The sequence below is a fragment of the Catharus ustulatus genome, chromosome 18 (genome assembly GCF_009819885.2).
Source record: "Catharus ustulatus isolate bCatUst1 chromosome 18, bCatUst1.pri.v2, whole genome shotgun sequence".
NCBI classification, from domain to species: Eukaryota; Metazoa; Chordata; class Aves; order Passeriformes; family Turdidae; genus Catharus; species Catharus ustulatus.
The window spans coordinates 12,608,691-12,745,026 of NC_046238.1; the positions used below are offsets into that span (position 1 = coordinate 12,608,691).

General features: G+C 47.6%; 3 protein-coding genes across 7 annotated transcripts; 2 read left to right on the top strand and 1 right to left on the bottom strand.

Moving 5' to 3' along the window:
* Positions 1–2,505: 2,505 nt before the first annotated feature.
* On the top strand, positions 2,506–76,472 carry MTMR3 (myotubularin related protein 3). Of its 4 annotated transcripts, none has more exons than XM_033075688.2 (21): positions 2,506–2,739; positions 3,357–3,400; positions 33,225–33,302; positions 37,117–37,190; positions 37,564–37,653; positions 39,154–39,270; positions 44,650–44,732; positions 47,220–47,386; positions 50,162–50,258; positions 51,966–52,079; positions 57,813–58,018; positions 58,215–58,346; positions 60,235–60,346; positions 61,091–61,286; positions 62,827–63,012; positions 64,371–64,541; positions 66,686–66,831; positions 67,454–68,849; positions 70,494–70,604; positions 70,851–70,939; positions 74,294–76,472. In XM_033075688.2, the coding sequence occupies exons 2-21, from the start codon at positions 3,385–3,387 to the stop codon at positions 74,463–74,465; spliced, it is 3,753 nt and encodes a 1,250-aa protein (XP_032931579.1). In that variant the 5' UTR covers positions 2,506–2,739; positions 3,357–3,384; the 3' UTR covers positions 74,466–76,472. The 4 variants fall into 4 exon arrangements, with proteins under 4 accessions (XP_032931579.1, XP_042635762.1, XP_032931578.1 ...); XM_042779828.1 differs by having other exon boundaries at positions 2,665–2,739; positions 61,094–61,286; XM_033075687.2 differs by lacking the exon at positions 70,494–70,604 and having other exon boundaries at positions 2,665–2,739.
* Positions 76,473–80,828: 4,356 nt separating this feature from the next.
* On the bottom strand, positions 80,829–98,415 carry LOC117004931 (acyl-CoA dehydrogenase family member 11-like). The gene is made up of 15 exons (XM_033076112.2): positions 98,014–98,415; positions 94,361–94,593; positions 93,656–93,755; positions 92,530–92,647; positions 92,000–92,133; positions 91,741–91,899; positions 90,956–91,050; positions 90,591–90,690; positions 89,501–89,641; positions 89,081–89,173; positions 88,598–88,705; positions 83,095–83,266; positions 82,338–82,404; positions 81,927–82,060; positions 80,829–81,545 (listed from the first exon to the last, which is right to left on the bottom strand). Exons 1-14 carry the CDS (start codon positions 98,302–98,304, stop codon positions 81,949–81,951), a joined length of 1,923 nt encoding a protein of 640 aa, XP_032932003.1. The 5' UTR covers positions 98,305–98,415; the 3' UTR covers positions 80,829–81,545; positions 81,927–81,948.
* Positions 98,416–99,696: 1,281 nt separating this feature from the next.
* Positions 99,697–123,443, top strand: HORMAD2 (HORMA domain containing 2). Of its 2 annotated transcripts, none has more exons than XM_033075387.1 (13): positions 99,697–99,766; positions 101,886–101,970; positions 102,734–102,878; positions 104,431–104,494; positions 105,469–105,505; positions 106,746–106,766; positions 107,431–107,448; positions 108,702–108,769; positions 111,713–111,864; positions 112,391–112,644; positions 112,793–112,898; positions 114,263–114,330; positions 123,170–123,443. In XM_033075387.1, exons 2-13 carry the CDS (start codon positions 101,926–101,928, stop codon positions 123,284–123,286), a joined length of 1,095 nt encoding a protein of 364 aa, XP_032931278.1. In that variant the 5' UTR covers positions 99,697–99,766; positions 101,886–101,925; the 3' UTR covers positions 123,287–123,443. The 2 variants fall into 2 exon arrangements, with proteins under 2 accessions (XP_032931278.1, XP_032931279.1); XM_033075388.1 differs by lacking the exon at positions 99,697–99,766 and adding an exon at positions 100,727–100,808.
* Positions 123,444–136,336: the final 12,893 nt, after the last annotated feature.

A 136,336-nucleotide genomic window follows, 5' to 3' on the forward strand; every position in this document is an offset into this window, starting at 1 on the left:
AAAAGTCATTTAACATGGGGCCATGTATTAAAAAATAGATTAGAACACAAGATACAGAGAGGTTGGGGACATAAGACATGGAATGTCTCCATGCACTGTGTGATCAGATTGGTAAAGATAAAAGTATAAATATAACAAGCAGCTGGGAGTGCCAGCTTTTCCTGTCACAGGGATGGCTGCAGGATTTCCCCCTCTTTAAGGACCAGAAGGAGCACCCAGCAGGTTCTGCTGTACAGGAGCCCCAGGTCTCCAGGATCCAGCTTCCCAAAGTAGGTCACATTTGATCTCCCTCCAGGCACACTGCAAAAGGCAACATTTAACAGGGACTTCTAAAAATTCATATTTTGCTTGCTGATGCTGTCAACACATATCCCTTTCAGCTACAGCTCTACTGGCTCTACATATTTTCATTCCTTTTGGGTGTAAACAGGCCAGGAATCCTGTTTTTCCCTTCAGTTACCTGTATTTTTTCCAAAGTTCCTCTGAAAGTACATATTGACATTCAGATCACATTTGCATTCAGATGATGGCTTGTTGTTGGAAAAAATCCCTTCAGAGGGGCTGATTAACTTCCTTTCAAATGTTTGCTGTCCCTGACCAAGGGAGCCAAACCAGAACACAACTCACTGCGTGGCTCATATCTGAGTGTGAAGACACAGGCTTCTGTATTTTGCATTATTCCCTCTGAACACTTATGCTCCTTCCAGCTTAGACATGACCTAATGACAGACTGAAGTCCATCTGTTACAATGACTAGCCTTGGACTCAGAGGGAGAGTCCTGGGGATAATTTAGGAGTGCATTTTATAGCTACTTGCAAGCATTTCATTTCAGATCAAGGCGAACATGAGGAGCAGGTGGAAATCTCTGGCAAAAGTACAACCTGACCTACATACAGTATTGTAAATTAAAGATATGTATAAAAATAAAACATTAATGATCCGTCACAGTTGCAACAAAACCCAGATATAAATCTCACTGCTGGAAAGGAGCTCCATTGCACAAGGCTTAGCTAGAGCTTCATTTTGGAACCAGCAATGCTCCTGCCACCTCCAACACTGCTGCCACTCTTCAGCTTGCCTGTGTTTTCTGTAGCTTAACACTCACAGGCCTTTTGCTTTATCGCTTGTCTCTCAGTTTCCATGTGTTTTTTGGCAGTCCTGCCTCATGCTGGCTCCTAGCTCCCCATTACCTCACGCTTTAGGAGCCACAGGCTGCGCAGGGTGGCTTGGACAGCGTGTGGCCGGGTGGCGTTGGGCCACACATGTTCATACAGCTGAACTGAATGGCACCAAAGCAACGCAGGAAACATTGGCCAGACGACCTTGTGCACCAGAATGACTTCTGTAGATCACAGAATATTCTGAGTTCAGAGGGACCCACGGGGATCATCAAGTCCAAACCTAAAACCAATGGTCCTTACAGGGGTTGAACCCACAGCCTTGGTGTTATCAGCACCATGTTCTGACCAACTGAGCTAATCCCAGGTGATAGTGAAACAGGGTGTTTCTCCACGGGTTTCTGAGGATGCTGAGGAGGATGGGTAGCAGTGGATGCTGTGAGGAGGTGTGGGGACACACATCTCAGCCCCCCTCAGCACACACTTCCACTGATACCTGACTCACAGATTGGCCGAGGTGGCTGCCTCTGCTGAGATCCTACCCATTCCACAGCCTCGCTCAGCCAGTGCCAGGCTTATGGACCTTACAGGGGGATAATGGAGAAGGGGGGAGTTGGCTTCACAGAACCACAGAATAGGTGGGACTGGGAGGGGCCTCTGGAGATCACCCAGTCCTACCCCCTGGAGGTGGTTTCCTGAAGCAGGTGACACAGGAACATGTCCAGTGTTTGGATTATTCCAGAGAGGGTGTCTCCATGCCCTCCCTGGGCAGCTGGTCCAGTACTCTGCTCAATGGCTAGCTCTTCCTCATGGTGAGGTAGAACTTCTTGTGTTTTAGTTTATGGCCATTGCTCCTCCTTCTGTCTCCGGGCACCACTGAGATGAGTCTGGTACTGTCTCTCTGACACCCCTTGGAGATATTTGCATGGATTGATGAGATCTCCTCTGAGTTTTCCCTTCTCCAGACTACCCGGGCCTGGCTCCTGCAGTGTCTCCTCCTCAGGGAGATGCTCAGTCCCTTACTCATCCCTGCTGGCCCTGCCTTTCACCCTCTGAGGGGCCGAGGGATGGCAGCCGCCTCCTGAGGGCACAGTGAGCGCTGAGGCGAGCGGGACCGCGACCTTACAGAGTAGAAAAAACTTTTCACGGTCCAGGCCGTCAGACCAGGGGAAGTGGTGGAGTCCCCCTCCCTCGGGGCGTTCAAGAGGTGTCTGCATCTGGCGCCGGGTGATGTGGTGCGGTGGTTTACGAGTTACGCTGGCGGTGCGAGGCTGACGGTTGGAAGAGACGATCTTAAACCGGTAGATGATCTTAAACCGGTAGATGATCTTCCAGCTTTGATGACCAGCAGTGATTCCATAATTCCCTGATCCCCAGATCCCACGGTCCCCTCAGCGCGGGCCAGGGCCGCCCCCCCTTCTTCCCCTCCCCTCAGGGGGGAGGGCGGGAGCGGCGCGCGCCGGCCCCGCCCCGTGGGAGACGAGGGAGGAGGCCGCTCGGCCGCCATGTTGTTGTGTCCGTGAGGCGGCGACGGCGGCCCCGAGCCCGCAGCGACCCCGGCCCCGGCAGGACGCCGCGCCCCGGCACGGGCGGGGGCTCCGCGCCATGCCCTGCCCAGCGGTAAGGACTTGCGGGGGTGCCCCTTGTCCCACTGGCGGGGAAGGCCGGCCCGCCGCGCCGGGGCCTGGCGGAGCGCGGCCGCGCTGTCACTGAGGGCCGCACACGCCCCCTCGGCTTAGGGTGAGGGGCGGCGGCGGGGCCGGCACGGCGCCCTCGGCCCCGCTGCGCTCCGCGCGGCACGGCACGGCCGGCTGGAGGAGGAGAAGGCGGCCCGGCTCCGGTGCGGCGGCCTCTTGTCTCCGGGCGGGCGGGCGGCGATGCCGGGCGGCCCCGGGCCGGGCCCTGCGCTGAGGGGTTCGGGCGGCCGGGACAGGGCGGCTCCTGCTGCCCGTGGCCTGTGGGCCTCGCCCGGTGCTGCCGCCCCCCTTGCCCGGCCCGCAGGGGTGGCCACTCCCCGCCGAGCCCGGCCGGGGCTCGTCCCGTGCCGCTGGCAGCCGCCGGCCCCTGCTCGGCTGCTCCGGCTGCTGGGGCTGTGGTGTCAGCACAGTTCAGCTGCCCTTGCGCGTGCGGTGCGTGCGGCCGAAATTGCCGTTTTTATAAGTGGGGCTTGTTAAGGCTTTTTATTTATATGGTTTGGGGGCTTTAATTGAGCCTCTTCCCCGTGTTCCTTTTAACAGTCCTGTTCTTTCGCTGGGATATGAGCAGATGTTGCCCTTCCCTGGTAAGTACTTTGCCCCCCAACATGGAGTTGACGTTTGTGCATTGGAGTTGTTCCTGCTCTAGCTCTTTTAGAGAGCTTTTTTTTTGATAAGCTGATGAGACCTGGTGTTACTTCACAAGTTCATACAGGAAACTGATTTCTTTCCTTTCTGTGCACACTTCCCTTACTGTGGGAAGGTTGGGTGTGAGCTTGTAACTCTTGCAGACTTCAGGTCTTACAGGCACTTTTCTGTGTGCTTCACGTGTTTGTTTTCTTGTGTGATGTAGCCATGTGCAATAAGGCTTTTTTTTAAAAGAAAAGAACTTGGCTAGTGAATCATGACAGGTAGTGCTGAGTGGAAGCGCAGCTTGGCTTTCTGCTGAATATAAAGGCATATTTATATTATTTATATTATAAAGCTGAGTACTGGGAAGGGGTGGCAGCGTGACGGAAGGAGCTGTGACAGGTTTGTTGTAGTACCTGTCATGCTTTGAGCTTCAGATAAAGAACTGAGATGCCTTTTGTCTGCTACTAAAGCATGTGGTATTTGGAAATGAACCTTTTTGGTGGAGATGAAGTAGGTTTTATGAAGGAGTACTTGTAAACTGGAGGGGAGGAGGCTGACATCTGATACCTGCTTTGCTTCAGCTGTTACTGATTACAGTGGGTTTGGGAGATAGAAGTGGTGCTTTCTTTCCTAGCACAGGAAATACTAGGCTGTAAGGGTTGCAACTTTGTGCAGATAAGTGAAGGTGGGGCATAAGGTTCTGAAAGGCTTCAGTGACAAGTGGTTCTGTGCCTGCTTTGAACCTTGGGGAAGGGCAAAGGTGCAACAGCAGTGACCTTTTCTTGGTGTTTGCACTGAAAGGTGCTCTTGTCCCACTTCAGGTTATAGGAATGATAAATTGAGAGCCAAGCTGAGTTCTCTCATTGGCTGTGCTGTAGGTGCCTGTGTGAGGTACTGTTTATATCCATTGCATGAACTGTCTGCACTAGCAATTATTAAAATATCAATGCTAACTTGCTCAAGGAACAAGCCGTGCAACCCACAAATGATACCACAAAAGTGGAATAGGTCAGCTTGATAAGCTCTCATTTTATTTATTTATTTTCCATAAAAACGGCCATCTGCAGCTGGAGGAGACAGAAATGGAGCCTGCTCAGGCTTCTGAAATAGAGAGGATACAATATTTTATCTCAGATCTCATTCCACCTACGTGCAAGCCAGGATGATGGAGAGAAGTATGTTGTCAGCTTGCAGGAGTAGGAGGAAACGTGGCTGTGCAGTGCTTTGCTGGCAAGTAACCTGGAAAAAAGGAGTAACTTAAGGAGAAGGGGAGCTTTGGGCTGCTGGAGTAACGGGCAGGAGCCTGGCAAGCCTGATGGGAAGAGGAATTGTCTTTGTGGAGGAGCTGGGTTGGCATCCAGCATGGAGTTTGAGATCTTTTCACCTGCACAGCTCAAAGGGCTGTTCCTGCTCTGGTGGCTTCCTACTGGGAATTGTAACTGGGTGCAATAGGACAGGACTCTTCCAGTTGGTATCAGTGGTGTCTTCAGAGCACCTGACTCCAAACAGCCAATTTAGTGCTTATCAAATCCTGTGAACCAGAATGAAACATCCAGACACTTAAACATGCATGTGTTTCATGGTAGCTTTCACTGGCTGAATCAAAGTAATGGCACGTTTCTCTCAAAACAACCTGTTAATACTGAATTGTCCCAGAAATAATGTGTGACTGTTGTGCATTTGTCTCCAGCCTGAGTCTCTGGTGGTGTAAAGATCTGCCTGTGAGATCCCTTGTGCGTTTTAAACTGAGAAATAAGCTTCATGTCTTGTAACTTCAGCCCTCTTCTAGATATTGGTGCTGTAACTTCCCAGTGCTGTCAGGAAAACTTTAGGGATATGCTTAGGACTCAGTTTGTGCTGTAATTCTTGTGAATAACTGGATTGTTAAAAGGCAAGTATTTCTTTCTTTGTCATGCTTCAAAATTTCAGGGTGACTGAGTGGTTTACATGAAAGACCTCGAAGTGAAGTTAGTGACAAAGTGAGGAACTCGAAGTGTAGTCAGTGGCAATTCAGGAATTTGAAATACTGACATTTTACTGGGACTGTTCACTGTGCCCAGCAAAGAGCTGGAGCCCTCAGCTCCTGCTGGTTTCCACCTTCTACCTTGGATGTGTTAGCCCAGAATGGTGCAGGATTGCTGTGTGCATTGACTTGGAAACATGTCAGCTGCTTGTGGGATGGGCAGAGGTCACAAACCACAGCCTCCTTTGGTGTCAACTGGCCTTATTTGGAGGGCAGCTTTAGCAGAACAGCCCAAACTTTGTCCCTTTGCTTTGAGCAGTAGAGAAGCAGTGACAGAATGCATCTGATACCCCAGAAGTCTAAGGGTGAACTGCAGTGTGAGTAGTCCTGAATTGTTCTTCCCCTCGCCTGCTTGATAGTTTCTGGCAGTGATGTCAAGGAGGTGACCCCAGCTGGCTCTGGGTTTTCCAGGGGTAATGTGTCATCCCTTAAGTCCATCCCTGCTGCTCAGAGCTACAGGGAGAAACCAGCTTCGAGTAGAAGGGAAGAAATGCAGCATGATCTTGTTGCAAGCAGGGATATCTCTGACGTTCAGTCTGTTAGGAGGTGTCAGGTTGTGCTACTCTGAGCACAGCTCTGTTCTCCTTCAGGAAGTACCAGTGTGCACCTGGAAGTGAGGCCTGGGCCTGCAGAGCCGTGCAAAGTGAGCTGGGGAGGAAGGGAAGGAGGGCAAACAGGTAGCTTTCTGGAATTTTAGTTGAAATAGAAAAGCTGTTTCTGGAGTCGGGGATGTCCAGCAGGAAGCACTGTTTGTAAAGGCTTCACTTAAGACACAGTTGCTGATTCCTGGCTTTGGTTTGTCTTCTGAAACTCCTCGGGCTTGGAATCTTCATGTGAGATCTGGAAAGCAGCAGTTGTTTCAACACGTGAGTGTGGCTGCAGGTTAATCTGGTAACTGGTTGTGTGCTCTGTAGAGCTTCCTGGGGGCAGCTGGATACTTCAGAGGCCCTGTTCTTCCTCATGGGTATTAGTGCTGAAAACAGTTGCAACAAGGTATTTTGGAATTTGTGTATAAGCATGAGTGAGGCAGCTAATAACATTGTAATATCTATCATGGTGGTGGAACTCTTCCAAACTCTGATAAGAAGGGGGAGGAAAACCCAGGCTCTGGAAAAGACTTCCTAAATAGGGTGTTCTTGGCCTTCTCGGGGGAACTGGATTTCAGAAGACTTGAAGCTAGATGTTCCTTGTTCTGTGATATTGTAACTAAACTTATCCAAGCTGCTGTATTGAATTTTTGCCATTTCTGAAAAATGAATACCTTGAGCAAGACTCCAGTGGAAGTTGATTTTGGACTAATAAATCCATTATTTTTCATCTTGAGTAGGAATGCAGTGAAGAGCTGTAAAGCAGCATTGGTGAACTGGCTTGGGGGTAGGCAGTTGTACATAACCACTCATGCCAGTAATGAAATGTGTCCTCAGTAACACAGGCAGATAGATCCTAAGTAGTATTAACCCCCTTTTTAAAGAGAAATTGAACCAAAATAGTGAATTGTAAGTACTTCAAAATGCAACTTTGCAGTTGGGTGTTAGTTGAAGGAGGGCAGAACATCAAAGAAACTGGAGGTGGCAAGCAAAGCAAGTTGTCCTTTGCCTTGCTCAGCACATGTTGCCGTTTTTTGCAGCATTCATTGTGATGGGCTGACACATCCCGATGGAAATGAGGCTGGGGTTGCTGGAGGGAGCTTCACCCGAGGTGCTGATGGAGCTGATGCTGTCCCTGACCTGTGTGACATTAGCTGGTCACCAAATGATTCTGCAGGGGTGGGGGTCTGCTCCAGAGCTGATTCTGTATCTGGTGGAGCATTAGAACTAGTGCTGCATGGGTTAGCTTGGACAGTTATCCTGTCACCTGTGGAATTAGCTTGAAGCTGGAATGAAATCAGAAACTTAGTGTCAGTCCCTGGCTGCTTGGGAAGAGCTGGGCTTTGTGAAGGGCAGCCAGAACAGACTGGGGTGTGTTCTTCAGAGGGAGAGCCCTAACAGGGAATGTTCAAATGTGCAGGCTTCTGGAACTGGACAGCAGGGAGGGCTGCCATGGGGCTCAGAGCTTCCAGAACGTGGCCTAGAAGGCGGTGAATATCCATGTGGGAAAGACTTGTGTTCTGTTCTTTTGAAATGTAACTGTCTCCTTCCATCCTGTGTGTGTGATGATCTCAAGCTGTGTGTTCTGTGCTCCCCTCTATTCGATTTTATTTCAAAACCCCTGCATCATCTGCAGAGTGACCTCATCCTGGGTTAATTTCAGAGCTGAAGTTATTCTTTACTGGGCTGATGTCTAGCAGATATACCGGATTGAACCTCTCAGGTCCTGCTTGGTTTAGCCCTTACTGGGATAAGAATCGGAAAAGACTTTTGCCACTGTAATCTCTGCTTCCTACTTTTCAAGGGAACATCATTGTCCAAGTAATTTTGCTTCCTGGATGCGTTTTTCCCTTGCTGTGAGCACAACAGGCCCATGGCTAAGCCTTTGGCTTCTACTAAAGGTTCTTGTACCATATTTTAAGAAAAGATTTTTGTCAGGGAAAACCTTTCTTTAACTGAGATTTCTGAAAAGAAAGTACTATGAAATAAATCTCTAGGGTTCCTGTCTGTATGATGAAGTCTTTTGTATATACAAGTCTAATAGTCTCTAAGTATTTTGGATTGTTCTGGTACTGTGAGGTTTAGTTTCTGGAACATGTAATCAGTATGGGGGGAAGTAATGTATTTCAGGTTGAATTTGTGGAGAAAGGCTGCTGTATTGCCATAATTAAGTCTTTGTAGTTTTTCTTTCGAATACCAGAGATTTGTGCACTGGTACGGACATTATTTATAGAAACACTGGTAGAACAGTTTTGTGTTGCCCTTTTGTGGGCCTCATTTGCTTCTCCAAGTTTGGGACTGCAAACTAGGGCTATAATCAAAGCATTAATTCTGTGGTGGTACCTGAAAGGACAGAGAAAGAAAAATAGGTTTTTTTCCCTGTCCCTTTAAAGGAGGGTTTTGACTTCTCTATCAACCAGGAAAGGGCAGACTGCTGACAAAATGAGACTTGTTTTCTCCAATGCTGCTTTTTCTGCTTGTGGAAGTGCCTGGGGGAAGCTGCTGCCAGGCACCTGAGGGAGGAGAGGACAGAAATCCTGTCTGTGTAGGTTGACATGGAGTCTGTGAAGACAAGATGCACTTGGTTGGCTTCCTGAGTGCCCTTGGAGAGCAGAGCGAAGGCAGGACTCGCTGCAGGGCGTCTCCCCAGCTCACCCTGACAGCAGCCTTTCATGTAGGGCTCATGTGCATCATGAGACTCCCAGGCCCTGTGAGTCTGACTCCTCAGTTCCTCTGAGCTTTGGCTGTTCTGGGCAAGTAGGATTCTTATTTTTTGGGGTTTCTGTACAGCTGGTGGCAGGATTCCAGAAAACAGGTGGAAAATCAGGTCTTCCCTTGAGTATCTTCCCTGTCAGGTAGAGTTTAGCACTGTCTAGGTTTGGTGTAGACTACCAGAGTACTGATTTTGGTTTTTCACTTGGTAGGAGTAGTAGTTGAGAGTATTGAAGAGTTGAGTGAAACTACTGTACTGGTGGAACTATGGCTGTGGAGTCTTAATACCTTCCACAAGATGCTACCTAAGTAACTTGAGATCCTTTTGAAGTGAGGCATCAGTTTTGTACAGATGTCAGAAGGATCCAGTCTAGCAGCTGATCTACCATTCAGCTCTGTCCTGTCACTCTTACGATATCACCCTGTCCATTCAAAATGAGTTCAAGTCCAAAGCTGCTCATGGAAGTGGCTGCCATTGGGTGTGGAATTGGTGGAAAGTTTCCTTGGCATTTCTAGGATTGGAATTGGTGGGAAGCATTTCCCTGGAATGTCCTATGCAGGAGTTAGGATGGACCAGCAGCCTGACTGTCCCTGTTCTCCTTGTGAGTGGATGAGGACAGGGAGAAGGCAGTGGCTGTGGATGAGGACAGGGAGCAGCCAGTGGCTGTGGATGAGGACAGGGAGCAGCCAGTGGCTGTGGATGAGGACAGGAGAAGGCAGTGGCTGTGGATGAGGACAGGGAGAAGGCAGTGGCTGTGGATGAGGACAGGGAGAAGGCAGTGGCTGTGGATGAGGACAGGGAGAAGGCAGTGGCTGTGGATGAGGACAGGGAGAAGGCAGTGGCTGTGGCTGGCTGATCTCATCTCTCAGAGCTGTAATTGACCTAAATGTGTACCTGGGAAAGCTCTGCTTGTTCCACTGCTCTCTGCAAGCGTGTCATTGCTATCATGGAAGCTTAAAGCAGAGAGACAGGAGCTGCTGGGAAGTTGTGCTGTTTGCTGTATCCTTGTTGGGCTGGAGGTCTTTACTTGGACCTTCTCAGACCCAGTGCTGGATGTGCTGCAGCTGGAATCTGTACTCAGTTTTACCTGCATCCAGCCTTTGGTGTCTTCCCCAACTAAAATTACTGTTGGCAAAGCTGACTTCTGCTGTTCTGTGGGTCACTAAGTTCAGGTTTTTCAAATACTTGTCTGTCTCCTGACAAAGAACAGATGAGCCAAAATTAGAGGCAGTGAGAACAAAGCTCACCTGCCATAGCACAGAGCAGCTTGGCTTGAAATTTAATGTGAGGACATTTCTCTGAACTCTCTGCAGCCAGGTTGCTGGGATCTAACCAGAGTAGAAACACGTTTCTTTTAAGTGTTTTGACCTGATAGCTTTGATTTTTTTTATTGTTGTATTTGAATTTTCTTTATTTCCTTTTTATTTGCCACTGAGAGGAAATACTTAGTGTAGTGCAGGCACAGTTGAACTTTTGATCCAAGAAACCTGACCAAAATGTCTAAGCAGATTGCATTTCTAAATTATTTTGATTATTCTCCTTTAATAAATGGAAGCTTGAAAGCAAGTGAAGTGTGCTTAATGTAAACTTGCAAGTTTTCTGCCATTGCCTGCAGAACTTTTCATCTAAACACTGTGCATGGTTTTTTAAGAGTGGATAAGCTTTTCATCAAATTAATGACTAATCCTTATCAAACAAGTGTTCATCTTTACAATTAGAGAAGAGGAATGCTTAATTGTGTGCTGATTGGTGAACATACTAGTCATGAGTACATTTGAGAATTCAGATTCTTAATTTTCTCTCACTGCTGGTAGCAGGAATTTGCTGTGAACAGGGCATTATATTCTGGTTGGATACCCATTATAATTAAATTATCATCTTTGTCTATGTTCAGTGAACCTTTCTTTGAGTAACTTCCAAAAGAATGCACCTTTTTGCACTTTGGGAAAATCTGAACTCTCTGAGGAGAAAGGAGGAAGATGGAACAAGGTAAATATTTTGAGGTCTGCTCAGCTTTCCATGTAGGTTTGGTTGGTGGATTATGGTCAAGGCACAGTTGTGTTCTAATGCAGAATACAATAGCTTGCTTGTTTTCTTTTACTTTGGGCTGGAATCTCTTAATCCCTTCAGACTCAAGCATGAGAATCACATGATTTGGAGGTGTTTGGTTAGTGTACTTCACTGCTGCAGAGCATCCCTGGATGTAACAGATGAGTAAATTGGGGCTGCACAGAGGAGCCACATGGAAATTTTCAGTTTTGGAGATCCACGGCCAAGTGTTTAGTTTTGTGCTGGGTTGTGTTCTGGCAAAGCCATCTGGTCAGTTAGACTTGTCAGTAGGGAAGGATCTGCTGTAAAATTCCAAATTCATTATAAAAAGGATTCCAGCTTCAATGTACTGACATTGTACCTATGTGTTCAGAATCCTACAGTGTTCAGATCATTACAAGGGGGTTTGGAGGGAAACCTCCTTGCAGGAAAACTGCTGGTACAGCTAATTGTAGGTCCTTCTTTTAATCTGTGACCACATGGGACATCAGTGGATATAGAGCTTATAAGTAATACACAAAAGCCCTTGTTGAAGTAAACAAACAATAAATATTCATTAAGAGTGAGTTTCAAAAAGCAGTAGCTCTCTGTATAGCTGTCTAATGGTACCAGTGTGCCTGGTCACTGTCATGTTGCTTTTCTCCCCTTCGGTTCTGTAGGCTTTAGAAGCTGGAACCAAAATGCCTTGCACTTGTCAAACTGGAATTTTGTCTTTTAAATGGCAGGCTGAATGCTGACACTTGATGAGGGTGACTGCTAAACACTGACCTGGGGAGAGGGACTGGGCAAGGGGTTTTCTAAAATAGAACAGGATTCCCTAAAGTGCTGAAATATGGGAATGAACTGAGAATGGCAGAAAGATACCAATGAGTTAGAAAATGTTGGTCTTGACTCTTGGTGCTGCTTTTGCAGAATTTGGTCTGTTAAGCACAAGATCATGGCAGCAGCTTCAGTCGCTGGTTCCACCTGCAGCTGGGGGTGGCTGCTTCCCAAGGTGTTCACTTGCATCAGAAGAATTGCAGAGGTAATTGGGCCACTGGAATCGTGGTGCCTCTATACTTAGCTCATTACTCCAGGCAAATTATCCTTTCCTTCTCCAGTGTTGACTGGCAGGCTGGAGAGCTGTCTGGCTTTCCATTGCTGGGGCATTCCAACTCCTCTGCAGTGTTTTCATTGCACAGACACTTCTTCCTGTGAACTCTTGAGCAGCATAGGGGTCTGAGGGGTGGGAGTTCCAGAGGAATTCACTGAGGAGACAGCAGTGCCAAGCCTGCTGCTGTAATCACCCTGGAGTAGGAAGCAATCTGGAAACCTGCTGGGTGCTCTGCTCACCTGTGCAGGGTAGTTGGGTTCATCACTGCTGATGCCTGAGCTGGGTGGGTCTGGTGGAGGTGTCAGCCTGGGGAGCTGTGGACAAAGGGTTTTGCTTCCTTTAACAAGTGTAAGACTGATATAGCAAAGACAATGAGAGCTATTTCTTGCTTTCTTTGTGAAGCCTGTTTTTTTTACCGGGCTGTTTGTACGGTGCCGGTTGTGTCCCCTCCTTGCAGGGTCACACCCAGAGAGCAGCCCCATTAACACTAATGGTGCTGTTGCATCATGCCCAGCCCGCAGTGGTCCCATTCAGCACTCAGGTATGAAGACTTTTCCTCTTGCATAAGGCACCTTGATTTGCTCAGGTCAGGGAAGAAGCACTTGGCAGCTCCCTCAAGAGTAAGTTACAGGCTGCTGTGCCCTGTAGCTTATTTTTCTAAACATTAGTATTTCAAGTTATTGTCCAGCTTTCTAAACTGTACGAGTGCCTGAGGCTGGACCACTGCTCACAGAGGCAGGGATTACCTGAGCAGCTCTTGCTGGATGCAGATCCATTCCTGCTTCTAGCATGCTTCTCTCTCTGCTTTGAATACCAAATTATTTGGTATTCAAAGCAGAGACCTAGAAGGGCTGAGCCTCATGTATTTGAACATATTTCAAGATCCCCAGGACTCCAATATGGCTTAATCTACTTTGTCTCCTTTCAATTTTGAAGTATTTCTAACTACTGTTGGGTTTTCTTTTCTGGTTCTTCCAGCAAAATTCAGCTTTTAGTCTCATCATCAACCCTTACTGTCAATCCCAACAGACCAAGTTGTGTAGAAGTTAAGAAATGATTTTTCTAGAAATATGCTGTGGGAGTATAATGTATACTGAGATAAAGTGACTTCACAAAGGCAAGGGGTGGTCAGTTAGAACATGCCTTGGCCAAAGAAATTGGTCTGAAGTGACTTGGATCCTGAAAAGGACAAGAAAGGACTGAAGGTTTTTGTGCAAGAAGTGAATAGGTGGGCTAGGGAGTGTCTAGTTTAACTTACAGCTTAAGGAAAGGCCTAATGCCATAACAGCCTCAAAAGGTAACTAATGTGCTTCAATTCCACAATTTTTATGCTGCCTCTCACCAAGATAATTAAGGAATTGCTGGAGCTAGTCTGAATTTCCAGGCTGGGTTTGGAAGGTGACAGCCACTTCTGCAGATGCAGAGAGCACTCCAGTCTCTTCAGGTAGCCAGTGAGGCTGGGGAGCACATTTGTGGTGCACTTGTAGGTGTACCCAGCTGGGATTTTGCTGGTTGTGAAAGGTAACTTAAGCTTCCATGAATTGATTAACAGTAAACTTCAACTGGTGTTGCAACACCTGTTTTCTAGAGCTTCAGACCTCCTGTTTGACTCTGAAAAACTTAGGAGGAAGGACTTAGGTCCCTGTGTGGGGTTGCTGTTTTTAAGATCTGCTTAACTATTTGCAAATAATTGAAATGTGGAAGGTGAAGGAAAACCGTGGGGTCAGTTCAGAGAGGGTTTGTGCAGCTTTATGAAGATAATTTTGGTAGGACAACCCTGAGTATTCATCATGCCTGCAAAAGAAAACACAAGCAGCACCTTGACTGAATAGCTATTAGTCAGGTTGTGCCATTGTTTTCTCCCCTGGGTCACCCTTTGGTGAGTGCTGTTGAAAGACTTGACTAACAGAATTTGTACATGTTGAAACAAATTTGATGGCTTGAAACTTGTCTGAAGAATCTACTGCTTGTTAGGTGACTCCTGAAGGGCTGTGACCCCTAAAAATCATGAATTGATAACTTTGATAAATTTTTTAAATAACATTTTAACCAGATTTCAGAGATTAAACAACAAATTGAGAGTTTATTGCATTTAAGAATGTGAAAGAGAAAGCGTGAACCTTCCTGTGGAGCTGGGACTCCATAGATCGTGCTGGGTGAGTGACAGCTCAGCCTCTGTGTGGAATTCAGAGCATCTTTGCCATGTTATAAAAAGCTTGTTGCCTGGTGCTGATCTGTTCCTCCAACACTGAGCTTTTTGTAACCTTTAAACTCTAAGTATAGGGTAAGAATTTATCCTGTTAAAACCTGCATTTGTTTGAAGAGTTAACTCCTGCTTGTTCACCTCTGTCCTACATCTCTAGATCTCAGTTATTTAAATACCAAGGTGTGTGTCACTCCAAACCTACCTACCCAGTGAGTTCTTCTTTAGCAGAAAAGTAAATGTAATCTGGAGTGAACAGGCAGCTGAGCCTGTCTTGCTACACCTTTCTCATTCTTCAGTTTTGCTTATGGAACTGCTAAATTAGGATTTAGGAGTTGATCTGCTGGTGAGTTTTTGTGAAATCCTGGGAATTTCTTGAAATATTTGAGATGAGTGTCTGTCACTTACCTTGAAGTGCTATATTTTACATTGTGTCTGATGGCAATTTTACAGGTGGAGAAATGGGGAAAAGTCCCTACTAATGTCTCATCTACACAAAATAGGCTGGGTGAATGCTCTGCCATATGCTGGATATGTGGAATATCTTAAAAATGAAGTAGGTTGGATAGAAGGGTCTGAAGGCTTCAACTCTGAGGTAAGGAATTAGTCTTCTAGTTAGATGTGTCCTGCTTTGAGGCCTCACTGAATTTTCAAGTGGAGCAGTAGCAGATTTGTTTGGTGTTACAAAGTAGGCTTGAATTATATCCTTTTTTAGTACTTTGAGATAGCTTGGTGCAAACCTTTCACAGAACTGCTACTGCTCTTACTGAGCTGCTGGAGGGGAGTTAAGTTCATCACAATTCCAGTGTGATTCTTTCTCTTCCTTGCAGTGCTTTAACTCCTTGTCACAAGTGACAGTGACAGTGCTCTTTGCACCCATTTGAGGTAGAAATCTGCAGCTCCCCCTGTGTTGTGTCAGCCCATTGCCTGTTCAATTTACCAAAGTCTTGGTGCTGTGCTCAGCATGGCTACACTGATACTCTGAAGGGGATTTTAACCCTTCTTAGAGCAGGCTTGGAGCAAGTGAAGCATTTAGTGAGTGTTTTTGCAGTGCTTTGCTGTGTTTCTGTGGTGAAAGGGTACCTGTGCTGATGGTGCTGGCCTGGAGCAGCCTTCACTGGGCACAGAGCTGTACCCTGGGACAGGAGCAGGGTAACAGGGCTGCTCCATGGATCCTGTGACTGGGGTTTGGGCTGACTTCTGGCACAGGAAGGCCTCAGTACTGAATGGATATCCACTACTGGTGATTTCAAATTATCCTTCAAAAATGCAGCTCCTGAAACTGTTTTGTATTGGAGGTTTGCTTCAGATGTACTTGAGATTTATGTAGGAAGTAGAAGCAGATGCATTCTTTTTCCTCAGAGCTTTGATTAATTTCATTAACAGAAGCAGTTGAATTGCTGGGTTTTGTTTAATATTTCTGGTAAGATTTGATATATTGCTTGATAAACGTTCATGTGTTTTGCACAGATATAATGTGCTTAGTCCTTGTGGGTTCTGGAGTAGTGGGCTGTTGGATTTGTGGATGTTAAGATGCTTATGTATTTAATTCAGCAGTGAGAACAAATGCACTGAAACTTCCTCCTGGAGAGTTACTTAGTAACGCTGTTTGTCCCTGAGCTGCAAAAAATAATGCTGAGGAAATGAGCAAGGTTAAATGGAAATTGTGCAAAACAAAATATATTTATTTCAGAGCCTCTGCTAGAGAGAGTAAATCCTTCAGTGGTTACTGTGCTCAAGCACAGACTTCTCTTTACCTATAGAATCTGGACTTGCAGTTCTTATCTCTGAGTTCTGTTTGATCTTGGCTGTCAGCTGAGTGATTCCTCTGAACTTCCTGTGAAGCTCCAAGGTGTGATTCCCTGCACAGCCCTCCCAGGGAGGGCAGAGCATGGCTGGGTGTGAGTTTCTGCAGAGCTCTGGCTGCCCTCTGCCATGGGATCACGTATTGGGCCGGGAGGTGAGGCCGCTCTGCCAGCACACTTAATCTATTTCTGATTTGTCGGGATCTCAAAGACACAAACAAAAAGCACTTTGTCTTGGCTGGGCCGGAAGGCTGACACTTGAATGGCTCTTTGCATTGTCTATTCAGTGGTGTTGGAGCACTGCTCTGCAGTGAGCACATTGTTGTGTGGCACTCACTCCTCTGGGCAGCTCCCAGCTTTCCTGAGCATCTCAGAGCAGCAGCTTCACACGAGCCACTTGTTCAAGCAGCTCCAAGGTCAGCCTGGCAGCGGAACTCGGCGAGGCTTCTATGGCAACTGGTGGCCCTTCAGCACCTCAGTCTGTGCCAGGGCTGACTCTGCTGCCTTCATCACCCCCTGGCTGTGGAGCTCCTGCCCCTCAGTGATTGAGAGCACAGTACCACTGCAGGTACTTTTTCATAGTGCTCGAGAAGCTTCGTAGCATCTCTGGAGGTGTGGTGGTCTCTCCAGAGAATCATTTATGCTTTATTGGTGGGATAATCTGACAGAATATTCTGGAAATACTACAATCTATGGTCTAGTTCTTTTTAAAAAATATTATAATAAATCTTTCTTCTGAGCTTATTCCAAGTGTCAAGATGCTGGAAAAAAGCCTGAGTCTTTACCTCACTGTATAGTTTTCCTGTGGCCATTTTCAGAAGCTGTGATTTTCAGGGCTTTTAATTTCTCATACGTAGGAGAGCTGTGTGAGAATTTCCTTAATACTTGCAGGTGTTCATGAAGTATTTGGTTTATCTTTGCATAGTTCAGTTTGGTTTCCTGCTGTTTATTCCATGGTGTTTAGGTTTCTGTTTGCATTTACCTCAGTTTAACAATAATAATTAACTCAAAGCACCGAACTGATGCAGTTATCATATTGGGAGAACAAACCAATAACCATAATGCAGTAAGCATTACTGCAACTTCCTGGTAATGAAAATTCCAGTAGCAGAGTACTTGATTTAATTTTTAAGCTTTGAGAAAATAGTGGTCATGTTAAAATTACTTTATAACTGATTTTCACTTAGAAAAGCAGCTGCTTAATGCTAGGAAAAAGCTTGGGGTGTGAGGAAGAGCTGTAGTGGCTTTATTGTTAATAGAGGGAATGTCTGAGCTCTTGTTCACATTTGAAGCCCCAAGCTGTGGTGTGCAGCCCTATTTTTAAATGACTGATGCTTCCCCAGACAGTCTGCACTGTTTACTCCCTTCTAGTGAGTCTTAAGTGTTTTTAAGCTGGAAACTGCAGAGTTAAAGACTCTTGCATATTGCTGCCCTGTTCTCCCACCAGACCACACAGCTGAATCAAGTGTGTGGCCGAAATAGGTAAGAGCTGCTCACTGAGAGATAGAATGTGGGACCTCTGAGAGGAGATAATGTCTGACACAAAATCTGGCTGTTGCTGAGGAGAATCTGCCTTAGGGTCCCAGGGGCAGTTTTTGCATGCAGTTGCTGTGGACGTGGCACTAAGGATGATTCCAGGAGAGACCAATCTCCCTTGGCTGTGCATGGCTTTGGCAGTTCCCTTGGCAGGAGAGCCTGGCTAACCAGCACAGCTGCAACCTCTGAAGGGCCTGCTGAGCAGCCCTGAGCATGAGATGTGTTGTATAAGGACAGCTCTGACTCAGTGGGGAATGTAATGTAAGCACGTGGTTCAACTTCAGCAGTATCAGTGTACAGGCCAGAATGAGAGCTCCCAGCCTCAGCAGTGAGGGCATCAGCTCAGTCCCATTACCCTCTTAGATGGCATCACACCTCAGAAAGGTTCCTGCCTCACCGTGTTGTTGTGCATTGCTTGTTGGGTATTGAGGCACCCTTAGCAGCTGTGTGCTCTGCTGATAGCTCAGGGGTGAGTGGGCACTCACTGCTGGCTGAGCACCTCAGGGTGACTAAAAGGCTCAGCATTCTTGCACACAGATGTTCCTCACAGGGCAGTGATGTTCCATACCAGTTCAGAAGCTTCTCACATGACAGAAAGTTGCTCTGAAGTCAGCTTTTCATAGATTCTTGCTGAATTTTCTGTCAGTTTTGCAGACACTGCCATGAGATTTGTATCTTAAGTATTTTGAGCAGTTATTGAAGAATTGAAGTTGAATGCTTGTGGAACAGTAGTGGGTTTGCTGGCTGGGATATCTTAACAGTATCATGGAGTTGAACCATAGTATTAAGAGAACCATTCTAAATATACTGCAGCATTGCAGTCCTGACAGTGATTGTGATGCCAGGCCTGGACTATGAATACATCCCCCATGTGCACACTCATGTGAGAATGGTGAGAATGACAGGAGAGCACGTGCTAGGCTTGAAGATAGTGTTTCTTTCCGTTTGATAAGGAGTGCAGCAAGATTGTCCTTTGCTTCTGCCGTGTCACACACATTCTGGGGCTGTCCAGGAGTGAGTGCAAGTAGCAGAGTATGGGGAAATCTTTCCCTTGAATGAGAATTTCTGCAGTCCATGAAGAGAAATCTGCTTCTGTTGGGCCTTTCATTGGCTGTGACATGTCAGGGAGATAGTTCTGGTTTTCCATCTGCATGATGAGTCCATCTTCTAGCTTTGGTCTGCCAGGCTTTCCTGTTTTTCTTCTTGCTTAGGTTTTTAGCTTGCTTGTGTAGTAGTTTATTCCTCATCAGGCAGGTTGTTAGAGGGGAACACCTGGTAAATAATACTTGTAGGCTCTATAATGGATTGGTGTGAGCTGTTCTAATGTCTGCTGCTTCCTTACTCTTGACTGCTCCTCCCAGTGTGAAGGAAGTATGGGGGTGTTCTGGACAGGAAGGAACATGTGTCCTGAGAGCCAAACTATGGGAAGGCACTGTCAGGCATTGCTGTCCTGATAACAGTGAGGATGGGCTTCACAGTGAGGACATCAGTAAAATAGCAGCTCTGACCACCACCTGAAGCTGCCTGGTCTTTTAAACATACAAACTCTTCAGGCAATCTAGAGCTGGTTTGTTATTGCAGACAAATGATGACCTGAAAGACTTTGATCTTCCTTGGAGCTGTCCTCCTCACTCCTGCACTAGCAGGAGATGTTTGTTTTTCACAGAGGAGTGAAGCTTTACTTGTAGCCACAATGCATCAAGTTCTGTAGTGAGAAGTGTTAGTTGAACTAAAAGTGAAAGTGAGGCAGCCTGGAATGCCAAAAGATGGGATTGTCAGTGACTGCTGAATGATCTGTACCTTGCTCCAGACTTCCCTTTCAGTAGGTGTCCTGGGGTTCTGATGGAGTTTAATAGACAGCTTGACTTAGTAGCAGAGACAAATGCTGACTTGCAGTGGGGTTGACACTGTAAAAGAGGAAAATGTAAAGAACTGACATGCCTTGATTCCCATTCCTGTGCAAGGCTTGTACATTAAATGTGGGCTGCTAGAAACCTCTCCCTTCTGTGGGAGCAGAGTGACAGGCTCCAGTTCCTCAGTCCTGCTGCTTGAATTCCTGATTTCTCCTGGAGCAGCTTTGCTCCTGAGCTGTCAGAGCAGCCTGCAGCCTTGCTCTGGGAACAGCACTGCTGTAGCAGTTGAGTGAGCAGTGGAAGCCTGAGTAAGTACCACTGGCTGTTTCTCAAGTCTGACATCATATCCAAGAATTAGATGGCTCTCTCTCACCATGGGGATAATGAAATAATTCCTGCTGTGTTATTCATTAACTCACATTTCATTCAGTGGCTCTTAAGAGGATAACGAGTACGTTAGAGGTGAACTTGCATAAGACTTCTGACATCCTTTTGATAAGTTAAGTAAGAGTTAAAGCTGTGGCAGACAAAGCATGGCAGTGGGGCCTCACTGAGGCAGGTGGCCTGTGCTGTGTTACACAAACTGACTTGTGAGCTAATTTAGTGGCTTTTTTTGTCAATGGTTTCAAGAAGATAGCCTGCTCTGAAGTTACTGCAGAAATAGCTGGTTCCAAGAGCCGGGTGAACTGGGCTTTCTGGTGGTGAAGCTCCCATGCCACCTAGGAGTGCTGGTCTGTTCTGAAGGCTCACCAGGGGTTTGCCTCCCTGCCAAAGAGGTTTGTCTGTGCTGTGCAAATGAAGCAATAAACTAATATAAATAAAAATTAGACTGTTTGTGGGAGGAATGGTGGTTGGATATTCAGGAGTCTTAACAATCTGTCTGATCTTTTGAGTAGTTCTGTGAGTGTGCTGACATCAGTAGTTCATCCCCACAGGTAGTAACTGAGGTAATTCTAATCAGAGGCTGCAGTAGGATGGGACACCTGAAGAAATCCAGAATTTCCAGGTGGCCCAATAAGATTTTAAATGACCTGGTATTTGTAGAAGCAGTGAGTGAGGTGGCTTTATCTGGGAAGAAGTTGTAGGTGGTGGTCTGGTGAGTCAGGCCAGTGCCATCCTGGAGAGGCAGGTGTGTCCCTGCCTGGTTGTGGGTTGTGGTCCTGCCTAGGAAGTTGCTGGGAACCTTCCCAGGTGTGTGCAGAGTTATGGTTTGGATGCTGAGTACACAGCTCCAGGCCTGAGTGCCTGACTGCTGCTCAGACCCCTGGTGGTGGAGTTCTATTTCCCAAATGCAGAGCAGGAATACTATAAAAATTGGGAGTATTCAAAAAACTGAACTCTGGACATCTGTTCTGGGCACAGAAGATGCTTCTGGTGGCTGGAACTGTTACTCTCCTTAGTTTTCCAGCCTTTTCAAAGTCCTTTAACATACAGAACAGTGTGGGAGTGCTTGTGAGCACTGTGGATCCTTAGCAGAAGCTGTACCATAAAAGGAGCATAAAAGTGCAAGAGAGGCTGACCTGCTTCAGGACTCCACACTGACTGCAGGGTTTAAGGAAAAGGACTGTATGAAAAATTCTGGGTTCAGGGAGTTTTGTCCCCCCCAGCTCACTGGGTAAGGGTTGATGGGAAGAAGAGGATGGAGAAGGGAATTAAGGATCATACATATTCCAAGAGAGGCTTAGCAGAAGCTTCACAGATGATCACAGTGCTTGCATTTCCTAATGTGTAACCCTTCACTCCATGGTTTCTATGTAGGGCTGCTTTAGGCTGCAATTGCAGTTGATTTCCATGGCGTGTATGAGCAGTGAAAATACCTGCTGGGTCATTAATGCAGGGCTTGGGCTGTCACCTTTGCCTCCCTTGTTTACTCATTGTGCAATTCCATGTAACAGGCCAAAAATCCAGCACTGAGCCGTGCCAGCCTGTCAAGGATCCCTTCCCTTACAGCAGCACTTCCACACCAGTGCTCTGACTTCCAGAAACATGTGAAATAATAAAATACCAGAACAGCCCATTCTGTCCTTACCTGTTCTTGCAATATGTGTTTTTCAGCACCCAATCCAGTGGCAACTGGAAAAGAGAAATCTTTAGTTCAAGCTTCAAGTTGTTCAGGCTGAACATGGAAGTATGGCTGTAAGTGCTGGTTCATGGTGGCATTTTAATTTTGGAGGCCTCTCCCATCAGGGGAATTCTTGTGGAACAGTTCTGTCAGCTGGACCTGGGACTGATGCAGAGATGTGGAGATCACAGCTCCCAGCTCATGACATTGAAATGGTACTTCTAATAAACACACATACCTTGGATCCTTGTCCTCCCTTGACAGACTCAGCTGAGCTTTCCTGCATAAAGATGTGATCTTCCATCCAGGAGAGGAGTTGGGCTATTTTTTGGCATTTGAATCTAAATGAGCAAAAGTGTACTCTGAAATACAAGACCTGAATGCTGAGGTTGTTCCTGCAGTGAGCTGTTGTTTATCTAAATTACAGGTGCTTGTTCATCTCAGCTCTGAGCATTTGCTTCTAGATTTGTCTTCACATGTAGATTTGTGTTACACCAGCTGCATAACCTTCTGAAATAAAGGCTTCCAGTAAAAGCAAGGCACACTTAAGTATTCTGAGCATTGTTCTTACCTTTGTTCTGGTTTTGCTCGGAGCTTGAAGGTTTCCTTTGCCTTCGAGTATTTCTCTGAAGTTGGTTTCAGATTCCAGCTTTAATATTGGAATTGACTGTTGAGAAAGGATATGCCTGGTGATCCTCAGACCTCAGCTGGGTGAATCCAAAGAACAACTTGATGGAATGGAACTGTGCCAGTGGGGGCTTGCACTCCCTGGTGTGCTGTTCTCCACTCATTCCAAATTGCTCTGGATTTTTTTTGCATATTTATTGATCTTGGTTCTTTGTACATTCCCATTTGCACTCGAAGGAACAGAAGTAACTTCTGTTGGTTTTGTAATTGGATATTCAACCTTGGTTCTGTGACAAATCTGGTGGGGAATTGAAGGAAAGCTTTCTGGGAAGTTCAGTCCCCCTGGATCTGATCACAAGTGTTACTGCAGGCAGCCTGGAGGCTTCCAGGAAGGGGAGAAATTCCTGCCCTCTCTTGGTTTGGATTTTGACCAGAGATTGCACCTCATAAGATGTTTAAGGAGGTCCTTGAGTACCTGAGCAAATGGAGGATCAGAATTGTGTTTGTTCATTTCCAGCAGCTCCATCCTGCGTGTGCAGCACAACCCAGGGTGTCAGCTGAGGTCAGGGGGTTTTGCCATTTAATTTCACCAGAGGAAGGGCAGTAAGGCAGGACCCAAACCCCAATGTTTATTGCTCCTTATCTATGTTCTAGCTACTTTTTTTACCAAAAACAAAATTTCCCAGATTTACTTTTGCACTCCAAAGAAACACACCTTGAATATTTTGCCCTCTGAGTTTAATGCAGATTTCTCAGAGTTCGGTTCAGTAAGTACAGCCTTGGTTTTGCTGCTCAGGTGGTTACCAGAGGGTGCTTCAAATGGAATGACAGAGACCAAAAATAGATTGATTTAGTTGCTCTTAATTTTTACTGTGGAGTGCCACTTCTGTATATTTAATTGAAGCTTGAGATCTTTGAGTCACAGGTAAGAACTGCAGTGTTAAAATGTGACTTGTGTTATTTTCACATCTTTGGGAAAGCTTGTGGATTAATGCAAACATGCTCTTGTATGTTTTTCTAATGTGCAGTTTAAAGGGGACATGATAAATTTGCTGGGAGGATGGCTATAAATCTTTCTGTTCTTTAAAGGAAGGTTAAGTCCTGCTGGCTGATAATGATTTAAATGCAAAAATTGAAATGGATAACTGCAGTCTCCTGACATACATATTTTTAAAAATCTGGAATTAAATGAAAATTACCTTCCCTCATGCATCAATAACAGAGTGAGCTGTGAACTGCTCTGACTTCTGCAATGCCTGTGGGAGAGATCTGGATGTGTTGTGTTTGTGTAATGTGCTGAGAGCCCAAACCTTTGTTTCTTTAAAATGATGATTTATCTCTTAATTGCAACCAAGTCTTTCTTAGTAAATTAGGTTTGTTTTGAGTCACATAGGGAAGGAGTGGATGTTCTCTAAAGGATAAAACACTTAAATTATTACTTACATTCTTTGTACTATTATTCTTCCTTCTCGGGGTTTGTTGTATCTACCAAAAGGAATGAGTTTCTTTAGGGAAAATAAGTGAGAGAAGTTTTAAATAAGTGTCTGTATATACTAATTAGTTGTGCTTTTGCAAAGGTCATTTAGTATGAAATAGGATGCTGGAGGAATATCTCTTTTAGGTAAAAACTGATCTGCTATAGAGAACTTGGTGTGGTCTGATTTAAGTGAGCAGGTAGGAAGGGAAATCTTCCTGTTTCCCAGAGGAACTTATTCCTGTTGGAATCACTGTTTGGATGGCAGGATTGACCAAAGGTACCCTATAGAATGAATTCCCTTTTCCACATCAGCCAGGTATCTGCTGGTATCCTTCCATGGAAGCTTGGAAATCAGTGGATTGAAACTTTAAATAAGACTGTGGCTTTTAACAGGACTCTGTCAAACCTTTCACTGGCAGAGCTGCAGTGTGTTGCAGAACTCGGTTTCAATTCTAGCTGAAACTGTTTTGATACACATCCATGCCTCAAGCAACCACAAACCTTTCTTTGGTGTCTCTGAAATGCCTAAATATATTTAACTTTGGCTTCGTACTGTTTAGTTTTTTAGAATAAGCATATTCTGTTAATCCAAGTAAATTCCTTCCTGGCACTGAAGGGCTGTGCAACCTCAGTATAAGGGAACAAGCCTGTGTACTTTCAGTATTATGGAAGTTGTGGAGAAAGTATTTTGGGGACTTGTCCTGACTGAACTCAGCCTCCCTGAGCAGTCTGGAGACATGACTTCAGAAATTGTAGTCATTCTTGCCTTTGACAGATTCAAGATTTGAATATTGCAGAGCATCTACCTTGATTTAGTTGATAGCTGGAGGACTATTGGGCTTAAAGATTCATAAAAGTAGAAAAATATGCCTTAGAGTCAACTTGTTCTGAAGCAGCACTGTTGTGTCTCTGGAGGAATGCACAGTGCAGCGTGACAAAATTAACTGCTCTATTAAAGACCTCTGTACTTCACAGCAGATACTGCTAATGTGTGTAATTGATCTTCCAAACCAGCTATGGGAATTGAAGCCCATTAAAACATTTCTGGAGGCGATCACTAGAGTTGCAAGGCTCCTCCATGGGCCTTCTGCCTCCCACATCAAAGGGCTGTGCTGCTTCAGTCCCTGGTGGCTGAGGCTCTTGGCGAGATGCAGTTTCACTGCTCCTCACTAAAGCTGGATACTCAGACACCTCTGTGTCCCTTTCCCATGTGCCTTCACAGGCAGGACCCTCTTTAAGATTCTTTTTCTTTGCCTACTGTTTGTTTGAGTTGAGGTCCATCTCCAGCTTTATTTAAGCGCAGCTTGTGAATGGAAAGTAGGATTTTGCTGTTACATTTCCTGCTTCTGAAATTAACGGTGACTTTCCACGAGTGGAAAAAGATAGGAATAAACAACTGTCTTAATACTTGGAAGATACTGAGATGATTTAACTACGGGAGGGAAAGTATTTGCTTTTCCTGCTTTTTCTTTTTGCTTTAATGAACTGAGGAGTTCTAAGGCCAGCTTGGAGCACCCTGGGATAGTGAAAGATGTCCCTGCCCATGGCAGGGGATGGAACTGGATGAGCTTTAAGTGCCCTTCCAACCCAAACCATTCCATGGTTCTGTGAATCAGCTGAGCAGGGAAAGGCCAGGGAGCAGCAGGTTTGTTGGAGGCAGTGTGCTGGTACATTATCCAAACCAGTTTGTTCCTTGTGATCTAAATGCAGAAATTAACAAGAGAAGGTGTCAGAGTCCTGAGTGTGACTTAATTCCTGCAGAGAGCCAGAACTCTTCCCTGCTGTGCCTGGCTGAGGCAGTCACTGGGAATCTTCTCCCTCTGTAGGTGACTTGACTGGAAACTGCTGAAAGTTTGGAGAAGCTGGAACTGGCAGGGGGCTGATAGAAATGCCTGGTTGTTCTCCCTGGAAGGAGTTGCTGCTCAAGTGCAGGGAGGGCAGGACCCTGTTGTAAATACGGGGTGTGCCTGGAAGTTGCTGGGTAAATAGGACCCAGCAGAAAGTGCTGTGCAGTCCCTTGATCTGCTGGGGTTTCCTGACACAGCTCTTGCTGGTCCCCTTATCATGGACAAGCACACTTGGCTTTATCTCCTCCAGTTTGGACTCTTGCAGTATTTGCACACACGGAGCCCCTGGTGAGTGGTGAGTGCTCTTGGTGTCTTGGCAGCCTCGTGGGTGATGCCCAAACAAGTATGTGGGCTGCTCTTTAGGAAACAGCTTTTTGTGAGCCTAGAAAAGCTACTCTGATCCTTGATTGGCTCCTGAAACGTGCAATTTAGGGGGTCACTCCATCAAAAGGGGTCTCTTGTAGCTAAATTAAACCGTCTTTCAACTTAGCTCAGCTCCTTCAGTATGGCTATTTTGTTCTGTTCAGGATTGTTTTGCATGGACTGATAAGGGAATACCTGAACTCAAGGCTTTCCTTGGATTGAATCAATTACTGTTTTGTACTGTAAATAATGCTGTGATCAAACATACTTGTCCCCTGCCATGGTAATTGAAAAGACTTTGAAGGGAAGGGCTCTTTATCCTCAGGTTCATGGATTCTGGCAGAAATACATTAATTACTCCTAAAAGCCCCTTTGGTTCCCTTCAGTACAGAATGTGTGCCTGACAGCTCTGGAGTGGATCAGGGCTTTGGGAGAGTGCTTGGTGTCTGAACTGTAAACTCTGCCATTCAAACTGAAACTACTTGAATATTTTGCAAAGAAGTGAACAGGCTAAGGGATGAGCGAGCTAATTGATTAGTTCTGTAAAGAAATGTCTTTTCTGTGATTCTTAAGTGATTCTTAAGCTGCCTGCTATTCTCTAAATCTGAAATGTCTTGCAGTTTTTCAGGCTGTGCTGCTCTGGAAGCAAACAACATCTACAGCACTGTAGAGTGGTGGTTCCATGATGTACTCTCTGGGTTAGTTTTGTCCTGTACCAAGGAGTTGGAATATGCCATGATGGGTCTGAAATGCCAGAGTTGTGTAAAATTAGGAAGGGGAATGTTTTGTTTGGGAGGAGTATGGGAGCAGTACCCTTTCTGCTGGCTCACCATGCTTCAGGGAATAGCAGCAGAGTCTGTTTTAAAACAAAACCACCTTAATACCACATCAAAAAAGGCATTTTTGGAGCGTGCCAAAATTTTACCAAGTGCTGGGTTAGTTGGGAATATGAACTTTGCCAGTTGTGTGAGGTGATGCAGTGCCAGTTCTGGAACACGGAGCCTCCCAATGGCTTCCGTTCCTCGATGAAGGCAGGGAGGGTGGCTGTGTGGATCTTCCATGGCCTCTGTGACAGGACAGCTCTTTTCAATGCAATTGAAGAATTAATGGATTAAAGCTTTACCCATAATTGCATTGTGCAATGTGTGCAAGCAGAGAAAGGGATGCCTTGATAACAGCAAACATACTTTTGTGTCCTGCCTGTCCTGGGCTGTGTGACACAGTGGTGCTGGAGAAAGGCTTTGTGAAGAGTGTGGAGGGACAGGACACAGGGAATGGCTTCCCACTGCCAGAGGGCAGGGATGGATGGGATATTGGGAAGGAATTGTTCCCTGGGAGGGTGGGCAGGCCCTGGCACAGGGTGCCCAGAGAAGCTGTGGCTACCCCTGGATCCCTGGCAGTGTCCAAGGCCAGGTTGGACAGGGATTGGAGCAGCCTGGGGCAGTGGAAGGTGTCCTTGCCATGGCAGCGGGTGGGGCTGGATGAGCTTTCAGGTCCCTTCCCACCCAAACCATTCCATGATTGCCAGGCCTCTATGGGCACCAAGGTCCCCATTATGAACACCTTGTAATAACCTAGGCATCTATTTCTTGGAGCATTAATAGATTATTAATAACAGGCATTTACTATTTCAAAGAAGTTATCTTATGACAAAAGCATCCAGTGGCATTTTGTTAGAGAGATTTTCAAAGCTTTATGCCTGAACAAGTGTGGTGACAGTGAGGTCAACTGAGGAGCTGTGACTGTGTTGTCCTGAGGAAGTTCAGAGTGGGAAAAAAGTCTCATGGGAGTGTATCTTGAAACTCCAGCAGAACCTTCAAATCACATTTGCTTCTTGATTCTTCCTATTTTCAAACATTTCTTTTTTGTTATTCCTTGTCAGTGTCTGTGGTGTTGCTGTCAGGAAATCCCAGCAGGTGAGGAGCTGTCCTGGGCAGCGTGGGATGCTCCTCTGGGGATGGCTGCTGCCCTTCCCTGCTGCTCAGGCATTTACAGGAACGTCTGAGCTACAGCAAGATGTGACTGGAGGAGGGAAGGGGGAAGGAGAAGTGTTTTGGGAGGATGAGTAAAATCGTGGAGACTTTGATTAACAGCCACTTCTCCTTGTTTGCTGCCTTCCTTCTAGAGAGGCAGAAAGAGTCAGGAGTGTGACTCATGGCAAATGGGCTGTGAGGACCTTAATGGAAAAAAATGGGAACTGTGAGGAGCAGATTATTCCCTTCTTTCTCCATGATGCCTTTTCAAATGGGAGTTTCTGCTGCGTGTTCTGACCTTGCTGTTTGTTTCCTAACTCCAGTCTGGTATTGCCCTGTGTTTCATGGCTTTTTGGTTACCTGTTGGCATCAATGCCCTTCCCAGCACACCTGGTCACCTTTCCAGCTCACAACCTCCACAAATCCACTGGCTCTGCCCTGTCAGCTTCTGTACTAAAATCCACATTCAGCTCTTTTTCTTCTGGGTTTCTCCAGTTCAGTTCAGACTGATCTGTGTAGCTGTTGGTCCTTGGGAGCTGTTCCTCCTCTGTCATGTATATAAAACAGGAATATGGAGTAATTGAAATAAAAGGAAAATTATAGACATGGTACAGAAGATGGGTAAATTGTATCTTGGCTTATGTAGGAATAATTGCAACCTTTGGATCCTAGGGTTTTATCCAAATGAAAGAGAAATTAAAAGAAAAGAGAGCCTGAAATTTTGAAAGAAAAAGTGACATTTTGTTGTAGATTTTGGTTTTAAACTTGCTGTGGTCTCTTGACTTTGGTTGTTTTGAGATCAGTGAAGGAAAATGCTGATGTAGAGTCATATTTGGGAGTACTTTCCTAAAAAACCTCTTTTTTTGGAATAATTATGCTGTTATCCCAGCTAAATATTTATTTTCATTCTTGACATCACTTATGGAAACAATGGATCTTAATGCAAAATCAAATTTTTCTGTACTATCTGTTGCTATCAGATCCCCAGAAATGCTTCTCTTGCCTTCCTATGCCAAGCTCTGCTTTCCTGGTTTGTTTTTTTCTTTTACTTTGAACTGTTGCTTCTGCATTTAATTTCTGAAGAGTACGAGAAGTGATCTTTAACAAATATGCAAAGATAATCAGCTTAATCAAAGTGCTTTAAAAGCAGATTAATGCCTCTTCTGAGTGGGAAGATGAAGGAAGCCCAAATGCTGACCTGCCATTAGTGCATGAGTCAGTGCAGTGACAGATGTTGACAAAACTTTTTTGATGCTTTGGATTTTTATAATTAATTTTATTCTTCACTCATAAAAGCAGAGAGAACAGAAAGTGGAATGAGATCTTTTCCAAATTCTCTGATGCAGGACAGTTCCATCTGTGCTCTGGGAACATGGGATGTTCCATGTAGCTGTTCTGCTCTCCCTGTCAGGTATTTGAGTGTTGCTCTGTGCACACCTTCATATCCAGCTGGAATGATGTCATTTCATCCAGGGACAAGGTGGAGAGAGCTGGGGTTGTTCAACCTGGAGAAAAGGAGGCTCAGGGGGGACCTTGTGGCTCTGCACAACTCCCTGCCAGGAGGGGACAGCCGGGGGGGTCGGGCTCTGCTCCCAGGGAACAGGGACAGGAGGAGAGGGAACGGCCTCAGGCTGGGCCAGGGGAGGCTCAGGGTGGATATTAGGGAACATTTCATCGTGGAAAGGATTGTCCAGCCCTGGCACAGCTGCCCAGGGCAGTGCTGGTGTCCCCACAGCTCTGTGAATGTGGCCCTTGGGGGACATGGGTCAGTGGTGTCAGATCAGTGGCCTTAAAGGTCATTTTCAACTTAAAGGTTCTGTGACACATGGCACTAAAACCAGAAAATGCCTCCCTGAGGATCAGCATTCCTCCTTCTCTGTGTGCGCAGTTTAGAAGTTTCTGTGAAGGAGCAGCCTTGCCCTGTCCTGCCTCAGGAGCAGCTGCATTCCCAGTGCTCCCATCCCTCTGAGGTTTCCAGCTCTGACCACATCCCCCAGCTGGTGGGCAGCTGATAGCAGCACTGTGTTCCTGCTCCTGAGCACGCTAGGAATTGTATAAAAATAGCAGGGAAAGGAAGCTCAAATCCACCAGGAAGAACTGAAAAAGGAGAGAGGAGGAGGAAGAGAACAACCTGTGAGCTGAAGTGAGCAGCCAAACTCAGAGGTGATGAAATAAATGGGGACTGTGTGGTAACCCTGTGCAAGAGAAGGTGCTCTCATGGCAGAGCTTGGCTGTGTGGGGACAGTGATATTGGGAAGTTGTAAATGTAAACAGGAATGCAGAACTTCACATCAAAAACCACACTTGCATAATGGTAGGTTGGGACATGGTGTGGCACAACCGCTGTGGAAATGCTGCATTTTGGCAAAAGGAGGGGAAAACACTTCTTCAAAATAGTCAGTTAGCAGGAAAAGAGCTTCATTTGGTTGTGTTTGTTTACATCTTTATGAGAATAACTGGCAGCTAGAGAAAATCTGGTTCTGTTTTTCTCCCCAGTTATTTTTCCCTTGTGCCATTTCCATGCTTATCAAATCATGACTCTCCTGCTTTGGCTGATAGAGCCTTTCAGCAAAGAAACTGTAGAGTCAACTTTCCAATCACCTAATTAAACAAACACGTTGATTGAAACTTCTCCAGAGTGCTTTTCCTAGCTATTTGCCAATGTTTTATTAAAATAAATGTCAAGAAAAACACTGTCACAGGCTCAGATAATTTAGATTTTGTAGTTCCTGTAGTCCATCACTACTCAGAGTAGGGCTGACTTTGATGGGGTAGTCCTTGGAATTGCAGGGGTTGGGGTATGACCAGGGATGAGAGTTTTACAATTTGAAGACCATTCTTTGGAATTTCCCCTCCCAGCTGTGTTATTACTTGTGTTTCACTGTATGATTGATACACAATGCAGCTACTCCTGCATAACATCTTCCAAGAAAAAAATCGCATCAGGATCTGGTGTTTTGGCGACAGCCAGCAGAACTCACAGCAACATTTCTTCATCCAGGCAGCTTTCCCCCCTTATTTCGGCAGAAGTTGTTGACTTAGGAAGTGATAACATTGGAGGTTCTTATCAGAGCCCAGCAGCCTTGCAGCAGGAATGCTGATGAGCGTGTCAGGGGGGTTTGCTGAGCTCTGGCAGCAAGAAAGCGGAATTATTAATGCTTATATTGGAACATTTTTCTCCTGTTTTTGAACTTCTTGATAAAACTCTTGAGATTTGGTGGCTTCTTCCAAGCCTCATTAAAATCAATAAAAAACTTGTAGATTTTGTGAAGGTTTTTTTTTTCTGCCTCATTTGGACTGAAACCACACAAAATCAGTCCAGCTCCTGCACCCGAAATGTGTATCTTGCCTTTTGAAAAGCAAATCCATGGCCAGAACACTGTCTCTGAGGAGTCATTCTAGAATTGTAGAGTCTGCCTTCAGAGCTTTTTTTTGTGTATTTAATAAACTTACTCCTTATTCCCCTCAAAGGTGACTTTGTATCAACAGGCAGCTGTGAAGTTGAACTTGTTGCATGCACAAACCGGTGCCTCAGAGTCAAACTGTGCCCATTCCCATCTGGGTGCTGGGGTTGATTATCAACCCATAAAGTTACTGGGATTGCTGTTTGGCTTGTTGGCTGAGAGAGATTTTTTTAAAATAAAAACAAAGTTGACCTCTGTTGCAGGTAATGTAATGTTGCTTTTAGAAACTCTTTCATGAAATGGTAAATGGAAGTTTAGCTGAGGTTTTGGACAGCTGGCATTGACACAGGGGTTTTCTGTTAGAGCACATCCTCAGCTCCCTGCTTGTGTAAATACTGAGATTCCGTGAGATTCCCTGAAGTGTCTGTCATGTGAGGTGGTGGAATTCCTTCTGGTGCATCTCAGCTTGTGTTAGAATCTTAGAATCATGAAACCCTTCATGGGAAGGGACCCACAGGGATCCTGGATCCAGCCCCTGTCCCTGCCCAGATCCCCCAACAATCCCACCCTGCCCATCCCTGGCAGCGCTGTCCAAACGCTCCTGGAGCTCTGGCAGCCTCGGGGCTGTGCCCATTCCCTGGGGAGCCTGGGCAGTGCCAGCACCCTCTGGGGGAGGGAAGAACCTTTCCCTGAGCTCCAGCCTGAGCCTGGGCAGTGCCAGCACCCTCTGGGGGAGGGAAGAACCTTTCCCTGAGCTCCAGCCTGAGCCTGCCCTGGCCCAGCTCCAGCTGTTCCCTGGTCCTGTCCCTGTCCCACAGCTGAGATCAGAGCTGCCTCGGGAGGAGCTGCAGCCCCTGAGCAGTCTCTCCTCAGGCTCCTCTGCTCCAGCTGAACATTCCCAGTGCCCTCAGGCCCTCCAGACCCTTCCCCATCCTCGTGCCCCTCCTTTGGTCCATCTCCAGCAGCGTTAGATCCTTCTGACATTGCCTCCTGAGAGCAGAGCTGGACAACCCCTCCCTCACCCAGCTGGTGATGCTGGGCCTGGCACACAGCTCTTTGAAATGCACAATTTTTGATGCACAACTTCGTAAACTATTTTTTTTCTGCTCCGTCAGTCCTAAAATTGTATCTCCTTTTTCTGTGTATGACTTACTTTCTCTGTCATAAGTCATAAACTAAAGGACACAATGAACGCAAAATACAAAAATATTTTATTTCATCTACCAGAATGTGAAAATTATCAGTAGTTGTGGCACATCAAAGTACAAGCAAACTATTTCCAGCAGCAGGATTATATGGTGGAGAAATCAGACTTTCCAGGCACATCCAGATGCAGTGTGCTACTGGGAGAGTATCCAAGTTTATGTGAAGAGCAAATCTTTGGATACAAGGGAGTGGTGTCCCATCAGTTTGGCTGCTTGTGTGCTTTAGGAACAGTTAGGTTAGTCTGGAACTTTTAATTTTAGGATTTGGGTATTTTAGATTTTAGCATTAAACTTTATGTCCTTCTGATGCCACAGATGCCTTCTGTTGGCCCTGTTGGAGTGACTGTAGGAATGAAGCAGATCAGATATTTTCTCCATGTAATTTTTGACAAATGTATATTTCTGGCACAACATCTCATTTTTGATGCAATAAGTGTTTGTACAGCACGTGAAAATCCAGAAAAAGGGCTTGGCAGGAGTGGTCTTGTGAACATTGCTGATCCCTGGGATTTTTGTGCCATGACACCAAAGCACAGGGACAGCAATCACTGTTTGGGGCTCTTCACTGGCTTTCTTGGGGCCAGAAATGCCAACTGCGGTGTAAAATTAAACCTGCTGTGAAGATCAGTATAAATCCAGTTGAATCTTCTAGAAAACTTCCTCCTGTAGCTCATATTGTGAAGTAATTTAGGCTTTGTTCACTCATTTATGAAATTCTGAATTGCTTTGTGGCCAGAAAAGAGGCCTTATCCCATGTGTCCATGGGAATCCAGTCCTGGAATTCCCTCTCTGGGCATGTTAAGCTTTGTTAAAACTATAAGACACTCAGACTTTCTCTTTTTCCTCTTGAATTAATCCAGACTCCCCTCACAGTGGAGTGTCCTGTCTAGGCTGCTGGTTCAGAAGTGGTTTTTTCAAGAGAAGTTCATGTTTTAAAGTGTTGTCTTTGTGTTTGCAGCTGCCAATGTGAAGTGTCAGAAAAGAACAGTTGGAACTTTCTGGGACAAGAGAGGACTGTTTATTCTCTCTTACTTAGGTAAGAGTTGCATGTTTGTGGATTCTGTGCTCATCATTGATTATTCTATTAATTAAAATGTTTTCCAAGGTCTTACACAAAAATTACTATTTCACAGAGTTGGAGTTTGTAGCCTTTAATTATTGAAAAAGAGGGTTCTTGACTCTTAGCTGTGCTCAAGTTTCAAACACAATTTTTTGTCCTGCTCCTGTTCCTGAATAATGTGCAAATATCCACGTTGTCAGCTGCTCTCCCAGTAAATCCTGCTGGAAGTTACTGAGTCCCTTCAGCCTGTGGTGTCAGGAAAGAGGAGAAACCTTCCTGTCAGGGACTGAAACAGGGGAAACTGAGTGTTTATCCTTATCTCAGAAATTCCCTTCCACCTGCCAAAGGGGGAGAAGTGGTTTCAGTTTGCAACAGAAGCATCTTTTGCTCAAGGTACAGCACATTCCTGAATGTTCAATTCTCAAATTTTTTAATCTTCCTTTGCCAAAAGATTTGAATTCCAAACTCAGAGGGCAACTGTGCCTCGGTATGTAAACTGCTCAGGGGCCAGCTCAGTCTGCTTTTGGTATTAAAATAAATGGAATTCAATTTGGATGGGGAAGGTAAGGGAACAAGGTGAAATGCTTGGATTCTTCCTTTTCACTTTTTTCCCCTCCAGTTTTTCCTTTTCCTTTCTGGAAGTCCAACTGCATTTAAATATATGTGAATTTAAATAATCCTTTATTTAGCTGATCTTTTTTGTTTAGAATCACTGGCAAACAGATGGTTATTGCTACTCTTAATTATGTACATAATTTAAACCAGAAGGCACATCTGAAACAAAAGGTAATTAAGATGTTCCCATGGAGGCTGAACAGAGTCTGAGGTTACAACCTTTGCTCATCATTTATCCTTTTAAGCAGAGCAGAAGGATGGAGAATTAACAAGACCATTCTCTTCTTTGACATAATTTAATGCACACGGAATTGCAGGTAAAAGGGCAGACAGTGAATTGATAACATCACCTTTTTTTGGCCTCAGTCCTGACCAAACCCAATATTTGTGCCAGTAAAACCAAGTTTCACTGCTCTGTGTGTAAGCTGGCTGCTATTTTTATGTGATCCTGTTGATAAGGAGGAGTGTGAATTTAAGGCTGTTTTCCTGGCCAGGCTTTTTTATCTGAGCTGTGTTTATACCTTTCCATTTCACTTCTGGAAAATGGCTTTTACTGTCAGGACAGAGCTGCAGTTGAACAAAATGAGAATTCTCCTTCCATTCTGCAGTCCTAGAAGAGGTGTGGATTAACCTGAGGATGGGTTTGTGCAGCACTTGGTGCTGGGCTGGCTTTGTCCCCAGCTGTCCCTTGGGGCAGCACAGTGGAGGGGTTCAGGAGTGCTTGGTGGGGTTGATGAGATGAGGAATGTTCTTACTTCCAAGGCTTCTAAAGCCAGAAATGCCCTTATGAGGTGTCAGCAGACACTGGGATCTTCCTTCTGTTCCCGTGGAAAGAGTTTGGTGAACTGGAAATGGGTTGGGAAGCTTTGGGACAGAGAGAAATGTGGATTCAGGTGTGGTTTGGGCAGTGTGTGGTGCATCCCTGCTCCCAGAGCTGCTCCCTTTGCCTTTTGCTCAGCCCAGTGCCCTTGAGCTGCTGGAGGGAGTGGGATCAGCTCATGGACATGATGGGAAAGGAATGATTTCTCTCCAAGTATTCATTGTCCATCAGCTCAGAGAGCCTCATTGTAACAATTCAGCCTTTTTGTTATTTCTGTCAGCAATTTTCAGCCCTCCTTTGGTGGCAGGGAAGTCACTGAAGCGTTTCACTGATGCCCAGCAGCATCCAGAGCAAAGTGTTTGCTTTAGAACCAGTCCTATAACTTCTTGTACCATTTATCTTGGCAGCATCACCCTTTGGATCTGATAATCTTGATCCAAACTGAAACAGGCAGATTTTTTTTTCCACACAGCTTTCCCAAAATTCACCTTAAAAAGGAAGATTCTCACATGGAAAAAGCCACACTGTCACAGTAGAAACTGTTCTGCACTGAATGCAGGAGTTAGGCTGAAACTTGGTACTTTGGGAAGTCTCTGCTGGAGGTTTATGCTGGGTTTTGGGAGCACAGTTGTAAGATATTTTTTAAAAAACCAATTTTCTAGGCTAATGCTGGTTTTATTAATGTGTAGGTAGTTATACAATACAGTTATAAATTATATATGTCTAATCAAACTGAAGTATGAAAGAATTTTTTCCAGCATAGTGCCTATTAAATTAAAACTTTCCTCAGAGATACTAAGCAAGCTTCAACTTTGTAATAAAGCAAATTTTTAAAATTAAATTGGTATTTCTTTGATAATTGTGTGTGAAGCCGAAGGAGTTCTTTGAAATAACAAGGTATATTTATATCATACAGTCCTGGAATGGGTTGGGTTTGAAGGGCCCTGCCATGGCAAGGACACCTCCCACTGTCCCAGGCTGCTCCAATCCCAGTGTCCAACCTGGCCTGGAACACCTCCGGGGATCCAGGGGCAGCCACAGCTTCTCTGGGCACCCTGTGCCAGCCCTGCCCACCCTCCCAGGGAACAATTCCTTCCCAATATCCCATCCAGCCCTGCCCTCTGGCAGTGGAAGCCATTCCCTGTGTCCTGTCCCTCCATCCCTTCTCCCAAGTCCCTCTCTGGGTGTCCCAGGATTTTGTATCTACTTCTTGCATTAATTTTTAGTGAATCCATGGCAGTTTGAGCTCGATTCTTCTCATCATTTCTCCCTTTTATGTAAATATATTTACAAACACACATATTGAAGATACCTGATGTGCAGCTGCTGCTCCTTTGCCCTCTGTCAATATTCCATACCATGGATGTGTTTAGGGCTCCCTGCAGTGCTAGAAGCTGATGGATTGAAGAGGTTTTCTCTGTCAGCCTCAATACTGATAATTTGAAATATATTTAGAAGTAATGTGAGTTCTGAACTTTGGATGTGAACTGACTGCACTCGTGTGATGTATTTTCATTTGTAAGTTTTGTGTGCCAGAGTCTGCAAACCCCATAAATACCTGAGTGAATCCCTGTTGAGCAGAAAAGGGAAGAACCTACCTGGATTTAAAAAGCTGAGTGTAAAATTGATCTCAAACCCAAACTGTAACTCCTGTATTCACTTCAGGCATTAGGTTCCTAATTGGGTGATTTGCATAAACCTCAAGGGTGTGTTAATATCCCCAGATGATCAAAGTTTGTGGGGTTGTTGGATAGTGGAGAGAGCAAGTCCCCAGTGTAGTGGTCTGGAACTCCTGGAAAGGTCAGTGCAGGAAAATGGATATTTTGGTCTATCCATGGATATCCAAAATGAGCCATATGTGTGAAATGAGGATTTTTATCCCAGTAAGTATTCCAGTTCATAAGCCAGAGCTGAAACAAGCTTGTTCCAGGAGTATCCAAAGACTGTGGTTCCACTCCAGATCAGCCTAAAGGATCCCAACAATCCCTTTGGATTTGTAACCCACAGATTTCTGATTCACCATCTGCAAACAACTTGGGAGAGAATTCCGGGGGATCCAGAAAGATGAACATGTTTTAATTTAAATTATATAAACACTGATCTAATTGCTGCTTTCACACAGGTGTTCTCCCAGCAGCACATCCAAAGGTAATTTTTCAGGATGAACAGAAGGAACCAGACACATTTTGAAATAATTTTGGCTCTCAGGAGATGGAGCTTCAATGGATTTCGTCTTTTCATAATTACTGTTTGCTCTCAGTTTTCTAACAGTTACATTCACAGTCTTTAAAAGTTAATTTATTTGCCAAAAGAAAATGAATCTCATTTCATCACTATACTTTCTTGATTTTCTAGATTTTAATAAGCGAAGAGCTCAAAGTATTGCAAGTAAAGACGAGGATTCCTCCTCCTGCCCAGGGCCTGTCATGGTGAGCAAAGGGGCTTTGGAGGGTCTGTGACAGAGCAGAAGAGTTTAAAATGGGAAAAACATTGGGGAATTAATGTTTACATGTGGGGTTGTTGAGTTTTAGACAGAGTGCTAATGCTTTTTGCCTAATGCTGCTATAAATCTTCCAGCTTTTAATGACTTTATTAATCAGGCTGTAGGAAGGGAAGCCGTTGCTATTACTGAATTTGTTGTCTGAGGAGCTGTGTTGGAGAGTTTGGAAACTTCAGGGAGTTACTGCTCCTGGAATTCTCTGGACACTTCATCCTGTGGGAGCTTTTCCTTGGCTGTGGATGGTTGGGGAAGGTGGCAGCAGGTGCCAGTGCTGCAGGTGACTGTCACACTTTGTTCCTCAGGATGAGGAGACTCAGCACAGCCTTGAATGCATCCAGGCTAATCAGATTTTTCCCAGGAAGCAGCTGATCCGAGAGGATGAGAACCTTCAGGTAATCACCACACTGCTCCTGTTCAAATCACACTGCCTCCAGTTGGTTATGGATTCTCTGGCCTCTCCTCTAGAATTTTAATTCACAGTTAGCACAGAAACTTGTTTTCCTCTTAAATACTGCTGTGCTGTTGGTAGGACAGAGAACATGGGCATTCTATTACAAGAAATTCCTTCAAGTGTCTGAAAAATATCACTGCTATCTGTGCACTAATTCCAAGGGTCAGGTTTTATTCCATAGTTTAGAACTCTGTTGTTTTGAAAAAGAAGCATTAAGCTGATTAAACACTGCCTTTACATCTGGTTATTGTGAAGCCAAAATCTTCTGTTGCATAAAAGCAGATATTTTAAAATTTCTTCATAGAATCATGGAATAGTTTGGGTTGGAAAGGACTTTAAAGCCCATCCAGTGCCATCCCATGCTGCCATGGGCAGGGACACCTTCCACTGTCCCCGGCTGCTCCAATCCCAATGTCCAACCTGGCCTTGGACACCCCCAGGGATCCAGGGGCAGCCACAGCTTCTCTGGGCACTCTGTGCCAGGGCCTGCCCACCCTCCCAGGGAACAACTCCTTCCCAATATCCCATCCATCCCTGCCCTCTGGCAGTGGAAGCCATTCCCTGTGTCCTGTCCCTCCATCCCTTGTCCCCAGTCCCTCTCCAGCTCTCCTGGAGCCCCTTTAGGCCCTGGCAGGGGCTCTGAGCTCTCCCTGGAGCCTTCTCCTCTCCAGGTGAGCACCCCCAGCTCTCCCAGCCTGGCTCTCCATGTAGACACTCTTGCATCAACTGAAGAGTTTCACTGTTATATAAAGTATTTTTATTTGATTCAAGCTACTTTGGTGTAAAACCAGATGACTTTCAAGTTGAGCATTTACACTTTCCACCCAGCTCAGCTAAACTGGACTTATGTCACGTTTTTAATTAACCAGTGACAATTTCCATGTGTGATGTAATGAACTGCAGGTTTCTGACTTTATGAAGCTTGTGGATTTTCATATTTACTGTGAGAAACAGGGAGCAAAAAGCCTGATTTGTTCAAGCTCAGCTTTGTAGCATTTAGGGATGCAGCCTAGGCTGGTTACCTGGGCTTGCTGGGTGAATAGTGGGGAAAGAGCAGGGAGCATTATTCATCCTGGATGTTGTGCCTACTTTACGATAAATTTAATAACATTATGGAAATGCCACTCTCCATTAAGTAAGGAGTGAGGGCATAAATCAAGGGCTTTGTCAGCCTCCTTGCCAAAATGTGAGGATATTTTTCATAAAAATTCATTGCTTTTCCTGATCAGGCACTTACCACTGAGGAAAAGTAACATAAAATAAGGGATCGTTTCAAAAAAAGGCTGCAATTAACCTCTGAGCCAACCTTACCTGATGTTCCTCCTTAGCAGCAATAACAGGGCTCAATTCTCAGCAGGCTTTGTTCGATTTCTTGTGCTGCAGGAGGGGCAGACTTTTGGGAAATGGTCTCTGTAATCAGATTTTTGCTGCCTTGCTGCAGGTGCCGTTCATTGAGCTTCATGGGGAGAGCACAGAGTACGTGGGACGAGCAGAGGATGCCATCATTGCCCTTTCCAACTACAGGCTCCACATCAAATTCAAAGAATCTGTTGTGAATGTAAGTGCTTCTAGATGTTCTGATCTCAATGGAAATAACAGAATTTAGATAAGAGTACAGTGATCCCCCCTTTTTAAGGATGAAAAATCTTTTTCTGATGTTCAGATAGATTTCTTGTGGACAGTAAATATGTATTTAGGCAGCAAAAGGTGACTCAGCAGCTCTGAAAATCAGATGTCATAAGGAAATGTCACATCCTTTAACCTTCACAGCTGGCTGTGTGAGCCACTTGTTGTCCCAAGCTCAGTGGGGAGGAGTTGTCCAAGTTCCAAGGGGCTTTTGGAGCACCTAAACCTGATTTGTGCCTTGCTTGGAGCTCCAGAAGGTGGGAGTGGGTCCAGCTGCTGAAGTCCTGTGCCAGAAGTGGTTTGAGTGCAGTCTTTGATGTAGCAGGTCAGGAATGGGACCTCACCTTCAATGCATTTCTTTAGGGAGTTTTATTCCAAGTGTCCATTCCTTAAAATGGTTCCACCTGCACCTGCTGTGGTACCAGACAGTGAAGTGGTGTTGGACAGTCCTGGGCAGTGCTGTGGTGCTCACACTGACCAGTCCCACCAGCTGGAAGTCAAGAGTGTCCTGAGGAATGCCAGGGAATGATGGAGAAGCCATCAATTATTAGAGAAGCCATTAGAGCATGAACTGCACTTCCTGTCCTTAAGATAATTAGGGATATTGCTTTATAGGGATTTTCAATTCAGTATTTTTGAGCATAGCAAGAATTGATGTTTTCTCAAATCACCTTCCTTGGTAGTGTTCAGGGAAGAGTCCACAGAAGCTTGTCAATATTCTCATGGTAATTTTTCTTCCCTGACTTTCACATACAGTGTTCTGCCTTCTCATTCTGTGTGATATCTCATTATCATCAGCATCATTAACTAGAAATAATCAGAGTATGAGGTAGAGTAGTATATAAATCATTCTTTGTAACCATATATATGCCTAATAACTTCCTATGAACTCCACTGAAATCCAAGGCAGGGAGGGCTTGGGATGTCTTTAAAGATAAAACATTCTTCAGTAATGAAGAACTGTATTTGAATTTTTAATATTGGCACTTGTAATCCTTTTGGGTATTGTTGACCAAAATTCTTGATCAGATGGTGATTTTCTAACTCAAATCTTCACTGAGTGCTTTTTGATTGAGTTCATCTTGATTCTTTCCTTGTTTTTATGCCACCACAGCTGTTCAGCAAATACCTGTATGAAATTCTTCATTCCTGGGGTGTGGCTTTTCCCTCTTATTTGGTTACAATTCCCTGGCTGTGAAAATGGTGCTGTGACACCTCAGTGAGCAGCACAGAGCTCCAGATCACCTGGGCTGGGAAATAAATCCATTCAAAATTGTCAATGTTCCCATTGCAACAGTGCAGAAAAGGGCTGTGTGTGGAGATCTTTCCCATGGATAATTTCCTAGATCTCAGTGCTAATAGGAACATGGTGTTTCAAATGCAAAAACAAAAGGTCCCACAGACCATGCATAAATTGGGGGGATTATGACATTCAGGGGTGTTGACTTACATTTATCCACTGGATAAAAGTGCAGACTCAACAGGGATCTCTTGGTGCACAGGGGAGGTTTGGTTCCCAGGCCCAACTCTATTGATTCCTTAAGAAAATGTCAGACTTTGCAGCTGCTGAGTGTTTCTGTTTAATCACTTTCCTCCCTGTAAGCTAATTGCATTGATGGGAGAATTAACATTTTAGTGGAGTTTGTAGAAGCATGGATTGCATGTAATCTCTTTCCAATGGTGGATTTTGGACACAGTACCAAAGAAGAGTCATGGGGGTGGGCTTTGATGAGGAGGTGAGTTTTAGTGTGAGTTCTCCCTTGCTTGGAAAAATGGTTAGATTGCAATATTCCTCATGTCTATGGCTGTTGTGGTTCATCCCTGCTGGAGAGTGGCATAATCCTTGTCTTGTCCTCAGGCCATGCTGCCCAGATTCTTCACACTCAGAGCACAACAATTGTGAGACAAGAGGGGACTCAGAGGTGGCCTCCAAGACAAACCCAAAGTGTCATCAGCTGTAATTAAAAGAAAAATCTGCTTCAGAGATTCCTTGTGGGTTCCAGGAGCCCGGGGGGGATTCAGCTCCCTCCTCCCTGGAGCCCTTCAGAGCTGTCCTTGCACCCTCAGTGCCTCCATGTGCCACCTCATCCCACGCTCCAGGACACCCAGTCCTGGCCTTGTGCTTGTTACAGCCACCAGCCTGCACCACAACCCTGGCATTACCCCAGCTCTGAGCTGGGAAAGCAAGGAGGAAATCCCAGTTCCAGCTCCCAGGTGCCCCAGGAGGTCCTGGAGAGGGTCTGTAGCAGGGTCACTGGTGCTTGCAGCAGCCTGGCCATGATCCACTGTATCCCACTGGGAATTGTGGGCATGGATTGGGCTGTGGGGGGATTGCACTGAAGATGTAACTTGTGCTTTTTGTAACTACAGAGCTGTAATTCTCTAAATATATCTTGTACTGCTCTTAGATAACAGACAGTTCCAGTCATCAAAATAATTTTAAAAACCCCTCAAAAATAAAAAGTTGGAGTTGTGGAAGGTTGCTGTTATTTAAAATTAGATAATTTCAAATAAGAGACAGTAGAGAGATACTGCAAGAGCAGGATGCTCCTGTACTCCCTATAATGGGATGTAATTTGCCTCAGATAACAATGCATGTTTATTCTTATAAAAGCAAAAATGATTGCTTCTCCCTGCCTGGTTTCCATGCCATTATTAGAGGGAAGTGCCTGCAGATAGAATTGATGGCTCTTCCAGGAACGGGCTCTGGGTGTCGGACTGGCAGCAGCCTGAAGGATGTGCAGTGGGAAGGGAAGGTTATCAGGGAGGGAGGGAGGGAATGATGGGAGATAATTCCACAGAGCTTTGCTGGGAGAAGAATAATGGCCAGGAAGGAGATTGAAAACACCACAGGACCAGAGGACAGATTTTTATGACTGGGAAGGAAAATTAAAGAGATTAATGGGAAGGTTGTCCTGAAGAAAAAGCTGCAGATTGTGAGGGAATCACTGGTGGGCTGTCAGAGGGGAATGGATGGCTGGGGAGCAGAGGGCACAGGGAAAGGGCAGGAAGCAAGGAGGGGCTTTGGAAGAAGGAAATTAAAAATAACACAGGAGGAGAGGAATTATTTTGTCGTTAGAGTGCAGACAGAAGGAAGAAGAGCCACAAGCAGAATGCCAGGAGGAGGGAAGAGGGGAAGAACTGCTTAAATGAAGATGAACATGGGGAAAAACAGAATAAAACAGGGCTTGGGGAATAAAAAGATAACAGACAAAGCAGCCCTGGACTCAAAAAGCAAGTCTGAAATCTTTACTCAGCTGGGAAAGATACCTTACTTTCCATGTCAGTGTCATTGAATTCAGTAGATTTAAAAAAGTTATTCCAGAATCATTTAAGTTGGAAAAGCCCTCCCAGGCTATGGAGTCCATCCTCTGCACAATCCCCACCTTGTCCCCAGCCTGGAGCACTGAGTGCCAGATCCAGTCCTTCCTTGGACACCCCCAGGGATGGGTACTCCAAAGCTCCTGGGCAGCTCCTGCCGCTGCCTGACTGCCCTTCCCATGGAGAAAATCCTGCTGGCAATTACGAGTGGGTCTGTGTGGAGGACAGACTGGAAGATTCTCCAGTCTGAACTCCATTCCTGTCCATTGATCAGACAAAACTCTGACCATTTACCTGCCTGGCAGTCTGGGGTCAAGCAGGAGAAGGCTTGGAAGGAATGAGGTCTGTGCTGCTGCTCTTCAGTCCTGTGCTGCTTTGCTGGAGTCACCCACAGTCAGTTTGAGCCTAGGGAGGCACAGAGGGGCTCTCACAGGAGGGATTTCTCATTTCCTGCCCCCTTCACATCACTGATTCTGTCACAGATCTCAACCAGTGCTGAAAACAGGGACAGAAATTCAAGTTCCAGCTTTATTTCAAATCCAGATTTGAAAACCCAAACTACTGGGCTGTGGAGTCAGACACCCTCTTGCCAAGTCCTGTCCATGGATTTTGTGTCATTTCCTGTCCAGTTACAAGAGAAGGAGCAGAGTGACTCCTCTGTCCCAGCCTTGCTGGGCACAGCAGGGGGAGGTTGGTGGCTCCAGAGCTGCCTCTGGTTGTCGTCTGACATGTACAAGGGGGAGGCTGAGCATTAAAAACTCCCTGTTTGTTGTATCTGGGGGCTGTGAGCTCTGGGCTCTGTGTGAGGTGCTGCCCGAGCTGTGCCTCCCTTCCCCAGCCAGCAGAGTTCTCATCCCTCTCCTGGGCACAGCATTTCCCCTGAGCTTGCTCCAGACATCTCCCTGCTCGGAGGTTTTCCCTTGGTTTGTATTTTTGAGACTGGTTTGTATTTTGCCTGCTGGTTTTTAGTTCATTTCCTTTTTTCATTCCACCAAAATGAGGTACTTTTTAAGTTTTGTGGTGCCTGAGAAGATGCTGTCTTGATTCCTTATCCTGGAGCTTTGATTGGAGGTGACTTTCAAGAACTTGCCCAAGCATGTGGAGAAGCCCTGGCTCTTCAGCCACATCTTAAACTGCTGGATTTTAGTCCTGTGTTGGCAAAAATCAGAGTATTTGAATGTTGCTAAAGGATAGTAGAGGTTTTATTGCCTTGTGCAATGTCCATATAATCTACTAAACAATTCAGATTTGTGCTTCACAGGTATTACAGGTATTAGCTAAATTTAGACAGTTATTTAGGACTTCACTTAAGGCAATAGTGTACATTTACCCATCTCAGGTAAGGTTCCAAAAATAATATTTAAAGTTAATATTTTTATCTTGTGGATTTTCTCATCCTTAAAAGTACTTGCATGTGCTCTCATGTGTTGCCTGACCAATACAGTGTCTATAACTGCACTTCAGCTGGCAAAGATTCTGCATTATCACTCTAAACTCAGTGTTTCCATTACAAGTGTTGATCTAAACAGGCCAAAGGGTTTTTCCCTGAGGAGGAAATATTGGATATTGCCATAGGAAATCATCCAGACTGCAGCAATCTGTTAAGGGGATCTTGCTTAGCAGTTCTTGTTCAATACCATCAGCTAAAAATGTATGAAGAGTCCTAAATTTGGACCTATAAGAAAGAAAACTACTTCCATGAGAGGGGAGCTGGGGTGTCTGCTGCCTTTCCTGCAGCCTTCTCAGCTGCTCCCATGGGATCCCCTAAGGCTTTTGGTCTGCACATGTCTGGAGCTGGAATATGAATACCTGGTCCCAAACTCCAGAGCTGCTGAAGTAATTCCACATGGATTCCTTTGTTTCCCTCTCTTCAGATTTCATGAACATTCATTTCATAAACATTGCAGCCTACAATAAATCCTTGGGAGATATGCAAAGAAGTTGCTTTTCCTGCTGCTTCAATGAAATAATGGGATGTGTTTAATTGCAGGTTCCATTGCAGCTCATTGAGAGTGTGGAGTGCCGGGATATATTCCAGCTTCACTTGACTTGCAAGGACTGCAAGGTTATAAGGTAGGAGAGGCTCAGTGTTAAAGGGGGGAAATTTCCTTTCCAGGTGCCATGGGCAGCTGGGATGGTTCAAGGAAATGGGGTTTCTTACTTGATTTCCCTCCAAAACTTTTTATTTTTTCTGATTTTTATACAGGGTGGGTTGTGTGTCTCGTTTTGATTCAGGACAGCAGCAAACCTTGCTCTGAGACCACATGGCTAATCTTGATTTTATTCTGAAACTGATTTTAGTCTCACTGTGTCCCTGCTTTGCAATCAGTTATAATACATTGCTTCAATATATTACAGATATATCAATATCTCTGTGTCAGTAGGTACAGAAGTAGATAAAGCCACTGATACACACATTGCAAATGTGTTTAATCAAATTTGAGGTTTGGAGGCTTCATCCAGCCTGCATTTTCAACCCCCCTGAGGGTACAGTCACTATCCTTGAGGCATGGTAACCTCCTGGAACAGAAAAGGAGGGAATAAATGAAGAGAAAGTGAAGGAAGGTGGTAAATGCAGGTGTGCAGGCAGCAAGAACTCCTGGCTGTCCTTCCCCAGACTCCAGACCCCAGGCAGGGCTCTCTGAGCTGCCCAGCCTGAGCTGCACCTTGCTGGGTTTTGGTTTTTTTTTTAAACTTTTCTCCTGCAGAAATTAATTTTGATCTATGAACTTTAATTAGGAAGGGAACATTTATTTTTGATTAAATGTTTGCTGGCTGTACCTTTTGTGTAATGAAAGTAACCCCGGCCATCTCTGAGCACTCAGAATGTTTAACAGGTCAGCTGCTTCCTGAAAGGCTGTTTTTTCACCAGGACTGATTTTACTTTACAAGTAATATTTAGTTTAATTTGAATTCAATGTTTAACTTCCTCTTCACTTGTAGCTCTTGACATTTAAGAAAGTCACCCTTCCTCCCTACATTAATTTGTTATTTCCCTTCAATTGTAGAATGAATACAAATTATTTGTATTTTTGCCATCCTTATCAATTTCCTCTCAAGACTGCATCTCCAAGACTGAGGGCTTGGTGATGAGTGGTAGATAGTGAAGTTTTGGGACTGAGACAGAAGAGCTAGAATATATTCTTGTTCTTTTTCATGAGCAAACTTTGTATTTTGAGAAATAGAATCCAAGTGGAGATAATACTTGTTATTTACACCACTAACTTCAAAAGAATTTAGAAGAATTTAGGGTGAGATGTATCTTGTCTGAGTGTGGATGTTTAATGGAGAATTATCCTGTCTCAGTGAGTAGTCTGGGCTTGCTTTACAGTCAGTGATGGGAAATAAATAAACCCCTCAGGCTGCAGTTCCTCACAGCTCTTGGGAGATGTTGGACATGGCTTTTCCTTTCCACCTTGTGGCTCTGAGCTATTTGCAGGTAGGGGAGATAAATCTGCCCCCAGGGAATGCAGATGCCATCATTAACCAGGACTGAGCCGAATGGAAATACCTGAGCAATATTTCATAACTATAAAATCTTAAAGAAGAATGTCAGAGCAAAATAAATCACTGCTTTATTTCCACCATTTTACTCTAAAGAGTCCAGGAATCCTTTTGAAAAGAAAAGCTAATGTAATTTTAATGCACTGCTTTGAAGATTGGTTTCTCCTGTGCAGGGAATATTCTCTCTGCTTGTTGTTAGTCTGTAACATTGGCAAAGCTCAGTCTATGCTTCCCAACAAAGCCAGAAAGACAAGAGTTTAAAAAGGACCTTAAAACTTACCTCGTTCCACCTCCTGCCATGGGTTGTTCCAAGTCCCAGGCTCCTGGCCTTGGACACTTCTTGGGATCCAGGGGCAGCCACAGCTTCTCTGGGCACCCTGTGCTAGGGCCTGCCCACCCTCCCAGGGAATAATTCCTTCCCAATATCCCATCCATCCCTGCCCTCTGGCAGTGGGAAGCCATTCCCTGTGTCCTGTCCCTCCATCCCTTGTCCCCAGTCCCTCTGCAGCTCTCCTGGAGCCCCTTTAGGTGCTAGAAGGGGCTCTGAGCTCTCCCTGGAGCCTTCTCCTCTCCAGGTGAGCCCCCCCAGCTCTCCCAGCCTGTTCTTGTTTACAGGACTGTGGTTATAGTTATATTGTGTTAGATTATAATGATATTATAGTCGATTATAATGTGTGGAATAGTTTCCCAAGTTTACCCCTGGTTCCAACAGTCAGAAGGGGCTGTAACACATTCCTGTCTTTAACCTGAATGAGCTTACCTTGGTTTCATAGGTAACACATGGAGAAGTGTCCCCCTCATTTCTGGCACAGCACACCCTGGTTATTCCCAGTCCCAGAACATTGCTGCTCAGTCAATCCTGACTCCCTGAGTGTTTCCTTACTCATTCCACTAGTTTCCTTTTACTTCCCATTAGAGTGCACACGGAAGGAAGTTGTCAATACAGTGTTTATCCTCACTTTGTGCTCTCACAGAGCTTTTCATGCTCAGCCTGTCACCTTCTGGAGTGGCCTCTCTTACTGAAAGTCACCCATGGAATGTTTGTCTCTGGGCCAGGTGTCAGTTCTCCACGTTTGAGCAGTGTCAGGACTGGCTGAAGAGGCTGAACAATGCCATCCGCCCCCCGTCCAAGATCGAGGACCTGTTCTCCTTCGCCTACCACGCCTGGTGCATGGAGGTGTACGCCAGTGAGAAGGAGCAGCACGGGGACTTGTGTCGGCCAGGTACGTGGGAACAGCCTTGGCATCACCAAAGCAGCACCTGCATATCCCCAGAAATCACTGGCATGGGTTTGATTCGGTCAGTCAGGTGTAGAACCAGCAGTGTTTTGTTCACCATGGCAGCAGCTTTCAGTCTAAACCATTTTGGGTTGGTTGCCACGTGTTTTGTCTGGAGCAGTGATCTCCAAGATGGATGCTGGGGAGAAGGGAGCCCCTGAGCTGCTCCTGAGGTTCATTCACAGTCAAAGGCAGTGATCTTTTTTAGTGGAATACCATCCTTGCTGCAGAACTTTAGAAGGCCACAAGTAAATAAAAGCTCAAACTTGGCATGCTGGTGGTTGTAGCACTTTTTTGATTCCCAGGCACTCTGTGATCTCCTGTCAGTCGTGAATTACTGCCTCAGGCAACTGATACCTCAGTTCTGCCAGGCTGAGAGATGTTCCTGGGATTCTGTCCTTGCTGCTGGAGCTGCTCTAGAGCTGGGCACAGGCTCTTGTGTCTGTGCTGTCTGGGAAAGAGCAGGGATCACACAGTGGGAAGAGGAGCTCCCTGGCCCTGTGCCTTTTCACACAGTTCATTAGTATCTTCTGGAAAACGCCAAAAAACTCCTCAGAGCAGAGTTTCACACCCAGGGCTTTTCCCTCCTAACTACATCTGGGAAATGAGCACTGGCAGACCTGCAGAGGGCTTGCTGAGTCCCATTGTCCTGGCTGAAACAGAGGGACTTCAGCCTGATGCCAGGTTGAGATAATCCTGGAATCGTGGTTTGGGTTGGGAGGGACCTTAAAGCCCATCTCATTCCACCCTTTGCCATGGGTAGGGACATCTTCCACTAGACCAGGTTTTTCCAAGTCCAACTTGGCCTTGGACATTTTCAGAATAAGAAGCAACATTTGCCTTTTTATTAACTTTTATCAATCAATTTTTTTCTTGCAGCTTTGTGTATCAAATAATTTTCTTTAATATAACTTTATCTCCCTGTAGCTGCCTGTGGCTGGGGGCAGATGTTCTCCTTCAAAGAGCTGAATTATAGCTGAAATAAATCAGTGTGAATGTGGTTGAAGAAGTCAGTCCCAAGACACATTGTCGTTTCTCTTCTGTGTCCAAGGAGCCCATTATTTGGTAGATACAGACAAAACTACTAAAGTGCTTCAAAATCCATCCAAGTGTCAACAGAACATATTTTCTGGGAAAAATATGTTAGCATTGCCTGTAGTAGAGATGCAGGCAGTGGCTCACAGAGTCAGCTTTAATAGGAAGCACAAGCCCACAAAATACCTGACTTGCTTTCCCTGGCATTTTGAGTGGATTGGGATGCTTCTAAACATTATCAATGTTGGCTCTAAGTGCCTCTTGAAATACCAGCAGTCCAGGAGAAATGGACAAAATATTAAGGTTTGGGTTTTGTTTCCAAGAGGAAAACCTGTTGCTTCACAGTAGCTAAAAATTAAGAGGGAGAAATCAAACAGAATATTTGATTTTCATGTAGCTTTATGTGTTTCTCTTAAAACCTACCAGGCTGAGCAGCATGGATTTGGGATATTTCCAGTATTCTTATTTGCTATCCAAAAAAATCCTTAAGGATGTAGCACAAGTTTTAAGGTGCAGCTGATGGGGAAGCCCATCCTTGTGGTGCTCCAGTAAAAGAATTTTTAAATTTAAAAAGTCACTGCTAAGGACAAACCTGGCAGAGGTTGCTGCCTGGAATATGTTGTCTAATTCCACCTCTGCTCTTGATAAAGGATCTTTATAACACTGTAGTTAATTAAGTCCTGTAATTAGGCTGCTGTCTATATTCTTAATTTACCTGTTTATATTTATTTCTAATTGTTCTGTAACATGGCATTAAAAATCATTTCAGACATGTGCATTTCATCTTGGAATCAAACATGTATCTACAGATATCTGGGGGATTGAAAGACTTAAAGGCTTTTCTAAAATATTTAATGGAAAGATGTAATACTTAAAGCATTAATTTTTCAGTAGATTTTCCCCCCTTGGGTGCTGCTCTGCCTCAGGATTTAATGATACAGTAATTTAAAGAGACAAGCAATGGATGGACTTTCAGAATCACTTATCCAGTGCTGCTCACATGCTCATTAAATTTAGCACTTTTCTTAGCCCTGGAAACCTGGAAATTTTGTTTCATTTTCTGTACTTTGTCCTCTTATTCTTTTTTGCCATTTTATGTTGAAACTTTAAAACAAAAGTGTCTAGGAAAATAAATGGGTCTCATTCCATTCCTTTAATATATTAATCCAGGAGTTTGTGAGGCTCTTGTGACTGATATTTGTGTCAAACAATCATTTATGCATTTTGCCTCTCTATCTCCACATGACTCAGGGAGGAATAATGCCCAATTTATGTTGGAAAACATGACAGGACTTGCCTGCAGGCATACAGGAAACCTGGGGCTGCAAATGCATATTCAATGGATTGCCCACGTTCCAGGGCACATTCCAGGTCTGACCCTTTCACCAGTGCTTCACATTCTTCTCATTGATAGAAAATTGTTCTGAACTTCCCACCATCCCACTTGGATTGCTGCTGGATCTCAGTTCCTTTGCTGATGTCCTTGGTTCTGGTCTGCAGCATTGGTTTTTAATAGGAATTTCCAGAAGTTGGGAATTTCAGGGAGAGACATCAGTGTCAGAATGAGGCTGTGAAATGCTGCTGGTGGGTTTGGACTGAGATATGAGCTGGTTTTCTCTGTTTTGCAAAGTAGGAATCTTAATTCCTGATTTCCCATTCATTTTCCCACTCTGCTCTTATCCCCAGGAGAACATGTAACTTCCAGGTTTAAGAACGAAGTGGAGCGGATGGGGTTTGATATGAACAATGCCTGGAGGATTTCCAACATCAATGAGAAGTACAAGTGAGTGCTGGGGCTGCTCCTCCACAGCCAAAACTGCAGCTCAGAACACTCCATTACTGAAACTTTTTTCAACTTCTACAGTTCACAAGAGGAAACAGTCAGAATAATGAATTTTTTGTTGGTTTATAGAAAAAATGTACAGTAATTTCATGATTATAAGCCGCACCTTTTTGACTAAAATTTTGGTCCAAACCCAAAGTGCGGCTTATAATCAGGTGTGGCTGATATATGGACTAAGAATGAAAAGTTGCTGTTTTAGTTTGGAGGACAGGTGTCTGCTGAGAAAGGCAGGAGCCTCTCTTTGAAATGGAGAATGTAAACCCCCTCCCTCCAAATTATTATAATTTTGAAATCAAGGGGCATTCAGGCAAAAATATGGGAATTAGGAATAACAGTTCTTTACTAGGGAAATTAAAATAGAAATACAGTACTACAAAGAAACAAACTGCAAACCCTGACAAAGTCAGAGTACAGCCTGACACCCGTCAGGCAGGGTGTTGGTAGCAGTCCCATTCCATGGTGGCTGCATCCTCCTGCAGTGACAGATGTGGCTCAGTTGGAGCAGTGCTCCTGTACAAGGTGCAGTTTCCCTCCGGAGCTCCAGTGGTGATGTGGAGGAATCCGGTTTTCCTCTGGAGTCCAGTGGAGAAAGGGGCTCCCTTAGTGTCCCAAAACCTCTGTTTTTATCTTGGTAAGAAATGTTGGGCTCTTCCCTCTGGCTGGAGCAACTCCCCATGGGATGCAGTAATTTTATCAGTCCCACAGTGGGACTCAATGGCCATGAGCAGAAAATGACTCTAGAGGAAGGATGGGTTGTGAAAAGATAAAGAACAATGCCCTGCCTGGTTTCAATGGATGGCCCATTAGCAGAATGTCTCTCACATAGATCAGGATCACTGCCCTACCCTCAACAGATGGTGACAGAACAGATACCTTTGATCACATCCTGTACTGTAACTCGAGATGCCCAGAGGTGCGGCTTATAATCGTGAAATTTTTAATGTTTTATTAGCTGCTGCAGGTTTTTTTAGGCTTGGAAATACCAGGTTTTGATGTGGCTTGTTAGAGAATAAGCATTCTTAAGTGAGATCTTAAGTGAGCAAAGAGTGGAGTTTGAACTTTGTAAGACTTTTTTTTACTGTTTGTTATTCTCTAACATATTACAGACATGTATTTTAAAAGAAACCCACAGAGGTTTGGAAGAGTTAAATTTGTAGATGAATAAGTAAGAGAAAACACACTGTGAGAAGTGCAGACAAAAGCCCTTTTCAGGAGCAGAAGAAGGTGCTCTGTGATCTCCAGCTGGGGGCACAGGGTGTTGTGGCTGCTCCCTGCTCCAGCTCAGAGCACACCCAGCTGTGATGGAGCAGTGTGAGTGCTCTGACTGAGCAGGATGGAGCAGTGTGAGTGCTCTGCCTGAGCAGGATGGAGCACACCCAGCTGTGATGGAGCAGTGTGAGCGCTCTGACTGAGCAGGATGGTGACTCCCAGCTGGGGCTTGGTGTCCCTGCAGGGGGAATCTCTGCTTTGGCCGCTTGGATGGAGAAAGCCATCGCTCCATATTTAGTGCTGGAGAAAGGGACTTCATTAACATCTGGGGAAGCAGGAATTGGCAAAAGGGCTGCCGGGTTCCTCCAGGGCTACCCTGTGCTCTCTGGGAAGTCTGGAGCTGCTCCATAGGTCTGACTTTGGTCCCTTTCCCCCCAGGCTGTGTGGCAGTTACCCCCAGGAGATCATCGTTCCCGCCTGGATCACGGACAAGGAGCTGGAGAGCGTGGCCAGCTTTCGCTCCTGGAAGCGCATCCCTGCCGTGGTGTACAGGTGAGGGGCAGCTGCAGCAGCCTCCAGCAGGCTGGGAACAGGCAGTCCTGGCAAAGAACAGCTGCAGTAAGTCAGAACTGGGAATCTGGGGAGGTGCTCAAGCTGCTCTGGGTAAGGCAGATGCTCCATGTGTGCTCCAAGGGGGAATAATGGGTTGTATTTAGAATTCCAAACACACACTGGAGGAGCACTCAGCATTTGCATCTCTTGCAAATCATTCCTGGGGCAGTCACCCCAGTTAAGATTGATTTTTAACTTTTCTTAATATGAAAATGAAAAAATGGAAGATGAAGACATCAGAGGAGAACTGATAAATGGCCTCCCTGCCTGGGTACTCCTTTGGCTTTTCCCTGACTCATCTGGCTGATTTTCAGACTGCAGTGTAAACAAGGACAAATACCAAAATTACTTGAAGGAGATCTAAAACTCAGATTAAAAATTAATGTACAGTTTAACTCTATCTCCATATTTTAGATAGGTTTAATTACACAGACCATTCCTTAGATTGAGTCCAACAACTCTTCATAATAAAACTGCTTGTCTGAGAGACTGTGCTTTGGCAGCTTCCTTAATGAGAATACATTTCAGCATCTGTTTTTTCAGATATATTTAAATTTGTGGATATTTGATGGTTGCCCCATCCCTGGAAGTGTCCAAGGCCAGGCTGGACAGGGCTTGGAGCACCTTCATTTAGGGAAAAGTGTCCCTGCCCATGGCAGGCGATGGAATGAGATGAGCTTTAGGGTCTGTTTCCACCCAAAGCATTCCATGGTCCTATAAACCTGTCATTTAATACCATGATCCCTTCCCTGGAGTGGTTATCATCCCATAAATCTTTAAAACATCAGATGACAAAGGTATTGAAAAGATAATGAGTTCTGATATTCCCTGAGCCTCGGCACCCATTCCTTGTGAACATGGGCAGCAGGAAAGCTGCCAGGACCTTGGAGCTTGCATTGGAGGAGCCAAGGGCAGGAGAGCTGTAGGCCACAAAATTCTATTTACTGAGCTGAAGGGTTCTTGTTCTGTGAAGACAGAACAAGTTGGCTCGTGGTAGCAAACCATTATCTTTAAATCCTCCTGTCTTTCCTCCCAAACAACAAAGTGGTTTAGTGTGGTCTCTTTTGGAATTGTGAAGGAGTTGTTCCCTCCTCTGCTCAGCTCTGGGAAGGGGAAAATGCTTTCCAGCTTGTGCTGACTTTTAAAAACCTGGGTATTTTATTATTCCAGGACTCAGTGTGTGTGTGTGTGTGTATAATATGTGTGTATAAATGAGAATAATGTGATTTATGTATGGGTTTAGGTTCAGCTTTTTTGCCTTTTCTGCAGTTGTGTACTTAGGAACACCTCACCTGCAAACACACTTCCCCAGGGCAGCATTCCCCTGCTGTCATCACTGCACAGAGGGAAAGCACTTTGTTCTCATTCCTGGGAACACCTTGGATTCCAGGGATTTATAGAAGAGGAATTGAAAAGTCAGAAGACCACAGAGACTGAAATTGTTCTGTCCCCATGTTCAGTTTTCTGCAGTTCTGCTGAGGCTCTGGGTGGTAAACTGCACATGGAGTTTGACTGCTGAGCCTCAAATCAGGGAGAGAAAAGTATTTCTCTTTTTTGATTTCTTTTTCTTCCTTATCTTGACATTTAGTAATAGATTTTTCAAGACATCCAGTTCATCACTCTGGGCTCTAATAGAGCTCACAGCAGTGAGGGGAAAAGGATTTCTAGGTTGGATTAGGCTTGGAGCACATTGGAAGATGTCCCTGGACAGGGAGTGGAGCAGGATGAGTTCTAGGGTCCTTTCCACCCAGATCATTCCATGATTCTATGATTGGAATTCAATATATAGTTTTATATGTTATATATATACATAAACCCAGCTTTTTTTCTTACTTCAATGGAGTAAGGGGCAGGAGCTTATTCAACATTTTTTATCCATTGAAATTATTTTGGGACTTAACAATTTTAGTTTCAGTATTGATCACATTAATAAACCTCTTTTTGCTTTACTTCAGAGGAAAAAGAAGGAATCAGGATTTTTTAAAAATAAGTCCAACCACTTGTCTCAGATACAGAACACTGTGACAGAGACCAGAGACAGATGCTGGCAGCAGGAAATTCATTGTCCTGTGAAGCAGTCAAGGCTGAATAGCCCAGCAGGGTGATTTGGAGACAAGCTCCAGGAATGCTCCATGGGGATTGAACTGTCAGAAGTGTTGCTTCCATTCTATGATCAGATTTCTAAAGAAATCTCACACCAGACCCTGCAGTTTTTCTTTCTGTTTCCTATTTTTTAAACCTTTTCACATATTTCATAGAGTCATAGAATCACAGATTGGGTTGGAAGGGAGCTTAAAGCTCATCTGATTCCACCCTCTGCCGTGGGCAGGGACACTTTTCACTATCCCAGGTTGCTCCAAGCCCCATCCAGCCTGGCCTTGGGCACTGCCAGGGATCCAGGGGCAGCCACAGCCTCAGCCTCTCTAGGAACAATAATTTATATAGATAAATCTGGCCCCAGAAAATCAGTGTTACAGAGAAAGCTCTTAGGACTTTTTGGTGGACAGTGGAGACGGTGTCCTGCCCAGCAGAAGCAGCATCATGAGAGCATCCCTGGGGCTTCTCTGTGTGGAAGTGTCCTTTGGCCTTGCACTGCTGAGGGTGAGCCCCACACAGGCCCAGGGATCCTGTGGCACACAGAAATTCTGTTCCTGCCTGGAGTTACATCCCTGACCTGCAGCAAAGGGATTTCCAGTATGGTGCTGATGGTTCAGAAATGCAGCACAGGGAGCAGTTTACCCTCTTGCTCCTCTCTGCTCTGTGGTTACAAGGACTTGAGGGATTTATTGTTGTGCTCCAGGGTGGTTTGAACAAGGGGAAGATGAAGCCTGTGCAGGAGGTGTACGTGCATCCTGCAGCTGTACAACAGCTTGTAAAGGCCTTTGAGTTACCTAAGGCTGATTTACTGTTGGTTTCTGCAGGGGGCTGCAGGGCTTTCTGTCTCTAGGGAATTTTCCATGGAGGTTTTGTTTTAAGTTTTTTGAATCGTTTTGTTTTGTTTCTGAGCTCTGAGTGATGCCCTCTTATCCCAGCTCTGTCCCTGGGGATCTCAGCATCACACTGGCTGTTCTTTATCCCTGTGGCCAGTCCAACTGGAATGATTGGAATTCCTCAGCCCTCCAGCATGCCCCTAACTAGAATTGTTGTGCTGATTTCTGGTACCTCTGAACGTGGCAGATTTGTGCAGGGCACATTGTGGGGCTGCACAGCCACCAACGAGCTCATCTTCTGGCCTAATGATTCTTCATTATTTGTATAATGCAAGGCAAGGACCTGCAGATGAAAATATAACTCTTTATGAACCTATGAAAATTATTCTGCAGCAGGTAGTAATGAAATCTGGAGAACATATGGAAAAATAAATGAGCTGCTCTGTTCAAAATAGATTTCTTAGACGTATAATGATGTTTTATTTTCTTTTATTTGTGCAAGCGTAGCGGGGAACTAGGTGGCCTTTCAGTGATTGGCACGTATTTTTTCCTGAACTAATTTGCTATGGGTAGAGCTGTTTGTGGAAGGCTATTAATTCCAGCAGAAATCCATTTCCCTGTGCCTGCAGTTGGCTGGCACCTGGTGTAAGAGCCGTGCCTTCACATCGCTTTTCCTTTGCCTCGCTTAACGCAGCGTGTCAGTGCTTGCTCTCACTGAAGGGATTTTATATGAAACAATTATAAAAGAGCTATGAAAAACGCTTCAAACCCCTATGCCAGCCTGTTTGATCACTTGGAGGCTCTGCACCACAGAGCCTGTCCCTGTGTTGCTGTTGGATGAGGAGCAGGAGGCGGCGGCGCCCACGCGGTGCCCGCCGAGACACTGCGGAGGAGGTGCCACGCAGCACCCGGGGTGACAGCTCTGACAGCACAGCACAAACCAGCCTGTCACACCTCCAGAAACATCCATCACAGTGCTCTGAGCCAAAAAGTCAACACTGCCTGCTTTGGGTGGGCTGGCTTCCTGTTCAGGGCTGAGAGTGTTCAGATTTGTTTAAAGGTTAAGCTGACCCTGAGCACTCCAGGTTCCCTGGTTAGAGGGAAGTGAACAAGTCCTGGCTGCCCTGAAGCTGAGGTGGGCAGTTTGTTTGCAGGGAGGCTCTAAAATGTTTTCCTGCATCATAATGTACAAGAATTGTAATTGACGGGTGCATGCTTTGGAAATCCAGGGTTCATGGGGGACTCCTGGGTGAGGAAAGCATTGCCTAGAGGCAGCTCTGCTTGAAAAGCTGTTATTCCCAGAAATGCACCTGTGCCCTGGGCTGATCCAACAGCATGGGCATAGGGGAGGGGGGAAATTCTGCCCTGCTGGTGAGACCCCATCTGCAGAGCTGTCTCCAGCCCTGGTCCCAGCACAGGTGAACCTGGAGCTGCTGGAGCAAGTCCAGAGGAGCCACAGAGACTCTCCAAAGGCTGGAGCCCCTCTGGAGGCAAGCTGGGAGACTGGGGGTGCTCACCTGAAGAAGAGAAGGAGAGCTCAGAGCCCCTTCCAGCACCTAAAGGGGCTCTAGGAGAGCTGGAGAGGGACTGGAGGCAAAGGATAGAGGGACAGGACACAGGGAATGGCTTCCCACTGCCAGAGGGCAGGACTGGATGGGATATTGGGAAGGAATTGTTCCCTGGGAGGGTGGGCAGGCCCTGGCACAGGGTGCCCAGAGAAGCTGTGGCTGCCCCTGGATCCCTGGAAGTGTTCAAGGCCAGGTTGGACATTGGGGCTTGGAGCAGCCTGGGCCAGTGGAAGGTGTCCCTGCCCATGGCAGGGGTGGCACTGGATGAGTTTTAGGGTTCCTCACAACCCAAACAGATCCTTTGACTTAAACAGAGAAGAGCCATGTGGATGAGTGCTGGGATATTTCAGCTGGGACACGAGGCAGTGATTAAATATTTTGAGGTGCCCCAGAAGCTGTGTCTGTGCTGCTCTGGCCCCTCCATCCCTGGCTCTCTGCACCCACAGCTGGGCCTCCTTTCTCCAGGGCTGAGCTCCCTGAATTCTGGGTGCTGTGGGCAAGGTCAGGGAGAAGGTTGTTCCTGCCCGCTGCAAACACTTCTGTGGGGAGTCACAGAGCTGCTGGCGGCAGGGGGATGTGCCAGCATAAAGGCAGTGAGTGGAATTACTGTGATAATACATTTCAGTCCTCTTTTTATAATAGATTATAGGAAAGAGTCTTCAAATCTTTGTCAGAGCGTGTTTGCAATGGTTCAGTAAGTTTTAATTATTCCAGATCTGTTCTTTATGTGTAGTACAAGAAGCCAGGTCAGATTTAAGGAAATAAGTAATAACTCTTCAGACATGTGAAACAAAAAAATTTTTTTTGAATGTCACCTCCCAGGAGACAAGAGCTGTGTCCAGGTTAGGGTGTTCTCAGTTATCCTCCGTCCATATTGAATTCCTCTCTCCTGCCTCACCTGCTGTTCCAAAACACTCCCCTGTTTTCATTGGCCAACAGGCCACAATACTGAGCAAGAAGATGCTTTGTATTCTCTTCCTGCCCTTGCTTTGACTTTCACCTGTCAGTGACCGTGGTCACAGCCATCATTCTGTAGGGAAGCTGAATCCCAGGTTGGAGATAAGCTGAATGATGGTCCCTGGTGGGAACGAAGCTACTGGAGCACTCCACTGAATTTTTTGTGCTGTCTGGGCTCTTCATCCTGGTTGTTGACTCTGTATTCCCCCTGTTTCCAGGCACCAGAGCAATGGGGCTGTGATCTCCCGCTGCGGGCAGCCCGAGGTGAGCTGGTGGGGCTGGAGGAACGCCGACGATGAGCACCTGGTGCAGTCCGTAGCCAAAGCCTGTGCCTCAGACTCCAGGTCCAACAGTAACAAGTTAATGAATGGGAATTGTTCCAGAGATCTGTCCAACGGAGGGGACCTCTCTGATGTGGAATTTGGTAAGGCTGTCACCGTTGCTTTTCTGTCGAGGGCAGAGCTTTACGTGAAAGTTGGATCTCCACTGCTGTAACAGAATCACTCTGTTGTATTTAGTCCCCATTCTCCAGTGCATGTGCATTGTGGGACTGAGGGAATCATCCTGTACCCAGTGTCAGAAGGATCCTCTGAGCTGCTCACCCATTTCCTCCTCTCCAGACTCCTCCATCTCCAATGCCTCAGGAGCAGAGAGTTTGGCAATCCAGCCTCAGAAGCTTTTGATCCTTGATGCACGCTCCTACGCAGCAGCTGTGGCCAATAGAGCCAAGGGGGGTGGCTGTGAGTGCCCAGGTAAGAACATTCCTCCTCAGCCTTCCAGGCAGTCACTCAGAGGGATTTGCTCCAGTGTGATTACCCTGACACCCTTCAGCACTGCCTGGACACTGCTCATCTGTCTGAACGTTCTGGATCATGGCAGCCCCCACCCAGCCCTTCACAGGGCAGGTTGAGCTGTTAATTAGTCTGTTCTCAGGCCATTAACCCAGCTGGCAGCAGTGCTCAGTAAATGCTGAACCCTGTGGAATCTGCTGAAGTGCTTTCCCCTGCTGAGTCAGATGTATGAACTAGAGAGAGACAAAGGTGTCCCGTGTGCTCATGTCTAAAACCCCTGAACTTGTAAAACCCACTGGCTGCAGAGGAGAAAAATATTCTAGAATGGCTGTGCAAAATACAGCTTCTCAGCAATTTCCCTAAAGCTGAAGCATTTTTCAGTATTTATATCATAGCAACTGCAATCCTGCCTCACCTTGCATGTGTAATACAGTTGCAACACCATTTTCTGTATTCTTTGGCACTTGTGAGTTGGTGGTTTTATAAACAAGGTATTATTTATGGTCACTGTTGGGTATGAGTGCAGCCTGTTAAAATTCCATGGGTGGAGAGACTGGAAAAAATCCCAGACAGAAAAACTGGAGATAAGATATTGAAAGCTCTTTTGACCATTTATTTTTATTTTGGTCTTTGCTGCAATAGCTGCATTTTGATTTGTATCCACCAGTTTAAAAAGATGAAGTTTCTATTTAGCACCTCTAAACCACTAAATAATTCTTCATCAGAGAGTAAAATTTCAAAACAGAAAAGCAGAGTATACAGGAAGTTTGATTTTCTTCCTGTATATATTTTTTTTTAATTCTGTGGTGAAGGTTTTCAAACAGTTTATCACCTTCAATAAAACCTGTATTGCTTTTTGCTGCTAAATTTTCTGCAGATACTTTTAGGTCGGCTTCATTCTCTGTATAAAAATAGCTCATTTATGTTGTGTTTTATTTTAGATATAATTCAGTAAAAATACAAAAGACTCTGAAGTTGTCTGATACTGTCTAGGGCTGCTCCTGGAGTTGCACTCCCTCATTGTGTTTGGCCCAGCATTTGTTGGGCTGATGGAGTTGGGAAATCAAATTATACAAAACATCACAGACTCCTGAAATTTCTTGTGCAAGCACTTAGTGTTCCAGATCCTGAATCCTGATTGTTTTTCTCCTGTACAAATGGTCATTTTGATTACTGTGTGATCATTCTTGTGCAGACTGAAGCATCAGAGCAGAGGGAAGACTAAATCTAGGGCAAACTACTGAACTGGTGTTTTCTGGCTCTCTTAAGGTGCCTCCTGAGCACTGGTCCTGTCTGTCCAGGCCTCCAGTGTTGCTAGAGCACATCCAAAGTAATTCCATGTATCTTCTCTTTTCCTGTGCTCCCAGTGTTTCTCACATGTGTGATGCTTCCATGGACAATTCCCCTCAGAAGAAAGCAGTGGATGAAGTAACATTTCAGCCTTTTTGAGAGCTTAGGAAAAGGAATCTGAAATCTGTCTAACTTAAATCCATAAATTACCAATTAAATAATATTTATGTTTCATATCTTTTGATGTTTCTCAGTCTTTTTACAAACATTCTGGGGCCTGGAGCACAGAAATATCCCTGTTCCCGGAGGTTTGCACTCTACTTTTTGTAACCTGAAGTGAAACATTTGAAATAAATACAGCAGGACTTTGCTAAATGCTTCCTGTTTTGCTGGGCTATCATGTCTGGAATACCCAGCGAGCTCCAAGCACTTACAGAATCTTTGTAAACAGATTATTTCATCTGTCCACACCAACAGAGGATGTTTTTAATGAAAAAAAAATCTTCTTTTACAAAGGTAGTTGTTACTTTCTTCCCTCTGTCTTGCTCTTTCCCTGCAGAATATTACCCCAACTGTGAAGTAGTGTTCATGGGGATGGCAAACATCCATTCCATCCGCAAGAGCTTCCAGTCCCTGCGCCTGCTCTGCACACAAATGCCAGATCCAGGAAAGTAAGTGGAGCTTTGGGCCTTTGCTTCCATGTTTCTGCACCCACATTCTTCTGCTGATGATTTTTAAATTGAAATTCAGTGGATTTTCCCTTGGTAATAGTGCTAAGATGTGTTTTTCCATTTTCATGGAAGTCACTGGTTTATTCTGATTGAAGTGAACATAGAAAATTAGTTCTGAAATTAGAGTGTAACCTTGAATATTGATACCAGAACGTTGTTTCTTCTGGTGGGCTTCTGAGCATTTACACTTGGGCCGATCTGCTATTCCCAGCTCTTTAATCCTCACCACTGACTCTCCTTTGGAAAATTGTGGTGGTGTTCCATGTACTTCACTCATTTATAATGTCATTTCAGGAGAATATTTTATAACCCTCCAGTACTGTGGGGTAACTACCCTGTGGTGGCACCTCACCTTGGGAGCTTCTGAGCTGGAGTCCTCACTGTAGTTACTCCTGTCCTGTTTTCCCTCCCACTCCCCTGTTTGGAATTTGCTGCTAAAGCCTTTCATGGTTTCAAAGTAGATCCAAAGCTTCAGTTCATCCCAGAGTCTGGCAGTTCCTTGGGCTGGCTGGGTGGCTTTGCTGCTCCCACCTCTGGGAAAGCCTTAATAAGACACAAGTGAAAAATGCTCCAGAGTGACATTCACAGCTTATTAAAACAGGAACTTTGCCGTGATAAACTCAGACATCTAAACCTGAAAGCATTTTAAAAGAGCAAAAACTGTTTTGCCTGGTTTCCCTCTAGTTGGCTGTCAGCTCTGGAGAGCACCAAGTGGCTGCAGCACCTGTCAGTGCTCCTGAAATCCGCGCTGCTCGTGGTGCACGCCGTGGATCGGGACCAGCGGCCGGTGCTGGTTCACTGCTCCGACGGCTGGGACCGCACGCCCCAGATCGTGGCCCTGGCCAAGCTCCTGCTGGACCCCTACTACAGGACCACAGAGGTGGGTAAAGCAGCTGGGAGTCACTGGGGTCTTCAGAGGGAGGCTGGTTATGAATTATTTCAGGTTTCTCCCCTGGCAAAGGTGCTGAAGCTGGCAGGAGTTTGTCACCCATAGTCTGCATTACCCCCAGGTGGAGGTACATCTGTAACTCAGGAGTAGCTCACATTCCCTCTGGTGTAACTGCACAGTCATGGTCTGTGCTTCCCCATATTTAGTTTAGGAATATGGAGTACAAAGTGCTGCAACTGCAGCTTGTGCTGCACCCCTGCAGGTTCTCAGCCAAGCACTGATAGAGAGCCCAGCTTTGCTGCATTTCCCAACTACACAGTTTTCCGGTTGCACTTTTTCATTGCCCTCTGTCAATTATTTCTTCTGATTTTCCCCCTTTCCATTACTTTTCAGCACTGTGGGATGTGTGCTGGCTGGCTTCCATCTGCCAGCCCACGGGCAAGATGCGTTTGTTGTCCAGAACAGAAGTCTGGTTCTGAACACTGCTGTGAGCTGCTGCTTAAAGCCTCACACACACTAGAACCAGGAGCTGGAACTGCCTTTTGGATGGAAGTGTGAAAACTTCCTGGAATCCCTTTCCACATGGATTCTAGAAGCTGGCATCCATCAGGCAAAATGCTACTCTGGGCACAGGATCTGCTCCTGGTCCTCCAAAGGGTCCTGTCCTTCCTGCCTGGGGAGGAGAGTTGTGCTGTGCACACTCTGAGCCTTCCCTGTCACCCAGAGCAAACCATAAACTGTAGCTGTCTGTACCAGGAGCAGAAACATTGAGGAAAATGAGTTTTCAGTCCTGTCAGATTTAAAGCTTTTCAGCTGCCAGCCATTATTTTGGCTCTAATCACAGCCATTATTTTGGCTCTAATCACAGCCTTTGACTCAATAAACATTCCCTACAATTTTTCTTTCCACTAAGAACCAAAACCTTCCTGCCCTGTGATGGATTTCAGGTCCTGTGAGACAAGGTGTGACATTCAGCTGCTCAGCCAGGCACTTTTTGGGAATGTTCTTTGCCCTTTTCATGAAAAATCACTCAAGTGAACCTTTAATCAACCTTGTGACTGCTGTACGCACAGACAAGCACCTGCTCTCCCTGAGCTTGGGTGTCCTGTTGTGGATGGATGCTTTTCCTTCCTGACAAGTGGATCTGACCATCATTTTCAAGAGAAGTTTTTCTATAACTTGTCCAAATACTGGATATCATGATCCAGAAGCTTTGGCAAGATGAAGTTCCTACTTTTCACTGCCCGTATGAGATAGGGCTAATACCAGGATCCTCCCTGCTAGTCACTGAGGACTTAACCTGCCTTATTCCCTTTCCTGTTCATGTAGTTTGGGAATCCTTATCTGTCCTAATTCCTGTTCAGAGCACAGAGGCATTAGGGAAAGCAGTAAAGAGAAGTAATGAGCCCAGTGCTGAGGGGAAGTAGAGAGGACACAGTGATTCCCACAAGCCTCAGACCATCTCAGAAAACTGAACCAAAGAAAAATAGAACTTCATTATCTCTCCTCTCCTCTTGTCTCCTCCCTGCAGGGTTTCCAGGTGCTAGTGGAGACAGAGTGGCTGGATTTTGGCCACAAGTTTGCAGATCGCTGTGGCCACGGGGAGAATTCAGACGACCTCAACGAGCGCTGCCCGGTGTTTCTGCAGTGGCTGGACTGTGTCCATCAGCTCCAGAGGCAGTTCCCCTGCTCCTTCGAGTTTAACGAAGCATTCCTTGTGAGTTGGGAGACTGCTGCTTTCATACACTGCTGCAGAGCCTGGGGGGTGGATTTTCCCACCTTTCTGGGGCACTGTGTGTCCCAGGCCTGCTTGGATGGGGGTTGGAACAACCTGGGGTAGTGGAAGGTGACCCTGCCTAAGGCACAGGGTGGGAGTGGATGGGCTTTAATGGCCCTTCCCACTCAGACCATTCCATTATTTTATATGTATTTATATGTGTATTCTATATATGCTCTCACCTGGTAAAGGAAACAGGAAAGCTGCCCAGATACAGGGGACAAAAGCACTGTGTAACCCACAGGGTTTGTTCACTCTTAAAAGCTGGAGCCTCAAGGACTTCTTTTAGTCTTTAAAGAAATAAATTCTATTTATTGAATAGTCTCACCTAAGAGGTGTAAAACATCCATACAACCTGAAAAAAATTATGCTTACTGCCAATGCAAACTGCCTCCTCCTTGGATCTTGTTCTGACTTGAATACTACTCCTCTAAAAACAACCTGTTCAATTCATTTTTTTTCAGTTTCTTCACTGAAAATGTGTAGGACATAGGAGCTATGCTTACCTTCTTTGGAAGCAGACAGCATTCCTATTAGGAATTCACCCAGGATGCTCCAAGTCAGTTCTCAGATCTCTGGGGAAGTGGCAGTCATGGACTGCAGGACCAGTAATCTGAAGAGTAGAAGTTTTTATGAAGTGTCTGATCCACTGAGAGATTTAAGGCACATTCCTGTGATTGTGGCTGACTGGAATTACCACTTGCCAGCTCAGCCATGTAACTGAGCCCGTGTACAGTCCCCGAGTAGCTCAGTTGTGAAATGAGATAGAACAGGTAGTAACTGGCTTCACAGCACACTGCTAAATCTCCACAGGCTGGGAGAAAACATACCCGTGCTGTGCTGGCCTTTGTAGAGTGAACCCCTAATTTATTACAGTATTGAACCACTTGTCTTCATTTAAACATCTGAATAATCCCAAGGAAGTCATTGATATGCCTGAAGTTAAGCTGGGCCCAGCATGGAGTGATTAATGATCAGCATTTCTGTTCTGCACAAATGTTTTGTAGCAGAGGAATCATGATTCTGCTTTGCCTGGCCTGGAGGGCAATGAGTTTGTATCAACATGACTTGATGAGGAACAAATATTTTGTCTTTCTGTGTTCCATTTTTCCCGAATTTGTTGAGTTATGATTTTAAGATTCCGTTGCCCTCGCATTCCTTTGCAATTGGTTTATAAGGAAGTATGTGAGAAATGCCATGGGTTGGTGTGGGGCCCTGGGGGAGGGGTTTGGTCCAGGAAGGGAGGTGAGGCCCATGCCTTGTGCCAACTGACCCTGTGTGTGTGTGGCTCTGTGCAGGTGAAGTTGGTGCAGCACACCTACTCCTGCCTCTTTGGAACATTCCTGTGCAACAATGCGAAAGAGAGAGGAGAGAAACACACTCAGGAACGGACCTGCTCCGTCTGGTCTTTGCTGCGGGCAGCAAACAAAGCCTTCAAAAACCTGCTCTACTCATCCCAGTCGGAATCTGTATGTACCCCAGTCCCCTCCCGTGGGAAAAACACCCCAGCAGTGGGACATGGTCACCTGGGGTTCAACCACACTGAGGTGGTGGCTGCTCCATCCCTGGCCAGGTTGCATCGGGCTGGGAGCAGCCTGGAACAGTGGAAGGTGTCCCTGCCCATGGCAGGGGTGACACTGCATGAGGTCCCTTCCAGCCCAAGCCCTGCTGGGGTTCTGAGCTGTCAGCATGGACAGAGAGGTGATTCCAGGCCAGCTCAGCTCTCCCTGACATTCACCTTGGAACACCCAGCTCAGACTGATGTTTGAAGGCTTGGGTTAATTTTGCTGATATTTGGGGAATGTCAAATGCCACCTCAGAAATTTCTCTGCTCTGGAAATGTGCTTTCTGTGACTAAATATTTTATTTTTTCTAACAGAAAACATTTCAGTGTTTGATAAATAGACCTCTCAGGAGAACTGAGCTGTGTCAGAGGAGTGACACAAAATTGCCTGCAAACCTAGACACTGTGTCTAAATTCATTTTAAATCTAAACAGAAAAAGTGGCTCAGATTATTTAGTGTATCTTTGTTTCACTTGATACCTTCAGGTTTTCAGTTTGGCTCCTCCGTGGTAGGAGCTCACTGAAGGTTCTGGGAAGAGGCTCAGTTGTGTGCTTGGTACAAGGTCACGTGAGGGATTCAGAGGTGCAGAGCATGGACAAGAGAGAAAACACCAAGTGACATCATGGTTAGGACTGCAAGGACTTGTATAAATATTTAAAACCTTTTATTTGTCAGAGTATCAGATGTCATAAACTGAGCTGTAAGGACTGTGCAGTGGGTTTGTATATGACGGATGTGGCTTTCAGTTGTTTCTTAGAGCTAAACTAAACCCTGGCTAAGCAGGAAGGAGTTTTATATGCCTACAGTGGTTGTAAAATGATGAATTTTCTACTCCCCTGAGCCCTCCTTGGCTGAGTATGCCCTGGCTCTGGGCTGTCACTGCAATGAGCCCTTGGAGCCTTCCCACCTGACACTCCTGGGGAGGGTTTGTGAGGCAGAGCAGACACAGCCTGGGTGGGTCCTAAAGCTGTGTATGCCTCTGGATTTCCATGAAAATGCCAGGAGGAGCATAGGGAGGGCTCTCACAGTGACTGTGCGGACAGGTCTCCACTTGAGCTGCCCTTCTGTGCTTTATCCCACTTGGCCCCTGTTCTCAGAAAATACAAAGACACTTCTTCTGCACGTGGCTGTTTGGGTAATTTCCTGTTTTGGGTTCATTTTCTTGTGGTTTTACTTCAGGCTTTAAAATGTGCCTATAGTGCAGCTGCATCTCTTACAGAGCCAGAGTTGTTTAAGAGCAGCAGGCAACCCAGAGCCCTTCACCTCCTCAGTGCCAGGGAAGCAGAGCATTCAGAGAATCACAGAATATCCTCATTTAGGAAGGGACCTGCCAGGATCATCCAGTCCAACCCTGGCCTTCACAGGGCATCCCAAAATCCCACCCTGTCCCTGAGAGCGTTGACCAAATGCTCCTAGGGCTCTGGTAGCCTTGGGGCTGTGCCCATTCCCTGGGGAGCCTGGCCAGTGCCTGTCTGGTGGAGCCAGCTGTTCCTCTGCTATTGCTTGCTTTTCCTTAGGGAAGTTGGTTGGAAAAGAGTGGAATTACTAAAATGAGCCCAGGTGTTTTTTAAGTGAAACAGAACGCATATTCTACAATCAAGGAATCCCTTTAAAGAGAAAGGTGCCTCTTCAGAGACCTTCTGCATGTACTGAATATACCCATGAGTGTCTCCTTGGGAGCCAGGCTGGACTGTGGTGGATTGGGGTCCATGGAATGAGTTCAGCTCCCTCTGGCACGGTGTAACACAACACACAAGGGAACCTCAGCACTCCTAAGGAGCCACTGCATTCCATCAGTTGTGAAGGTGTAGATTCACAGAGAACTCATTGCAGGATTCCATTCAGGAGGAGCTGAAGGCCAGCATTGTTCTGCCTCTGACAGAAAAGGTCATTCTAGCCCCAAGTGTGGCTGATGAAAACCTGTCAGCAGACCCTGGTGTGGGCTGTACATGTCCCAGATGAGACCTGCCCAGTGAACTGACCCCTCAGAGCTGAACTCCCCCTGCTGGGAGGCAGCAGCTGACCCTTCCCGTGTCTCTCCCTGCCAGGTGCTGTACCCCGTGTGCCATGTGCGGAACCTGATGCTCTGGAGCGCTGTTTACCTGCCCTGCTCCTCCCCCTCCACGCCTGCCGACGACACCTGTGCCCCATACCCTGTGCCAGGCTCTAGCCCCGAAGAGCAGCCTCTGGGCAGGTGAGCCTAGAGCCCAGAAATCCCGTCCTGTGAAGTAAGATCAACAGAGAATATTGGGGGATATGAAAGGGGAGTGTTCGGGTGGGAGAGCAGGATTTCTCCTGGGTATACTGGCAGGACTGGGGTGGGTATGGAAGCAGTCACATTTCAGGGCTGACAGCGTGGCAGAGAGAAGCTGGGCAAATAGAGTTAAACTCTGGGTGTCACACAGCCAGAGAATTCCTTCTGTCCTTGTGGGATATAAGTTTTCATTGGTTATCTTGAATTGGATTTCTTTTTCAGTGTTGCATAACCATTTCTTTGGTTGTTGTACAGTGACTCTGAGCACATGTTAATTAGGAGGTGTGACCAGGCTGTAAGCATTGGGGCTTGCTGGTAAAGGGATTAATCTGGGAATGTTTGAAGTCTGGTTGAACATATTTTCCTGATGGCAAACAAAGGAAGTACTGAAGCAGCTCTGCAGTACAGATGGTTGGAATGTGCTCCTGGATAATACTTCCCACAAGTCCATTAGCTGGCAGATTGTTACTGTCCTAATTGGGGGGCTGGTTTTAAACCACAGTAGCTCAATGTTGTAAAAACATCCTCTGACTTGGGAGTGGGATTGTTTGTCCCTTTGCAGGCTACCAAAGACAAGGTCCTTTGACAATCTGACAACAGCCTGTGACAGCAGCGTGCCTACAACCAACCGCCGGAGCAGCGACCCCAGCCTCAACGAGAAGTGGCAGGAGCACCGCCGCTCCCTGGAGCTCAGCAGCCTGGGCCCCCCTGGGGACGACCCCTTCGAGGGGGACGGGCTGGGCAGGCAGGGCAGGGCCCCCATGGGGGCAGAGCTCTCTGTGGCAGCCGGGGTGGCAGAGGGACAAATGGAGAACATTCTGCAGGAGGCCACTAAAGATGATGTTGGGCTGGAGGAGCACTTGAGGGCTGGCCTGGAGGCAGCAGGGAAAGGGAATGAGGTTGGCCTGGATAAGGAGAAGAGAGCTGACAATCTGTGTGGGGAAAAGGCCGAGGTGGATACAGGTACCGTAACGAACAATCCCACAGCCAACCCACACCCGGCCTCACGCACTGCTGCGGAGCTCAGAGGGCAGCAGGACGAGCACAGCGAGCCCAGCAGCGCTCTCCAGACTCTCCAGAAGGCACCTCAGGGGAGAGGGCTGCAGGCTGCTCCTTCTGAGGGCTCTGGAAACAGAGATGCTCCAAACAACACAGAGGAGGAAGGTGTTGGGAAGGGTGAAGGAGAAGCGGAGAGTCCGTACGTCACAGCCCAGGCCAGCCTTGCCTTCCCTTTGACAGCCCTGATGGAGGAAAGGACATCCAACATCGAAAGCTCCACAGAAACTTTAATGGAGACCGAAGCAAAGCCCGAGCTCACGCCCAGGGCCTCGTGCCACAGATCTCACCCCTTCGACAACAGCGCTGACGAGCTGTCCCGAACTCTGGAGAACAGGCCGGAGGGGGAGTGCATGATAGAGCTCCAAAAGCTGGGATCAAGAGTGCATAGGACTTCTGGTAGCAGCAGCACACACCTCCCGATGCCTTCCCCTTGTGCCTTGCCTCTAGCAGACCGCAAAGAGGAGCTGGTGTATAACGGGGAGCTGGAGCTGGAGAACAAACTGGTGGAGAAACCCGCGGCCCCAAAATTCCCCGCCACCAACGGACACTGCGTCAATGGCGAGGACGGGCGCATCAAGGCCTCGCTGAGCAGGCAGGTGTCCACGGCCAGCTGCAGCTCTGCTCAGCTCCACCTGAGGAACTTGCACCAGAAATGGGTGTTGAGCCAGCTCGGCAAGCAGCCGGCCAGCAGCCCGGACCAGCCGGCCCGCAGCCACCTGGACGACGATGGGATGCCCGTCTACAGCGACGTCATCCAGCAGCGCCTGCGCCAGATCGAGACGGGCCATCAGCAGGAAGTGGAGACCCTCAAGAAGCAGGTGCAGGAGCTGAAGAGCCGCCTGGAGAGCCAGCTCCTCAACAGCTCCCTGCGGCTCAACGGCGACTACGGCGACGAAGTGGTGAGTGAGTGGCACTGGGCCGGGCACGGAGCTCACCGAGCCCTCGGCTCCTGGCTCACGGCTCAGGGCCTGGCTTTTGGGCTCTTGCAGACCTCTTCACATCTTGAGAGCTCAAACAGTGTTTGAAGAGGGCAAACACTGCCTGAATGCTTGATAGTGGCAGATCCTGATAACTGATACTGTCACTGAACTTCAGATTGAGCAGAAGGGTTTATTTCGAGATGGGTGTTGCACAGCAGCTCACACACGCCTGGCCATGCCTAAACACCTTCCCTGGCCTCCCCCTAAACCAAATCCCTGGTTTACCAAACGTCAGGAAAACCAACCAAACCCTTGATTTAGCAAATCTCAACAAAACCAGCCAAACCTCAAGTTTACTGCTGTGTTCATGTAGAGCAGATTTTTTCCTGTGCCGTTTTTGGGACAGGAACACAGGACGATCCCTTGGTTCTCTGCAGGTTCCAGCTGCACTGGCAGCTCTGTGAGCTCAAACCCATCAGGGTCACACCATCCCTTCCAGATGCTCCAGGTTCAGTGACTGGAATAAATTTCTAGAATTCTAAATTAACTGTAATAAATTACCTGAGCTTTTGTGGTGGCTGTGTTTCAACAAGGGTTTTTCTCTCAACAAGGTCAGAATTTTAAGGGAGCTTTAACACCATTTGCACTTTTATCTGGAAGTGTTTAAAGTTGTAGAGAATTGTGCTTTCCTGTGGGTTTGAGCACTTGCCTGTAATTCCTGAGGCTATAGCAACACCCATCAGAAATCTCCTTTCTCTGCACTGTTTATATGCCTGCAAAACTGAAAAAAAATATTTGTAGGAGGTTCCCAGGTTCTGTTTGTTGAATTCACTGTTTAGAAGTGGCAGAGGTGCTGGATAGTCCCAGGTACGTCTGTTGTGAAAAATCCTTGGAGCTTTCTTGGCTCTTCCCATTGGAGATGCAGCACAAGGTGCTCATTGGGCTCAGTGTCACTGCTAAAAGCTTGAATTCCTTGGAGAATTTGCCTTAATGGATTCTGCTCCCATTTTTAAGGGCCTTCAGAAGTTGCAGTGTAGGGCTGGCAGTGCCTCCAGAAAATTCCCCATTTTTAAGGACCTGATCTCTACCTTCTGTTTGTGCCTCAACTTGGGAGTTGTAGGTTTTCCTCTGGAACTCCAGGATTGCCCATTCCTCAGGCATAAAAATACCTGAAGTCAAGATTTCTTGCTATTTTGATATATTTCAAGGGCTGGCTGAGTTTTGAGTTAAAATCCACCTCCACCTGGATAGACTACATTAAGAAAGCATTATTCCCAAACCTATATATAGAATATACATGGCTCAAATTCTTAGTTTCCCATATGCAATTTTCCAGAATCCTTGCCAGCAAAAGGATATCTGTATTACTAATTACAGTTTTGAAAGTGAAACAACCCTTGGAAAGGAGTCAGGACCCTGGAATTGGAGCCACAGGAAGCAGGTTTTGGTTAATCACCCAAAGCCTTCCCAGAACTTTGCAGCAGAAACTGGATTCTAAATCCACTCTGCCTCACATCATCCCATTTCTAGAGGTCCATCCCTGCCCTGTTGGGGTTTCTGGGTTTTGTTTGTGTGGAACAGGGATCTGGGGGGCTCCGTTCAGCTGTGTTTGTTTGCCAACAGACATCTATTCCTGACTCGGAAAGCAATCTGGATCAGAACTGCTTGTCTCGCTGCAGCACAGAGATTTTCTCTGAAGCCAGCTGGGAACAGGTGGATAAACAGGATACAGAGGTACAGACTAAATCCCTGTAAATTGCTCACTCTGGGAAAATCCTAATTCAAATTATCCTCTAGCCTTTGGTCACGTGCCACTTCTTGGGAACTCTTTTCCTTGTGTTCTGCTGGTCTCACACCTGACATACCAGTACCTGTGCCTATGAGCCCTCTGCTGCACAACCTCTGGGAGCTGGGGAGGGGCTGAGCTCAGGATTGTTGCCACTGCCCTGTCCCTGATGCCATGTCCATCCCTCTCCACAGGTGACACGGTGGCTCCCGGATCACCTGGCCGCGCACTGCTACGGCTGCGACAGCGCCTTCTGGCTCGCCAGTCGGAAACACCACTGCAGGTAACTGGGACTGGGAATGGCACTGGGACAGGACTGGGCACTGCTCCCCTCCCTGCACACCACACACACAGCTCCTGCCTCAGGGATGGGGGCTGGAGCAGGGATGTGCTGCCCAGGGAACAGAACAGCTCCTGCTGCTCAGTTCAGTCCATGCAGGGAGATATTTCAAAGCCACATTTGGTGTCTGCTCCACTCCAACCAAAACAGATCCCACCTTTCTTTCCTCAAACTGGATTTTGAGGCAGTTTAGATTGATACAAAACAGAGCTTTGTCCTCTTAGCATTTAGAAATTCAATACATGAGTTACATGAAGTATAGGAATAGCATCTTCCCATTGCTGGTTGGAAACCTCCTCCTTTCCTTCTCTAACCTTTTTCCCCTTTTCATTAACTTGCTTCTACAGAATCTGAACAGAACACCTGTGTGAGATCAAGGTTTTTTGGATTATTCTTTGCCACAGTGGCTGCAGCAGCTCAGGCAGCAGCAGGGGCTTGATGAAGAGCAGGACCACATGGCTCAGTATGCTGGAGTTAAAGCCAGAGAATCTCCAGTTTCCAGTTCTGTTTCAAACAAATTCCTATTCTTGGTTTCTGAACATGAAAAAACTATTACAGGAGCCATCATTTAAATAAATCTCAGTTACCACATTTTAAAGCTCTGCTGCTTTTTGAAGTTGCAAAGAGTTGTGAACATTGTTTTGGGTTTGTGTCTGGTTTTTATTTTGCTCCATTTAGTCTTGTAAAGTTAACCAAACCCAGGGAAGAAGGAAAATAATCTGAATTTATTTTTTTTTTACCATGCCCACTGTGTTTGTGCAGATTTGTATCCCCAAGGCTCAGTTCCCTAAACCTGAGCTTGAGACAACTCCCAGAGCCTGGATATACCCAGGTCACCCACAGCCCCATGAGGAGTTAAAATGGACTCAGGGTTTCAGGTCTGGCTCAGATCTCCCTGTAGGGTCTTCATTCCTTCAGCTTCCACAAGTGCAGTGACCCAGCTGTTGACCCAACACCATGAGTATCTCTGTAGTAAACATTTACACCCCTCCCCAGGAGTGGAAATGAGTTGAAGCCCACAGTGTAAGGCCTTGAGCAGGGTAAAACCTTCCAGCTTCCTTGGTTGCCAATGTTTGCTCCCTGTGCCTGTTGCCCTGAGCTCTCTCTCCTCCTGCAGGGACACTGACCGAGTTGATCAGCTCTGGTGAGCATTTCCAGCAGCCTCTGCCCGTTGTCTGTCTGCCTTTCCTGGGTGATTTCTCCCAACTAACTCAGCTCTTCTCCCTCTTTGTTTCTCACTTGCCTGGAAATCACCAGAACTAAGCTGGGGGTGGCCAGCACGAGCTGCTGGGGATTGGATCCATGTGAACAGCCCTCTATCCTCACAGAAAGGCTTTTGGGAGCTTAACTGGGATGTGGCTCAGACTAACACTCACTGTCAGTCCATGTGTGTACTGCTCACTGACAGGAGACTGTCCTGCAAGTTTTGTGCTTTTATTTTTGATAATTTCCCTTTTTTCCACATATTTTCGGGAGAGGGCCTCGTGTTACCAAATGATTCCAGTATTGCTGTGCAGGTTGTTGGCAAAAACCTGCCACTTGTTTTAGAAGGACTGAAAATCCCATGGCTGGAACAGGTGCCACAGAGGTGATGGAGGGTCAGGATAACCAAAACTGGATGAATATCTGAGATTTGGGATGAGGAGGAGGCGTGGGGAGTGTGACTTTCAGCCGCCCCTTCCTCAAACGAGCAATAATCCCTTTTCCAGCCTGTTTTTTATGTCTCCTTTTTAATCTCTGAAGCAAAGCAGGGACCACCGAGATAGAAGGATGAGCTGTCCAGAGCTTTCCAAAGTAGTGTCAGAGCACCATTGTCTAGGATAAAACAACAAAAAGCCCAGCATATATTAGGAATGATGAGCTCCAACAAAAAGATCCTTGTTTTAATCCCTCTGATGGTTTTACCCTCATCCATCAGCGAGCTGCTCTGGGATAATCATTCCTTGAGCAGCAAGATGGGGCTGTGGGAGTTGTGTGGCACCTCCCAGGGCTGTTCCTACTCCTGCAGGTGCTTCTGGCAGGGATTTCCAGCGGGGCCCTCTGGTCTCCAGAACCTCTGCAGAGAGGCTGGTCTCTGTCAGCCTTCGTGTGCCGGGAGGGTGGGAGAGATATGGAACTGAGAAAATGAGCCCACTGAAGTGGGAAATGGGAATTCTCTGCTGCCTCTCTCCCCATCAGTGACCAGCAGCTGGAAATCTCCTTTCTTGGCAAGGAAGGATTAATCAGAGCTGCTGGGTGTCAGCAGAATTCCCTGGCAGTCTCTTGGCAGCAGCAAATCTCCAGTGCAGAGTAACAACAGCACCAAAGCCTGATGCCAAAGAGTTAATGGCAAGGGCAAAACCCAGGTCCCTGGAGGGCTGCTCCCAGCTCCTTGTAGGAATTGAGTAGGACAGGGCACACAGGGCTCACAGGTTTGGAGTGGGGCTGCAGAAGATAATTAATGACTCTGAGCTGTAACGAGGTGCATGTGCCGGTGCGGCTCCGCCAGTGCCGGGAATGCTGCGCGTGCCCACCTGTGCATGGAACAGCTGCCTGCCCACCCCGGGCTTTGCATGTTCCTCCTTGGCTCAGTTTCCTGGATACAGGAGTGTGGGACTGCTGGAGTGGCTGTGGGGGCAGTGGGAGGGTGGCAGTGATGGAGGGCTTTGATATTTCCATGTTTAAACCTTTCCAGCTCTGAGCAGAGCCTGGGAGCACAGTCTGGCCTGTTCCCAGCACTGCTCCATCCCTCCTGTGAGCCAGGGCTGGATGAGCTGTGTGAGCAGGGCCAGAGCACCCATTCCCAATGTTCCCCATATTTCCCAGGGCCTGGCTCAGCAGGATCAGTGTTGGCTCTGCTTCAGCCCCTCAGTCCTGTGCCTCAGCGTGGCATTGGCACTGTGCTGGAGGCCAGGCTCAACGGGGCCTGGAGCAATCTGGGACAGTGGGAGGTGTCCCTGCCCATGGTAGGGGTGGCACTGGATGAGCTTTTAGGTCCCTTTCAGAGAGCTCTCTGTGTGACAAGAGGGCACACCTGTCCAGCCTGGCTCAGGACAGTGCTGAACAGAGGCATTTAGTGACCTGCAATTCCATCCTGGCCCTGGCTCCATGCTCCTTCGTGTGCCCACTCCCTGGATCTCTACTCCATCCATAGGAGGGAGGAGCACGATGTTGGAGCTGTCCCTGCCCATGCCCTGACCTGGAGGGAGATAGCTCCCCAATCCCAGCGCTGGGAATATCTCATTTTACAGCTCAGGTAACTTTGTTAAACTCCTTCTGATCTTTTCTTTTCCATTTCTCCTCTGTTCCTGATGCAAGGAATTGTGGCAACGTGTTCTGCTCCAGTTGCTGTAACCAGAAGGTGCCCGTTCCCAGCCAGCAGCTCTTTGAGCCCAGCAGAGTCTGCAAATCCTGCTACAGCAGCCTCCACCCCGGCAGCTCCAGCCTGGACCTCGAACTGGACAAGCCCATCACTGCCACGTCCAACTGAATTCCTGGCCTGGGAGCGGCGGGGGAGCAGCCGAGCCGACCCTTCCCCACGGACACGCAGATCCGGGGGCCCAGGCTGGGAGGCTGCGCGTGGAGGCGGGGCCAGACCTCGGGATGTGCCGCTGGATTGTGGGATTCTCCTTGTGCAGCTCTTCCCCCTTTCCTGCCTGTCCTGTCTGTGTGTCCGTGTCCCCGCGCGTGCGTGCGTGTACATATAATAATATATCTGTTTGTTTGCGGGAGGGAGCTGGTGCAGAGCCAGGATCCCTGTGGGTATTTATCTGTCCCACTGCGGAACTGCTGCAGGCTGAGGATTTTGGGGAGCAGGGAGCAGAGGGAGCTGGGCCAGCCAGAGTGCAGAGCCTGAATAGCTGCAGCCTCCAGTGCTTTCAATCACTCCTGTTATTCCAAACCTGAAACTGCTGTTTGGGAACCTGTTGCTGCTAGAAGAGGTGGGGAATCTCTTTCCCCAGAGACCTTTTCCCTCTCTGTTCTCACAGTGGGTTGCCCCAGGGGGTCTCAGTCAGGTTCCTGTGCTGGTGGCTCTGTACCTGCACACACAATCCGTGAGGTGTCTGAGCCCTCAGAGCAGGAACACCTGGAATGCTGGCTCAGGAATGCACGTGCTATTGGTGAGAGCCGAGCCAGGCATCACACCGGGCCTTGCCAGTGGTCTGACCGTGCAATTCCTGATTCAATCCAACCAGGACAGCACCTCTGCCTTGTCCTTGCCCATCTGTATGAGATTCCCTCTGGGAGCAGAGCATTGCCATGGTCAGGTCCTGGCTGGTCACTCGCACTTTACTGGACGATCCAAACTGATGGAAGGTGGCCGGGACCCGCCAGCGTCGCCGGGCTCGGCCTGTGCAGATTGTGCTGGTGCTGGGTGCCCCCCTGGGATACTCCTCCTTTCCCAGGTGGTGTTCAGTGTACTCCAGCTAGGAAAAAGCTGCCTGAGGAGCTTAAAACAATCCAAAATGCATTATGGATTCCCCTTCCTCCTTCTGTCCCAATCAGACTCACCTCACTGAAGGGTAAAACTCCCAAATACCTGTTTGTAACCAACTGGTAGGTGCTCATCCCCTTCCCTTCCCATAGATCCTGCTTAGTGCAATCCAGCAAGGAGGAAGAGTAGATCCTGCTCACAGTGCATTCCCTAGGCAAAATCCCAAATTCTCTATGGCATTCCCAAGAGTCCTGGAGTATTTGAGAATTCTAGATACAACAGCTCAAAATCCAAGAAACCTTGGGAAAGGAGCGTTTTCCTTCCCTGGAATGTCACAATCACATCATCCAAAGGGAGGCTCACATGGAGAAACCACCTGGCAGAGCTCAGTGGGTCTGAGGGGAGATGCTGAGGGGTTGGACTGTGCCCTTCCCACCCTGCCAGGATCCGTGCATGTCCAGGAAGGAGGAGGCTGCGTCCGTGGGGGAAAGGGGTCTGGGAACGGACGGAGCATCTTGGGATCTCTCTGGCACAGGTCTGGAGACAGAGACACCGAGGGAAAAGCAATGTGAGGGACGGGGTTTCCAGCCAAGGCATGTGTAGGATCTGTTCCTATCCCAGTAGTGGTGGCTGGAAGGGAGGCACAGGTGTGGCTGTTCCACGTGGAGCAGGATGAGGGAACGTCTGGCTCTTCCCAGGGGGTGGGGGGAGGTGGCAGGGCCGGGGTGGGGGGGACACCCCACCCTTGTGTGGCTTTGTGGTGCAGAATGAGCCGGAGCCTCGCACGTGCCAAGAGGGTCCGCTCCGGGCCGGGGCTGGGATGTACAGTGTGAATAAAAGCTTGCAGCTCTTTAGGCTTTTTTGGATCGATGAAGCACTTTTTTTATTAATATTATTTTTCTTTGTATGTAAAGGAGGAAGCTGTCTCTCCGTAGCTGTGTACAGAAATAACCCTTCTCTCCACAAGAGAGTAAAGTGCTCCTATATTTTTCATTTTTGTCAAAAGCAAGAAGTAAATACTTTAGAATTGTTAAATATATAAATAAAAGTGAATAAAGTTTAGACTTTTGCATGGGAGCATTTGCTAACACACTTTCTAATTTTTTTTTCTTCCCTGTCCCTCAGAGGGGATGTACTGGAGGCTCAGCAGGAACTCCAAGGCCTTGGAAAAGGAGGCTGCAGCTGCTGCCCTTGGCTTTCTGTTCCACACTGTGTCTTCCCAAGGGACAACAAACTGTCACTCCTAAACTTAAGAGAAAAAATTGAACCTTAGGCTTGGTTTTCCTGGTGCAGGAGTCCCAGGAAGGGGGAAGCACACAACCCACACACCCTGCCAGGTTCTGTTGGCACAATCAGCATGGTTTTCCCACCATGGAGAAAGGTGCCAGAGTCTCAGCTTCCTCCATACCATGTTTTTCCCCTTGACCAACCATCATATTTCAGTCTGATGATGTTACTCAAATGTAGGAGCAGCCCAGATCTCCAGGGAATTCCCCCTGCTCCCGGTGGGGTTTGGCAGTGGAAGCTCCATTCCCACTTGCAGCTGCCTCACTGTGATGGTGGAGCTGTGGCTCTTTGGGAACAAACCAAACTCACTCGGGTTTAAGATCTTTTTTCTTTTTTTGTCCCAGTAGGAGGAACACTCAACTGATCTTTGCCCTGCACAAGGATTACAGTAATTTCACGATTATGAGCCACATCATTTTGACTAAAATTTTGGTCCGAACCCAAAGTGCGGCTTATAATCAGGTGTGGCTGATAGATGGACAAAGAATGAAAAGTTGCTGTTTTAGTTTGGAGGACAGGTGTCTGCTGAGAAAAGCAGGAGCTTCTCTTTGAAATGGAGAATGTAAACCCCCTCCCTCCAAATTATTATAATTTTGAAATCAAGGGGCTTTCAGGCAAAAATATGGGAATTGGGAATAATAGTTCTTTACTAGGGAAATTAAAATAGAAATACAGCACTACAAAGAAACAAACTGCAAACCCTGACACAGTCAGAGTACAGCCTGACACCCGTCAGGCAGGGTGTTGGTAGCAGTCCCATTCCATGGTGGCTGCATCCTCCTGCAGTGACAGATGTGGCTCAGTTGGAGCAGTGCTCCTGTACAAGGTGCAGTTTCCCTCTGGAGCTCCAGTGGTGATGTGGAGAAATCCGGTTTTCCTCTGGAGTCCAGTGGAGAAAGGGGCTCCCTTAGTGTCCCAAAACCTCTGTTTTTATCTTGGTAAGAAATGTTGGGCTCTTCCCCCTGGCTGGAGCAACTTCCAATGGGATGCAGTAATTTTATCAGTCCCACAGTGGGACTCAATGGCCATGAGCAGAAAATGACTGGCTGGAGGAAGGATGGGTTGTGAAAAGATAAAGAACAATGCCCTGCCTGGTTTCAATGGATGGCCCATTAGCAGAATATCTCCCACAGAGATCAGGATCACTGCCCCACTCTCAACAGATGGTGATAGAACAGATACCTTTTATCACACCCTGTATTGTGATGTGCAGTTTATAATCAGGTGCAGCTTATCGTGAAATTACTGTATTCCCATTTTCCAAGCATTGCCTGCTCATTCTGGCTGTGCATAGTCCTATTCCCTCAGCACCCCCCCACCATCATTCATTTCTTCTCTTCCATATTTGAGGATTTGCCCAGAATTCTCAGGGATCTGAGCAGCTGTGAGGGATGTGTCATCACAAGACCTTGAGCACAATCCCTCTGTGATTTGATGGTGTTTATTAAATCAAATTAAACCAGGTTGGGGTGGAGCTGCTGATGGGACTTGGAGTGGAAAAGAAGCAGGAATCGTGTTTGATTCCTGTAAGGAACAAGTGTTTGAGTTGGGGATTTCCTAGAGCTCTCATAGCTGAGTTTCTCTTGAGTGCTTTCTCAGGAGCTCATGGTCCTGCAGATGTTGTGAGCCCCGGGCACGGCACTGATGGGAAATTTCTGATTTGGGAAACGCCGAGTGTGGGTCTCTGCCCCAGCAGAGGGGTCAGAGAAGTTCTGAGCTTCCCCAAGGTGCAGAAGGGCTCCATCCAGGGGCAGCAGCTCTGCCAGAGGAGGACACGAAGGTGTCTGTAAGAGCCAAAACGAGGGAGTGGGACTCCAGACTGGCTCTCTAAAATGCTGTTTATTGTATCCAGATGATTCAGCAATTCACAGGTCGTGGGTGACAGAGCTCAGCCCACAGCCTGTCGGCCTCAGCTGTGGGCTCCAAGCCGCTCTAGTTCTGGTTACAGTGCATTAAATACTTTGCTAAACATTCTAATACATGAGAACCAATCAATTCTTTTCCTATTACCTGTAGCCTATCCTAACTACTAACATCACCATATTCATGTTACTATTTCCAATCACAAAAAGTATGTTACAGTTTAAAGTTGAAGTTGTTTTTTCTTGCAGTGGAAAATTCTGAGACCTTTTTTTTACTTGCAACATTGGCTTTCTTGTTTGCCTGTGAAAATCTTTTTGCTTGGTAAAAACATCTTTTGTTTGAGGTGGATTTACCCTTTGCTCTGAGCCATAAAACCCCTTCCAACTCCCTTACCCTTTGGCTTCTTAGTTACCCAGTAAGACTGGCTCAGCAATTCTTCAGTATCAAAACTTGCTTTCATTTCTATTCCTTCTTCATATTCTACATTCAAAAATCTTTCTGTTATACACACACATCTGCGAGCCTTTCCTGTCACTCTTTCATCTCCCAACAGGTGTCAAAGCTCATTTCTCCGTGATCAGTTCTTCCAAAGGAGCTTCCTTCCCTCTCTCCTTTGTCCCAGCTCTCGGATAGCCCATAAGCCTGTCAGGACACCGGCGCTGCTGTCCCGATAGGCAGCCTCAGTGCTGCCCCCCGGGCTGTGGAACAGCCTGAGTCAGGATCTCAGCGTCGGGAATGCTGAGAAGTGAGAGCCCCTCTCATCCCAGGCTCGACTGCAACAGGGCAGAGGGGAGGTGGCGCTGGGGGCAGGGCAGGAGGGGTCTCAGCCTGGCAGTTCTCAGGTCTCACCCTGGCAGGGCTCAGCTCGGGGTGCCGGTGGCAGGTGCAGATGGGAACGGCTCTGCTGCGGAAGGAAGGCGAAGGAGGCGTTTGGGAATTGCTCCAGTCCCTGGGAAAGGCTGCAGGGCTGGGATGGAGCTGCCCTGCCCGAGGTCTCGAGGCGCTGGCAGCCTGCAGAGGGCAATGACCACGCGCAGGAAGCTCAGCAGGTTCGGGCCTGAAACAGAGGGGTCCTGGAATTATCCAGGATGAGGTTTGGAGTCAGCTCTGCAGGACTGGCCCAGGTGTTCCCCAGTCCATCTCTTCCCACAGTACAGCTGCCAGAGCTCCCATTTTGGGATTTCAGCTCACTGTTCTTTGACATTTTATAAATGCTGCTAAAGTTTGACTTTATTATTTAACAAATCTGGGTTTTAAACCAATTTCCCACAGCTCTGTCACAAAATGATTTTTAGGCCTTGCTGTGGCAGCAGGAAATGGGTTTGATTATCCTCTTTTTGGGTGGGATTTATATTAAAATGAAATGAAAAGTCCCAATTACTTACTTGAAGCACATGAAATATTTGAAACCATGCCAAGCTCTGAGGGCAGAGCTGTTCAGCAGCACTAGAAGTGTCAGACCCTCATGTGTCTAACAGCCTTTATTTTGCTGTAGCCTCAGAGTGAATATTTAGATCTTAATAAAATTGTCATTTTCCTACACAGTGATGAGTTCATAGTCCCTTGTTCTCTGTGTTGGTGCATCTGCAGAGCTCCCAGTTTGAGGGGCTTATTCATAGGCAAATTGTAACTCATATATGAGGAAAAATTAATCCTGGTGTTCAAAAATGTAGAACAGGCTGGGAAGAGGGGAAGCCTGGATTGGCAGCAGTTGAAGATGAGCCCTTAGGGAGAGCAGGGGATCCCAGGTGTTGATCAGCTCTGCAGACACTTCCAGCTCATGGACTTTCCCTCCTGGGTCACATCCACCTCCTGCTGTCAGACCCACGGGCATATCTGGGGGTGAATGTTCTGCCATGGTCACTCAGAGCCCTGCATTGCTCCCTGAATCCTTTCCTGTTCTCCTGAGCTTTACAGGGCACAGCAGCTCCTGTGCACTGACCCCTGTGAGATCTCTGACACAAAACTGCAGGGACAGAGTCCTGGTGCCAGGACACAGGGAATGGCTTCCCACTGCCAGAGGGCAGGGCTGGATGGGATATTGGGAAGGAATTGTTCCCTGGGAGGGTGGGCAGGCCCTGGCACAGGGTGCCCAGAGAAGCTGTGGCTGCCCCTGGATCCCTGGAAGTGTCCAAGGCCAGGTTGGACACTGGGGCTTGGAGCAGCCTGGGACAGTGGGAGGTGTCCCTGCCATGGCAGGGGGTGCCACTGGATGGGCTTTAAGGTCCCTTCCATCCCAACCCATTCCATGATTCCATGGTTCTGTGATGTAGGAGATTTTCCAAACCCAAATGCTCTTTATTCCCTGCAATGCACAGACAGCAGAAGCCCTTTGCTGCTGGGGCTGGCTTGTGGCATTTGGGTGATTTCAGGGAAGCTTTGCTTGGCTCAGCCTGGGATCCCTGTGCCAGGACACAGGGAGGCCATGGAGCCTCCCTTGCAATGTCCTGTTGGGATTGCTCCACCCTGCTCCTCCCTGGAGCCTCCCTTTGTGTCCTTCTGGCTCTGCTGTCTTTGAAACTCTGGACAAGTCCAACCTCAGCAAACAGCTCCTTCCCCCTCTTCCACTCAGTGTCTGGCTGCTGCAGCATTTCCCAGCTATAAATTCCAGCTGTCTTCAGTCTATTAGTGCTTTTCTTCTTCTATTAGCAACTTCTTAATTAAAAACTTGTAGCCAGCAGGGCAATACCAAGCAGGTCAGCAAGCAGGTTGAGGGGAAGGAGAAGCCCACAGCCAGTGCTTAGGTGGAGAATTATGGGATTTCAGTCCAAAACTTCTGTAGAATTTATGTCAGGATGGATTGCAGCATCATTAGGACACATGCATAGAGAATTAATCAACATTTTGGAGGCCAGGTAGAATAAAAATCCCTTTTTTCTTCAGAAAGCAGCAGTTCCTGAGGAGGTCAATGCTCACAGCCACAGTGGGTGGAAAGGACTGCCCCTGGAGCAAACCCCATCCAAGGGTGGAAGTCCATGGTCAGCACTGGAAAGCAGGAAAGTGAACAGGGGAAAATGGTGGGTTTCTGTATTTAATCAGCTTCAGGTAACTTTCAGTTTGATTTTGGTTGGTTTTCTTCAAAAAGAAGAGTGTTGGCACTTGAAGAGCTGCTGCTTCCAACTCTTGTCTGGATTTTATCACTGGGGCTTTTCCTAATGATAAACTGTGAGAACATTCCAGCACCTTGGAATGACTTTCAGGGCTGTGTCTACATCAGGAAACCTCAAAACCCTGGATTTCAGTCTGGGGCAGGTGGGGGTCACTCCTAAAGGATTTGTTCCGGCCCCTTGTGGAATGGGACATTCCACCACACCTGAAACTTGCAGCTACCCGAGGATTTGGGGGATTTTTTGGATTGTAACCCACCTGGTGTCCGTGCGGGGGCCGCTCAGAGCCGGCTGTTCCCGAACACCAGGGCGCTGTCCTGGAGCGCTGCCCCGCCCCCGTAGCTGCCCCTCGCTGACTCCGCGGCCACCGGACACAGCTCCTGGTGGCACCACCTGGATGGAGAGAGGGATGGGCTGTGCCAGTCCTGCCACACGCACGGGGCTGGTGCCAGCCTGAGCCGTGCCCAGGTGGGATCCCGCCCATCAGTGCGGGAATGGAGATCGCCCGGGCAGGGAAAAGCGCCGGGGCTAAGAGCAGCTGCTGCTTGTTCCTAGCTGTGCTCCTGGGTCTGCCATGGCCAGAGGTTGGATCGATCCGGAGGCAGAACAAAGCCTCTGGCACAGCCATGGAATCATCCAGAACACTCAGGGTGCACAGGGCTGTGCCTACCTCAGGGCAGTGCAGACGTCTGTAGAGGAAGCGTCAGGACGAGCAGCGTGTTCCATTAAAAGAGCTCCTGTGGGGGAGTAGGAGGTGTCAGCATTGCCAGGCTCCTGCCAGAACAGCCCAGGGCTCAGGAAAAAAGGATGGTGGTTACTTCTCAGCAGTGCTTGAAGAATGAAATGCTTCAGCATGAAAGGTGGGGACTGAGCTTTAGAGCTCCACCCATGACCCAGGTGTAAATCAGGTGTCTATGGCTGATTCCCAGCCCTTTCCTGATCTGAAATCCATCAGGAAGGACCATCCTTCCACAGGAAGGACCTGGAGCTGCTGGGGTGAGTCTACAAGAGGCCATGGAGATGCTCCCAGGGCTGAAGCCCCTCTGCTCTGGAGCCAGGCTGGGAGAGCTGGGGGTGTTCACCTGGAGAAGGATCCAGGGAGAGCTCAGAGCCCCTTCCAGCACCTAAAGGGGCTCCAGGAGAGCTGGAGAGGGATTTGTGTCAAGGGATGGAGGGACAGGACACAGGGAATGGTTTCCCACTGCCAGAGGGCAGGGATGGATGGGATATTGGGAAGGAGTTGTTCCCTGGGAGGGTGGGCAGGCCCTGGCACAGGGTGCCCAGAGGAGCTGTGGCTGCCCCTGGATCCCTGGCAGTGTCCAAGGCCAGGCTGGACAGGGGCTATGGCAGGGGTGGCACTGGGTGAGTTTTGAGGTCCCTTCCCACCCAGCCCATTCCCTGTTCTGTGACTCCTGTTGTTGCCCTGCCTGTGTAGATCCGCGCCAGGCTGTAGGAGAAGTCCCTGGCTGCCAGCTCCATGGTCAGTGCCTGCTCTGAGCCTGCACCCGCCATGAACTGTTGGAGGCTCCCGATGGCTTCCCGTGTCCACTGCACAGCAGGGGACAGCTCCTCAGTGCCTGAAGCCAGCTCCAGCTTTTTCTGCAGAGAGAAAAACCACAGGAAAAATTCCAGTGCATTTGCCTTGTGCCAGGGAAGGGGCTGCTGGGACCCTGGGCACAGCCAGCTGCTGACAGCAAGCTGAGATCCAGGTGGCTGCCACTGGCCCAGGTTGAGCAGCCAGGGAAGGGGATGTGCCCAAAAGGAAGCTCCCAGTCTTGCCTTGGGGATGGAGAATTCCCTGTGACCAGAGCCAGCATGTCTGCCTTCCCAGCTGCATGTGGAGACCAGCTCTCATCCCCAGTTCTAACTCCATACCTGCATCAGGGTCCAATTCTCCCAGAGTTATATTTTACTTGCACAAATATGCTCAAGCTGCGTCCAGGCAGGAAAATTCACATTTAAAGGAGCTTTCCTTTGCAAATTGTATTAGTGGGAAAGGCCCCAGGACAGGAGGAAATGGCTACAAGCTCCACTGGGAGAGGTTCAAGTTGGATATTAGAGAAAATTTCTTCACTGAAAGGGTGCTCAGGCATTGGCACAGCTGCCCAGGGCAGGGTGGAGTCCCCATCCCTGGAGGGATTTAACAGTCATATGGATGTGGCACTTGGGGACACGGGTCAGTGGTGGCCTTGGCAGCACTGGGAAATGGCTGGATTTTATCCCAGAGGGCTTTTCCAACCTAAAGGATTCTGTGATTCTGATTTAGATTAACCATTTAACTGTGCCAACAGCACTGCCTGGTAGCTCCCCTAATTGAGCCAAGCTTCTGTTCTGCCACATCCCAAATCCCCTGTGAAAGCACCAGGGATACTCTGCTGAGAGAGTCTGGAATTGTTCTTTGGGCATGGCATTCCCACACCGTTCATCTGTGTCTCCTGTGTTATTCCCTGTTAGGAGGGATGGATTTAATTGCCTGTGTTTGGGGCTGGTCCTGCCTCATGGGCTGTGGTCCCATCTTCCCTCACTCAGACCTCTCTCTCTGCAGCAGGACTGAGGGATCAGCTTGGAGAGCATACCCAAAGGCTGGATGTGAGCAGCACAGCGTGGTGGGAGGTGCTGTTCATTAATCAGCTCCACCAATAACCTGCAGACAAGACTGAAGCCTGTGGGCAGCAGCTACACAGAAGGAATTTTTTATGTTTCTGAGGCTTTCAGTGCTGAGGTGATCCCGCAGCTCCTCTTGCTGGACCAGAAAATCCATCTGGGCTGGGCTGAGCCCAGGTTTGCTCTGTGTTCTCCAACTCAGACCCCAAACTTCCACACTTCCCAGTGCTACTGTTCGGACTCCAGGGGCAGAAACACCCCCAGCATGTGCCAGTCAAATAGAAGAACAACTCTAGTGCCAACATCAAGCCCATCAACCTCCGAGTCCATGGAATACTAACGAGGTGTTCTGAAGCAGCTCAGAGGTTGTTGCTAATGAGGATCACAGATCCCAAAGGCATCAATTCCCACAGTTTGGGTGGGAGCCAGCACAGCACTGGCTGAGCACAGAGACAATGTGTGCTGCTTGTGGCTGGGACACAGACATGCTGCCACAGCTGGAAGGTTTGAACACCTGGAAACACAGATCAGGAATGTGAAAGCATCATTTATCCTTAAGGGATAAAAAAGACCTTGTATTTTCTTTGCTCACCAATAATTCCAATAATTTTTTTGTTGATGTTGTTTTTTTTTTGGTTCTAGTTGCAGTTATTCCTTTCCTAACCAAAAATCCCGGATCTCCTGGAAGGTTTTTCCATGCTCTCTCTGCACTTGGGATGGAGAGGCTCCAGGGCAATGCTTGGGGCAGGAGCAGCTCCTGCTGTCTCCTGGTTGCTCTGCTCCAGCTCTGGGAGGAGGCACACACAGCATCACTGCCCCACCACCCCTTACTGGCTGAAATGTTCAGCAAAGGAACTTCAGAGCTCCAATAGTTCTGATTCCCTCTGTTTTCATGGAGAAATTTTAAGATGCTGCTCGTTTGTTTGCTCTCACTGGCTCCTAAGCAATGTGGTCAGAGTGGTTTTTACTTACAAGATTAATCATGAGTATCTAAAAATACAGTGACAAGGAGGAACATCCCAAACAGGGCTAAAAGCACAATTTTGTGTCAATGCTTGGAACAAACACACGGCCTCACATCAATAACCTCGATTTGTTTCCTGCTGCCTGAAAATTGGGGTTGTGGTCTGAAAAGGACCTGAAAACACAGTCACATGTCTTGAGATTGCAGGGCAGATTTACAGCCTGAATTACCACCTGAATTGCAGCCCTACACAGAAATTCTTGAGGCAAGAGTTGATTCTGAGCCTTGCACGACACGTGCAGAGCTGGTGCTGAGACCCTGTCCTGGGATGTGCCCAAATTTCACCTGAAGTGACTCAAATGCAATAATCAACAAACTGCTGTGGGCTATTTGAGAGGCACTTTTTGGATTGTAATTGAATTTGAAAGTACAGGCAGGGCTCTGGCTCAAAATTCCAGCTAATAAAATTTCAGTACAACATGAACTGACTGGCCCTGTGCAGTATCCACCTGAAATTCTCACCACAGCAGAGCTGGAAGTCAGGTTGTGTCCTGGACTGATCCCAAACCATGGACAGCAGAGGATGTGGGATTCTGCCCCTCTTGCCTCCCTCAGGAGAGACTCCACTTGCAGAGCTGCCCCAGACCTGGGGCCCAGCACAGGAAGGACCTGGAGCTGTTGGAGAGAGTCCAGAGGAGCCCGTGGATGTGCTCCAAGGGCTGGAGCCCCTCTGCTCTGGAGCCAGGCTGGGAGAGCTGGGAATGCTCACATGGAGAACGATTCAGGGAGAGCTCAGAGCCCCTTCCAGCACCTAAAGGAGCTCCAGGAGAGCTGGAGAGGGACTGGGGACAAGGGATGGAGGGACAGGACACAGGGAATGGCTTCCCACTGCCAGAGGGCAGGGCTGGATGGGATATTGGGAAGGAATTGTTCCCTGGGAGGGTGGGCAGGCCCTGGCACAGGGTGCCCAGAGAAGCTGTGGCTGCCCCTTGATCCCTGGAAGAGCCCAAGGCCAGGCTGGACAGGGCTTGGAGCAGTGTGGGACAGTGGAAGGTGGCAGGGGTGGGATGAGATGTGTTTTTAGGTCCCTTCCAATCCAAACCATTGCATGATTCCATCCCTGTCTCACACTCACTCTTCTCCCCAGGACCTCCTGACTCATAACCTCTAGACAAAGTGGTTTGTCACAAACTCACCTGTGTATTAAAAACCCTAAAAATTCAGCTTCTCCTAGTCACATTGTGCAAGGATGAGAAAGTTCTCTGTATTTCCCTTTTCCTGAGGATAATTACAACCCTTGGTTCCTGCTCCTGCTCACAGCCCCAGCAGCACTGGGCATCTCACCATCAGCAAAGACAACTGATAGAGAATAAAAGCAAAACCTGGAGTTACCCTTGAAATGACCTTGTGAGAACCAAGGGTTGTACAGGTACTAATGTGCTTTCTGCAAAGCCTCTGACAATGGGCACAAGTCCTGCACACTGAGAACCTTGATGGACAAACATAAAATAAATTGTACTTGGTTTGTGTGCATCAATAAAAAGGAAATGGATTGGAGCAGTAAAAACCCCTTTATGATGGGTTAATTTATTTCCTCACTAGACAAGATTGGGAGGGATGTTTCAAAATGAGCCAGACTCACAGACTGAAAGAATTTGGACACCTGGAGCTCAGAAATATGTTGTTTATTACCTGTGAGTGAAAACCTGATTCTGGGTTAGGAACTCAAGCACGTTCCTGCAGAACTCTGCAGACAGAAATCCCTCCCAGGCTGCCTTTCCAGCACCTGGCTGCCCGAGGCATAAAGGAAAAGCTTAAATTGGCCAGCTTAAATCTGAGGTATTCTGTCCAGAACTGGAGCATCCACACTGCTGAGCCAGACCCAGCCCCTCTCCCTGGACACGCAGCAGCCTCAGTGTGACATGGGCAGTAAAGGCAGTGGCATTACTGGAATTTGGAGACCTTGAAGGCAGCACTCACCCCCCTCCAGCCACATGCACAGCATGATTGATGGGAGCACTGAGGAGCTCGTTAATTAATGAATCTCAGTACTCGTGTTCCTGCTCTGCAGCTCCCTGCTCTGCATCACGGTGCTCTGCTCCCTAATGCTTCCCTGATTATCCAGTTGTTGAACAGCTGGAGGGGCCCTCCCAGCTGCACCAGGGAGGTAATCCAGGGTGCAGCACAGCACCTTTGTGGGGTGTTTGTTTAAATTAGTGTTCAGTGTAAGACTGTGGAGGCTGCTTCTTTCCAAATTATTTTAGCACTTACCCACAGCTCCTTTACTTCCCCATCCATTACCTGCAGTGTCAGCCTAAGCAGCTGTTTGCCAACAGCTGGATTTGCCCCCAGCAGATGTGCTCAGTCCTGCTCCTGAGCATATCTGACTTCTTGTCTGGTGGCCAAATTGTTTGAGGTATTTCTTCCTTCTCGAAAGTTGTCTGAGAGGATGGCAAGGGGAGCATCACCCCTGGAGGTCAGAGAGGTGCTGTATACAGAGCCCAGCTGAACTGGGGGGTGACATGGGACACAAGCTGCCAACTGCAGCCACTCTGAGAACTACTCAGGCTCTGGAAAGCTCTGTCCAGTCCCCAGTGCTGCAGGAGAACAGTCCCAGACCCTTCCCTTCTCACGGGGTCTGGGTGGGAAGGTGAAGGCTGCAACCACCAAATCCAGCCCTCCAGACGCCCAGGATTACCTTACTGTGCCTGGGCTAACGAGATCTGGATTGCTATGTCTGGGTTAATAATGTCACCTCTGATCCTGCCTCCTGTCTTGCTTTTTTGGCATGCACCAAGCCAGGTGATGCTCCTTCACCTTCATGAAACTCTGAGCTGTTTTAAACTCCTGTCATCTGAGCAGCTTTAAAAGTAGAGCCAGAGAACAGCAAATCCAAGGAGGCAGAAATGGAATTCCTTTGTCTCCTTCCATCTTTTCAGGGAATAAAAATAGAAAGTCATAATGCAGTAGATAGCCCTAGTGAGGTTCAATATTCAGTAGTCCTGTGGTGATTTTCCAGTTAAAAAAACAAAACCACAAAATTATTTTGGATTCAGGAAAGTGAGTCACGTCAAAAATACACTTATTTTGGTATCTCTCTTGAGGAACTCTGACAATACCAAGCTCCCCACTGCTGAGCTGAAAGTATCTACACACAAGGATGAGCACTGCCTGCATCCTGCTTTTGGAAGAGCTATTTAAGGAGCAGAATTGTAAGATACAATTCCAATTGTTGGAATACTTGTCTAAAGCTTTCAGTCTGGGCCTATTCCCTGCCAGTCTGAGCTGGGAGCACAAATCCCAAAGAAGACTCAGCCAAGGTGGGGGAACCTGGCTGAGCAGGGCTGCAGCTGGGGGCTCACCTGCACTGAGGACAGGAACACAGCCATCACCTGCCCTTGGCTCTTGATGAGGGATCGCAGCACATCCAGGGACAGGATATTGGTTGTTCCCTCCCATATGGACAGCACCTGTGGGGAAGAGGAGACTGTGGAAGAGCATGAGGGAGCCTTTGCAGTGACTGCAGCAAAGGAGGGGAGTGTGAGGGAACAAAAGACACAGGGTAGAAGTAGGACATCTCCAGAGATGTTCTGTCTCACAACAAGGGGAAGAGAGCAGTGGAGCTCAGCTCCCTTGCTGTGCTAGGGAATAGCCTCAGCACCAGGAACACATCCCATCCTTCCCTGGGGGTGACTGGGCTCAGCAGGAGGGCAGTGAGGGAAGTGCTGCCACACCTGGAGTGAGCCTGGGGGGGCTGTGCTCTCCCTGGAGTGTGTCTTTAGCAGGGAACTAGAGTGCTGTGCAAGGGACTTGGTGATACACAGGATCTTCTGCCACCCTCTTACCAGAGTATCCCGGAGTATGCCTGGCAAGCCTGTGTCCTCCATGTAACCTTGGCCCCCAAAACTCTCCATTGCCTCAACAGCCACGGCAGAAGCCTGCAAGATACAGAGAGATGGCATGATCCACAGTGCCTGAGGGGAAAATTCAACCTCTCACACCACACAGCAGCTCCTGCTGGGATAGGCTGACTGGGTCCTGCTCATCTCCTGAGGCAGCTTGGTCAGCTCCTACCTGCAGGAGGAGCAGATGGAAATGAAGCCTGAGTGACACTGAGAGGGAACCTGCAGGAGCAGCAGCCTCCAGAGCAGGAACTGCTGCAGGTCCTGCAGGTATTCCCTGCTCTCACTGCTGTCACTCACTCCTCTTTCCAGCTCTGTGCTTGCCAGCATTCCACACTCTGGGCTAACCAATCTGTTCCATACCTGCTTCCCTGTGTACAGTTTGGCCACTGGGACAAGCAGCCTCAGCAGCAGCTGCTCCTGCTCACTCGCCAGGTTGGTTTCAGCCAGGCCCAGCAGGCGAACAATCTCCATAAGCAGCAGAAATGCCCCTCTCACCTGCACCTGTGAGCAGAGGACAGGAGGATTCACTGGCAGGGATCTTGGACTCTGCTGACTTCAGGACTCCATGCATGAGATTACCTCCAGGGTAAAATGACACCCCTGCCTGCTCAGACCCACAGCTTCAGAGACCTCTGAGCAGCAAAGGCACAAGTATGGAACATTAAAGGTTCTGTGCCACTCTTGGACACTGTGATGCAGTAAAGGGGCAATGTGTTTCATCAGGCCTACTTGAGCCTACAAAGCTCCTAAAATGCATCCAGGCCCCAAATCCACATCCTTTCAAAATGTAAGGGATATGAGATAATGGTCAACCTCTGAGCAGCAGGAGCTGCAAGGTCCATGACAGATTTCTTCCTGAGCAGCTTACTTCCCTGGCAAGTTTTGATACGGGAATCATCAGGGTATGGAGCTCTGTGTTGTGGGACTATGTAGGATCTGCCCTTCCTTTTAGAGGGGAGTTCTGGCCATAGGCAATGAGATGCTGGAGTCTGAAGTCATGTTTGACAGATGTTGACCACCTTTCCCCATCTTGCAAGAGAATTTTTAGATACTGTTTACAGCTCATCTCCTGGGGCAGGAGTTCCCAGGGAAGTTGGATGAGTCTATACCAGTCTTGGACAAGAGTCAAGTGACTGTGGTGTCAGGCCTGGATTCTGAGGCAAGCACCCAACTTCAGAGGTCATGGCTTATCATAGTAAGGGCACTCTTTTTTCTCAGGGAAACTCCAAGGTAATAGTTTAGGACAACCCGAAACCCAGCAGAGGAGTTAGGTCTGTAATCAGATCAAACCCTACTAGAGTACAACAATTCCCTTGCTGCATCCACCTTGCTGTAACAGGAATGGCCTCCTAAACCGAAGTGCAGGCAGGCTGGCTGTGCTCACTCACAGCACAGTATCTCTGCTCTCTTTCCTTCCCAACAGGTTCAGCTTGGCTCTCAAAAGCCTCACCTCCATCCGGGCTATTGTCTGCATGTGCAGGGGATGGTCCTTGAGGAGCTTCCCGAAGGCCACGCGCTTGCGGGCGTAGTCCCTGCTCAGACTGACCATCCTGGAGGGAACACACACAGGGAACAGTTACACCAGCACCTCTCCACTTCTGAGCATTCCCTTCCAGTCCCCTCCACCATAAGAACCCTGCTCAGCTGTACCACACCAGTACAGGCCACCCACCCGCAGGCCACCCTCCTCCAGCATTGCTGGCTCCAGGCCTGTCCCACAAGAGGGGACACTCAGCTGCAATGCCAAGCCCTGCAAAGGCCCCTTGTCCTGACCAGCTGCTCCTTCAGCCCTGGGGGGATCCATGCTGCCTTCACCTTCTCATGGAAGCCACTGCACCAATGACATTGTGGATCCGAGTGATGTTCAGCATGTTGGAGATGGCAGCCACTCCACGACCCTCTGCAGAGATCTGCAAGGAACAAGGGCTGATGTGAGTCTTGGATAGGGATAGACATGGGAATGGAAATGGTGTTAACAGACACATGCACATGGGCTGTCCACTCTGCCCCAGTCCTCCCTCAGGCACTGAGAGACCTGCTTGCTTCAAAATACATTTGTCTCATTTCAGCCAAGTCTGTGGTGTGATGTGGCTGTCCCATCCCTGGAAGTGTCCCAGGCCAGGTTGGATGGGACTTGGAGCAACCTGGTCCATGGAATGTGTCCCTCCCCATGGCAAGAGGTGGAATGAGATGAGCTTTAAGGTCCCTTCCAACCTAACCTATCATGGGATTCTGTTTCTATGACCAGAGAAATGGATTTTGGATACCGTGTCAGCATGATCAGTTCTGATCCCTGCTGCTTGTTCCTACCTGCACACTATGCAAACTGTCCCTCAGCTGGCTCAGGAGCCAGGATTAGAGAAATGACCAGCCTAAAATAACTTTTTTTGTTGTTGTTGTATTCTCTCAAATCTTTTCCTGAACTCTTCTCAGCTCTGCTCCACACAGAGCTACACCAGTGAATTGTTCTGTGATGTGGACAGCCAAGTCACAGAGGTGGAAGAGAAGGACTTTTTCAGCTGGGATCTCTGCTGAAAGCCCCAAGAGTGAATGTCATGCCAAGGCAGCCCAGTCCCCAGGGCAGGGGAACTCTTACACACCAGCTCTGCTCTGGCTCCTTGCAGCCACAGCTCTGCTGTTGCCATCTGCCTCGTGCCCAGCTTGTCCTTCAGCCTTTGCACCTGGATGCTGTTCAGCTTCCCCTCCTCATCCCGAACCCTCAGGAAGAACAGGGACAGGCCTTTGGAGCCCTGGGTACACTGCAAGGCACACAGAGAGGATTTGATTAAAATGCAACAAGGAAGAAAAAGAATGCCACTGCTCTATCCTCTGGCTCCCTATCCAACAGAACTGGTTTACCTGTCCTTCAGCATCTGCTATCCTGGCCAGGGTTAGTGCCATATCCGAATCAGCTGCTGATGTGAACCACTTAAATCCATACAGACGATAGGAGCCATCCGGCTGCTTCCTGGCCACAGTCTCAGTGCCATTTGCTGAAAAAGAGGAGAAAATTTCCTGGTCTTATGGGAATTTCTGTGTCAATCAATGCTGATTTTACAGTGTAAGCATCAGCTCCTTTAAGGCACTTCTTGCTATGAAGATGGAGCATGGTTAGCTGTTAATCTCTTTCATTGACCCTCGATAAGAGATGTAGTGTGTATAATCCAGTGCCTCCAGTTCTTTAGGGGTTACTACAGCCAAGAACACAAAGGGCTCTGTGTGTACAAGGGGACAGAGACTCAGTCTTTTGTTCGTGAAAAAGCAGAGCTGTGCAGAGGATTTGGACGATTTCTGCTGAAGTCCTAAACCAGCTCCCTGGCTTTTTAGGTTCCCCACATCCTTTGTGTTCAGTTCTCACTGCCACATCTGTTCCCACCCAGAGCACGTACCAACATCCGAGCCACCCCTTCGCTCAGTCATCCACTGGCCAGAGGTCCAGAACTTCTGGGGGTCACGGGTTGTCAGATGGTCAAAAGCATTTTTCAGGGATCCAGGAATACCCAGTGACTGTTTGAGGGGAGGGAAAATAAATTGAGATGATCATAACACAATAGATGACATTATACAGCTGCCTTAATTAGTGTGTTCAGGGCTCAGACTGGCCAGTCTGGAAGCCAGGTGGGTGTCCTGCGCTGCAGAGCATCTGCAGGTGCTGCTGAGAGCCTGTGAGCCAGCCCAGCTCGTGCAGCACTGTGCAGACAGAAGGTGCAGACTTGTGTTACAACACAGAGCGCTGAGCATCCCTATCCCTTTGGATTTCTGGAGAAAGAGGTCTCAAACAGCCCATGTGCCAGGTTCATGTATTCTGAATGTCACCAGCACCCAGAGAGCTGCAGGGAAGAGGAACTGCCCTGCTAATTTAAGTTTTGGTGAAATAAAAGTCCCAGGGTTGGCTACCTAAGGAATATTTTCCTCTAAATCCTATGTAGCCACTGAGGCAATGCAAAGGGGGTCACTAAGATGCAGAGCCAAAAGTTCCAATTGGTAAAATCTTGGTGGTGAATTTACATCAGGTCCGGATCTGGCCTTTTATGTCTAACTGCCACTCCACAGAAAAATGGGAAAACAAATTATCTTGGAGTAAAACCATATCATAGGATCATAGAAATACAGAATGGTTTGGGTTGCAAGGGCTCTTAAAGCTCATCCAGTCCCACCCCCTGCCATGGGCACAGGCACCTTCTACTACACCAGATTGCTCCAAGCCCCGTCCAACCTGGCCTTGCACACTTGCATTTGGGACACCTTTCCAGCTACCTGCAGTGCCACAGGTACCATGTTGCAGCAAAGGCTTTATTGAACACAGTGCTGTCACTGAATATAAAAGCTGGCGTGGGCACAAAGACTTTGTACCTAATGGAGAAAGGCAGTGGGAGACAGAGCTGAGTCACAGAGCAAGGAAGGGCTGTGCCCAGAACCAGATGGATCAGTGCTCCTCCATCCTTGGCCAGGGCTCCTGCCTCTAACCAGCAGTTCAGGACATGGGCTGCCCTCAGGGACCAGCCAAGCTCATACCTCAATGACTTTGGCTGCCCCATCAGTCATGGCCAGTGGACAGTTGAAACCTCCAGAGGAGCTTGAGAACAAGTACAGTTTGACAGCCTGGTACAGGCGGCTGGGAGAGGGAGAGACAGAGGGAAAACAGACGGGTTACACAGCAGTGCAACAGCAGGAGGATAAAATATCTCGACTGGGAAAAGAGGAAAAATTACAGCCAGAATAGGTGAGGATCAGACCACTCATTTCTGAGAGGGCAAAAACTGTTTCAGCCAGGAAGAGGGAAGAGGAGCAGCAGAGTCTCAGTCCTAGTGGGACACCCAGCACCAGGCCAGCTTGTGCAGTTTTTAACAGTAAGAAATGTGGATCTGTCTCCATGGGCTGGAATACATAAAACCTGCAAATGCAATCCCACATCTTTAGCTGCATTACAACTAGCACACACAAAGCTGGAGTGGTGCAGGGAGCTGCCAGGCCCCACAGTCAGGAAGGTGACATCAAAGAATATTATGATCAAGTGTGGGCCATTAGTTATGGCTTATCATTGGTGAGGTGGAACATTGCAGTGGACAGACAGAGCTGCTGGGGACAGCAGGAGGTGTGCTGGTGTCCGTGCAGCATCTGCTACCGGTTACACAACCAGCTCAGTCCTGCAAAATGCTGAATAAAGCTTGCTAAGAATAATCAGGAAGGCACTGAGTCATTCCCCTTTCCCCCCATTACCTCCAGTTGGAGTATCTTCTCTCATAGGCCTCAGCAATCAGCCCTTCTTCTGCTGAGATCTCCTTCATCCTCCTCCATGCCGAGCAGGTGTAGATGTGATCCACGCGCTGCCCCCAGGCATCGTACTGCCGGAACACAGGGGGGTTCAGCTCACATTCCCGGCTCAGAGGTTGGATCTTGGTATGCAGGCGGTTTCCAAACCTCTCCAGGTCCTGATGCACCTCCTCCAGGACCTGTGGAGCAACAAGGAGAGCCCTTCAGCACATCCCAGCCTCAGTGCCAGCTGGAAGGGCAGAGGACTGTCCATGCTGTCCTGCAGTGCCAGTGGTCTCTTGCCTCTTGGCCTTTCCATGCATTCCACAACACAACACGACAGCTCCCTCAGAGCTGTGCTCTGATGCCACTTTTTCTCTTTTTTCCCTCAAAATCATTTTTTCAAGCTACTTTTGGCTGCATGTCTGGATTTCACAAAAGACAGAAGCACTTTAGTGTCAAGGCTGAGAATGACACATATGCACATGAGCAGGGGAGTTGGACAAGACGGTCTCCAGAGGTCCCTCAGCTGCTCTGTGATTTACTGCTGGAGAAGAATGCCAGGGGAAGGGCTGCCAAAAACTGAATGCCTTCATCTGTGCAGGAAAACTTCCAGTGGGCTCAGCAGCTACCTGCCTGTCAGATTAGAAAAGGAGGGATGGACCAGTCTTTTCAGTTTCAGCCTGGCACACAACACGTCTAGATTCAAATTCCCACCCTGCACCCAGCTTCCTGAAGGATTTGTGCGCCCTCATTTCTGCTGGGCTTGACTGACCTGGATGGAGTCATATGTCTGCAGTCAATGGAGGGAAACCAGCACTCACAGAGGAGTGATTCCCTCCAACCCCCTCAGATCCCTATTTCAAGGTGACAGGAATTGCCTTTTGCAAGTTCTCTTCCATCTCTACGAGCAAAGCCAAGTGAAGTTACCCAGAATAAAATAACCTCAATATTAGACGATTAAAATCAGGCAAAGAAGACCCAACCTCCAGCCCTGCTGGACCTCACTGGCCTAAACACATCCAAGACTGTGTTGGGGGTCAAAGAAGCACCTGATTCTCTTCCATGAGAGGAATATTTTTTGCTGTTCCCTGCCTTTCCAGAGATGCTTGTTCCCTCTGCAATAAAAGAATTAAGGAGGCAAATTACATAATTGCTGCATCCAAAATTGTGCAGTTATAAACTCCATTAACTTCCTGTTGATGAAATACAACCATGGCTTTTTCCTTTCCCTGCCTATCTCTGTATTGACCTTCCATTAATCTACATCCTGTGTGATTGATTCCTTCCTCCCTCTGCCATTCCATGTGTGTGATGAGGATCAAACACACACTGTCCAGGTGCCACTCTGGAAGTCTCCATCCTCAGACCAGCCAGTTTTCCTTCAGCTGGACAGTGAAAGAGTGTTAATAATCACAAAACAAGCCAAAATTATGCAAGAGAGCCTGGCAGCTGCTCCAGCTCATGCCACACCCATATTTGCCATGAGTGTGCACCTCCAATCTTTATCACAGCTTGACAACAAATCAAAGGTCATTTTCAAGGCATAACCCAGGAAGACAAAGTTCACGGAAGCACAAGAATCTTTGAACTGTTGACCTGGTGAGTTTTTTATGGGCAGAAGAACATGAGCCTACCAAGCAGATATCTTGGTCTGAGTTCAGACAAGGAACTCATAAAACAATCCTTTCACCATCATCCATATTTCCTGAAACCCCCAACTGCCTCACTGGGAGCTCATGCCCTGACCACACATAGCCTGACAAAACACTGAAATACCAAAAAAAAAAGTGTTTATTTCCAAGGTGAAAAAACAAAATTAAAACTCCTACACTTGTGACTGCTGAATGTCACACACAGCAGCCTCAGTGCTCCAAAGAATGGACACTGGGACTTGGGGAGGACAAAATCACTTGGGTCAGGGCTGAGGCTGCTGGGTGGTCTCATTCACCCTAATCTGTCCTTTGATATCCATGAAGATATGTGAAATGTGCAAATTAATGCACATTAGGAGTCCAAATAGATATCCTTTATATTAAAGGATGTATTTTCAGGGCAGCAAAGCCTGATAGATCCCTCTTCACAACAACACCCAGAAAAAGTAGCTGCTTAATTCTGTCTTCTCCTTAAATCACCTTAAAACAGAGAAAGAAAAATTTTGTGCCATTTCAAGAAAATTTCTGTGTTTGACATGGAATAGCACACCAGGAATCAGCCTCCAGCTTTGGTTCAGGGGAAGCTGCAGGGGTTGCTGCTGTCCTGGAGAGGAAATTGTTCCCATGGAGAGCAGGCTCTCAGTGCTGCAGTCCAGGCTCTCCTCTCCAGCAGTGAGGCAACACTGCCCCGCTGGGACCGAGTGCAGAAACAAAAGGGAGATGCTGCTCGTGGTTCTCTGGGAGATTTTGGAGCCACTTTTCTGTTTGGGGAAGCCTTGTACTGGTCCTTTCGTTGGCTGGGAGACCTGCATCATGCTTCTTCCAAAGGTGCAGATTAGGAGCAGGATCTTCATGGTTGCCCAAAGGCATCCTCCTTTGCTGTCTTGTCTTCTGGCAAGAAGGCCACAGTGGTGCTTAGGGAGGCTTCATTCCTCTCTTTTGGGATGGCTGTGAAAAGCTTCCAGCACTGCCACCACAGTCTTCCCACGCTGTGTGTGCCAGGCCTCACTGACCTGGAGAGCAAGGGGGAATTGGGAGCCTCACTGAAAGCCAGGTCCCCTCCCCTCTGCCCACCTGGTGGCTTTAGAAGTCATCACATTGCTTCTGCTGGAATAAATCACGTGGGGGGTCACACTCTGCTCCATGAAAACTGCTCCCTGAAAAGTGAGGAGCACTTGTGATGGGGCTGATGGCAGAGGCCCACCAGAGAGGTGAGCACCTCCTCCCAGGGAGGGAGGACTGGAGGGAAAAGGGAACTGGGGAAAAAGGAACTAGGCAAAGGGTGCTTGGAAAGACACCAGAGGACGGCCTGAAAAAACATAGGTACTCAAGAATCACTGTGCTCCCCACATCAGCTGGGCAAGCCATCATAACAGGACAGACTGCCATTTCCTGTAGGACTCGAGCTCACAGCACAGACATCCAGAGCTTGGGGCCTCACCCCCCATCTGCACCCCTGAAATCCATACAGAGCCTTTCCTGGCTGAAAAATGAACCCAGAACAGCCACTGACCTGTGCTGAGATCAAGCAAGTCCCAAGGGGCCTTTCCACCCTTTCGAGTACTTGGTTAGAACAACCCCATCCCTTAGGAATTTTCGTTAAAACCCCTCTTTCCCCAGGAAGAGAGGTAGAAGAACAAAGCAGAGTTTGGAAGCATCTTACTTTGATTCCTCCCTCAGAAATTCCTTTCCCTACATGACCAGACAACAAATGTCCACAATGACAATCCCAAAACAGCATTGCAACACCCAGCCCAGTCCCAGGAGCCCACTGAGCCACTTGCTGTGTGTGTCCTGGCAGAGTTTGCCATCCCTGCCCTCAAACACACGTTTTAAGGAATGCTGATAAATTCCCTCCAGTTAAACACTCAAAGGCACAAAAAGGCTCAGACAAATACTCAATTCAGAGTCTGAAGCAGCGACTCAGCAGAGTTGTGGTGGGTACACACAGAAACACAAACAGACCTTGGGAGGAAGGTGTGTTTTCAAGTAACTCCGAAGCAAAGTGTCTTCCAAGTACTGGTTCCCAGTCTCAGGCTGCTCGTGGAAGAGAGCCTCCGTTTCACTCCTTGCAGGGTGCATTTCCAGATCTTCTAACACTTGTCCTTTCAGGCCGGCCTGTTGCTCCTGCCCCACAGTGGTGTTGATTCCTTTAACACTCAGCATTTGGCAGCTGTTCCAAGGCAGTAAGTGACCTGATTGCCGCAACTTGCAGGTAGCACTGAGCCTCCACAGGGGCAAGCGACAGGCAAACATGACCCAGCAAAGCCCTGGGGGTCACGCCTACAGCTCTCACCGGCAGACCCTTCCTCACAGCAGCACCCGTCCTGCTTTGTTTGGGTGATGTGAAGTTATTCTTTAAAAATCAATGAAGTCTTCTCTCCTCCCTCAGGGAGGAGCTTTCCAGCAGCTGTTGTTAACTGAACTAGGGAAAAGGTCTTTGGAAAGAGATCAGAAAACGGTCTGGAAAAACACAAGTAATCAAGAAACACTGTGTTCTCCCCTGTTCATAACTGGACAGACTGGCATTTCCAGAGCTGGGGGAGCTGGGAAGGGAGGGGCGTGCTCTCACCAGAGCCCCCCTGTATTGCTTGGAATACACATAAAACGGAAAACATATGTTTCCTTATCAGAAGGATAACAAATTACCTGGAGATGGGAAGACCTGGTTTAGGCAGATTATTCTGTAAATAAGATACCAGTGAAATAGAGAACCCATCCTCCTTGCCTAGGATACTACACTGGCTCCAAAATACTCTGCTTCTTGTGAAGTCCCTGATGCCTTTTAGCTGGGATGATGAACAAGTCTTCCTTTCCATAGAAAAGTACCAGAGCATTCTAAGAACATGCATTTGATTAATTTAAAACTGCACCTCCTTCGGGGTTGTATGCTGCTAATAAACCCAGTATTTTACTATAAAGTGATTTTAAACAGGTACGATACATGGCCGTGCTTTTGCAGGACCTTGTCCTGCTCGAATTCCTGAGACGAGGCAGCAGCAATAGGGACAGGAACAGACACAGAAGCAAGGACAGAGACATGGGCAGGGACAGCAACAGGGATGGGCATAGGGACAGATAGAGGGGCAGAGCAAGGGCAGAGCAAGGGCAGAGCAAGGGCAGAGCAAGGGCAGAGCAAGGGCAGAGCAAGGGCAGAGCAAGGGCAGAGCAAGGGCAGAGCAAGGGCAGAGCAGGGGCAGAGCAGGGGCAGAGCCGGGGCAGAGCAAGGGCAGAGCCGGGGCAGAGCCGGGGCAGAGCCGGGGCAGAGCAAGGGCAGAGAAGGGGCAGAGCCGGGGCAGAGCAAGGGCAGAGCCGGGGCAGAGCAAGGGCAGAGCCGGGGCAGAGCAAGGGCAGAGCCGGGGCAGAGCCGGGGCAGAGAAGGGGCAGAGCAAGGGCAGAGCCGGGGCAGAGCCGGGGCAGAGCAAGGGCAGAGCCGGGGCAGAGCCGGGGCAGAGCAAGGGCAGAGCAAGGGCAGAGCAAGGGCAGAGCAAGGGCACAGCAGGGGCACAGCAAGGGCACAGCAGGAGCAGGGATAGCCGTGGGAACAGGCAGAGCTGACGCGCCAGAACAGGGTCAGGAGCAGGGCAGGGTCAAGTCTCCGCCTCAAGGGTCGGGCCGCCCCCGCCTCCGCCTCCGCCCGCCCTCAGCACCGCCCAGGCCCGGGGGTCGGGAGGTGCCGCGGACAAAGGAGCCCGCTGAGCCGGGCGTGGCCGTGCAGGTACGGGAGCTGCCTGGCCGGACTGGGGCAGGCCAAGGCTGCGCTTCAGGAGAGCCCTCAGCGCCCCAGAGGAGCCCTCAGCGCCCTAGGGTCTCCCGCGCCTCAGCAGGACTCCTGCACTGTCCTTCAGGGGCTCCTCGGGGAGCTCCTTTCAGGGCCCCTCGGTGCCTCAGGGGGCCCGGAGCTCCTGAGGGACCCCTCAGAGTCTCAGGAGCACCGCCCGTACCTCACAGCGCTTCCCAGCACCTCAGGGGAGCTCCGCGCCCCTCAGGGGACCCCAAGTACCACAGGGGCCCCTCTCTGCCCCTGGGGCCCCCCCGCGCCTCGGGGGTCCCTCAGCGCCTCTGGGGAGTCCCGCGCCTCAGCCCCGCCGTCCCCCGTGCGTCTCCAGGGTTCCTCCCGGTGCCTCACGGTGCTGCTGTGTGAAGGGCAGGACCTGCCTGGGCCTGCGCTTCCACTCATAAAACCCCCGAGAAACCTCCCCAGAAAAAGAGTAAATCCCATCTTTGGAACCACGGCTGTTTTTTTAAGGGCTGTGGTGCCTCAGCTTTCCAATATTAGGCGCAAAGGGCAGTGTGAAGGGTGCAGGGCTGAGGGTGTCAGGGAGCAGCGGGTTCCTGAGGATTTCTTTTTTTTTTTTTTTTTTTTTTTTTTTTCTTTTAATACTAATTTGCTGATATTCTTTGATAAGGTGGCTACAGAGTGGGGGAGTGTTGGGAGTTCCAGGGCAACTTCTGTCCTTGAGCCCTGGTGAGACGCTGATGCCAGTCTCAAACCTTGTACCTGAACAGCTGGCCCATAATGGGTCAGCTTGGTCTGGGTGATGTTTCCTCCTCAGTAAATCGATATAAATGTGGTATGGTTTATAAAACATATTTTCTTATATCTTTGTCTCACCTAAATCAGCTTTATGTAATTAATAACCTCATGTTGTAATTACAGCACCTTTGTCTGCTTTGATTGCAATCCAGTCCTGTTCCCAGTGCCTGGGTAAAAAAAAAGCTACTTTGCTAAAATATTTAACACGTTAAAAATTTTGCAGGTGTGTATTTGTTTAAATATACTTTTATAGCTGTAATCTGTCCTCATTACTAAATGAAGCACTAAATTTAGCATAAAAGCTGTCACCATGTTCCAATCAACACGTCTTAATGACTGCCAACAAATGGAAATGAGGCTTCCACAGGAAAAAAAAAAGCACAAAAGGTGCAAATGCAGAACAAGGTTGGATCAGCTGAGTTGATAAAGGGCTGCATTAGGTCAGGAGTTAAATCAGCCCAAAGTGTTTGTGCTGTTACTGTAATTGTTACTGGGGAAGTCGACTGGCTGTGGACAGGCAGTGTCCCTCTGGGACCCGTTCGTGGTGTTTCCTTTCATTAACATCCTCCGTTTACAATGAGATGTGAAGATCTCCCAGCAAGTCATTTTTCAAACCAGTTAACACAGGCCTTGTTAATTCCAGCTAATGGAAGTTTTTAATCAGAATTGTCAGATGGTGCTAAATCAAGCACCTCTCTCAAGTGAGAAACATGGAATATCCAGCGTTATTACCTGTATCAATCAGCTCTCCATTCTGGTAAAATTAGTATTTTCAATCCAGGCTTGTCTAACTGAAACAATTTGGACTTCCCCTTTTTATTTTTTCCTTCTTTGTTTTTTTTTTTTTATTTTTTTTTACCTTTCAAGGTGTCCCAGAAGAATCATTCCCTTATTCCGGCCAAGACTGATGTTAGCGCGTTTCCTGCTTACCCTTGCTAAAATATTAACTGCTATTGGCAGACCTCCAGTTCTTTCACATTCCCCCTTCACACTTGCTAATGGTTGCAGGAATTAACATTTGTGGTTTGGAATATGAGAAATGCATTCTGAAGTGGCACCGACTGACACCGGGTGCGGTTGTGGCCCTGAATTTCAAACACTATTGATCGTTTACCAGTGAGCAGGAGTTTTCATGCTCTGCAGGCTCAGTGCCATGGAGTAACCTTGATTTGCTTTGCTTTACCTGTCCTTCCTGGCAATTGGCTTTCAAACTCTGAGGAATCTCATTCTTACTTTAATATAGATGAGAAATAGCAGTAACTGTGTTTTCTGTGTGTCTCATGCCTTCTTTATTTTTCAGGGTTTAGTTACAAGTGGAAGACAGGTCTTTGAAACACAGGATGGCTGCTCAGCAGCTACTCAAGCAAAAGAAAAAGCCCTCTAAGGTAAAAAAAATTAAGATAAGGTGGTGCAGACAATCTTAGCTCTCAGTTTGGGACCTGGCACACCTGTGCCTGTGGAGCTGGGAACACTTCCTGTGGTCTGCACTGTTCTTAGCTGGATTAATTCCAATTCAGTGGGAGGCAGTGTGGGGCTCTGACATGATTTGACTCAATAAATGCAGGCTCATTAGGTGTGCACAGAGCTTTATTAGCAGGAAGAACAGCAATAAAGTAATAGAGGAACTAAATTTAGTGCAGTGTCCACTGCATTGTTCATGTTGGCATCATACAGTGTGTATTTACTGTAGCTCCAGGTGCTCTTTTACAGCTTGGAGTTAAAATTGCTCTGTTGGCAACTCAGGCTGCTGTCAGAACTCAAAACAGCAGCCTTTAGTACAGCAGTGGTTGCCACACCAGCCCTGGCACTTGTGTGACTCCACAGTTAAAACTGCACACTGAGGGGTGGCTGTCTGTTAAGTGCCAGCATTGGTGCAGTGGAGGAGGTGGGAATGTGATAAAGGGGAGGGCACATCCAACCAGTGCACTCTGCATCTGAGTAATGGTGTCAGGTCTATTGATCTCTACCCTTAAATCATTTAATCCACCCACCTCAAACATGAGTCTTCCCTGCCTAGCTTAAACACCAGAAAAACCTTAAAATTGCATTTCTAAGTTCCCCTCTTCCCACCTGCTGGGACTTGTTTCTAAATATAATCTGTGTTACCCTTAAGAAGGTGCTATTTTTGGTGTTGCCGTGCTTTTGCAGGAAGCGGTGCTGTTCCCTGAGAGCATCACCACAGAGCAGCAGTCCCTGGTGCTGGTGAAGAGGCTCCTGGCCATCTCTGTGTCCTGCATAACCTACATGAGGGGGCTGTTCCCAGAGAGCTCCTATGGCACTCGTTATCTGGATGGTAACGCCTGCAGTTTGTGCTCAGTGCTTCTTTCTGCTCACTGTGTTCTACCTAGCATCTGCTTTACATGTTATCTTCTGGCTGTGCATGTGTGTGAGTTCACTTCAGCTGGGAGTTGGCTACACATACTCAGATCTTCTCAAGTCTGGGTGCAGACAGAACTGATAGCATGGAAGGCGACCTTGAGCTCCTGACTTCTGTGTTGGTGTTCCATTTGGTTTAGTCATTCCTTGGCATTGCCAGCCCCATGAATCAGGTCTCAGAGCCAGGATAGTGACTTAAAACTCAGAAAGTTTTAAAAATTTACTCTTATTGGAATGTTTTGTTTTCTTTTGGATCTTTGAACCCCTGAGGTTGACGTTTTTAGTTTTCATTGGGAGGCTGGAATTATATTTGTCAGTTTTCATAGATCTGTAGAATGGTTTGGGTTGGATGGGACCTTGTAAAGACCATCAAACCCAACGCCCTGCCATGGGCAGGGACAGCTTCCAGTAGAGCAGGTTGGTCCAAGCCCCATCCAACCTACCCCTGAATATTTCCAGGAATGGAGCATCGACCTTCTCTCTGGGCAACCTGTGTCCTTGTTTTATCACTCTCATTGTAAAAACCTTACTTAGGTCTAATCTAAATCATCCCTCCTTCAGTTTAAAACAGTTTCATTGGTGTGATTTGGGGTTTTTCCCATGAGAACTGTTTCATATGTGCTTTGGGAATCAGAATTTTTTAAGGAAAAAAAAAAAAAAAAACTTTCAGAACCAAACTCTTGTCACACAATCCCAAGAATTAGTGGGGCTTTGTTTCATGAATGATTTCTTTATGATTATTTGAAGTGTGAAATGTCTCAATGCATTCCAGTCCATTTCTGTGTTGTCCCTTATGGCATTAGTTGCCCTGAAAGATGTTCACATGTACTTTGTAGATTTGCTTGAGGGCACAGAAATCTAAATTGATTCTTGATCCCCTAATCCCAAAAAACCACTGGTCAAATGTCAGGTCTGTCTAGTGCCTTTTTGATGATGTGTGTTAACATCTGGCCTGCTCATGTCTTCAGAGGCTCCTTGGTTGAATCTTAAGATGTTATTAATCCCCCTTTTCACTGGTAGGACAGGTGTGCCTTTTGCCACTCTGAATGCCTGGAAGCACAGGTAGAAGGAGCTGTGTGGAAGAGCTTCACAGAAAGTTTATTGTGAGCACGGTCATTGGGACATCACGTGGATGTTGGTGAAGTCTGAATGCAGAAGGGAAGGTGTTAGGGAATGGTTGAGGATGGAGTGGAGAAGAGGATGAAGGTGCTGGTGTTTTGTAATAAAACTGTAACTCCATCCCTTCTGGGAGAGCCCAGGGCTTCTGAGGAAAGCTCTGACATTTGCAAACCCAGCAATAAGCTTGTGTCAGCCCACCTGGGACTCAATGGAAACCCAACATTTCCATACAGGAAGGACCTTCAGATAAAGCTTTTATCCAAAAAAGGGAGGATGGTCTGGCTTAGTTTCAGTGTTTGCCCAAGAGCTGTGATAAGGATTTTAACTATGTGCTAAATCTGGTTTTGCAGACCTCTGTCTAAAAATTCTCCGTGAAGATAAAAGCTGTCTGGGATCATTGCAGATAGTCAAGTGGTAAGTGAGTAACAGTGAAACCAAGACAAGATTGTGCTGAGTAGGAAACATCTGCCCCTGCATTCTTCTTCTTCCTGAACTGGAAAACATTGTGCCCTGGTGCCAGGGGAGCTCCCAATGCAGCTGGAGCTGCTTGGCCCCCATGTCAGCAGGACAGAATTAGTGCCTGAGATCATGTGAGTTCAAGGTCTATGGAAGTATGGGCTGCAGTGAGGTCATGGTCAGGCCCCAGAGCACACGTGGCAGCAGATGTGCAGAGAGAGTGTAGACTGTCATGAGATCCTCCCTGTTGTGTTTAGTCTTTTCTGGTTTCACTTTGATAGAAATTCTTGCACTTGTTTTTCAGTATGTACAATATTTTATCTCCCTCTCCAAGAACCCCACAGTTTTCTTCAGGATGTGTTTCACAGTTGGCATGTTCCCAACAAGCAGAAAAACTGTCCCTGATGTGCTAAGGAGATACCTTGCTGCACATCCTTTGACTCCAAGAGTAAATATCTGGTCCTTGCTGCTTCAAATAATATTTACTACTTTGAGAAAATTCATTGCTGTAAACTCTGCATCAGATAACAAAGATTTACAAGACCAGACATGTTCAGATTGAGCCGAGCTCTGTGCAAGGCTGATGGGAAAAGAGCCATCAGAGCTCTGGGTTGGGAACTGGAACAGAGCACTGAGCAGGGATGCACTCAGAGCCAGCCTTTTTCCCCTCCAATCCTTGTCTTTGTCAGGATTCAGGCAGGCTCTGGGCTGACAGGATAATGCCCCAGAAGTATAAACAATGCACAGATGCAGAAAGAACGATGCTGCCTTCAGGACTGACCTGAAAAGGACTTCACAAACCCCAAATTGTTGTTGGTTGTGTTGACCTAGTTCCAGAAAAAAATGCCCTTTAACCCACATCTAATGAGTGTGTTTACAGATCAGGAGATAAGTATTGCTGGTTAGCATTAACATGTTTTTTCCCCTGGCAGGATTCAAGGTTGTTTTGATGCTTTGGAGAAGCAGTATGTAAGTGTTTTTTTCACTTTTTAATGAAGTGTCCTATTTCTTCATAAAGTAAGGGCAAAACTACCCTTCCATTCCTGCTGTATTTCTGTTGTGATCTTTGATGCACACACCAACCTTTACAGCTGTGGGACAGGGGAAAGGGCCTGCCCTGAGTGTGAGATTTGGGATTTTATGCCTTGAGCTCAAATCCTGTCCACTTTCTCTGGGCTCTCCTGTCCATGGTGTGGGAATTTTCAGCCTGCAATGGATTTCCCTTAATTCTGTTCTCTGCATTTGTGTTCCCTTATGTCTGATAGAGACCCTGCCAGGCAGTGCTGAGATCTGGATCTCCTGCCTGCTTTTGTTTTCTTGAGTGAGATTCTGTGCTTCTGTTGTCTTTCATCTCCTTTTCCCTGGTCTTTCCCCTCCATCTCATCTTCTGTAACCCTCCTGGCTTTTCTCTCAGGCTCAGAATTCATCCCTTTTTTCCCCCCTTGGTCAGTCCAATAAGGTATGTAACTGCTTCCAGGATAATAACAGCTAGCAAGCACTCATATTCCTTGCTGATTCTTACATAAAAACTGCCCTGCACAGGAAAAAGCACCAGTTACTGTGCTCTGTGTCAGCACAGTTCACCAGCCCAGCTCCTCCAGACCAGGTGGAGCACTGGTTGTTCTGGCACTGATGAGTACAACTGTCAGCATGCACAAAATAATTACCAATGGTGTGAACACAGGTTAGTGCTTGCTGACAGCTCTAGGAGCTATTTAAGCCTTTTTTATTTATGAGAGACATAAATTAATTATTTGTCAAGGATTAAGTAAGAACTGAGGGGTTTAATGCATGTTTTAAGATTGTTTTTAAGGGCAGTCCCATGTGCAATTCCTTGATAGAACATAAATTGAATACCTTTGGGGAATTTCCTAGCAGAAAGCAAATATTAATCTTCTATAGGGATGAGTGCTCTTGTAAAGAGTTTTAAATCATTAGGGATTTGTTTGAAAGCAGTCCCTTTGAAAAGAGGTTACTGAACATGGAGTTGTTTTTTAGGAAACTGTGAGTGAAGCCAGGCGAGCTGGCCACTAGGTGTTGCTGATGCTGTGCTGGGAAGAATCTGCAAAAAGGGTTTTAACTCCTGGTTTGTTGAGTGTATCTATTCCTTCTCCCTGTGTAGGCAGTGGGGATTTGATAGGAGTTGCTTTTCCTTGCTCACTAAGGTTAGATGTTGATTTTGTGTTTTGTTTTGATTTTCCCTCTTTAGCTACACGTGGCTGTCCTTGCAGTAAGTAAATTAATACAAAGTGGTTTTCTCTCCTCTCCCCTGCTTGAAAGAGATACAGAGTCAAGGTTGTGTCAACCCATTTGTGCCTTTTTTAAGGAGAAGCCAAAATGTGTGTGATTTTTAATAGAGCTATGACCTTTCTTAGATACAGTAAGTGTGGAGTTCAAGGCTGCATGGGCTTGTTTTTCTCATCATCTCAGACTTCTGACTTATTTGTGTCCTTAAACTCTGAGATGCCCTTGCATGTCAGCTCCATTTCCCCCTGCAGAAGAGTCCTCCTTATTAATCTGATCCTAGAGAAACCACCCACTGGTGGTTCCACAGGCAGCTGTTGGCCCCAGCCCCCTGTGAAGCAGCAGGAGCTTTGCTCACCATCTACCCTGTGCATCATCTGAGCAGTTAAATCCCAGGCATCAATAGGTGCCTGTGAGGGTTGGAATGGGAATTAACCTCATTCCCCCAGTACTGCACACATGAGTGTCTTCTACCTGTCTGTGAAGTGGTAAGTATTGACTGCTGATAGAGGAAAGCTCTTTCCCAGTCATTCCTTTCTCTGATCCCACACTAAAGATAGCATAGTCCTGTTAAAACTGAAAATATCCTTGTTAATCACTGGTTCGAGTTGTCCCAGGGAGAATGGCCTCACTGTGCTTTCTTGTAACAGATTTACACCAATCCCGAGGTAAGAAAGAGTCTTAATTAATCTTTGATGCAGCTGAAGGCATGGGTGAGTACATTTGTATTCAGAGTGGAGAGGAGGCTTAAGTCCTACCCTGCCATAGCTCCTTGGTGACCCCATTTCTGTTCCTGTGCTGGAGTGCCAGCTCAGTGAGCTGCACTGTGATCAAACACCGGCTGAGGGCCCACCAGGGCCTCGGGCAGGGCTGGTAGCAGACAACTAATGGGCATGTTCACAATTTTGTTTTAGTTTCCCAAAGAGAAAAAAATGGGAAGTTCAACATTACTCATTTGCAAACCACCTTTTTAACAGCCCTGATGAAAAGAGCTGGTTTGTCATGCAGAGAGGTGTAGGACAGAAGTCAGGAATCCCTTCAGACCTGGATGGATGTGTTGTGTAGTGCCTGTCCTTGGCCTCTCTGTGTTCCCTGTTGTGTTTATTTGGTTTTATCTGGGAGGTGTGATCCAGGAGTGAGGGTCTGCATCCATGCTGGAAATGTGAGAACAGCTTCAGACCCTCTGAACCTGGTTCCAGTTCTGCTGTGTGGCACCTCAGAGTCTGGGGACAGAGCAGGAGCTCAGCCATGCCAAGGCTGGGATTTGCAAGGAAGACTCAGAGTTAAGAGCTCAGCCCAGCTTCTACTAATCGACCTCATTGTCTCCGGAAAAAGTGCATTATAGGCATGGAATTGGTGTACAATAGACCCTTTCTCTTGGGGGGAAGCTGTCTGTTCTTCCTAATTGTTTTATTCTCTAATTCTTTAAATGGAAAATCATCCACTCTTTTTGTCTACCTCAAAAAGACTCCAAGACCAATGAAACTCAGCAATCCTTTTCCCATGCACTATTGTTTGGATTTCCCTGTGGGAAGGCCCTTGTCCCCATATAGAGCATGTGGCCAGGCTTCCTTGTGACACTGGCTACCTGTGCAGCTTCCCAGTTTTCCTTTAGCAAGGGACAGGATTGGCCAGCTCTGGACCCTTGCTAGAGACTGAAGTTGGAGAGCCAGGCCCATGGAGGAAGTGGAAGGAGGAGACAGGAAATTTGTAATTTTGTTGTGATTCTTTCAGTGCCAGGTAAGCTAAGAGAATTTGCCAAAGCCTGTGCAAGCAGTAATAGAGTTCAAATTGTCAACATGTCACTAAATGAATGCTGTGCTCTAGCAGAGAGGGTGAAAGGACTCTCCAAGCTCAGGACACATTCTTATTTCTCAAAGTGATCCGTTTCTGCTTCTCCTCTCTCTTGTTACATGTCTAGACAGTCACTGAAATGTATCAATTCAAATTCAAGTACAAAAAGAAGGTGCCCCAGATGGACATCAGCAGGTAAGCCTTTGGGTTGATTTCTCAGTGTTACACTAAAAGCTGTGTTCTTGAAGCATTAAGAAGCTGCACTTTATGTTGCCCAGAGAGGTTGTGGACTCCCCGTCCCTGGAAGTGTCCAAAGCCAGGTTGGGTGGAGGAGCCTGATTTGGTGGGAGGTGTCTGTGCTTATGGCAGTGGGTGGAGCAAGATGAGCTTTAAGGTCATGCCAGCCCAAACCATCCTGTGATTCTGTGATTTGAGCAGGTCCAAGTCGTTAAGCAGGTGTAGATACCATCAGAGTTGAGTATATTCACCTTACAGGGTATGAACTGCTGGGAGATGAGCTGAAATGCTCTTACATGGCACCATGAGGCCCTCAGAGCACACCTGAGCCAAGGACAGGTGACAGAAATGGTGCCTCATCAGAGAGGTGATGCAGAAACCAGCCCAGCCCTTGGCCTTGCTGCTGTCTCAGCTAACAAGTGTTCTTGCACTTCCACCACACAGCCTCGTACTTTTCAATGAAGCTTGCTCAGGTTTGAGCCCTTCCACCATGATCCTGTGCCCAGGATTTTTTTTCCCCTGAGCATTTGCATACGTGTGTTCTGCTTGAGCAGCCCTGCGTGGGTGACCTGAGAGAACTTTCACTTAGGATGCCTGAGCTGATGGTGCAAAACACGTGGCAGGAAGTAGCAGCTTTTTGCCTCTTTTTGGCACTCTCTGTTAGATATTTAAAGCTGTGTTTAGTAGGCCATAATCCTGTGGAGCTTCAAATAGATACTGTCAAAGGCCATTGGCTATAACCAAAGCAAAGAAAAATAATTAACCTGTTCTTACTTTGTTCTGCAGTTGCCACTGGTGAAAGATGGATCTTGGAATCTGCCTGGACAGCAAGAGAGCTCTGCTGTCTTGTGTGCTCCTCAGGAAGCTCCTCCCCGGCACTCCTGGAGTGTGCCCTTAAGCTGCTCTTTCTCTAAACACAGCAAATAATTTGTACCATAAGGCAAAATTGTTTTCTTCTGGGCAAATCTGAATTTTCTGTGAAATTACTTTTGGCTGTGCTCTCCATTTCTGCTTCGAAGCTGCTGTCCGTTGTCCTCACCCTGAGGGGAGGAGGAGAATCTGGGATTGAAAGATGACAGATACTCCTTGAGTACTTTGGGCTTTTAATCAGCCTTACTCATTGATTCCTAGAAATAAGGACAGTCCCAACATGGAGCTTGGGTGTCCATTGTGTCATCCAGGGAGAGGCCAAGCCACCTTCCTGTCATGTTTGGATGTGCTCTGAGGCTTCCAGAGCCCATGGCACTGGATTCCTGGTCTCTGTTTCCTCGGGATTGGCTGTGCTCTGACAGGCACATGCATGTCCTGGCAAGTCTTTAATAATCCAGAGTTCTGGCACAGATCAGGGAATTGTGTCATCTTTGCTATCAGCCCCTGCAGCTGATAATGCTGCCTTTGACACCTGCAGCAGTTGTTGTCCTGTGCAAACTCACAGTTTGCTCTGGCAGCAAACTCCATCCCTCTGGGAGAGCTGTTTTGTGGGGCTGCAGCATCACATCCAGAGGGTAAGGGGAAACTTTCTCCTAAATGATCCTTGCCTTGTTTTAGATGGATTTTGGGGGAATTCCTTTCCACAGATCCCACTCCTTCCAAGGTTCAGTTACTCATCTTCTGCTTTTTGACTCCTTCCTGTATCAAATTCTCAGTGTTATTCCCATATTGAAGCAGTGCTTGACCTGTTAATTCCTATGGACATCTCATTTCTTTTTTCTTATGACCTTTACTTTTGCTGTTTCTGATCTGCTAATCCCAGTTTCTAAATATATTCCACTTTAGCCATTGCCAGCATTTCCTTCTCACTCTACATTTCTGAACATGCAGGATTTAATCAAGGACCACAGTGCATATCTAATACCACAGATTTGGGACTTCATGATCTTAGAGGTCCTTTCCAACCTAAATGATGCTGTGATTCCATAGCTTGGGAAGTCAGTCTGTTCTATAGCCACCCTGTTTTAATGACCCAAAGAAGTTCAGCTGGAAGGGGGAATCAATCTTAATTTGTTCTTTTCTGAGGTTCAGTCATTCAGGTTTACTCTGGGATGTTTTTTACTACTTTTGATGCAATTTGGGGTGACTGTGTTGGGCACCCTCCAGCCTGTGTGTAGTGTCAGGGATCTTCCAAAGATGTAATGAAGAACCTACACATCCTGTGACCCCTTCTCATTGAAAGTTAGGGAAGTTCAGGTCCCTTAGTCACACAGTGATTCATCTGCTCTGTCTGAAGTTAGCTGGCTGCTCTGAGTTGCTCATCTCATCTACCTCAGTTTTAATCAAAGAGGAACAAACTCCTCTGGAGTGCTATTCATCCCACTCATGTCACCCATGGGTCTCTGTCTGGACTGCTGCCTTGGAGCAGCCAGCTGACATTTGGATGGGTGAAGGAGGTGAGGGGAATGCCCCTTTGTCACTGCTGAAGAATGTGCCTCTGAGCTGCTTTTTCTTACATGGAATTGAGTGAGAACATGCAATTCACTTCTCTTCAAAAACTGCAGAATGGACTTGAAAATAGCCCCTGTGATGAATCAGCTTTAGATGGGATCCTCAACTCATTCCTCTCGTTCCTGAAATTGCTTAGGTGAAAGGCACTTCTTTTACGGTCCTTTGATCCAATTTAATCATGTTCAAACAAGTGAGTCATGACATTTGTATAATGGTTGCCCCAGCTCCGAAATCTGTTCAAATGTAAATGCCAGGCCTCTGAGTTTGGAGCAGGTGTTGTGTGGATGCCACCCCATCCCTGGAGCCTGTTTCACTGCCCTGTTTATCTGGAGATTACATAAAGACATTGTAGCTTTGTCACTGGTGGTTTCAGACAAGTCAGTGGGTGCTCTGTGTGTGTAATTGGATCGTGAATATTCATGACTGAGGATAACAAATCCATTATTCTTCTGATTGTAGCAACCACAGGGAGTTTGTGGCTGGGCTGTGCAGCAAGGATGTCAAACAGGCCAGCAGGCTCCTGCTCAGGACCCTGTACCTGCTCATGCAGGACCTGGGGCCGCTGCCCAATGACATCACCCTGAGCATGAAACTCCTCTACTACAACGATGGTAGGTGGGGAGCAGTGTGTGCCTTGGGGAAGAATTCCACCAGTCTCTGTAATAAACCTGAGCCTGTGAATAAAATAAAGCATGGAAAAGCTGAGATGGGAGAAGCTGTTGGCTGATAGCACTGAGAAATGGTGTAACACAGTAAATCTTTCTGATGCACAAGGATGGCAGATGTTTTTAGGAAAGGTTGAAATCCTTGTAAGAAGTACAGCTAAGTGGTGTGAGAGGGAGAAATCTTTCTTCCTTGCTTTTATGGGTTTTTTTGAGTTTCTTTCCTTAAGGAACAAGCAGTGTCAGGTTTTGCTCCAGCACTTTAATAATATGTCAGCATCCTAAAGTATTTTTTCTTTGAGTTCCCTGATAACATTTGCTCAGTTCCTTTTACCCTTTGCATTCTGTCCCTTCCTCCTGAAAAAAACCCAGCAAAACAACCTGGAAACTGGTTTGTAATTTTCTTTCTAAATCAGACTAAGGACAGCTGGAACTCAGTCTCCCTGACCTCATGGGGTTCCCTCTCCCTGTGCAGTCACTCCCAAGGATTACCAGCCCCCTGGCTTCAAGGAAGATGGCAGCCCTGGTGACCTGTTGTTTGCTGGGGATCCCATGAGCCTGAAAGTGGGCTCAGTCTCCACTGACTTCCACTTCATGAAAGTCAGAGTGACAACTGAGAAGAAGAGGGTGAGGAAGGCTGACAGCAACCTGATCCAGAAGAAGGGCCCTACTGAGATCTCCCACCAAGGACTGGACTGCGAGGAAGAGGAGGAGGAGGAGACCACAAAGGTGTAGAAATAGCTCTGTTTGATTCTCACTGGAAGAATAGAATTTATCTAGCAAAAACCTCCTTAAAAGAAGCATTTTTTTCATGGATTTTCCATCTGGGTGTATATTTAGGTTATATTATTAAGACAAAACATAATTTACTTTACAGAATCACCCTTGCCCTGTTGGAGCAGATTCAAATGAGCATGAAGGGGAAAACAGTGACACCCATCCAGGCAGGAAAACAGAAACATCTTTTTGCCTTGAAGATACAGGTAAATGCCCAGTTTCCAAACTGAAGGAGCTTCTGCTCCTGATTGTATCCCAGCATAATGTATTCCACACTGTGTCCTGGGTGAGGTCTTTCAGTGCTGTTAATAACAGTAGGTTATTTGAGATATTAGAGGAAATAATTGTTCCCTGGGAGGGTGTGAGGCCCTGGCACAGGGTGCCCAGAGAAGCTGTGGCTGCTCCTGGATCCCTGGAAGTGTCCAAGGCCAGGCTGGGACATGGGATTGGAAAGCCTATTGGACAGTGGAAGGTGTCCCTGCCCATGGCAGGGGGATGGCACTGGATTCATTTTAAGGTCCCTTCCCATCCAACCCATTCCATAATCCCATGATTCTCTAGGTTTTGGATGAGCAGAGTTTGTCAGGCTGTTTCAATTTTGTGTCAGATCAGACTGAACTGTAACAAAGGGCTGGTTGATTATGCTTGGTTTGTTAACAGAAACATTTAATTTTGTATCAGTATCTTTGCACATCTTTATCTCAGCAGTTTTTTTGAGATATGGAGGAAATGCCCAGCTCATCAAAACTGGGTTACATTATCTCCATGTAACTCCATATTACATTATCTCCCTGTTCAACAAAGCTCTTTTCCTTTTAGTTGTTACAATTTGACTTTTGCTAATAAATTCCATGTGAGAAAACATACATGAAAATACATGAGAAAAAAAGCCTGTTCTGTGCCTTTAGTCAACCCAGCCTTTGCTATACCATGCTGTGTTTGACCTTCGAGGCTCTGGGATATTGCCTGTGGAACAATACCATCTAGTGACAAAATGGTAAATAGCATTCCTGGGATTGCTGTTTGTCCTACTGCAGTGAGATAAAGCAGCTTCCCTGCCTGTGAAATCACCTTTGCAGGTCCTTCTCCTGCAGATCCCTGATCACTAATAAGTGATTAACTCATCCTGCCACTTTGCTTGCTCTGGGGATTTTAACAGGATCCCCCTGCTCCAAACAGTTGCCTGATCTCATGAAACTGGGGCACTTTGGACACCCCCTCAAATTTTATTGACATTGTCTGAAAGGTTAATAAATATTAACCAGGGGAGATGTCCCCTCCTTTCCCCCACCCCTCACACTTAGGGCATGTCTAGACATAAGCTTTGTTTTCTTAGATCCAGGTTAAAAGGCAGATTATAATTGATAGAGGTGCTGCAAGCTGATGTTCAGATGACACTTCATGCTGAAATCTCTCTTTCTAGGAATAAACTGCCACTGCTGGCAGTGTCTGAGAGCAAAGCTTTCACAATTGCATGGGATTTTTGCCTCTGTGGTTTAGTCAGGCTTCCAGATTTTTTTTTTTAATAAAGCACTTTGCAGCTCATTTTTCTTTGCTGTTTGGGTTGCAGGTAGCAAGAAGAAGAAGAGGGGAATAAAGGAGACGGATGGGATGCCTTGCTCAAGGACGTGTCAGGAGGTGAGGAAGTCTTAGTGGTTCTGAGATACTCCAGGCATGGGGGAATTCTCTGCCATGGATCATTGCATCATCAAAGAGGACACAAAATTCACTAACATTAGTGGATTTATTGTGCAGGGTTAGGACACATAGAGGCTACAGAAGTAGCAGAGGGATGTAAACATAAACTGGAGGCGTTTAGGAAGAAGCTTTCCAGGATCAGTTTATTTCCTCCACCCTGGTACAGAACTTGGTTTTGTTCTCTGGAGTTGGTACCTGTGAGTAACACACACAGACTAAGCCTATCTCTGTCCCAGCCAGGCTCGTTTACCTGTGATTGGTTTTGCATTAAGGGTCTGAAATCACCACCCTATTTTAGGTTTGAAGTGTGTATCTTTTGCCTAATATGGTCTTCACCTCTCCCTTCTTCTTTCCAGACTTTCTTTACATGTGAGTCACAGGTACTTAATGAATCCTGTCCCTTTTTGGTAACCCCTCTGGGGCAGGAAGAATTATCCCCTGGAGGTACTGATCTCTTTTTTTGATGGTTGTTGGGGCAACCCAAAGAATTATAATAGACCAGATAGGTTGTTTTAGTTAAGTAAAAAATTAATCTCACCCTGAAGGCTGCCCAGCCAAACCCTGAGTCACCATCAGAGCCCAAACTCATGGGCATGTGCAGAGGTTTGTTCAGTGACATGGCAAATCTCTGAATACCACCAGACTTGCCACTTGATCCTTCTCCCATTCAAATTAGCTGAGAATCATGTGAGCTTGAATGGTCAGAAACTGCATCTTTACAGGATAAGTTAACGAGAGTAGGAAATTGCTACTAAAATTTTCCCCGCCTCTGTTGAAAAGAATCCCGGGGTGTCTAACCCAGACAGCAACTGCAGACTGCAACTCACCCTGTCATTCTAAAGGCATCTGTGAGGTATTTGCCTTGACTCTGGATCTTAGAAGTGAACTTCTGTGCTTAGGCTGGTATTTTTCAAACTTAACCACATTTTTTTTTCCGTGTCACATCCTCCGCTTTCCCTCTGATCATTGTTTATTCTGTCCTCTGTGAAAACAGGAGCCTTTTTTGTTTGCGACTCATGGTTGCCCCACTGATTCATACTCTGACCTTCTTTTGGGGCTGTCACGATGGCCAGCAGAGCACCAGACACCTCTCTCAGCATGTGCATTTCATTAGAATTCAGTAGCAGGAGTGAGAGTGTCTGAAGGTGGTGGAAACAGCATTAGTTGGTGAAAAATGGAAGAATCACTTTATCCATCATGTGCTTCCAAAGACTTAAAAAAAATCCCAAGCCCTGGGAGATTCTTTTCTTAATGTATTCTTTGATGCTATTTTTAAAACCTCATAGCTTAGAAGCTGGCTAATATTTCACCCCGTTTAGGGAAAAACAAAGTCAAGCCAGTAGTTAGAATCATCACTGTAAAGGCTGCACTAATAAAAATTTGACACTCTTTTCCGTATGAGACGGACTTTCCCTTCTTTTCAGAAGGAAGTGGTTAAAACAAATGACCATTGTGTATTCCATGTGAATCAGGAAGCCAAGCTGGTGGGTGAAGTTTGTCCTGAAAAATGAGGAGAAGCTGGGGTGGATGGGAAGTCTGAGTTAGGTGTTGTCTGACAGGGTCAGGTGTAGGTGAGATGGGGAGGAGCAGACCTGGTGGGGTGTGAATGTAAACACCTTGTTGCCATCCAGGCACTATTAATAGTGTTTTCCAGCTCTTGGGTTGGGCTGGGAATGCCAAAATTTTCTGAGCTAACTGGAACAATTTGGAGTGTCACAGAAAATTGCTGTCTGCACAGGATTTGGTATTGAAGAAGTTCTGAGTTCAAAACCATTACCCACAGTCACAAGTTGCTTTTGGAAATGTGGATGAGCACATTTCTGCTCTTCAGCTGGAGTGGATCTGCCAAAAGAGAGGCATGTCTTCCTGCCCAGTGAGAACTGGAACTGGCCTTTAGGAGTGGTCACAGAGAGTCTCTGACAGAGGGCTTAGGGAAAAATTTCCATGTACTCCACTGGCTTCTTATCTGCTATCTCATGATTGATGATTCTCGGGATCAAATGAGAGATTGCCCTTTCCCATCAGAGCATCTCTGCACTTAATCATCCAGAGTTAGGCAGCAGCATGTAAAGTAGCTCACCTCTGCTGGCTTCAGGAGTCTTCTGATTACATCAGCCAAGGGTTTGTCCTCCTGTGCTATCTTTGTGCATCTTCTTTCTTTCCACTAGCATTTTAAGAGCATGAAGAGTTGGGGGAAATAGAGCATTGCTGCCCATTAGTTTAACTTATAGAAATTTGATGATGAGAATGACATCCTGCACTGAACTTGGGATAACTTCTGAGTTTTTCAGCAAACTCTTCTATCCTCTTGTAAAGAGCATCCTTTAATGTCCTTGTCCTGAAAATTGATTTTGGTCAGCTTTGCCTTCATGTAAGCAAACATGTTGCAGTGGAATGAGTTTGGAATGAAACAGAACTAGAAGATGAGTAAAATTTGACCATGTGAACGCCTCTGCAGGCATTTATCTCCCATCAGGAAGCTGTGGGCTGAAGTTCTGGGGTGGTCCTTGGAGCACAGTGTCAGTGTGCAGTGAGGCAGCCGTGCAGAGAGCCCTGGCTCGCCCTGAGCTGGGAATGGTGTGGCTGTATCAGCACAGCACCAGGCAGCTCTGCCTCCCAAGTTTCTGGCTTCATCAGCTGCTGCCAGACACTGCTCCTGCTGCTGAGCTGGCTGTGCTTGTAGACTGCTGTGGGACATGAGGGAATGTGTTGACACTTGGCATTGTATGGGCATCCCAGTGGGATCACTGATGGCTCAGGGATTCTGCTCTGGGATTCTGCTCTGGGATTCACTGCCTGCTGTAGGCAGGCTCCTGCCATGTGGATCAGCTCTCCTGATGGGAGCTGTCTGCAACTGAGATGTCTGGGGAAGGTTCATACCTAAGTGTTGTGAATCAGGGCTGCTTCAGACCTCAGAGGACAGTCTGTCTGGCCTCCAGCTGCTGCTCCTTGTGCAGAAGACTTGGCTACCTGGCCATGTGCTCTTTCTCCAAGGAACTCTGTGGACACGGAATTCCATGGATGATGCAGTAATGCCTGTCTGGTGTGCCAGGGATCAGTGTCAGGGTTACCCTGATAGAGACCTCAGAGCCCCTGCCAGTGCCCAGAGGAACACCAAGAGAGCTGCAGAGGCTCTTGGAATAAGGGCCTGAAGGGACAGGGACAAGGGGCGAATGGCTTCCCACAGCCAGAGGGCTGGGTTAGATGGGATATTGGGAAGGAATTGCTCCCTGGGAGGGTTGCGGGGGGGCCCTGGATCCCTGGAAGTGTCCAAGGACCAGGCTGGATGGGGCTTTGAGCACCCTGGGATAGTGGAAAGTGTCCCTGCCCATGGCAGGGGGTAGAGTGAGATGAGCTCCTAAGATCCCTTCCAAGCCCAAAGCCATTCGCACAGCTCCTGTGCCCTGCTGAGCTGCAATGTTGTACACAGCTTGTGACAGTGAAGGTCAGCACAAGTGTGTTCAACTGCAGAACAACAGCTTGGAGATCAAGACCTTTGTTGTCTGATTTTTCCCAGGCAAACCACGTTCACAAGTGCCATGACAGAAGGCGGTTGAAGGATGAAACCTGCCCTGTGCAGAGCAATAGGAAAGCATTTTTCTGTGGCAATGTCATTATCTTGAACTTTTGCAGAAGAGAAAAAAAGCAGCAAGGTTTATCTCTGTCTGTCTATCAAGAGAGCTGTATCTGATGAGAAGTTCCCAGAACATTTTCTCCTCCAAACCAGCTGAAGCTACACAGACCCTGAATGAAGAGTGAAATATTCAGAAATGAGCTTGCCTCTCCTTCCTTTGAGCTCAGGCCATGCTGGGAGGAGTGAGACAGGGAGGTCAGGAAATTCCTGGCTTCTCTCAGTTCACGTCAGATCCTTAGCTGTAACTTGGGGCCATTCATCCCTTCCATGAGTTATCCCTATCTAGCATGCAGGAAACTGATCTCTGCATGCAGAGGCGAGGCCTGTCACCCCACAGATCCAGGGAGATTTAACCCTTGCACCCTCAGATTCCCTGGCAGCTCCCACAGGGACATCTGTGGGAAGACATGGCACTTCCGTGCTGGCTGCCATTCCATGTGTTCATGCCATGAATTCTAGCAGCCAGACCCTCTGGAGAAATCCATATAAATTAAGGTTGGACACATCTAATATCCCATGAGAGGCTGCTGGGTAGCAGCCTAGTAGGCAGAAGGAGTGTGCATTGTCTTTTTCCCCTCAGTTAGAGCTGGAATCAGGATTCTGGGAAGTGATTGTGATCCAGCAATGAGAATGTTCATCATGGAAGTAGACAGTATGATTGAGAGCCCTGGAGGAGATTAGCAGGACAGGTATTGATAATTTTATCTTCTAACAGCAATTTTTGAAGTTTTTTTTTTTAATACTCTGTAAAGATCTGTTCATTAATCCTTTAAAAGCTACAAGACACACAAGGTGCAGAGCAGGACGGGGCATGAGACAAAAGAGTGGCACAGGAATGACAAACAGTTTTATCAGGAAGCTGAGGAAAAGGAAGAGGACTGGTGATAGTCAGTGATGTGGTGGCATGGTTTCCTGGGCACAAAAATGTGGCAGCTTTCCACAGCAGCACCACACCACACTGAGGGTGTTCCATTGTTCCGCCTGCGTAAGTTGGCTTTGACACTAACCAGCGTGATCCTCCTGCACAGATGGAAATCAGGATGGGTTCCACTGATGTCAGTGTGACCATGGCACTGGAAACTGATGGGAGCCCAGTGCTGGGGTTTAACCATGGAGCCACCCTGTGCAAGCTGCCAGGGTCAGCAGGACCAGCTGGGCATCAGCAGGGCCAACCAACCTGCTCAGAGCACAGGGAAAGGGGAAACGTTCCTCAGGACCTTGTCCTCTCAGGTGGTGAATCTCTCCAAGGAAGGAGGCTCCACGGCCTCCCTGGATGACTTTCAGCACTACTTGATTGCCCTCATAGTAAAAAAAATATAAGTTTGTCCTTATGTTTAAATGAAATTTCTTGTATTTCCCTGAAAGTGCACAAGGCCAGGTTAGATGTGATATGGAGCAATCTGGGCTAGTGGAAGGTGTCCCTGCTCATGACAGGGGAGTGGAATAAGATGAACTTTAAGATCCCTTCCTGCTCAAACCATTCTGGGAATCTGTGATTCTTTTGTTTCAGTTCATGTCCATCTCCTCTCATCCTTTCACTGACACCATGCTGTGTCCTGTGACCCTGGGTTCTTGCTGTGCTTTGGAGCACGGAGCAGCCAGCTGTCAGTGAGCAGGCAGGAATTAGGTCTTAGGGGACCAATCTGAGGAGTCACCAGGTTGATGTTTGGAAGTGACAAGAGTTTGCTGTGCTGTTGAGTCAGCGGTAGCAGCAGCTGAAATCACAGGGTGCCTCAGGCCACACTGATTAACATCCCTGATGATGAGAGTCCCCTGCACAAACTGTGTTGTCCTGACACCTGGGGGTTGCTCTGCCTTATTTCAGCAGCTCAATCTTGCATCTCAGCCCTTATTCTTCCAGCTTGCTCGATGGAACCACATTTCTTTTGACATTCAAGTGCTTGTGAATTTGTGGGGATAGTTACAAGGTACCAAACAAAACCCTCCATGTCCTGGACAAAGGGAACTCCTCTGAGGGCATAAAATTTGCCAAGTGCCAAACCCCAGCATGGGGCAGGCCAGGGACAAAAAGGGACACAGCCGAACGCTCTTGTGCAATTTTAGCTGTTCTGCATAGAATGTCTTGGGAAGCAAAGGACATGTCAGGAGAGCTGTAAATTTTCTTCAATTTATGCTGGGAATTTTTTGCCAGAATATGTGGGGACACTGGGGATTGCAAATTGCAGAGCACAAAACTGGGTTCTGATTGTGTCTATCTAAGAATAGCAGTGTGGCTGTGGTCTGCTCACTCTGTTTCGTCCACCAGTCTGCCTTGGGAAGGCTTTAATCTAAGTCTAATCTATTTTTAGCCTGATATCTTCTCCAGACAACGCGCAGCTGTCCTGTGAGTTTTATGCCAGAAATTAGTAACACTTGTATGATTCACAAGTTAGCTGTAGTTCTACAGGAAAACTCCTGCGGCAAAATATTGCTTTTCTACACGTAGTAAAACAGGAGATTCAAACTCACTGTGTGTTCATGGTATGACCCAGACCCTGAACTCTGCCTTGGACTCAAAGTCAGGAGGTCACAGAGCTGCTGCTGCCTTTGCTACTTGCTCTGGGCTTCTCCCACCTGCCAGCATGGTCCCTTTTTAGGGTGAGGGTGCAAGGGGCTGCACCTTGTCCTACCTGCTTTTACAGCACCTGGCTCATCCATGGGGCTCAGGTTGTGTAAGAGGAAAAGCAACATTCTTACAGCCCCAGCTCTGACATCAGTTATTCAAGTGAAGCATCCCAGTACATGGGAAAAATTAGAATTGATGAACTTCTGGAGGCTTTGATTGTATGTTTAATCAATGGGAGGGATTTCCTGCTTCTCACCACACTGCTGAAGAGGTTTACTTACTGCTTCAAGTCAAATAAGCACATGTCGACTCTGACTTAATCCCCTTTAGAGCAGCTTTTCTGGGGAAGAAGCTGGAGTGTTTGGTTAGGGATGGGAGCTGAAGTTGGACTTGGGGTCTGTTCCTGACTCCCAGCTCCTACGTGAGCTTGGGCAGGGACAGGCCAGGACACGTTGGCTTCAGTGAAATACCTCTCCCTGTTGACATCTGATTCATTGCATGGGTGAATAGTGCTTCTCTAGAGCCCTCCATGGCTTCCTTGGATGTTTTCACTCCTCATCTCAGGTTCCTTTGAGGTGCTCCTGCTGACTGTGGTAAAGGGCAGGAGAGCTGAGGGGAACTGGAGTGCAAGCAGCTGTTCATCGTGGCTATTTGTCCACCTCACAAGTATCCCATCCATGCAGGAAATTCTGGAGAAATAGCAAAGGGATAAAACCTTCACTGAGTATCTTTCTGGGCTGTGGAAGATTGATTCCTCAGCAGAGGAAATGAAAGCACCAGCTCTAGCTAGGTTTAGGCTAAAACAGGAGGAGAGCTACCTCCTCCAGGTGTTGGGACTGGGAGGACTGGGAATTGTGCCCCTCTTTGTGGTGTGGCCAGCAGGACAGGCTACAAACCCTGCAGCTTGTGTTAGCACTGCAGAGCTTTCAGATGCTGCGTTTCCTCTGGGCCCTTCACTTCAAAAAAAAAAAAAAAAATAGGAATCAATGGGGTTAAAACAATGCCAGGGAGAGGAAGGTAAATAGCTACCAAAAATGAGAGTTGGAGCAGCTGAGTGTCAGGTGAGGAGCTGTAACACAAAGCCACTCATGGATCTGTCCTCAAGCAAACACGTTGGGCAGCCTTGGAAAGCTCTGTCAGCCTTACTGTGCAGGATGAGGGAGAGCCTGCCCAGCCCACTTCGGTGCACTCTTGTTTTCTCGGTTTTAGGAAAGGAAATTGTACTTTTGCATTAAGCAACATTGTATTGCTCATAATGAAGAGGAGGGAAGAAAAACAATTTGAAACACGATAGAGAGGCGAAGTGAGGCTGCTTCAAAGTATTTTGCTGTTAATCCCTAATCAGAGCTATTTCACACATTAGAAAGCCCATTGCTATGCAGAGATTGCCGAAGCCTCATTCCAAGGTCAGATGGAAAGCAAGCCTTGGTGACGTGAGCGGGGAATTCTATAATGACCACATCTTGTAATCTGGAGACCTTGTGCTCATCCCTGGGATGTGTTCTGGAACAGCTCTTTGTTAACTCCTTGTGCTTCCCCTGCTGCAGTTCCGGGGTTCCTCATGCCTTGCAGTGACACTAGAGGGAGGTACTCCTGTTTGGGAGCAGGAATTCTCTTAGCACTCCTTTCTCTCTCCGTTCACTTCGTTGTCATCCGAGTGAACTTTGTTTTGGAGGAGAAGCTGTGTGCCGTGGTGTGTCCCCTCAGCTCAGCTCCAGTGAGGGGGGCCACATTGCCAGACTGTGCTTTGTGCCTTCTGGGTGGGCGACAGCACACGTTGCTCTCATCAGTTCCAGATTATTATTGTAGAAATGCAAATATGTGACATGATAAGGATAAGTGAGTTTGTCCCCTGGCACAACCAACTCTTCAGCTGTTGTCCTGCCTGTCCATCTCCCTGTGGTCTGTCTGAAGTGTCTGTTCCATTGACTCACTTAGATTCTCACATATATTTATCTGTGTTTTTTAACCTCTTGGTTTGCAGGCTCAGAGTGTTTCTGGGAGAGGTTAGTGTCATTCTAGAGGGAAGTTAAGCCCCTTGGGAAAAAGCTTGTTTGGCTTAGTTATTTTTCACAGACTCACAGGTAGTTTTGAAGCCTGAGATTGACCAGCTCACACAGAATTCCCTGATGTACAAATACAGGGACTGTGTCTTCTCCTGAAAGGTTGTGAGCACAAATTTGACCTAAGTACCCCCTTCTTTTCCATGTTTATGTTTATCTGAGGTTGGTGGAGAAACAAATATCAGCCATATCAGCTGTTATATTCCTCAAGTATCTCCTTGGTCCTGCTATTTTCTGTCAGTGGTGGGGAGATGGGTCCTGTCCCCTTGCCACGAAACCCAGTCACTGTCCCTGAAGCTGAACCTGTTGCTTGCACAACTTTTACATTCCCAGTTCCATCCAGTGCTCCAGTTTTGGTTCCTTGCCTAATTGCTTTTCTGGAGAACAGGATCACACCGAGCAAAGCCAAGAGGATCCAGGCACACACATGACACTTTTGGAAGCTGTGCTTTTAAACTCATGTTGCAGGAGCCGTGCCCAGTCGAGAATGATCCCTGTTTCTGATGGTTCTTACAGATAAACCTCCTGAACCTTGCCTTCAGCCAGGAAGAGGTAATAGGACCCGAGAAGAAAAGGAAGGTCAGTGAACCAGAGAAGCTGCTTCTGAACAGCAGGAAATTATGTTCGTTCTGACACACGATACATCTGGAAGGTGTGAGTTTGCATTGTCATCTGACTGCTACAGATCACTGTTTAACTCTTCCCCATCCCATGTGTATTTCTGCATGTTTATTTGTTTCATGAAAACTCTGGATTGCCAAGAGACAGCAATACCAGAACTGTCACAGCATTGTCAACCAGCTGCACTTGTTTGATGTTCTTAAGCTGAGGATTTATCATTCCACATGAATGGTGTCTGTGTGCTTCTTTCTGCCTCTTTCCCTCACACCCCTGCCCCTCACTGGATAAATCCCCTCTTCTGGGGCTGCACTGTCACCCCTATTTAATGGCATTATGTACAGATGAACTCTGAGGTATCAATGCCAGTAGGCAGCATGTCTCATGATCCACCACATTGTGCTTAACTTCATCCTTTCCGCTGTTTCCGGAACTTAGATGTTTTTTTTCAAAAAAGGGGTCTTATCTCTACTGAGTGCAGAGATAAACTAATCTGTACACATTTTCTGCTGGTGCTGGATGTTTAGGTTTTTCTTCTGACTCTGCAAGTAGTGTTGCCATGACTGTATTATCAGCTTGTTTCTAAACCAGCACTCCACTGTGTGCCGAGGGGCTCAGCGGTTGTGTGATAGAAATTGTGTTGCAATACATCCAGTTTAGAGCCAGCTGGAAGAAAAGTACCTGGTGGCTGCAGATGCAGGTAAGAAGACCAACACATAACAAGTATCTGATCCATAGAGTCTGGGACTGTCATCTGCTGTGGCAGTGTCCAAAATTGGCTACAGACATCAGGGCACTTCCTTGCTGCTGGAACAGTGATCTTTCCTTGCCTGGAGCTGCCAGGAGATGGGATTGATGCATCTCCCTTCTGCTTTGACTTTGCTTGGCCAGGAAGTTGAAAATCCTGGGTTGAAATCCAGGCTGGACCTGCCTGACTGAGCAGAGGGAATGCCCAGACTGAGCCCCTTGAGGTGTTCTGCCACTCTCCTTCTGCAGGTAGTGGAGTGTTGGATTGCAGTCCTAAAGCCAGTCCCGCAGCTGTCCCCCCTTGGCCTATGGCAAAGGGGCCCCTTCCTGTCCCTGAACCCCCCACAGCGGGTTCCATGGCCTGATACCTATTCCACAAAACCTGCAGAAGACAGGAATTCTCCATTTTATCCTCACTTTCACTCCGTGTTCTCATTTTTGCACCTGTGGCCTAATAAGTCAGTTTGTTCACGGGCCAGAGCCAGCTAGAAACTTTCCTTCTGCCTGGGTTTTTTAACAATGTTTGCTCTCAGGGCTACACATCCAGAGTAAGCCAGGCCATGCACGTGGGCCTCTGGTCACCTCACAGCTCTAGCCCTGGCTCTGCTGGACTCTGAGGGCCACATTCCTGCAGCCCTGATTTCACTCAGAGCCCTGTCACGCACAGAGGTGAGGGTGAAGCAGGGCTGTGATTATGGCTGCTCCAGCAAGGTGATCTCCCTCCTCTCCGTGTGATTCCCAGGGGTCAGGGCACATCAGGCTGCCTGGTGCAGACTGGGGAATGCCAAGTGTCCTGTTCCCCAGTGAAAGTTCACACACAGCCACCACCAAGTCAACACCCGCCTTCGCTGGCCCCACGATGCCCTGGTCTCGTAGCCAGGGCCAGGACTCACTGTCTCAGTTCACATTGGGTTCTAATCAGCTATTTTACGGTAATGACTTTTAGTCATTTTCATTTCAGGCTTGGTTAGAAGTAAAGCAAGTGGTGATGAAGTGCCACAGTAAGCGTCTGATTTTTTTTTCCCCACTAAGTTGTGGTTACGATCAGATTCTAAGAAAAGTCTTTCCACTGCAGATTGGAATCATCTAAGCCACTTACACATATCCTTTAATTTATTGGTGATTCTGCTTGGCTAGTTAAAGGTGAAAAACCCTTTTTCTTGTGTTTCAGTCACATTTCTAGTTAATACTCATTAACTGACTTAATGTATGTTACACATCATCAACCTGATTCACTACTGACATAAAACAGAAGCGATTCGTTAGTAACGGTCCCTTGCCAATTAGTGAACTAAATTACGTTTGAACAATTTTCTTCAAAGATTCTCCTCCTCCCCTCATGCATCATTTGGTAAGTCCCCTGCATGCTTACAGTAATTGTGTGCGTGCAGTGAAAGGAGACTGTTACCCCCTCAACCAAAATAAATGAATATGTGATCCCGGTGCTAATGCAGCAGTGAGTAATACAAAGAATCACAGCCATCCTCCCTTTGATCGCCCAAAGATCCCAACAGCAATTAAGATTAAAAGCTGCTTAAAAAAATCAGAATATTAGGAACATTCCGTAAGAGAAAAGCGATTGCTCCCCAGGATTTATCAGAAAACCAGCAAAGAAGGGGAACCTGTTCTTGTTTATCGTGACCACAGGCTCTTCAATTGCTGTGAAGTGGATATCCTCAACCTGCCGAGCCACAGCCAGTTGAGGAGCTTCTGGAAATCCTTCCTTCTTTCTGGGACAGAAAGAAGTTTAACAAGAAGAGCAGTCTCTCAGTTTCAAACAGCAAGTCAAACAGAAAACGGCGTCTCAACCACATCCTTAAATACCATGTCCTTGACAGGAAAATTACCCCAGCCCCTGGTGCTGTGCAGGAAGCTGGTGGACAGGTGACAACATTTGGGTTTCACCTGAAAACAGAGGATTCTTTTGGGATTTCCATGACTGTGTGTGATCTAGAAAGAGAAAGCCATCTGATCTGATCACTGCTGCTCTTTCAGTTTCAGAGAGATAGGAGAGAAGAAATGAAACATGACCCAGAATCAGGAGAAACAAAAATGAGTTCATGCTAAAAACAGAGGAGTTCTGCCATTGATTTTAATGGAGCCTCTATCCATGGTGGTGAAATAAAAATCACTGTCCTGGTGAGCTGAGTGCTCATGTTTTCCCTCCAGTGGATTTAGGAAGTGACCCCAGTGGAATGTCTTGGCTATGCCTGGTTCTGAAGGTGTTTAGAAATCAGCCAGTGTTTTCCTGAGTGTAATTCTAATCATCAATCTCTTACCCCAGGGGCTGTTCTGTGAGATTACCATCTCCAGATTTTGGCTGGAAGTTTAATTTTTGTAGGTTCTGCATTCTTCCCCTTGAGTCAGCAGGTGAAGTATGTGGCTGTGGCCTGCATTTGTCATGCCACAGGGCTGCCATTCTTGGGGGCCAAGGCCTCGTGCCAAAAGCATAATGTCACCCTGCTGGAATCCCACCCACGTGTGTCACCGGGCAAGGTCTTTTCTGTTAACAGTTGAGTAAAATTTCACCAGGCTTTTGTTGTCATCACGAGGTAAGTAAGAGGGATTTTCATCTGAGCTGGCACATTTTCCAGAATCAGTTTCCAAGGCTAATTTAAGTCTGGTTGGCATGTAGATCTTTCCTTTAAGCGGAGGCTGAGATTCCGAAGGCTCACAGTTTTCCATAGGAAACGCCGCCCCGGCTATCCATGTGCCAGACGGGCCTGTTCGGCATTTCCCGGAGCATCAATGACCCACTGTTCTAATGCAGAATTGATTGGCTGATGCTGTGAATACCTGGCTGCGGAGCTGGCTTTACACTGGAAAAATAGGAATGCAAATACTCTGGCTGTGATCAGTGGATTCTACACTCACATATCTGAAAATGTCCAAGGCCAGGTTGGATGGGGCCTGGAGCAACCTGAGATAGTAGAAGGTGTCCCTACCCATGGCAGGGAGTGGAATGAGATGGGCTTTAAGGTCCCTTCTCATCCAAACTGTTCCACACTTCTGTGATTTAACATCCTTCAGGAACATTCATGGCTGTTTAGAAGAAAAGCACCCAGCCCCACCCTGGAGGGCTTTGGGCAAACACCAGGGGAGAAGGGGGATGTGGGAGGCAAATACAAGGTACTGGTTTCTTTTCCATCGTGTCATGCTATATTCTGTTCATGCCACTTGTGTTTCTCTACAGGACGTGCAGTGAGGGGATGTTTACTCTGATGAAAGTCTGGGCTTGATAACAGGAAACCAAGTCCTTTGTGCAGTAGATTGACCTTGAATCACACACAGACCTTTTTTCAGTAACAGAGGGTAAGACTGTGTAAAATACAGGGAAATGGTGTCTCCAGAAAACAAAACTGGCATTTGGAGTTGGCTAGAATGTGCCCAAGCCTCTGCCAGCCTTAGCTCCGTGAATGTCAGCCCGAGCAGGTGGTCGAGGCACAGCCATGGCTCAGGCCTTGTAGGAGAATCAGGACAGTTGCTTTTTGTCCTTGAATACTTTTTCGAAAAAGTTCACTCTAGACAGAAAAACAAAGCTGCATGTGCCTGTGTTAAGGAGCAGTGCTGGGATGCAGGAGACCCTGCAGTGTGGGGACATTCAGCAGTTTAGGGAAGGACTCCCTCCCTCCCTCCCACTCTTCCCCCACATAGGGAATGCTGCCCTTTGGGGCAGGAACCATCTCAGGAGCCCTTGCAGGAACTTTATTACAGGGGTTTGATCTGTTGGATGTTTCCAAGTGCTTCCTCGGTGTTACTAAAACAGCATTACAGGATGCAGATCCATTAATAACCAATAATTCCAGAGTGAAGAAGTTCTGTTTATATGCAAAAACCTACATGCAAAAACATGCTGAACTCTGCTCACACATCTCCAGCTGTTCTCTGCTGCAGCTCTCCAGGCACAGAATCAGAGAATGGTTTTCATGGAAAGGGACCTGAAAGCTCACCTCATTCCTCCCCCTGACATGGGCAGGGACACCTTCCACTCTCCCAGGCTGCTCCAAGCCTGTCCAACCCGCCCTTGGACACTTCCAGGGATCCAGGGGCAGCCACAGCTTCTCTGGGCACCCTGTGCCAGGACCTGCCCACCCTCCCAGGGAACAATTCCTTCCCATTATCTCATCCAGCCTTGCCCTCTGGCAGTGGGAAGCCATTCCCTGTGTTCTGTCCGTCCATCCCTAGTCCTAAGTTCCTCCAGGTGTCCCAGAGCACCTTTAGGCCCTGGCAGGGGCTCTGAGGTCTCCCTGGATCCTTCTTCTCTCCAGATGAACCCTCCCAGCTCTCCCAGCCTAGCTCCAGAGCAGAGGGGCTCCAACCCTTGGAGCATCTCCATGGTTTCCTCTGGACTGGCTCCAACAACTCCGTATTCTCCTTGTGCTGGGACTCCTGAGCTGGAGGCAGCTCTGCAGGTGGGGTCTCACCATGGAAGTTAGTCCGCATCTTCCAGTCCCAGTATCCTCCCTGCCATCTGCTGAAGACTGGATGTTACCCATTGAAGGCAATCACTTGCTGTTGTTCATCCCTTCTGGAGCACACAGTGCCAGATCAGCAGGGCTCTGGTGACCCCTAGCTATGTCCCCAAAGGAATGGGCTGGCGAGGGACACCACAGGTAGTTACAACCTGTGTGTTCTTCTGAAAGTTTGGATCAACTTCCTATGGGTTGGGTTAGTTTTCATCCAGAACCTTTCCTCGACCTGGCTCCCCCCATTGCCAACAAGTGACAAGGGTGGAAAGGGAATTATCTGTGGGGCAGGGACCCCAGGGACCTTTGTTTTGGCACAAACCTCCACATTGACCAAGCTCAAGAGGAGCCAGAACCTGTAGCACAGCACAAAAACTCCCTAGAAACAATTTGGTGTTATTCCATTGCAAATCAGTGCATGTTTCAGCACCTGGGAGATGCTGGCAAGCAGGACATTCAGGCACTGCTGAGTTGCCGGTACAAGCAAATATTTCCCATTCCTGATGGTTGTTACCTGGTTTCCCTGCCGAAGCAGTGGAATTACACTGAAATAAAGAAGGAATCAGGCCAGTTGCCTGACACCGTGTTCTTTCTATTTTCAAAGAGCTGCACAGAGAGTTTAACTGGAAGCCTTGGAGCAGGAATAGCCAAAAAAAAAAAAAAAAAAAAAAAAAAAAAAAAAAAAAAAAACCAAAAACACCAACTCCCAATATTTCTGTACACTTTAGCTAAGGCCAGATGGGCTCATCCAAATATACTTAGCTGCATGTGTGAATTTTGGGGAAGGTTTTCGAAGCTCTTTGTGACTTGGAAATCTGACCCACAGGCAACTCACAGGGGTTCTGTAAAGGAGATCCAAGGATTTGACATGGATGTGTCAATTTTCTGCTTTTAAAAAAGACGTCAGCCTGCAAGTAAACTTGCCATGGCAGTGGTGTGTTGGAGGCCATTACCTACTTATTTCCAAAAATTATTTAGCTGACTGGCTGGCCGCCTTTCCTTTTTCCCAGGCTCTTGGAGAGAATGTAAGAGCTGAGCTACTTGGCTACAAGAGATTTTCTCCTCTGGAATTGGCAGCTGCTCATTCCGGAAGAGCAGCAGCATATTTGGCCACTGATTGCAAAAGAAAAGGGAAAACCATTATTTTTTCATTTCGCTTTTTAACTCTCCAGTGGGAGACATTGACTGTATTTGGGTGACCCTCATTGCTACAGCATTGCTAAGGCTTCCTTATTCCTTAAAAGCTAAAAATTAGGATATTCAGTTCTTAAAAATGCATATATTCCCCTTGGCTGGGCTCGGAGCAAGCGGGTGCCAAGTGTCTCATTGTGTCAGGCCTTACACAGCAGCACATTCAACGTCACGGCTTCATGAGTCAGGGTTTTCTGTCTGAAAAGGAACACGTCAAGAAAACCAGGACAAAAATTCCCTGAAGCCCAGCAACAGAGCATGCTGTGTAAGAAGCTGTGTTGGGAAGGAGAGCGAGATGTGGGAGTCAGATCTGCCCGCCTGGGCATCCTTCCACGCTGGACAAAGGCAGCGCGGGGTGACGGTCAGCGAGGCTCCGTGACTCAAGTGCTTTGATAATCGCTCCAGGAGGAGCTCAGTGTGCGGGCCTGGCCAGACCTGTGGCCTTGCTGTGCCTTTGCTGATGTCAGGGCACCTTTGAAGGCACTCCACGAACGCCTTGTTGCTCACACTGCCGGGCTGAGCACTCCGTGTGCGCCGTGGCTCCTGTTCAGACCTGCCAGGATCACACGGAGCTGCTGGAGCTCTGGGGTGTTGGATGTGTTACATCACAGGGCTCTGCTGCTGTCACCACCAGCCCCAAGTGCATCACTGTGGCAGGAAACGCTGACCGTGGGCAGGCTGGGGTTTTTCTGCTATTTCCTCTGCTTTCCATTAGTAATTCCATTAATCCATCAGCGCCTATTGCATCCACAGGTCACAAGGTGCTTTGTAAAAGGAGGTTGAACATCTCATGTAGGGAGACACAGGACACAGGGAAGGGCAGGGCTGGATGGGATATTGGGAAGGAATTGTTCCCTGGGAGGGTGGGCAGGCCCTGGCACAGGGTGTCCAGAGAAGCTGTGGCTGCCCCTGGATCCCTGGAAGTATCCAAGGCCAGGTTGGACATTGGGGCTTGGAGCAGCCTGGGACAATGGAAGGTATCCCTGCCCATGGCAAGGGGTGAAAGAGGACTGGTTTTAAGGTCCCTTCCAACCCTAATTATTCTACAGTTCTATGATCATTATGCCCACTATAAAGAGGGAGAAGCTGCCAGTGGCAGTGACTCTCATGAGGTTACAACTCTGCCAGCCTGGAGGGATTTGGCAGAGCTCAGTTCTTCAAGGTCCTCTCAACAGATGCTTCTCTGCAGTTTCTGATGTTGTGTAGATTTCTGTGAGGAATTTGTTAGTCTGGAAATATTACTGAAGAACCTTGTAAAGCAGGACTTTGGGAAATTGATTTTCCCTAAATTCAGCATTCTGCTGGAGGCCATCACTTTCTCCTGTGATCTGCACCTTAGTGGTGACATTTGGTATTTGAAGGAGGCATCAAAGAGAGGTGTATATGGAGGAATGTTGCTGAAGCTGAAACCATTTCTGTTGGTGCACCCACTCCAATGTGAGGTGTTTGAGAGCTCTGACTGACGGCAAACGGCCTTAAACTCCGTATTTGGTTGATGAAGAGAGATCAGCTCTTTCCCGGAGTGATTCAGACATACTCTCCTTTTGAATCACTTAAGGAAGCCTTTCATCTCTCTCTCTGTTATCTGCAGAGGGACATCTTCCCCCTAACACTGGACTTTGAATGAGCTGCTGTGAATCCCACCTGCATCCCACTGGTCTTGACCAGCAAAGCCACTGGACTTGCTCCTGTGCCCTTGTGGGGGATGATCAGAAGTCCTGCTCAGGCACATTATTTTGTGTCTGCACTGAGGAGGCTTTGCACCTTCCTGTGGAGCATCTGTTGGGAGTTAGTGCTGGAGGCAGAGATGGGCTGGATGGGCTTTAGGTCTGATCCAGCCATTCCTGTCTTCCTTTGATCTAGAATAATGTTTAGCCACCGCTTATGGCTGCAGGAAGGACAAGGATTTTGCTGGTTTCAGTATTTCTGCACATTTTTTGAGAAACAAAGAGTCACTTTCTTTGGGTTTAGTGAGTCTGGAGATTAGCACTGATCCCCATGAATCCTGCAGCATGTGCAGCATTCCTGGGAGTTGTGTATGGATGGACTCCCTGGGTAAGCACAGCGTGCCTTGGGTGGACATGAGAGAAGATGGTTTGGTGTATGACAGTGGAGCAAAGATGGAACGAGATGGGAATCGCTGCGGGGCTGAGTTTTGGGTCATGTTCGGGTGGTTTTGCTGCCTGTTTCCAGTTCCTCTGAAATTTGGTTTTCTGCTGAAAAATCTAACTCAGGAGGATTTGTGTGAGGACTCTCAGGAGTCACACTGAATTGGGGGACTGTTTTTTGAGGTATTTTCTGAAGAAAACAACAGGTGAAAGAGGGTGATAAAATTCCCCTGGCTCCAGGCTCTGCTTCCAGGACACGGTGAGGGCATCACTGGCCTCCTCAATTCAAGGCAGGAGGGAAAAGCTTCATTCCTGGGAGCCCACCTGCTCTGCTGCTGCTGCTCCTCCAGCCAAGGAACATTCCTTTGGCTCAGGAAAGCAGGAGCTCTGTGCCAGGCACTCCCCCCACCTGCGTGGGCTGGGAGGAAGAGGAGGCCAGACATGGCAGCTGCCCCTCGCCAGGCAGGAGCTTACAGAGAAACCTGGATCCCTTCTGAGTAACAGTGAGTTCCTAAGCCAAGTGAGGGTGCAGATTCCCTTTGCTAGGAGCAAGGCAAGTCTGTTCTTGGTGGGAAGTTCCTTCTTGGAGGCTCACCTGGGGAAGAAGGAGGGGGATATGGGAACAGCCAGGCTGCGTGGGACTGCTCTGTGATGGGCCAGGGAGCAGTGGAGTGATTTACCTGCAATGTCGGGATGTCTCACCCATGAACATGAATGAACAAAGGTGGGGGAGGACCTTGGGTTTCCCCTTGCCCAAGGTACTCTGGCTCCTGGTGCTTTCCCATTGAGACTCAAAGAGAAGCTGTCTTACCCCTCTCCATCCTCTTCCCAGTGTGGCACAGAGCTGGGAAGGATCCTCATAGATCCAGGGACTCGGCTGTCCCCTGCACCAAGAGTGGGCAGCATCAAACAGCCTCCTCTGCTCTTTTCATAGGATCACAGAATAGTTTGGGTTGAAAGTGACATTAAAGCCCATCCCATTCCACCCCCTGCCATGTGCAGGGACACCTTCTACTAGCCCAGGCTACTCCAAGCCTCATCCAGCCTGGCCTTGGACACTTCCAGGGATCCAGGGGCAGCCACAGCTGCTCTGGGCACCCTCTGCCAGGGCCTCCCCACCCTTACAGGGAGGATTTTCTGCCCAATATTGAATCTAACCCTGCCCTCTGGACATGGGAAGCCATTCCCCCTTCGCCTGTCAGCCTTGAAAAAGTCATTCTTGTAAGTTCCATTTAGGAACTGCAAGGCTAGATAAGGGTGACAATTAGGTCACCTCAAAAGTTTCTCTTTTCCATAATGAACAATCCCAATTCTCTCATCCTTTCCTCACAGCAGAGGGGCTCCAGCCCTTGGACCATCTTTCTGGCTTCCTCTGGACTTTCTCCAGCAACTCCAGGTCCTTCCTGTGCTGGCCCCCAGGGCTGGGGCAGCTCTGCAGGTGGGGGTCTCACCTGAGTGGGGCAAGAGGGGCAGAATCCCCCACCCCCACTTCTGCCCATGCTGGGGGATCAGCCCAGGGAGCTCAGCCAGGTGAGGGAGGAACAGCCAAGTTCAATGGGACACACAAGGTGCCCCTTGAGGCTCAATCGCTGCCTTACTGTGGACATGGGCTGGGGTTCCTCAACAGAGGGGTCCTGCTGGAGTTTCTGGATCCCAGTGCACATATGGCCAGCTCTCACCCACCAGCACCCAAAGCCCTTCTCCTCAGAGCTGCTCTTGATCTCTTCATTCCCAACCTGAATCGATCCTGGGGGTTGCCCCAACCCAGGTGTAGCAGCAGCAGCACTTGGTCCTGTTAAACCATGTGAGATTCCCCTGGACCCACTGCTTGAGCTTGTCCAGGTCCCTCTGGATGGCCCTGTCCTTTAGGTGTGTCACTGCACCCTCAGTTCGGTGTCATCTGCAAAGCTGCTGAGCTCTCCGTCCCTTCCTCTACATAATCAATGCAGATACCAAATAACACTGGTCCCAGTATGGTCCCCAAAAGCAGCTGCAATTGGGACTGAGAGATGTTCAAGCTCCAGTGAACTGCAGGATTCCACACAATGCCTCCCTCCTGCCCTGCTCCTCAGGGCTGCCCCATGCTCAGACCAAATTCCTGGGCTCCAGACCAGGCTGAGCACCTGAAAGTTCTGTGTGCCAGCACCAGCTGGTGGGCAGGTCTGGCTGTCTCCCAGCACAAGGCATCGGGAGCTGCGGGCTGACCCCGCGGGGCTGCGCCTGCCTCTGGCACCCAACACATCCCGGCGGGAATGGCAGGTGGCCACCGGCCAGGATTTCAGGCTGGGATGTAGCGCCCTGGCCTGTCCCTCCCTGCCAGCTGCCTGCAGTGCCCCGAGGCAGCGGCTTCGCAATTCCGAGCAGAGGAAGTGGCAGCCGCACGTCGAGCCACTCCTGGCAGCGCCGCGGGTCACTGCCAACCCCGCCGGCCGCGCTTCCTTCCCCTCCGGCTCCCGGGAAGGGAAGCTGCCCCAGCAAAGTGCCCATCAGCAAAAAGGTTGCGGGTGCCGCAGGGACACCCAGCTGCCTTTTGGATCAGCGCCCGAGAAATTTGGCAGGAATTGCGCCAGAAGTGTGGAATAGCAGAGTTGGGAGAGCCGGGGAGATTTAAACAGGATGAATCCAGCCACGGGGCTGGGGACAGTTGCTACCTCAGGTTATTTTTTGGAGGTGTTTGGATATTTCTAGGGAACTGCCCTGCCTGTGTTTTCTGCCCAGCTGGCTCTGTCCTCCCCTGTGGTTATGGAAAGATGTTTTTCAGCCAGAAGCGCCTCGGTTCCGCAGCGCTCCCCGCGAGCCGTGTGACACTGCCTCCAGCGCTGGGATCGGCGCTCACTGCTTTCCCACAATAGGCAGGACACCGCTGTGAGGACGCCAAAAACCTTCTGGCTCCAGAAAGGATTTAGCCCAGCAAAGCCTTTCTGCTGCCTGAATTCAACCCCTCATCCTGCCGTGTCCGAGCCACTCTTGCTTCCGTCTTCTCTCAACCGAGCTGCTTGCACATCCCAGCTGGGAAGTTGAGGTTGGGAGAAAGTCTGTGGAATTGGGGAGTGAAGCTTGGAGATGCTGTAGTGAGCAGCCCCTGTGAGGGAGCGTGCTACCTGCCCTGCATCCCTGTCCTGTCTCTTCCTGGGGCTCTTCCACAGGCAGTAATCCTGCCTGTGGAAAGGCAGGAAAATCTCTTCTGACTGTTTCATGCTGTGGTCAAAGCACAGAGTGTCTTGTGCCACCCTCCAGCCATGGGCAGCAGATCGCTCTGCCCTGCTCCACCACATCCCCTGCTCCTCCCACTCCACCTGTTCCAGCTCAGCAGGCGCTGGGCTTTTCCAGTCCCTCTGCCAGGCTGGGTCGGGGCTTTCTCAAAGTGCTCACCTCATCCCATGAGTTGGTGGCCAGCAGAAAAGTGGTTACCATGCTCTGCCAGTTGCTGCCAAAGTTTCTGCCAGATCCTGCTCATCCCTGCTTTGAAGCCTGCCTGCAGCAGCTCGGCTTCCCACTGCTCTCCCATCCCATCCTTGAGCACCATTTTGGTGGTCCCCATCCAGATCAGCCCCTAAACTGGTGCTGACACTTTGGCAGTCAAGCAGATCTGCCAGGCAGTCCCGTCTGGCGGGGTGCCACCAGCCATGCACCCACTGAGAGGGTGGCATCTCTCTTCCCACCTCTCTCCAGGCATTTGCTGCAGTGCTCGCGTGCAGGCAGCTGGAGGGAATCAGAGGAGCCGCTTAGAGAAAATCTGGGCAAAGACAAGGGAAAAAAAAAATCCTGGGACCTGGCAAGATCCTGCACAAGTTTCCATGAGAAATCCAACGTGGCCATCCAGGCCGTCTGTGCTGGAGAGTTCCCAGGCCTCTCCCGGGGTCAGCAGTGCTGCCAATACCCACCCAACTTTCGGCAGAGCCCTGACCAAGCCTGGTCTCCAGCCCACGGCTCCAGCAGCTCCTCCTTCTCTGCTGCCGGTTCCCAGCCGCCCAGGGAGCTGCCTGCCTCCCGTTGCTCCCGTGATATATTTATTGCTATCAGTTTAGTCTTTAATTTCCTTTGTTTCAGAATATCTGACGGCGCAATTAAGAAGGCCCGAAGGGAAGCGTGTGTGTGCTCGGTCATCAGACCTGCGGTTACCGTCTGTCTGGAAGTGGTGCTGGAGCAGGGCTTGGGAACAGCTGCCAGGCTTCCAGCCTTGTTTTCATTTTCTAAGATGTTAACTGAGAGCCCGACGCGAAGAGACACCCGTACACACCCAGAAACCCCGCCACACACACAGAGCCACACGCACCCGTACGGAAACACACACATAAACACAGATGTGGGCCGGCACGGGGACGTGTAAACACAGCCCTGTGCGGAACCAGCCCCGGGAACGTGGGATGGGACCTGTCTCATCCCGGCTCTTCACAGGTCGTGGTGTGGCAGGACGGGGCTGCGGCGCGGGGAGCGAGGAGCCGCCTGCACCCTGCACCTCCAAGCCACGAAGTGCAGCTTGTCCTGCCCTGGCTCCGGCACGGAGGGGCAGGTCCCTCCCGCTGCTCGGCCGAGACCTTCCAGGGGGAGAG

Bases quoted from the DNA above. Each gene is read 5' to 3' on its own strand.
- HORMAD2 (XM_033075387.1), top strand. From the start codon at position 101,926: ATGGCTGCTCAGCAGCTACTCAAGCAAAAGAAAAAGCCCTCTAAG. The intron at 101,971-102,733 runs GTAAAAAAAATT...GTGCTTTTGCAG, and splicing joins AAAAGAAAAAGCCCTCTAAG to GAAGCGGTGCTGTTCCCTGA. The intron at 114,331-123,169 runs GTGAGGAAGTCT...TGGTTCTTACAG, and splicing joins GCTCAAGGACGTGTCAGGAG to ATAAACCTCCTGAACCTTGC.
- LOC117004931 (XM_033076112.2), bottom strand. From the start codon at position 98,304: ATGTTTGCCTGTCGCTTGCCCCTGTGGAGGCTCAGTGCTACCTGCAAG. The intron at 92,134-92,529 runs GTACGTGCTCTG...CCTCTTTTTCAG, and splicing joins AAGGGGTGGCTCGGATGTTG to CAAATGGCACTGAGACTGTG. The intron at 83,267-88,597 runs GTGAGCCCCCAG...TTCTCTCTGCAG, and splicing joins TGTTCCTGTCCTCAGTGCAG to AAAAAGCTGGAGCTGGCTTC.
- MTMR3 (XM_033075688.2), top strand. The intron at 33,303-37,116 runs GTAAGAGTTGCA...TTGATTTTCTAG, and splicing joins GTTTATTCTCTCTTACTTAG to ATTTTAATAAGCGAAGAGCT. The intron at 66,832-67,453 runs GTGAGCCTAGAG...GTCCCTTTGCAG, and splicing joins GAAGAGCAGCCTCTGGGCAG to GCTACCAAAGACAAGGTCCT.